This window comes from Tauraco erythrolophus, chromosome Z (assembly GCF_009769465.1).
Source record: "Tauraco erythrolophus isolate bTauEry1 chromosome Z, bTauEry1.pri, whole genome shotgun sequence".
NCBI classification, from domain to species: Eukaryota; Metazoa; Chordata; class Aves; order Musophagiformes; family Musophagidae; genus Tauraco; species Tauraco erythrolophus.
In genome coordinates, this window is record NC_141496.1 from 74,113,695 (window position 1) to 74,257,873 (window position 144,179).

Sequence of the window (144,179 nt, forward strand, 5' to 3'; positions counted from 1 at the left end):
TTGGAGCTCTGGGTATGTGGAATCTGGAAGTTCTATACGTTACTACGGGGACGCCTGGAGTGTAAGGACATAACGGGGCTTATTAATCAGGAGGCATTGCATGTGGATTGCTGCAGCTTTTGGTAGTACATGACCTGATGGGCGTAAAACACCTGGAAAAGCACAGGAGTGGATTCGAGTCCCTCGGAAAATTTATGGTACAGTGGAATTCACTGGAATTGACCTGGAATCTGACACTTGAGATTCTGTTGCAGGAAACATGTGCCTGTTTTGGAAATTCTGAAAATGGGTTTGGAATCTTCATCAGAGAACGGAATTTTGAAAAATTCTCCCTTAGGTTGTATCCTAAGGAACTAGAAAGATCTCGGAGGCGACAGGCTAACTCACACTGTACTCTGTTTTGTGTCCTTGTGTTATACTCTGTGTTTCGTGTTGACTCCCACTCCTACCAATTTGATTCATAGAATCATAGAATCATAGAATGGTTAGGGCTGGAAGGGACCTTCAAAGGTCATCTAGTCCAACCCCCCTGCAAGGAACAGGGATATCTCCAACTACATCAGGTTGCTCAGGGCCTCGTCCAACCTGGCCTTGAATGTCTCCAGGGATGGAGCATCCACCACCTCTCTGGGCAACCTGTTCCAGTGTTCTACCACTCTCATGGTAAAAAATTTTTTCCTAATATCCAACCTGAATCTACCTCCCTCTATTTTAAAACCATTACCCCTTGTCCTATCACAACAGGCCCTCCTGAACAGCCTCTCCCCATCTTTCTTGTAGGCCCCCTTGAGGTACCGGAAGACCGCTATAAGGTCACCCCGGAGCCTCCTCTTCTCCAGGCTGAACAGCCCCAACTCTTTCAGCCTGTCCTCATAGGAAAGGTGCTCCAGCCCTCTTATCATCTTCATGGCCCTCCTCTGGACCCTCTCCAGCTGGTCCATGTCCTTCTTGTGTTGGGGGCTCCAGAACTGGACGCAGTACTCCAGGTGAGGTCTCACGAGGGCAGAGTAGAGGGGGAGAATCACCTCCCTCGACCTGCTGGCCACGCTCCTCTTGATGCAGCCCAGGACGCGGTTGGCCTTCTGGGCCGCAAGAGCACATTGCTGGCTCATATTGAGCTTCTCGTCCACCAGTACTCCCAAGTCCTTCTCCTCAGGGCTGCTCTCGATCCATTCTCCGCCCAGTCTGTATTTGTGCCTGGGATTGCCATGACCCAGATGTAGGACCTTGCACTTGGCCTGGTTGAACTTCATGAGGTTGACACGGGCCCACCTCTCCAGCCTGTCGAGGTCCCTCTGGATGGCATCCCTCCCTTCCAGCGTGTCGACGGCACCGCACAGCTTGGTGTCATCGGCGAACTTGCTGAGGGTGCACTCCATGCCACTGTCCTTGCGCCGACTGTGTTTGTTACATTTGTCGACTTTCTTATTTCTATATTATTGCTTTTATCTTGTAAAGGGAAATAAGCATTTGGCAGAAGGAGGGATTTTAAAGAAATCTCCCTTGGGATGTAATCTGAAACATTGGAAAGATCTCAGGGAAGACCTTCTCACAAAAAATTAACAATATTGTCATCATTGGTGGCTATAGTATATTTAGAAGAGCCAGGAAACGTGGCCGATGAACGGCACTCGGAAATCTCATAGTCTTTTAAAATTAATGCTGTTTTGTAGGCGAGAAGGAAAGTGGAATGAGGTCTCATATATGGATTTGTTCTTTACAGTAATGGCGCAATGCTTACATGGAGACCAGTGTCAAGAGGTGTCCCTCAGGGCTCTGTTCTGGGTCCAGTGCTATTCAACATCTTTGTCAGCGACGAGGATGATGGCATTGAGTGCACCCTCAGTAAGTTTGCCGACAACACCAAGCTGTGTGGTGCCTTGGACTCATTTGAGGGAAGAGATGCCATCCAGAGGGACCTTGATAGGCTTGAAAAATGGGCCAGTGCAAACTGCATGAGCTTCAACAAGTCAAAATGCAAGGTCCTTCACCTGGGTCGGGCCAATCCTAGGCACAAATACAAACTGGGCACAGAGTGGGTTGAGTGTAGCCCTGAAGAGAAGGATTTGGGGGTGTTTATAGATGAGAAGCTCACCATGAGCTGGCAGTGCGCTCATGCAGCCCAGAAGGCAAACAACTGGGATGTATCAAGAGAAGCATGGTCAGCAGGTCAAGAGAGGTGATTCTCCCCCTCTACTCTGCTCTTGTGAGACCCCACCTCAAATACTGCGTCCAGTTCTGGTGTCCCCACCATAAGAGAGACATAGATCTGTTGGAGCAAGTCCAGAGGAGGGCCACAAGCATGATCCAGGTGCTGGAGCAACACTGCTATGAGGACAGGTTGCGGGAGCTGAGATTGTTCAGCCTTGAAAAGAGAAGACTTTGGGGGACCTAATAGCTGCCTTCCAATACCTGAAGGGAACTTACACAGGAAAGCTGGGGAGGGACTTTTTACAAGAGTGTCCACTGATAGGACAAGAGGAAATGTGTTGAAGTAGAAGGAGAACAGATTTAGATTAGATCTTAGGAAGAAATTCTTCAGTATGAGGGTGGTAAGACTTTGGGATAAATTGCCCAGAGAAGTTGTGGATGTCCCCTCCCTGGAGGTGTTCAAGGCCAGGTTGGATGGAGCCCTGAGTAGTCAGGTCTAGTTGAGAGGCGTCCCTGCCCATGACAGGGAGGTTGGATTAGATGATCTCTAAGGTCCCTTCCAGCCTATGCCATTCTAGGATTCTATGATTAAGAAAACTTCCAGAGCGGCAGAGGGATAGTGGATATGTTCCATAGGACTACGGTATTGGAATTAAAAAAAGAAAGGGGAAATTAAAAATTGAAATTAAGATTTGGAGTTGATGGTTGCTCCCTGACAGAGATGGAGAGATGCTGATAACTATGATGATATTGGTAATGTGCAGAGGGTATGTAAAATAGTGGTATTAGTGATAACGGTGTGACAGGAGAGCAGAGTGTTGTACAGGATGCTGTCAGTCTGGTGGCAGGATGAAGTAGAGAAAAAGAAGAAAGAGAGAGAAAAGCCTAAGGATAGAAAATTGTAGACGAGCCTGTTAGCCGCTACAATAGGAGACGCCTCCAATAGAGGGAAAGAAATAAAGTTTAGGAGAGATGCTCCTAGAGGAAGAATTGATGGAGATATTCCTCTACCCTCAGGTAACACCCCAAATGGGCAGAATCAGTGTGTATGAGGTAGGGAAGTAGGTCATAGGAAAAAGGATTGTCCGAAATCGAAGAATCAGAGCATAAGATCACCCAAAAAGAGCGTCCAAACACCTGAGGCAGATTTACTGATGATGGGAAATGATGATTCTGAATGCGGGGGACCGAGGGTGAATTTAAAAGCCTCCCCAGCAGATCCCTTGGTTCCAAAACAGACAAGGCCCTGGCAAAGGGGGCAAGGCTCCTCCACGAGACGCCTGCCACCTGCCTGAGGCCACCCGAGTGGGCTGTAAGCTCTGGCTTGTCATGGCCATTGCAAGGCGGTGCCCTGAGCACACAGACTGGGCGGTGGGCAGCCCTGCAATGCCGGGGAGCCCTGGGGAGCTCCTGGTGCCAACGGAGTGGCCCGATTTGGCCCTGAAAAGACAGAACGGGTGAGGTTGGAAGGGACCTCTGAAGGTCACTGTGTCCAACATCCCCACTCACGCATGTTCACATAGAGCAGGTCACTCAGGATCCTCTCCAGAGGGCTTCTGAAGGTCTGTCTTCGACATTACCTGTGAAGTTTTGCAGTACTGCTAATATCCCCAGAAATACCTGAAACGTGTTTATTTAAAGTGTTAGATTTTAAGAAATGCAGGCTAAGGCTATGGTGCCTTCCTCTCTGGAGGCATGGGTAGAATTTCTCCTTTTTCAGGGCCTGCTTTCTCCATGTGTTGTTACTCAATATCTTTGAAAGCTCTCCTTTGTAGTTTTGGGCTCAATTTGGTAAGTGGTTTCATTAACTGTTGATTGGCTGATGTGACACAGTAAGAGTTACAGAGTTACTAAGCACTTACAGAGATAACCAAGGAATGGAAACCAGGCTGAAGGTTCATGAATTTCATAGTCTCTGTGTGTAATTAAAGGATAGTTTTATGGCAGTTTCCTAGCAACTAATTTTAATTTACTTTGGCCAAAGTTCTATTCAAAACAAACAAATTAATGATGGTTTAGAAAATAAATAGCTTTTTCAAAAAGGCACTAAACAGCCCTTAAAGAATATTTTCATGTTGGTAAAGTTCAGTAAAATCTCTGGTGATGCCAAATGAATATTCTGCTGGCTCAACCCACTGTTTATTTATTAATAAGATTTTGGACATCTGCTGTACTGAGAAGTTTCAAATTTTATGATCTTGAAGTAAAAATTAATTTATAAGAGGGAAAATTTGTTGTGGGGAATAGAAAAATGCCTCTTTATTTTTGACTGTTACTACCCGTGAAGCATTTACCTCTTTTTTTATCATCATTTTAATCTGTTTGCTGGTTCATAACTACAAGGTAATTTTGTGGATACAATAAAAAATTACAGAAAGATGAACGATTTGATCCTCCCTACACTGGTCACACATCGTGCTTCTGTTCACTGTGCATCACCTTTTCTGTCAGTACATATCCTCTGTTTCCTGATGGAAACATAATTTCTGCTGCAAAAGACCTCTTCAAGGCTGAGGAAGATGGTTTACCTACTGGTGACATTTTATAGACTACTTTCTTTCAAAAGCACGAAAAGCTGAAGCAGCAATTGAAATAGGGTTGCTGGTGGGTGCAGTGTGCTTCTGAACAGATGAGACAAGCAGGCAGGCCATTGCCGCCCTCTTAAACAGGATTAAAGTGTGGTCTGGCTTTCTGATGGCCCACACTCACTTCTTCCTGCCATAACATGGCCTTGAAGGGCCTGAGATGCAGATTTTTTAATTCTCCTTGTTCCCTCTTTTAGATGTGATTTTCAGGCTGGCGGTTTAGCTGCCCGTAGATTCTGATGCTCTGGAAAGATTTGATGTGCTCTGTAGAAAGGAAAATCTCCTTCCAGCTTCTTTTGTATCTTGGTCAGTAGAGGGCAGGTGTTTGTTTGGTGTTACGAAAAGTTTATTGTGCAGAATGATCATGTGTGATGAAGGTGTCTGGCTGCTAGAGAGAGTTACAAAGATGTGGTATAGACCAGTTAAGTATAATTGATGGAAATGGTATTGGCAAGGTAAGCAAGACTGTCAGTCCAGGAACATTACCATCTACCTGCACATTCCTATACTGAAACCTTCCTTTTCTCTCATTCGACTGTCATCTTGGTGGTCTGTGAACATTCACGTTGATATTTGAGTCACTGGACAGGAGACGTATATATTTATTCTGATGCAAAATTTTGTTCAGTAGACTTATTTTGGCATTAACTGTTGAGTTTTTAGTTCAATTGCACTTGAGGATTCTGTAGTCACATGGCAATCCTAATGCCTGTATCTGAACAACAGATTTCTGCCAGTTTAGATATGCTGGTCAGGCACATGTTGGTCGGGTGCTGTGCAAACGCAGGCTTTTAGTATTTGCACAATGTTATGTGCAAAATCATGGTTTTATTAGTATTGTTTCTTGCACTTGGGTAGACTACCAGCTTTAGAAGGACAAAGCACCTCTGTGGCGTTGTTTTGGTAATCCTAGAGAGATAAAGTGCTGCTAGTCATATTAAAATAAAATATTATTTTAAGAGTAATTGCAGTTCATGGTGGTCAGTAATAGTGGTTGGAGAAGAGGTTTAACAGGTTGCTTCAATGGCACATAATAATTTCATTACAGTATAGCTTCTTATTCTTTCCTATCCCAGTCAAAGTGAATAATAACAGCAGACAATCAACATTTATACCATTCTAACATGTTGACTGTAATGATAGTGTTCAGTTAGTCTCGCAGATGTACTATCTCTTAAACTTGTTGAACTACTTGGAGATAACAGCACTGCTGTTGCCAGCAGGTAGTAAGGCTGATTGTTTTCAGTGCCACTTAGCAGGATTTTTCCTCCTGCTTTACTTATTGCCCTAACAGGCCTCCTTAGGCTGCGTGGTGGCTTCAACGTCCCTTTTCCATTTCTCACTACTGGAACTGGGATCTGGGGTCAGCGTCTCTGCCACTGACATTTCTCCTTCACCTCTTTGTCCCAGCACCGGTGCTTCATTGATGCTCAGTTCTCAGTAAGCACCGTGCAGCTCTGGAGTCAGGCTACTGATGCACGCATTTCTCCACAGACCCTCATAGTTGACCATTCTCTCCCATTCTTGGATAGCTCCTCTCACCTGGATACCCATGAAATAGCTGTACTTGGCCAGTGGGCCTCAGTTTCTGCTTGTCTGTTCAAGCTCTGGCCAAGTTCTTGGCTCCAGCCTCTCTGCTGTACATCCTTGCTACGTGTCTTTTTTGTTATGAAAATCTAGTCCTAGCTCATGTGCTCGAAGTCCTCTGGAGAACTGCTGACCCTCAGAGTACCAGCAGATTTTCTGAGGGTACCTGGAGAAAGTCATGATACACTTTTTTTATAGCAAAGAAGTATGCAAGTTGCTGTGGATGATAGTAGAGCATCTTTGTCTCCATCCCTCTGCCGCTCTAAACATTTTTTAATCTTGGAGTCCTTTTTGCCATGAAAGATGCTTGCCTCCCTTCTGGTCCGCTTAAATGTGTGGAGTTTAAGACAGAGTTTCTCAGTCTTCTCATCTGCAGCTGTTTTACTTCTTGCCTTTCCTCACGTTCCTAGCAATGGAATTTGTAAAGTTCAGCCCAGTTAAGCAATCATTTACACAGCTACGTAAATCCTGCCACCCACCCCTGCTTCATTATTGGTCTTTCATGGGTTGGCCGCTCTGTTTTGCCGTACCTGTTTTGTCGTATCTAAGCAGACCAACTCAAATGTGAGGAAGGCAAGCAACCCACTCAAGAAAAGAATACGTCCTTCATGCATGGGTGCACCTGTGCATGCCTGCACACACTGACATGTACACGTGTCTGCAGATGCCTCTTCCGCGTGACTGTACCCAGACAGAAGTTAACCACCACTTCAGGTCAGATAACAAGCAGCATTAGCGTAAACAGGTGCAGTGACTCACACCAGCAATTTGTACAAATAATGCAGAAGTGCCCTATATTCTCAATTCACCGGGATGAGTGCTGCTGCGAATAACCCTCCACCAGCGCTGTTATCCACTGCTGCAGAATTGCCAGAATTCTCTTAGTGCAAGTGCTGATCGGTAATGGCTTTGCTCTAAATACAGCACGGCTTGTAACTCTTTGTTTGCAAAGAAAATCTGTGCGGTTTGGTGGCATGAGCGACTGGGCTGTGTTTCAGGGTGAAGCTGATGCAAGCGAGCGTTAGGCATTTGTCTTGGCCTATCCTATGCAGTTAATACATTTCCTCTCCCTCTTGCCAGTCCGCAGCTTCTTATTCCTACCCATGCTCCGCCTACATTTCAATTTGTTTAGTGAATCAGAGTCTAGAAGGGATCTGGTTGAAAAAGACAACCGTTTTCCCTGTCGATTCTTCAGTCAGATGCCATAGCATGTATTTTACAGCATCCCAGCAGAGATGATGCAGCCACTGACAGGAGGGTTAGAGCAGGCTGAACAGCTCTGCTACTGCCACCAAATCTCTGCACATACTGCCAGAATTTTGGTCTGATGTGCCAGTTATACTCTCTGTTGTTTTTCAATTCTTACCATTTTGATTATACCCTTTTAATTGGGGGAGGGGGAACATATGGATTTGGAGAAGTTCAATGTTTTTAATGGACTGCTCTCTGCTCAGACAAGGTACAATTAGCCCTGCCTGATCTCAGAAGCTACAAAAAAAGAATACTGTGCATTTCTCCACATCATCCTTTCCATTGCTGCTCTTCTTGACAGATTTAGCTACCCTAATTAAAAGTAGGTGCTGGATTATAAATCTTCTCATGGTGATAAAACACATACTTGTATGTATACTGTATATGCAATAAATATTCTTTTATGTATTTAAAAAGGAAAACCAAAACCATTTACATTTTCATAAAAACAAACATAGTTTTTGAATGGCAACGAATGAAATAGCATTTCTTTTAATAACTTATTCCTATAGGTATTTTTCTACATTTTAATCAATTTACCTAAGAATTATTGTAAAAAATTCAGAAACAACTAAAATTCCCGGGCTTGCATTCAGATTGGGAAGCCTGCAATAAAATTCCACTCCTAGTGAAATCAATAGGAAACTCACAAAGTCAGAACTTCATGTATAGTTTTTTTAAAGCAACCTTGCAAACCGTTCCTAGGAAAATAAGATATAAACAGAATAAAAAGAAAATACACAAATAAACCCAGCAAAACCCACCAGAACAGAAATAGACACCTTATTACAAAGTAGAAAAGAGAACAACTGAATTATTAAATGCGGCTCATGAATGAGAACCAGAAAGACGCTGGGTTAACAAATAAGTAATTGACTGGCTCCCTGTCAGAGGAAGACAGCCAAGAGTTCTTGCGTAATTTGTCAGTGATCTAGGTTGCTATTTACTTTCTCTTCCAAATCTCCAATTTTTCTAATTGTTTAAAGTAAAAGCACTTGGAGACACTAGGACGTCACTGCACTGCATATATGCCCAGAAGAACTGTCCTTTCCATCAGTGTGAGTGCATCATAGGACCAGAAAGTTACGGGCCTCCTGTTACGTTACTCACAATACAGTACAGCTTGTTGACCACGTGGTAGCTTGTGGACACAGAAGAAAACATGACCGGGAGGTATTTCTTTGGGAAGCAGAATCCCTGCCTAGGGTGATGCTCCAGTTGGAGTGTGGCTGCTGGTGCAGAGGGCTGATGGAAGCTTGGAACAGGGAGAAAGAGGAAGAGAGCCTGCAGAGGGCTGCGGCAGGTGCAGGCAGCCACACAGACATGGCTGAACTTTAGATTGTACTTGGAAAATACAGTCCTATTACACTGCTGCTACTTCTCCTTCTCACCTCAGGGGCCAGCTTAGAGACAGGAAGAATTTACTGTAAAACTCTGGGTTTTGGTAAGATCCCATGTTACAAAGTTGATTTAGTACTGGTTTGCAGATTTTAATGCTCTCCCCTGTTTGATCCTGCCTTGCAAAAGTTAGTGGCGTGTTAGGATTCAGATATGATCTCAGATCCAGGTTTAGTTTGAACTTTTATAGTATGTTGACTTTTAACAATAGGCCCTCAGGAACCACTAATAGAGCAGAAGGAGTTACAAGTTTCATTTTCTTCCAAATATTTCATGTCATATTTCAGAAGGTGAAAGTGTCTTAAGACAAAATTGTTTCAATATTTTCAACTAACATAAAAAACATCCTCCTTGCTTAGGGTCAGCTTCTGGCTCAAAACCTAAGCATCTGCACAGAAATTTGTAGGCGTATTTCAGACCTTAATTTTACACTCCATTGATGTAAATTAAGTTGGAAGTTGATAATTAATGATTAATGATCACCAATTTTGAACAGTAATACTTCCAACAATGTGGTTTTCCAGAGAAATAACTTGCAAAGCTGCAGATAATGCTCCCATTTACTGGCACAGCCCACCCTTAGCAATAAGGTTGCCACGGAAACAGCAAAACTCTGATCGGGTGAGAGAGAAGGGGCGAGAACGAAACGGAGACGGGGGCAATTTACAGCATTTTTTTGTTGAAATAAATCAGCTAGAACTTGTTAAAATTTTGCTAGGGGAGAACCATAGCCTTTGCCTACAGGCTTTGTGGGTTTTTTTTATTGGTGGTTGGGTTGTCTTTTTTTTCTTTTTTACATAGGATAGTAACCTGAGGTCTGACTCAAAAACCCAGTATGGAAAAAAATCTAAGTGATATGAGCCCAGCCTATGTTTTTTTCCTGCAAAATGTTTTGAAGTAGAGGCATATAGTCATGGCTCTTTTTAATGACTCTGACGGGAGCTTTGGTGCCTTTTAATATTTCTGTCAGCTATGTGATGAGTCTCCCTTGAAATCACAGGAGCATGTAACTGAGCTCTGTGTGCAGGTATATCAGAGACACAGAGGAAGACAGAGTATGATGTATTAAACATGTACAAACAGAATAGATAAATCAAAATTATTTAGATTTTTTTTAAATTAAAATGGCTACATACATTCTTAAGAAGGTTAGATCCTAATGCTTTTTAGCTTGTCTTGATGTTATCTTGCTTGTCTATAACTACATCATTGGAGGTTGTCTCACATAAAGAAAGCTGGATTAGGCTGATTAATACATGGAGAAGAGATTTCTGGCATATATCTAGCTCATGCATAAAAAGCTGGTATTTTCCCTTCTCAATTAACTAATCAAGAGAAGAAATGTCCCCACAGGATATTAGAAACCTTTGTACTATTGAAATGCTATCTTTTTTTGTGAAGAATTGACTGTTTGTGATATTAAAGATTCTGCAAGACAATTTACTAAAGCAGAGCATTAACTCTGGAGTCCATCTTACAATGTGAGGAATACCATCTTATTTGCTGATTGCATCAGCAAACAGTAATTGTTTAGGGCTTAAGAGGACTGTCAACTCTGATGACCCTATGGCTACTTTTCGTGTGCTGCAATTAAAACGCATAGCAACATCTATATTTAAGTTTGTCTGACATACTCACTGTTTCTTATAACATAGCTAACCCAAATTCAGTTGGTTTTGCGTTGGTTTGTTTGGGTTTGGTTTTTTTGTGGTTTGTTCTTCTTTTTTTTCCCCAAAAAGTGTCTTTCTCATGCTCATTTTTTTAAAATTCAGTTTAGTCCACAAGCAATTTTGCTGCCACTGGACAGAAGCTGTTGAAATGCAAATGGTCTTTCAGCAGAATTTTAACAGTTTCTAGCATTTGTTTGTATAGAGTGCATACGTAACCACAGTGTGTTACCGGAATTAGATATTTTTGCTGATTCTGATTATATGATTAATATTTCTCTAAATATAGGTCACTGAAAGTCACCTTTTTTGCATTCAGGAGACTTAATTACTTCAGGTCGCAGAACATAGCAGTGGTATTGCCTGTGCATCCTTTTTATGGTTATCACACCATCTTACCTGGTTTAGTTTGTGTATTCACAATGCCTCCTACCTTTGTATCTGCAGCAATTTAAATCCTTTTAAACTTCACCCTAACAATGGAACCCAAAATGTAGTTTCTACCCTTTCCTCCCTCTAATCTTGCCTTCTAGTGTATTTTATTTTGACTAGCCTTTGCTGTTAATAAAATTTAACTTGCTTCTGAAATACAAGCTGCGAAGGTAGTTAAGATACAGGAGGAAAAAAGGTGGCAGCTAAGGATGAGCCCCTGAGAGCCTCTTGGAGGGAGAGAAGGAGGAACAGTCACATGAGACACCGACTGCATCAAGGTAAGAGGAGGATCCATAGGAAAACAGAACTGAAAAAAACAACAGAGAAAAAAATCCAAAATAGAGGGAATGGTCAGAGATGTCAAAATTACCAGTATTTCATAAGAAATGCTGTACTTCATCAGAGGCAGTGTACACCCCCTCACTGTGTATGTATTGCTAGGGTTATTTTGCATTTATCAACATTGAATTTCCACCTCCATTTTATTACCGAGTCAACAATGAACTCATTGTTTCACAGCCATTTGTTACTCGTGGTGGCAGTGTCTGGCTCATATCCATGCAAAAAGAAAAGAAAAAGGCTCATTATCAACTTGGATCCATTTTGCTAGCTGACCTAGTATAGATGCAGATCGAGAGATTAGAGAAAATTCTTGGTTTGAATGTCTTGCTGTCAGTAGTGCTAGGATAATAGTAGTAACAAGCTTGTTTAAGGCTAGAGTGGTATAGTCAGCGTGCAAGTTACAAGCATGTTGTTGGAAATGCCAAAGACATTATAATGCTCTGGCAATAGCTAGAATTAACTATATCCTAATTTTCATTGCAGTTTAGGCCTATTGCAAGGTCTCCTGACTTCATTCATTGCTTCCTGGAGTTGGATTTGAACCTACTCCCTGTAGTCCAAAATTAATCTAACTTTTCTAGTCCCAAGAACTACAAAATGCAAGTTTTTAAGATGTTTGGTTCTCCCAGTTTAGGGTCAGGTTTGTAAAGGAGGCTGGTTCCCAATCAAACACTGAAATGAGCACCAGATTTCAAGCACTGGGCAATTCAGCGGCTACTGCTCCTCTGCAACATCTAATGTCAGATTTCTGGGAAAGCTCAACATCCATCCATTGGATGTCTTGGTAGCATTTCTGCGCCCAGTGTGGCAGTGTCAGAAATCAGTTGTTTCGCTGGTACTCTGGGAAGGTTTTATCCTCTAGCTTTCCCTCTGCCTCTCTTTCAGTGGACAGATGATCATGCTGTTGTTAAACATCTACATTTTTGATAAGGTAAATAAGTATACGGTGGGGAATATTTTTTTTTTTTCTTACAAGCCAGGTCTTTTTTGGTGTGGGTTTTTTTTTTGGTGGGTTTTTTTTTTTTTGTTTGTCTGTTTGGTCAGTTGTTTCTCTTTTTTTTTCTTTTTTTTTTTTTTTTTTTTTCATCGAGAGGTCTCTGAAGGCACACCTGTAAAATCTGTGAATCTGCTGGTGCGCACAGCGAGCAACCGAACGTCAAACCAAACGCGCACATTCACGTTCCCGTCCTGGATGTAAATGAACCGGCTGAATGAACTCGCCGGGGAGGAACCCAGACCCGACTCCCCGCTGCCCCTCACCTGCCGCCCCTCCTGCCGCTCCCGGCCGCCTCCCTCCGCCGACACCCCCCTCCCGCAGGGGCTCCGCCGCCCGCCCTCCTCCGCCCGGGCGCTGCCGCCGCTTCCCGGCGCCGCTGCCAAGGAGGCGCCGCCCGCGCGCGCAGTGGGATCTTCCACTATCGAGCGAGGCTTTGCTGAATGAGTCATCGGAGCCGGCTGGTATTGGCTGGGCTGGTGAGCACCCCAGGGATTGCCTGGCAGAGGCTGCGAGGCCTCGCTTCATTCACAGAATCGCGGGGATGCTCGCCAGCCCTTCCATTCACATGCGCAGCATCTCATTCACATTTTGCGGCTTCGCGAGCCGCTCCTGGCGAGGAGAGCCGTTGGGGAGCAGTAGGGTTTTCTGGGCAGCAGAGGCAGGCAAAACCAGGCTGTGGTGTGTGTATCTGCTGCTGCCGTGCTAGGAGGAGGAAGAGAGGAATGAATGCTGTGTGGATGCTGTGGCGGGTTCGCAGTGTGGTGGTGAAAGGCTATTCCGCAGATCACTAGAAACCCGCTTCCACACTGACTAGGACATTGCCATTACTCGTCACTGCTGGGATAAGAGGTGCTGACTTGATTTAACGTGTCGTGAATATACTAATTAAATACCTGCATTTGAGCTGGCTGTTTCACTGTGTTTGCACTTTGTGTGCTGCAGCCTTTAGTCATGGGAGAGGGAAGGAGTTCCATAGTATTTTTCCTTTAAATGGTGCTGCAGTTAATCGTTTGTTTAAAAAATAACTTTGTGGCGTGTGACTTTGTCTATAAAGCAGTGTGTTGTCCTACATCCGAAAGATGTTTTGTGAAGAAGATCGGTTTATAGGAAAGAGCCGTATAGCTTGTGATGGGCATTGTGTATCACAATGCTGAACACGTTTTGTATTTTTCAAAAAAATGTGGGAGAAATGAAATACCTGTTTTCTGCATGTTTTGCTGCTTCTCAGATCAACCGTTTGTGGCTGACATTTGTACTTCATAAGACCAGGTGCTTTTTTTATTTATTTTTTTGTGTGTGTGTATTTTTCACTGCGGGATGTCACTACCTGCACTTCTGAATATTCTTTCAGGTTTTTTTTCAGTTTTTCAGAATTAAACCAAACATTCCAGTGAACTGATGATCCTCTTCGTGTTTTTCTTCAGAGTGAATATCACTGGTGAAAGCAAAATCATCTGTTAAGCCTGTTGTCAGACATGAGAAAAATACTTTTCTTCACACATAGGTACTTTACGTAATTCTTGCATTAAAACAGAAAGTTGTTGTGGAGTGACAGGGGAGAAGAATTTCTTTGTCTATCAAAAACTGGATGTAATAGTTTCCGTGAGAGACAGCATTGACACAAAGGCACCTGTAAAGTCTGTTAGGCTGCTTTTGTGGAAGAAAATGTGTATGTTCTTTAGTTCTCTTGTCTGTTTTTAAGATACATGAATGCTTAAAGGTATTCTGAAAACCTTTAAGGTGTCTGTGTTTTCCTGGGGAGTGGGAAGGAGGGGTATATCTGTGTAAATATTGTCCAGATATTTGCTATCTAATTTTGTGACTTCTTTATAGATTCACAAATATGTGAGGTGGAAGAACATTTAAACAGAAGAATAAAGTGTGGTGGTTCATAAAGGCTGTTAATTCAGTTTTAAAGGTAATTGCCTTTGGTACCAAAAGGGTGGTGGAGGGGGGGTGGAGTGGGTGGGTAGGAATTAAAGGTTGGGAGGAAATATCCTTTTGAGAAGATAGGAAAAGGAAATTTGAGAATTGATTGGTGCTAGTGTGCTGTAAGTGGGTGGATGGTTTTTTTTTTTCTTCTTTTTTTTTTTTTTTTTTTGCTACAGGAAGTGATTTGCAGTGTTCACTGAGCCTTTTGTTGAAAAGGGTCCTTCTCATTTGTGTGAGTCATGCTTTTGCTGTGAGCGAGTTGGCAGCTCTAAGCAGGACTGGGATCTCTGTCATAGAAAACTGTTACTTCACTGAACCTTAACGGGGAACCATAAGAAATTTCTTAAAAATATTTTTTTTTTTTTCTTGCTTACATTCTTTTTTTTTTTTTACCCCAAAATCTTGTTATCCATCCGTGTTGTTATGAATCGCCTGCTATGTTAGCACAGGCATCTCCTGCGTTGGCATCAGATTTGCCAGAACATATGCAGGAAACCAGATAGAAGGGCATGCTTCAACGTACCAAGTATAACCGCTTCAGGAATGATTCGGTGACATCAGTTGATGATCTTATTCACAATTTGTCCATGAACAGCAAGGTCTCAGCAGTTGCTACGACTTCAACAACACCTTCGTACCTTGTCTCACCAGAAGTTCTCCGCAAGGACCAAGAAGATGGACCCACCACCCTGTGTACTCTCATCCATAAAGTGTCCCACTTGAAACTCTCTCACACGGGCAGCCTTTTGGGTATCAAAAACCTCTCCTCTGCAGTCAAGGAGCTTGCTGTCTCCAAGTTGCAGGGAAGCTCGAGTGCTTCTAGCTCAGCAGCAGGGGCTTCAGACAACACATGTAACCTTGTCTCTGCCACTTCGTGTTCTCAGCAGGACGTGAGCAAGATGAGCATGGGGAAAAAAACACCGTTGGAGGAAATGCACCCGGCAGGTGAAGACTGGAATCAAAGTAGCAGCTTTGTCGATAAACCCTCTCGAGGATGGCTGCACTCGAATGAGAAGATCCTGGGACCTGGCGTGACGTATATTGTGAAGGTTGGTCTGATTTCTTCCATTCTCTGTTTTTATCAATGAAAAATTCTCTGCTGGTTTTGATGACAGGCTAGACAGGCTGAAAGGATCTCTATTTGTATATTCCTTTTTTTTTTGTGCAGAATGCATGGAATGTAAATGCAGGAAGGCAGGGTTGGGAAGCTGTGTTAATTTCTTAAATTAGAGCAAACCTGCAAATAGGTTCTTTGTCAGATAATGTTCTACAGCTATCTAAAAATACTGTTCTTAGCTAAAAGCCAGTTTTCTTACTTTTTTTTTTTTTTTTTTTCCCCTTCTGAATTTAGGTTTTCAGTGTTATCTAGCATACTGTATATATCTTGGGAACACAGGCTTTCAATATGTCTGGTGCAATATACAGGAAGAAAGAAAGACTCCTTGATGTGCGAAGTACAGTTAATCTTTCATGATATTTCAGTTTGAAAATGCCTCTAAGGACATGTGTGTTTTTAAAGTGAAATTATATTTTAAATCTTAGAGCAGTAAGGCACAGAGCGCAATTCTTATCATGCTCCACAAATAGAAATACTGTTGTGAGTAGAGCAGGAAAATGCAGCTTGTTTTACATAATGAGAATTCAGCCACCTTAAATGTTATTACTGTTTTCAGTTCATTGACACAGCATGTCAAGAGCAGAGAATACTAAGTTTAGAGGGTCATATTTCCAAATGCTTTGAAAGTATTTTGAAATTACCTGTTAAATTAGAGCCTTTGAGAGAAGGATATGTGCAATGTTTTTATAGTCAGGTAAGATTCTGGTTACACCTTCCACCACAGTGTGCAAAAAGTATAAAGATAATGTTACTGTCCAGAATTTGTTCTGCAGCCACCATGTTTTATTTGCTGAGTGGCTTTTGTTATCTTCAGTGTTAAACTGTTTTGTAGTAGTCTTATTGATAAGATTACAGGTCTGTTTTTAATTTCATCTTGCTTGAGGTGTAAAAGTCACAGTGTGACTTTGTACCAGGGTGCTTTCGAACTGAGTGGCAGCCTAGTTGCTTAACTCTCACCAGTTTTTCTCAAGTCTCGCTGTCAAAAGCAGAGCGCATATTTAACAGTTGGAGCACCAGGAAGCAGTTTTCATCTCTTTCTGTTAGTGGTGATGGTAGATTTTACAAGTGATGGTAGATTGAGTAAGTTGGCCAATTCAGAGCACTATTGAAATTGTCCTGTCTTTTTTACTACTCTGCAATTTACTGGAACTACGAAAGAGTCAGTGCTGCCTTTCAGAACACAAACTGCTGCTCTGTTACTGTTCGAGAAGTGTCTCGATAAAAATAACTCACTGGTGCTAGATATAGTGGTGTTGAAACCTCGACGTTCTTTTGCACAGAAATGTTCTGGTTAACAGAACTTCATTTACCGTTTTCCCATTAGCTCAGAGAACTCAGCTACTTTATTTTTTATTTTGCTTAGGGTATTGTAAGTAGGCAGATAATGACTGTGAGAATTCACTGCTGCTGTTTGTTTTACCTGAAGTGATCATTATGAAGCAAAACAAACACTGCTAATTTTATTAATTTTTTTCAGTAATTGACCTTCTGTATGTTAGAGGAAGCTGATATCCTTGAATTGAAAAGAGAATTAAAATTATATACAAGTGGACTTAAATTTAAAGTCAATCATTAGCCCATATCTAAGACTGATAGGAGAACAAATATTTTAATTAGTGGAGCTGGTGTCAAATACATGAAAATGTATTTATACATATTATGTATATTAGAATTTTCAAGATAAATCATTAGCACCATACAACTTATGGATTAGGTGGTTTTAATGCCATTGAAATGTATGGAATGTAGATTGTTTCTATTAAAAAAATTGGGTGATATCTTTAACTTCATGCTCTTTGTCATATAAAGTCTCAGAACAGTGCTCTAAATGTAAAAACAAAGGTTGAAAACAAATATCAAAATCAGTGGTTAATGAATGAATGAAAATAAACTGGTCTTGGTTAGTTCGTAATTTGCCTGTTCGTTAAGTATCTCAGAATTTTCCTCAGCAACTGCAGCATGCATATAGATAAGAATAGAAGTGCAGTTCCCACATCATTAAACATTGTTAGTTCCCAGGGCTTTTATGCATTCAGACCATCAAATCAATACATAGATAATGTACACTGAAGGGAAACATTCCTTGAATACCTCATGGCTATATTGACTATCTGGGGGACTTGTACCATGTTTAATTAGTGCCATATGCCTTGCAGAAAATTCCATATGCCATTAGTTATAGGAGACAAAAATTAGATCTGTCGTTAACCAGCAAAGCTTTTATCACTTTGTGTGTAAATGTGCACTGGGTTACTATTTTCTCATTAATACATATTCAAAACATGAATATTATCTATGGGACAAGCTAAATCGTAACTACTAGGCAGGTTGATAACTCACATTGCAATCTTCTGAAGTAAGAGACGCAAAGTTCCTATGTGCAATGTATGACAAATCTGTAACTTTACTGCTGTCCTCACATTTTCACGTATTACCCATTTTCTAAATGGGCAGTGTTAACTTTAATGCTTAAAAATGGGAGTAGGGTTATGGTAAACAGAACTGTGTTCTGATCATTGTGGTCTGCTGCGATGAAATCATTTTCAGCCATAAAATCACTGGCACTTTCTGTATTTTTTTTTTCTCCCTGTGGATTTTATGTTGCATTTTTATATATTATTTTAATGGGAAAATTTCTAGAAAAATAAGAAAATATTTTCGGAATAAATTAGACAATGACCATGGCCATATTAGGGGACATAAAGTGGTGAGAGGTACTGATATTTCACTTAACACTACTACTGAACAGTTTAACAAATTATGAATTAATGAAAAAAAAAAAGGAATGGTTTGCTGTGATGGAAGTCAGTGTTTTCCCCATAGCGGGAGTGATTACTATAGGGAGTGATTATAAACATTCCTGTTATCAGAAAACCAAATACATATAATAAAAAAGTGCAACATCCTATACTGTAACAGTAGTTAAATGTTTCAATGAAATCTGTTTATTTTTCAATGATAAATGTCTACTGATGAGTTTAATTGAGTAATGGCACAGACATTTTGGGTTTTGTTACATTTAATTAAGAGCACAATCAACAGTCAAGAGGCAAGTGTGTGTCTGTCTTTAGGTAACTGGTGGTTGGGTTTTGTAACAAGTGTTGATGAGCTTAAAATGCCGTTTCTCAGCAGTTCAAAACTAAATAAACTCAAAATACTACAGCATAATTTTGTAATCCTATATATAGTATGTCTGAAAGAGCTAATGAACCGTAAAACCCAGACAGTGGTGTAGAACAGACGTGAGTAAATCTAGTGTTATAAAACAGATAACAAAGATGATAGTATCTGAGAGATAGGAAGGAAAAAGGACTTCATCCAAAAGAAGCACCGCAAGCCAGGCAAATAATATTTTGGTGAAAAGCACATTAAATTATTCATATTATAGCAAAGTATCTAAAGAGTGTAATCCTAACTAAAATTATTTCTTTAACATTTTAACACTTTCATGGTTTGGGAGGGGATAACAGTGATTTACATCTCGTAAGGAAAAAGACATCTTTTGTGAAGCTGTTCAAAAACATCGTCAAGTAAAGGCTTCGGTTCTGCAAACATTTCTGCATGACAGTTTATGGGAATATTTTCGTTGAAATAATTGAGGCTACTCCTATATGCTCGAAGTTAAGTATGTGCTATAGGATGAACCAAATTTCTATGTTGCATGCTCTTACTGCATCCTTTTATTCTGTACTATAGTACTCACTTCCGCGTATATGTAAGGGCAGCTGTGATTTTAGCAGATCTCTGCAAGTAGACACAGAATTTACAAAATTACTTTTCTCTTTAGTGGCTAACACAGACTGCAAAGCACAGCTTTAAATGGAGCTAACATGGTGGAAACTGCAACATATGTGGCCTTCCTCTAGAAGACTTCAGGGCTCTTTGGAAGAAAGTTTTTCTTTTTTTTTCTTTCTATTCCAACCAGAATTGATTTCTTCCTGGTTTAAAGTAGGAGGAAGATACCAATGCTTCATGGCTTTGTGGTGGTACTCTTGGCCCACCTGTTTGAAAGGTATCCAGTGTAGCCAGCAAGGAAAAAAGAAGAGGGTTTCTTCCTTCCTTCTTATTCCTTTAAATAGACATAAAGTCAAATTTACAATCTACATGTTTAAAAAAAAAAAAAGAAAAGAATACTAACATTACTGCAAGACTTTTTAGTTTCCCTGTTTGGTTGATGCTAAATTCATCTTCCTTCATTTTAGAAAAATTTATGCAAGGTTTTTTTGTTTGGTTCAATTTTTTTAATCAGATTTAAATTCTGCCTCTATCAGTCAAGTTGCAGTGGTGTTAACGATTAATCACTGGTAGTTTGACATGGCCTGAGTGAAAACCATACTCAGTAGGATTTTGTGCGTGTGATTCTAATAATAAGGAACACAGTCCCAAAGCATCCTGTTTGTAATGAGGTTTACATGTTTAAGAAGTGAGTTGTGTTATTTCAGCCATATGGTGCTAATAGGACTGAATACCAATCCTTTAGTTCAGAGTCTGCTATCCTCAAACCAGATACCCAAACACTCTTAGCCAGAGCTCAAAGACTTATGAAACCAGCTTATCACTGTGAATTTTAAAGCTACATGCCTGCAGGTTAGAGGACAGAGAAGTAAATGACAAAGACAGCATTGGTTTTAGCAATTAATCCCTCCTAGTATGCCATGTGCTTTTGCGATCAGTTAGTATTATTCACATTTTCTTTCACTGTTATTTGGTCTATGAAAGAACGATATTGATGCCTGTTGCTCTGTTGAAAACCTCTTTTTTGAGCTCCATGGATCTGAAACACTGTGGGTCTGTTGTATAGCCCACCGATATGAAAAGAGTGTTTCTCACAGAAATTAAATCAGACCCTATGAGCAAAAATCATACAGTAAAGTCTTTAATTATAATATTATTCTAATTACATCAATCAAGTACTACCACCACTGCACATTTGCACACCTTTCATAGAAAGCAAACCACGTAATGGTTTTGTGCTGAGGGATTCAACTCTCAACGTGAATGTCTGGTCTGCAGTACATTTGGAGTGTTTGCAAAATGCCTTGGAAGCTTTGGCCCAATTTCCAATGAAATAACCTAGGGTTATTTCATGAGTGACACAATTTGGGCACCGTTGATGGTGATTTGAATAGTTTCAGAACTGTATTTGTTTAAAGCAAAAATTATACAGTCTTGCTAGTTATTTACAATTTTAAAATCCACAAATGAATTTAACTGGTTGATTTAGGAGGTAAAACTGCATTCAGCCAGAATTCCTTCTCTGTTTTTTCCTTGGAAATTGGATTGTTGGTTTCTTTACATGTCTTCAATTAATGGTTACAGTAAGAATACTATGTGCCAAATGTAAATTTCTGCCACTACAAATGTAAAGAAAACACAGCGATGAACCGAGATCTTCGGGGAAAACCCATGCCTTCTTTGTTGCTGGAGACAAGGCACTCCGTTGTTCCAGTGACAGGGCACCCCTTTGTCCCCATGTCATATAGCCCATCGAGGAACCTTGTCTCCATTAACACACTGGCTGTACTTGTGCCGCAGCCTAGCTTCATTTTACAGTAGAAAGTTGAGGTGATTGAAAAAAGTATCAATATTAAATTTTATTGTTGTTTGCAATGGGAAAAATGCAGATCTGCCCTGGGATAGTGCCAGACACAGCCAGCCTTCCCAGCTACAGACACTCTTTCGGGGTGATTTACTCCCCTAAGCAGTGAAACAAATTCCGTAGTCGTAGGTGAAGAGGGGTTCTGTATTGCTTCTCTGCAGTTCTACATACCATGCAATATTCATATTTCATGTGATTCTATATATTTGTGATAAAATGCAATGCAGCTCTACCTTTGGCTGCTCCAGGCAGGTCTGAGGCAGAGCCCATCCATTGGAGTTGTTATGGGAGTAATGATGGGATTCAGTGCAACCCCATTTCCAGTCATCACTTGTTTTTGGAGGAGGATTGGGCGCAATTTAACAAGGGTAATCTAGAATGTTTCTTTAGTAAGTGATAGATATTCCCCTAGATTTTTCAAATAAGTTTTTCATAGGACCAGGAAAGTTTTCAGTCTCAAAAGGTTAGCTCAGACAATCCAAGTCACAGATAAAATTTTAACGACTAAAATAAGCCCTTTGAAATTAGACAGGAATGGCAAGCAAAAAGATAAAAAGGTAAAAATAAACAGGGTACAGAGAGACACAAATAAAATAATGTGAGTTAAACAGAAGAAGCTGTCTAGGCCTTTTTTTTTTTTTTTTTTCACAGCACCATCACAGTATATTTGCTGATACAGGGATTTTTGTCTTTTTTTGTTGTCTCAGAATGAATACGGAAATTAGAGGCATAAGTTGACCAAATACCTTAAATAGTAAGGACAAGACTGAAAAGAGGGATCTTTTGTCTTAAGATACTATCTTAACTTGCTCAGCATCATTTTCATCCTTCTGAATATGTTGTACTAACATGCCTTTATTTCCATTTTTTGCTCCTATTAGCATAGGAATTGTACAAGGGAGTGCATGTCTCATTGGACACCAGCAATCTCACTGACATTTGACATGCATATCTCTGATGAAGTAATTGTCAGAAACAGAATTGTCTCTTTTCTTATAAACAAGCTGCTTTAATTAACCACAGGACGTTTTAGAAGTTCCCTTAACTTCCTGAGAAATTAGAGTGTTTCAGAAACGCTGCTTTTGCCATTGAATGTAGGGGCTGTGTTTTGTCACCACATGTTGAGTGCAGATGCTACAGTGTTACTCCTTTTTACTTACTTTTTTCTAAACTCAGACCAGGAATGAAGAGAAAAGGCCGGGCGGGTAAACTGTGCAGAGTCTGCTCTGAAAGAAAGTAATTAAGTGGGAAGCTGCGAACACCAAAATAAACTGATAAAAACATATCAGTCGAGTGTTTTGAGTCTACCCAAAGTCTTTTCTTGAGACGGAAACAGAAACTACGAAGGCAGTCCCAAGTATGGTCCTGTTCCTAGATGACTGTTATCCTTATCAACACTCAGGCATGATAAAAATCTTCAGAATTAATGAGCTTTACAAGGGCCTGGTATGAAATCAAGCTGTGCTGGCAGGTGCATTGAACCTGTTTCTCTTACAGCACTTCAGCAACGTTAAGAAGGCAGTGAAGTCTGGCTCACTTTACTGTAGGATTAATAATAATAATGGTAATAATACCTAGCTCCTGTGGAACGCTTGTCGTTAACAGATCCTTGTGCTCTACAAAGTGATATTTGTTTACAAGCTTTAATACAAAGTACTGTTTAATGCGAAGTATCGAGCTTTTGATTTTGCTGAGGAGGAAATAAGGATGTTGAGGATTCAAGTAATTTGCCTGAGGGTGTCCAGGAAATTATTGACAGAGGTGAGACTTACGCAGCACCTAAGTGCAGGGCTCTTCCACCAGACCCAACTACTCTGGAAAGTCACTAGAGTGAAGGTCTCTGCTGCTGTAAAAGGTCTCTAGCTGGGTAGGTGGGACAGGCAAATGAGAAAATATCTTTTTGGTTGCAAACTAAGCATACTCATGACAGAAATTGGAGTAGAAATTTTGGAGGGCCGGAAAGACAGCTTTCCCCAGGTCAGCAGATGCTACCTTTGAATCAACGGTATTCTGTGATGTGCTTGTAATAGTTGTCAAAGAAGGTCACCTAGCACACAGTGGATGCCACAGCAGATGGGAGAATAGAAGATTCCCTGTGAAATACATACCTGAAAATGTTTTGTAAAAAGCAATCAATTGTTTATGAGCTAAAAGTTTGTATGATGTGTGGATGTTTAGCAGGACCAGAGTTGTGGAGAATACCCTGCATACAGTGAGATACAAGATAGGCTTTATTCCTGTTAGAGACTTCATCTGGCATGTGTTGTGAGCTTGAAGTGAATAATATTTATGAATGTATTTTTTAGATCAGCAGTATGAATTGCGATTCAGGTTGCTCAATGACAGGCAGAAAGAGTAGTAAGTTATGTGAGAGACATCTGAAGAAGTAGAATTGATGTGCAGCCTGTAGAGTTAGGTGCAGCAGACTTTTCCAGTAGAAACAAGATTGAGACTACTTAAAATACTCTTATTTATGTAGTGCAGATTGCCCCTGGATTTGAGACTAACCGTTCATTTGTTAAAGCAATAGTATGTTGGATAAATAGCCTGCACATGAAGCAGGCCCACTCTGGAAGAGAAAACTTAAAATACTGATTGTTTAAGATGCATCTTTCTGTCATTTTGAATCTTTCGTAAATTAATTTTATAGTCATAAAATAAGCAGAGAACAAACCCTCCCTCGCAATATATTTATTTCTACCAAGGAGCTGGAAGAGTAGAGCTGCTCTGTGCAGGGAGCTCAGCCTGGGAGCTGCAGGTGCCCATACTGACCTGACAGTGGCCTCGGGGCTTTTGGGCAGTGAGGGTGGTAGAGGAGTCTTAGGTGGGCCTGGTCTGGGCCGTTAGGGCCTGATGGTGTCCCCAGCCTCCCAGAGCTGCTCTGCTGGGATCCTTTGTGGCCTTTATGCTGCAACAAGACCTTTTAGAGATTTTTGCATGCTTTAACTCCAATCCAGAATGTGTCTTGCCTCATTCCTCTGTTCTGCACGTTGGAGATCTTATTTTGGGCACTGTCACTGTGAATAAAAGTAACAATAGCTTAAGCATAAGCAAGTTAAAGATTGATAAGGATTCAGGAACAAGATGTGCTTCAGTTGCCAGACTTTCGTGATGAAGACCGGGGGTACATGTAGGACCCTCTCTCCCTCCCTCCCTCTATGTTTTGGATTTTCAGTTTTAACAGTGATGGATCCTTCCTAAATCACGCCTCTAAATGTACAATTTTGAAAGCGTAGCCATATAGCATTTCAGATACTTAGCATAGGTTTATATTTGGCATAGTGGAAAAGCACTTGTTAGATCTTCCATCTTCTGGGTCTATGTTTTAATAATACTCCTTATCAAGCAGCATTACTTAATGACTGAGGTAGTACAAATTCTTTAATAACTAGATATATTTACAATGTCCATATTTGTAGTTTCAAATGTCTAATTATGATTTTCAGCTATCGAAGCGTAACGTTTTGGCTGCAGAAGCTTTTGCAAGTTTGTGTTAAAGGAGTTCTGATGCAGAATATAAGCTGCTAGAACTAATCTGCATGGTGCTGTAAAGGAAAACATATCTTAGTAGATGTTAAAGGTAGCAAGCAGAACAGTCCAGAAAGTGTTTGCTAAATTAAAGCATGCAACCGTGAAAATGAAACAATTCATCTGTGATACTGCAGTGTATACTCTAAGTGGTTCACACTGATTAATATCACTCTGCAGTAATTGCATTCACCCTATGTTATGTATTTTTAAAGTTAAACCTGAAAAGTATAGGAATAAATTTTTTTCCAATTGTAGCCTTTTTTAAAGAAAACTTTTGGCACATATGAAAAATTGAGGCGTAATGCAGAACGAGTTTACGTTTAAAATAATAGAACAAATCGTTGTCCAATGTGTGCACTTCTGGTGCAGCATTTCTGAGTTTTTGTATACGAAACATACGTCTGTAAAGTAAAAAATATTGTACATGCAAAACTAACAATACAGGATTTTTGTGGAATCTTGTAAAAGCCCAGTCCATTTAGCATCTTTACTGAGCGAATATTTTTGAGTGTGATATTGGCAATCTTATTTCATCCACGTACGAGTAAGAAATAAGAAAAAGGTATTTTCTTTGAAGATGTGTTGTTTTCAACCCCATTTGAGATGGACATTAGAAAATTGTCAGAAGCAAAATTTGCTTCACAGTGGTATCTTTCCCCTTACTAGCAAGAAATGAGACCTTAGAGTTGACTTAAGAAATTGCTTTTCGAGATAAAATAAAATATATTCTTTTTCCCCTAGCTGAATCCTTGGCCTTTTTTTTTTTTTTAAAGGAGTTTTGAATCGTTACCGTATGATTTGATTGTGAGATGCCACCAGAATGCTTTCACAGGGCACGAATGTAACACCACTATTAATATCTAGTGAGAATTGTAGACGTGTCCCAAGTAGAATGGATTATTCTTTTCTTATGGAGGTTTACAGGATAGACTTTTAAATTATTTTCTTACTGATAAGATGCCCCATATTCTTATGTTGTGTGGAGATTTCTACAGCTACTCCTGTCTGCAACTCTGACACAGGAAAAGTAGAAAAAAAACAGTTTGTTCTAGTAAAATGAAGTGAAAATACATTTTATCAACAGAGGGAAACTATACTCTGAAATACAGTGAAAATATTGCATGTTGCTGTACAGCTTTTCTTCAGATGTTTCCTTTCCCCAGCAACTGGTAATATTTAGTCATGTAAAATCTTCATTGTACTTCATAGATGTGTTAACAGACATGGAAAATATTACTTAGTCTTGTTCTACCTTCTCTCCATATAAGTATGTGTTCTTTTACAAATGCTGCACTCTCTCTGTGCTTCATCATCAAGATTTGGAGGCTTTCAACAGGTGTTCAAATCTTTTCCAAAGTCTCTTAATTTGCATGAATCCCTAGCTACTGAAGGAGGACTTTATAGGTTTTCTGATCTCTGTGGGAGAAAAAGAAAAAACCCATTTCCAGCTTTTTTAGAGCGTTGGCAAATCCTAATATCTGTTTATATATAAATGTATTTGTCAGTTTATTAATAAATATATACAGCTGCCCACTAAAACTTAAAAAGAGTTATAAATATTTGTATACTGCATTTCAGAAAAAAAAAATAGCATTTTTTTAGACTTAAGGATTCCTGATATGCATTGTTAATAAGAGTGGCAATAACAGTTGTGCATGCTTGAAATCAATATATAGGAGTTCAAGATCTGTGTATATATAAAAACACATACATGCATATATATAAATAAAAGTAGGTATATATAAGTAAAAATTATTTTTTGTCATGTTAAGGTGGATTGATTCTTTTTTATCATTTAAGCAACTCACTGTGAGAAAGATGTGTGAAATAGAACTATATAGTTGCCTGCCTTTGTTTAGAAGCTGATTTTACTACTGACAGTGGGTTAGACTTAGAACGAATTTATTTAGATGAAAAAGATACACAGCCTTTCAATATTAATTAGTCAATGCTGGGCATTTTGTTTTATAGTTGATCCCAGAATCTCTCTGGAAGTCAGTCTTGCTTTACTTATGACTGAAAGCCTTTATGAAAATCTTCAGGAAGTTCACTGTAAAAGGATTTACATGATTAAAGCTAGACATCTAGCAAATATGCAGTGACTCACAGTCATGCAGTGAAAATTTTAAAACGTGACCTTTCTTTTTATTATTTTGTACTCTGGATGCTAAACAAACACTATTTCTGTTTGGTGCGGCGATAGACAGTGAAAGTCATATTTCATAGAATCATAGAATTTCTAGGTTGGAAAAGACCTTAGAGATCATCCAGTCCAACTGTCCCTAATCCCCCACTAAACCATATCCCTAAGTAGTTCATCCACCCTTTTCTTAAACACATCCAGGGATGAGGACTCAACCCCTCCCTGGGCAGCCTATTCCAGTGGCTGACAACCCTTTCAGAGAAGAAATACTTTCTAACGTCCAACCTGAATCTCCCCTGACTAAGCTTATACCCATTTCCTCTTGTTCTATCACCCATCACTAATGTAAAGAGCCCTTCCCCTACCTCCCCACCATCCCTTCTCAAGTATTTGTAGGCCGTAATCAGGTCTCCCCTCAGCCTCCTCTTCTCCAGGCTAAACAGCCCCAACTCCCTCAGCCGCTCCCCATAAGTTTTACTTTCCAGCCCCTTGACCAGTTTAGTCGCCCTTCTCTGGACCCGCTCCAGGAGCTCAATATCTCTCTTAAAGCGAGGGGCCCAAAACTGGACACAATATTCCAGGTGCGGCCTCACCAGTGCCGAGTACAGGGGCAGGATCACTTCCCTGTTTCTGCTGGTTACACTATTCTTGATACACGCCAGTATCCCATTGGCCTTTTTGGCCACCTGGGCACACTGCTGGCTCATATCAAGCCGGTAGTCAACCAACACCCCCAGGTCCTTCTCCGCCAGGCAGCTCTCCAGCCACTCTTCCCTGAGCCTATAGCGATGCTTGGGGTTTTTATACCCCAAGTGAAGGACTCTGCACTTGGCCTTATTAAAGCTCATGCCATTGGCCTCAGCCCAACGATCCAGTCTGTTCAAATCCCTCTGAAGGGCCTCCCTACCCTCGAGCAGATCGACACAGCCTCCCAGCTTGGTGTCGTCTGCAAATTTACTGAGGGTACATTCAATCCCCTCATCCAGGTCATTGATAAAGATGTTAAACAGAACCGGACCCAGCACTGAGCCCTGGGGAACCCCACTGGTGACCGGCCTCCAGCCGGATTTAGCCCCATTTACCACTACTCTTTGGGCCCAGCCATCCAGCCAGTTTTTAACCCAAAGGAGGGTGTGCCTATCCAGGCCAGCAGTTATCAGTTTCTCAACCAGAACACTATAAGAGACCGTATCAAAGGCTTTTCTAAGGTCAAGAAAACTGTATCCACAGCCCTTCCCTCGTCAACCAGCTGGGTCACCCTGTCATAGAAGGTGATCATGTTTGATTGGCAAGACCTGCCTTTCATAAACCCATGTTGACTGGGCCTGATCACCCGGTTAACCTGTATGTGCTCATTAATAGCACTCAAGATAACCTGTTCCATGACTTTGCCCGTCACCGAGGTCAGACTGACAGGCCTGTAGTTCCCCGCATCCTTCTTCCGCCCTTCTTTGTAAATGAGGGTAACATCCGCCAGCCTCCAGTCCAGCGGAACTTCCCCAGTGAGCCAAGACTGCCCAAAGATAATGGACAGGGGTTTGGCAATGACATCCGCCAGCTGTCTCAGAACTCTCGGGTGGATACCATCAGGCCCCATAGACTTGTGGGCATCCAGCTGGCGAAGCAAATCCTTGACCCGTTCCTCTTGGATCACTGGAGCTTCGATTTGCTCTCCCTCCCTGCCCTCAGACACCATAGGCCAGCCCACCTGGGAACTACTAACCTTATTATTAAAGACTGAGGCAAAGAAGGCATTAAGGACCTCAGCCTTGTCCTCATCCCTAGTGACTAACGTACCCTCTGTGTCCAGTAGGGACTGGAGGTAATCTTTAGCCCTCCTTTTGTTGTTAGCGTATTTATAGAAGGACTTTTATTGTCCTTTACGGAGCAGGCTAGTCTAAGTTCCAGTTGGGCTTTTGCGCCCCTGATTATCTCCCTACATGCCCTGACTTCCTTCCTGTAATGCTCCCTGGACACCTGCCCATTCTTCCAAAACTTATAGACATCCCTTTTTCTTTTGAGGTGTTCCCAAATCTCCTTGGTCATCCAAGCTGGTTTTCTACCCCAGCGGCTCGATTTCCGGCACACAGGGACAGCTCGCTCCTGAGCCTCCAGAATTTCCTTGCAGTCTCTTATGAAAACTCTTTATAACTCTACTATGATAATTAAATAATGAGCTTATGAAAGTTACCTCTTTTACCAAAATAGTTTAATAGCGTAATTTTAGCAGCATTCCTGTTGTCACAAATCCAAGAATTCAGTTCAAAGAACAAAGTAGAGAAGCAATACATTGTAAACATTGTAAGTTGCCAAAATAGTATTGAGTTATACTAAAAATAATGTGTTAAATGAATCAAAGTATATAAATCATAGAAGTAATTTCTGGGAGGTACTGATCTCATGCACAAAATAAATGTGTTTGCCTCCTAAATCCCTTCATTATTACAGTTGTGCACATATAAACCTTGTGCTCAAATAGGATAAGGCAGTTTGTTGAAAGAGTAGGTTAACATTTACCAGTTAAGAATAGTTAAAGTCCACATATATAGGGACATTTAAGATATTTTTATGCTATAGAAGCCAATCATTGTACAAGAGGAAACAGGAAACAGCTAGTTGTTGGCCAAAATTGGAGGAATTCTTGGGAGAACTGTGTTCTTCTCTCATCCGTTACTGAAGAAGCAAACTACCTGTTTCCAAGAGAAATGCAAACCTATTGACAGTCATATCCATCATCATTTGTACTAGTTCAGAAGCTCTGTTGGTTTACTTGTCTCATGAAGCAATTTGTGATGATAAATTTACAGCCAAAGGGTCGAGGCTTATTTGTAGCTGAACCCCAAAGAAGACTTGGGTTTAGATTTTCCGTTCCATTTCCATTCAATCAATCCTTACTTAGAGTTTTCTGTCTGGATTAGAACATGCATTCTTTAATGAGAAGAAACCCTTTGGGGGAAATATTGATTGACTGTAAAGCTCTATACATGATTACTTATAAAAATTACCAACTGCAGAAGTATGAAAGCACAGAAGAGTGGCTTTCTGTTTTTCACAGCCACATATGTTTATGACACATTTTTGGTGTTAGATCCTGACTGTATCTAAATATAGGGCCTTTTCCTCATTCAGAACAAGGCTGCCAGTGTTTCTTTCATGCAGGATCGCTGCTCCCCTGAGCAGGTGTGCCATTGTGCAGATACCAGGGAAGCACAAGGCAAAGACACAGAACAGATCTCTCAGCATACAGTGGTAGAGCACAGTCATCAGATACCCTTGCAGATCTGTGTTTTCAAGTAGTCCTGAAGTCTTGCCCTTGGGGAGGGAAGGACAGGAGAGTATGGCATGGCTGGGATATTAACACTCATGCTAGGCAAGATCTCACTATTGTGTTACTTAATAGCTAAGCAGAGCATTTAAAAGCCAATTTTCTACCCCAAAGTACCAGAGAAACTGAAATCTCTAGCAGCTGTCTTAAAGCTCTGTGACTACTGCTCTTACAAATTTATTTCTCTCTGAATATCCAGTCTTGCTTCTGTCCACAGTTTTTTCCAACATTGTAACTCACCCTACATGAGAAATGTCACAGAACTAATCTTTGATTCCATTCTTCTGCTTAAAATACCTAGGTACGCTGACATAAATCTAAATGTCGTGTGCATGTGAGACCGTCCCACCATGCTGCTATCTGTTCAGTCAGTGGTAGCCAGTATTTGCTAAAGGCTATCTCTTCTCCCCAAAGAGTGTTTTGTGTTATCAGCAACATGTGCAGGGAAAGGGTGTCCCACAGACTTCTGTGGTGTCAGCGTTTGGGTGGAATGTTCACCTCGGCCATGGCGGGAGAACGTACAGCGGTTCTCCACCTACCAGCAAAAGGTTTGTCCAAGGTTTGGCAAACACCCTCCTAACACTGGGCAGCTGTTGAGGTCAAAAAAAAAAAAAAAAGTAGTTTATTACACAATAGAGTGCAGGTCTTCAGAAAATGCTGACTTTTTGGTGATGCAGAGAAGTACCTCGCCTTAACTGCTACCTTTTGTTCTGGTTTGGCTTCAAAAGTAGTTTCTGTGCTCCAATGGGCCAGCTGATTTTTGAGTCCAGAAAGATTTATCAAGCTCCCACCAAGATCTATGTCCCAGTCAGGTAGCTGAGCCACAACCTTAGGTCAGTGACTAGCATCATATGTATAAAGTCCGTTTATATATACTCTTTTTCCATATGAATGCAGTAACTCTATATTTAAAAGATTTCAAGTATAAATTCAGCCGTAGGAGCTTCCCACAGTCTTCAGTCCACATAGCTGCTGGTGACATCAGCTCATATCCTGCGTTTGGTCTGCTGTACTGATGAAATACGCGTGACAGCTTCAGTCTTTGCTATGTAGAGATGTCTTCCTTCTAAAGCAACCTTTTTATTCAGTGTGAATTCAAAACATAGGCTGCCTCCATATTTATCCTGACTAAATGAACCATTTACCTGATTTGAAAAGGTTTGAAAGCCTTTCTGCTAACTGGCCAGAGGATTTATGCTTTTCAAGCTGCTGTATAAGCACATCATATTTCGTTTCACTACCATTGGAAACGAAATTTTATGCAAACTTACGTGATTGCTGTAAATACTGGTCAGTATTAGCCCTTGTTAAAGACTAAGCATTATTAGCAAATGATTGCAGTTAAAGGTAACTGTGCTTAAGAGGATAACCGCTGAAGAAGCTTGCTGGGTTTGTGGGTAACATGCAATGCATCCCCACTGTTATTTAGCACACTCTCCTTCTTTCGTTTCCTTCTTTTCATTTTGCTTTGCTAATGGGAGAATCTAGGTGAAGAAGAACTCAGGAAGATCAGTTTTCTATGTCTGGGCCCCTTGTTGTGACCAGGATGAGGAGACAGTGTTTCATATTAAAAGGAGGAGTCCCATATCTATTTGGATGCAGAGCTATGCTTCCAGACCTTCTCTGCTTCCCACACCAATTCGATGAGCTAGGCTGGTACAGGGGCACTATGTCAAATTCAAAGAGTGCAAAACTGTTGGTGTGGAGGCTTTATGTCCTCCTTGTATAGGTTGCTTGAGTAAGGATAGAAGATTTGTCTACAAAAATGCCAAGCAGTTACCTTTCCTCCTGAAGATGTGTAAGGAAAGGTCCTCCTGCCATGTGCCGGTATCTTTACCGCCTTCTTTGGAAGTGCTCTATCATAGGGTAGGCATTTTGCTATGGGTAACTGAAAGAATAATTATTCATTTGAAATTCTTGGTTTAAGTCTGTACCCAGTTTATCTTAAAAAATAGCAAGGATGGTATTGTTACTGTATTTCCTCAGACAGATTTTTATCAATGACTTCTTACTGCCTCTGTTATCGGATGGGTACCAAGAAGTAGCCGGCAGACTGATAACTGCCAACCAGAGCACTATTTTATGGATTGGCAAGGATTTTGTATTGCCAGATGTGTCTGAAGTACTTCAGAAAAATCTATTTTTCTCACTTTTTCTCTCAACATAAATGTTTAGTGCTTTCATGAATTTATAATGCTTCTAAGATTCCACTATCTTCAGAAAATTAATAAATTTACTGCTACAGAATACTATGTAGTTTAATCAAATACGTATAATTACACAATGATCTCCTTATGCAGTAAAGAAGCAAATGTGTGTTGTGATAAGCTATTTTCTCTTTTTGTGATCTTCTCCTGCTGATTAGCTGAGTTAAGCATGCCTTAGTCAAATTAGTAAGGTATTCAAGGTAATACATGTTCAGTTAAAACACAATTTAAAAAATTAGGAAGTATTGTGGCACATATTACTATTTTTCTTTTAGTTAGTTTGTTTTATTAAAGGGAACACCTTTTGATTACAGTTCCTTGTTCGTGGTGTGGGTGTTTTTTTTTTTTTTTCTTTTCACTTCAGTGGTTTAGAGGGTGGGTATTGTAAATTCAGTTAAGCTGGGAAATTCATCTAATATGATAGCAAAAGGTTTCAGGTTTACCGTTTCATATTAGTTTGCTGCAGAGAAAAAGTCATTTTGTAAGATACTTTAAATTATCAATCCTGCAGTCTCTGGCTATTACTGAGTTTGTTTTTGTGTGGGGTTTTTTTTTTCACCTTTCATGCACCAATATGGATATTAAAAATCCTGACATGTGGACAAACTTACTATCTTGAAGTCAAGTCCTGGGCTGTTACTATTTTTGTATTATGCCCTGCTCATTAGGGCTTATCTAGGCTTGAGTCTTAAGATGATTTAGGGTAGATAGCAAACTTGCAAGTAGCTGTAAGTATAGCGGAACGTTGTGGAACTCTTAAGTGTTCATTTCACAAGCCCCTTTGGCTGTTAATGATGATATCTGAAATTAGAAGGAACTGTCATTTTGATGCATAAATATATGTGTGTAGCAATAGAAGCAACATAATCTGAATTTTAAATAAAAGCTCTTATTTTTAAATAAGGGAGTCCTCAACTAGAATTAACCAGCCCTAGTCCATTCATGCTAACTACTCATCTACTTTCACAGAATACTTTAATTTTGGGCTAGCTCTTTGGTTAACAAGAATAAAATGCAAACCCAAAAACCCACACCAAACAAATAAACAACCTCCCCCAAAAAGGAATCATGCAAATGTAAGGAAATTACTTGAGATACACATGAGGAACAGATGTGGCAAGTAAAAAGATGCTCACTTTTGCATACTTGCCAAATAAAACGACAGCCTAAGCCTGTGGGTGGGAAACTTGCAGTGGATTGACCAATTTATTACAGGTTATCTTATATTTCAGAGATTTCTGTTTTCAAAAAATTAGGTCTACATACACCAACCAAAACCCTGGGAATCTGGATCTATTTTTTGAGCCTCCAGGCTATTAGCAGCAGCTATGCAAGAGTAATGCAGATTTCAGATGCATCGGTATTTGAAGGCACTGGCTAATTTTTGGCATGTCTGTTTGCTGATGAACCATGTTATCTCTTACATAACTTTTATGAGGACATCACCCAGTGGGTGGATGATGGTAGAGCAGTGGATGTGGTCTATCTTGACTTCAGTAAAGCATTTGACACAGTCTCCCACAGCATCCTCACGGCTAAACTGAGGAAGTGTGGTCTGGATGAACGGCTAGTGAGGTGGATTGTGAACTGGCTGAAGGATAGAAGCCAGAGAGTAGTGGTCAGTGGGACAGAGTCTAGTTGGAGGCCTGTATCCACTGGAGTCCCTCAAGGGTCGGTACTGGGACCAGTATTGTTCAACATATTCATCAATGACTTGGATGAGGGAACAGAGTGCATGGTCAGCAAGTTGGCTGATTACACTAAACTGGGAAGAGTGGCTGACACACCTGAAGGCTGTGCTGCCATTCAGAGAGACCTGGGCAGGCTGGAGAGTTGGGTGGGGAGAAATTTAATGAAATACAACAAGGGCAAGTGTAGAGTCTTGCATTTGGGTAGAACAACCCATGTACCAGTACAAGTTGGGGACCGAACTGTTGGGGAACAGCACAGAGGAAAGGGACCGGGGGGTCTTGGGGGACAGCAGGGTGACCATGAGCCAGCAATGTGCCCTTGTGGCCAAGAAGGGCAATGGCATCCTGGGGTGTATTAGAAGGGGTGTGGTTAGTAGGTCGAGAGAGGTTCTCCTCCCCCTCTACTCTGCCCTGGTGAGGCCGCATCTGGAATATTGTGTCCAGTTCTTGGCCCCTCAGTTCAAGAAGGACAAGGAACTGCTTGAGAGAGTCCAGCGCAGGGCCACAAAGATGATGAAGGGTGTGGAGCATCTACCTTGTGAGGAAAGGCTGAGGGAGCTGGGTCTCTTTAGCTTGGAGGAGACTGAGGGGGGACCTCATTAATGATTATAAATATGGAAAGGGTGACTGTCATGAGGATGGAGCCAGGCTCTTCTCAGTGGCAGCCAATGATAGGATAAGGGGAAATGGATAGAAGCTGGAACATAGGAAGCTCCGCTTAAACATGAGGAAGAACTTCTTCCCAGTAAGGGTAACAGAACACTGGAAAAGGCTGCCCGGAGATGTTGTGGAGTCTCCTTCTCTGGAGATGTTCAAAACCCGCCTGGACGTGTTCTTGTGTGATCTAATCTAGGTGGTCCTGCTCCGGCAGGGGGATTGGACTAGATGATCCTTTGAGGTTCCTTCCAATCCCTAACATTCTGTGATTCTGTGAACTTGCACAGGGCCCTGTGTGTTGCAGGTACCATCTGCAATATTGTGAACCACTCAGGTTTGATGATGGTCATCTAGTTAGACAGATTAAAACCAGTCCATCTTAATTTGCTAAGAATACTCATGCAGTTTTGGTAAGCTAATGATACTCTGGTAGTTCAGACTCAGAGATTATGAGTCCTTATTTTGTTTGCGAGTAGGCGATGGGCAGATCTTCCTGCTACCCATGTTCTACGCAGACACTCGTCTGCTATTAGACGTGCATATTCTGTTGAAGCATTCTTGTCACTCCTCGGTTGGACTGCTGCACTGCTGTATGGGGCTACATCTTGCTACATTTTTGTAAATATATTTGTTGCTGTTGTTACTACTAGCTTCTGAGTCACACAATGGAAGATTTCTTCCAGTAACTTGGTGTTTTGAATGAGCTTGTTAGGAAACATTGAACAAGGTTGTTCATGTTTGTGGGGCAAAAGGCGTCTCTGACAATGACTACCCTCATTTGCCTTTTCTCTTTGCTCCAAGAACGTGAACGCACTCAGCACTCATGTAGAACTGTCTGTTTCTGACAAACGTTGGGAGAACTCAGTACCCTTTCTTACACAGGCTACAGTAAAAAATTTTGGTTGTTAAACAAGAATTTTCTGACTGCATCATAGGGAACGCAAAGGTACTTTAGGAAACATGGGAAAATCTTCACCTATGGGACAATCCACAAATGTGGGATATATGGCCTTTTCTTACATTTACCTGGAAAAATTGTAACTAATAAGGATGTTGGAACCTCATGCAATGAGAGAGGTATGGTCACAGGAGCATGTGGCACTCTGCTTTAAGATTTACACCAGCTTCCTGCAAGGTGCTGTTTAGCATGAGAAGTGCAAGTTATGAATCTAAAACCTCTGAATGGGAAGGTATTCGTTCATGTGAAAGACTTCTTTCTCGGGGATTAGCACTGTTCAATGAAGCTACACAAGCTGGAAACTCATTCGAATATCAGAAAGTAGACAGAAGGCAGAATGTTAATCTGAGAGAGCATGGAAATGGTGGTCCTAAATCTTCCTACTTCAAGGTGGGCTGCATCTCTGTACATTTTTTTCCTGAGCAACGAGAGGGAGGATGCTAGTGGGAGCTCATAAATATCACAGTGCACCATAGCTGATTGGTTAGAATATACATTAAGTGCTGAGTGAAGAAGAACTTTTTTAGAAGTAGACTGTTTTATAACTATATTTTAAATGTTTCATGGAATGCCTAAAGCAAAAGATAGCATTTCTTTTTAATCAGGATATTTATTTGTTGAAATAAATGAATAATTTATTTACTTGCTATCTTGGTTGTATGTCTTCTTTCTGTGGATCCTTGTCAGGATGTACTTCAAATGGATATTTTTAGAGAGCAATGTTGGTCTTGGGGAATAATTGAAGCATAGCAGTAGGTGAGTTTTATGTCCCTGTAGTTGGCCTTTGGACCTTTTGAATGTCAGTTTTTATAGTAATTTCGTTACTTGAAAACATGCCGTGGTGATTAAGTGTTCACATCTTTTATCCCAGAAAATCAGTTGCCATCTTTGCCTTGATCAGTCAGGAATACTGCAAGCCTTACTATGTTGTGTTCAGCTGTCTGCGTGCTATGCATAAAACAAGTACAGGATAACTTTTCCATCTGGCCTTCCTTCAGTCTGGTTTTGTCTCTACTTTTGTTAATGCAGATCAGGTAGTATGACTCAAAGGAGTCTAAATGCACGCCTTCTAAGTACGTTTATGGGTATTTGTCTTAGTTATTTGTGTGTTTATTTCAGCAGTGACTTGTGTGTACATGTGTTTGTGTATTTATTTGCACGCCTGCATGTACTTGTCAAACTACCTTCCAGAGTTTTCCTGTGGAATGATGGACCTGATTCTCATAACTGTACAATCACTTCGTTTTAAAAGACTTGTGGCAAATATAGAAAAGTGAAAAAACAAGTGCAATCCCAGACAGTTTTAGTATTGAGTGGTCTAAATGAACAAGTTGATGAAATAATGGAAACCAAACATTTCAGTAACAAAAAATCATTGGAATACCTTTGAATAATTATACCATTTACAGCGCGTTTAATTATAAAAGTATCTCACATGAAATAAATATTTGGGAAAATTTATCTATAAAAGCATCCTAGAACTAAAACAAAATGACAGACAAAGAGTACAGGAAAACATCTTTCATTGTTCTACATTGGCATAACTTAACTGACTTCAGCTGATTATCTCAACTGATGTTTAATGAACTTCATCTCCATGCAAATCAAATCACTCTCTGAGATTCTTAAAAAATAGAGTTAGTGGCTTAACTTCTGGCATTGGAGCATGAAAACATTCTGGATGCTTTAAGCACTCAGGCAGAAGTATATGTAAAAAGGAACCTACCTCTAATAAAATACAAGGATTACCTAATTTTTCACTGATAGAGGAGGGATGATAATCTAAACAGTTTGAGAGTATGACCCTTAGCTAGGAACCTCCATGTGCCAGGACCTCTGTAGACAAGACATTTTCCAAAGGCTTTTCAAAAAACATGAGATTTCAGGAGATTTCTAAAAAATTCTAAGAAATAGATCTTTTCTTTCAGAAACTGTGGGCTATTATAATCCAAGTTTAATAGGATTGAATAGGAGTCACTCGATGTTCTAGTTTATTTTATTCAGTGTGGTAATGACTTTTTTACATTTGATAGCAATAAATTAAATAATAATGGACATGTGAAAACAAACTAGATACTCCTTGACCTTGGAAATAGGTTGTGACGTACATGTTTATACAGAAAAAGCATTGCCAAAATTCTAGATAGTATAGTTACTGGTATAGTAATTCTCTAATCAAAAGATCATTTTTTCAACATAAATAAAATTCCTAAACAGACACAAAATGGTGGCCTCACTTGGTTTTGGCACCAGTTTCATAGAATCACAGAATCATAGAATGGTTAGGGTTGGAAGGGACCTCAAAGATCATCTAGTTCCAACCCCCCTGGGACACCCTCCACTACACCAGGTTGCTCAAAGCCTCGTCCAACCTGCCCAAATATAGAACGGATATAAAAACTGATATAAAACCGAAATGAAAACACAATACTGGAATAGCATTATCAGGCTTATTATGTAAAGACTCATCCCTGTTTCCTCTAACTTTCAAAAGTCAGGTGTGTGGCTGAGTACTTAACCTACGCACAAAGATCCTGCCGTGGGATATGCCACGCGTGAGTTGGTTTGTACAAAGCTACTATCCAAATATCTGCTGAGAGCTGTAGCTGCATGTAGACTTTAGCACATGCAAATTATGCCCACTTTTGGAAGCAAGTCCGGAAGATTCACCTGAGGTTTTCTTGCTCCTGTGATGGATATTGTTGTATTTTAAAATATTTTCTAAGAGCACTCCCTCTGTTTCATGGAGATGCAAGGCAGAAATCTGGGTCAGTGAGTCTGGTCTTTTCATAATACTAGCTAACCTTCATGTCATTCCTCTCTTGAATGACCCTATTAAAGCCATCTCCCAGTATGGGTTATTAGTATATTTTGTTAGCATTGTCGTATATCTTCATACTACTGTCATTAATAAAAATATTATATCCCATCTAACCCTGAGCTGGTTATTAAGAAATCCTCTTTGGATTGCTGGTGTTCTTTTCAGCTTTCCCTGCTATAATTTACCTTTTTTTGTACTAATGAGGCTTAGTTCTCTCCCTCTTAAATAAGATTTTCCTACTAACCAGTGCTAGATGAATTTGCTTTACCACACTTCCTTTTTCATTAATATTATTTTTTACTTTGATTAGCATTATATCTAAAATGGAACGATTAAGATAGAGGAAAATTAAAAAGCACAGCAACATAATATGAACTAGGTGTATTACAGTGATTAGATTAAATGTAAAAAGTTATGTTGAACCAGACTTGACACTTAAATGAAATAAAATGTTTATGGAACAAATCTGTGACATACAAGAGCATAATCTTAAAAACATACCTGACACATAGGATAAATCGAATGTAAAAATAAGAATTGTACGATGCCTTTTAATTATTAGCTGCATTTTCTCCTGGAACTCAAGAATAGTTTTAATACGTTTTCCAACTCTTTCTTTTTCCTTACAGTACTTGGGGTGTATAGAAGTCTTACGCTCAATGAGATCTCTTGACTTCAATACTAGAACACAGATTGCAAGGTAAGACTTTGTACAAGTATGGTTTTTAAAGTAACTTCTGAATCATGTCCCTGTCTATGTTTAGCCTGTATCCAGGGCTAAACAATAGCCAACTGTTCTATTACACAACGACCCCATCCTGTTCCAGGAGGGGAACTGGGGAAAGGAGAAAGACCCATGGGATGAGATAAAGAACTATTTAATAATTGAAATAAAATAAAAATTGGAAATAATGATAATGATAACAATAATAATATAAACACGCAAGGGATATACAGTGCAGCTGCTCACCACCCTTTGACCAATGTCCAGCCTGTTCCCAGCTAGTGATCTCGGAGCAGGGAAGTCCCTAAATCACAATCCCAGAAGAGACAGAGTAGGCCTTGGGAGCAGAATGACGGGCGAGACCCTCCAGGGATGGCAACCACTGAGGAAGAGAGAGAACTCATCCTCAACAAACTTTCCGATTTATACTGAGCATTACATTACATGGTATGGAATATCCATTTGCCAATTTAGGTGTCAATCAGCCTGGCTACACTCCCCCCAGGTTCTTGAACATCTGGATCATTAGCAAGAAGAAATTGAAAAATCCTTTATCACTATGGATACCTGCATACCATGGCTGACTACAAACTAAACCAACTTTGGTTTTAGTCTTACCAACTTTGTTCTCACCAAATCAGGTGCTGCAGTCTTTTTAAAATTGCAGCTTACTTTGGAAATGTAGCTTCTCTGAACAGAAAATTGATTCTATGATTCTATCCCAGCAAGACCAGGACAGTCCCAGAGTGGAAAGGCCAGGAAGATGGCAAAACACATAGTAAATAATTTTTGGATACTGTAAGTCCGCTTTTTAATTTTGCTTTTAAAGGTAAATCTCTCACCTGGTACTGATATAGCTTCAATGGGGCTAAAAGGATATTTTCTTCATGGTCTTTTGATGTGCAAGGAACTGCTTTAGAAAATTTTTGCCTGTTTGTTATGCCAAATAAGGTACCAATTTCATGACATTTAAGCCAGTGAGGATTAGGATATGCTTAAAATCTACAATGCATTTGTCAAAATGAGTCTAGGGAGCTGGTTTGGAGCTGCCTGTTTATTGGTTTTAATACTAATTTCTTATGAAAATATGTGAGATTACAGAAGGATACAAATGAAGATACATCACCACAATCATACCAGAGACAAATGAAAGAATGTTGTCTCTTCCAGGCTGTATGTAAGAAACAATAAGCTGTTATTAGGTTCTTATTACAATTCTTTTAAGTCTGTCACGGTGTTTTCGTAAGAGCAATACGTAAGTACAGCACTGTCTTAAGAAGAGTCCATGAATCATTTTATTTCTGGGAGACTATTTTCTGAGAAGTAGAGGAAATAGTGTTTCGCAGGCATTTTCACTTGAAAAGCTGAGCTCATTGATTTCAGAGGACTGTACCACTGACGTCTTCTAGGAACTAGAAACAATGTTTTCAAATTCTGGCATTGAAATAATGAAGTAATCCTTTCCAAAAGAACACATATGAAGTGATATAACTGGATACTTGAATTTCACCTCTTTGAGGCATCTTAACAGTTGCTGATAGTCTATGATAAACCATTTGTCATACCATCGACAGCTAAGTATTTCTTTTATTAAATGAGAAAAATTACTTATTTTTAGGCTTGGATACTGATTGTATGGTCTATATGCGTTCACTGTGAGTTACACTTGCACACAGCAGCTTTGAGTTGGACATCGTGAATCCTCACAAAATGTTAATCACTAATTTGTCAAGATACTGTGTTGATGAGGGGCATAAAAGCACAAGGACAGGTAAATGACAGAATTATGGTTTTCAGGCAATGTAGACTATGGAGGCCTTTGAGAATTTTACTACTGTATTTCTTTAAACTCATCATGTACAGTTCTGTGGTATTTGCAGCAATGACCTTTTAAAATGATTTCATGTCTAAGCAGACTTGTAGTTCCAATGCAGGTGGCACATTTGTGTTTACCATTTGGAAGTTAAATGACAACTGGCACGTGAAACAGTTGTGATAGTTTTTGGGTTTGTATTATATACCTGAAAGTGAACTGAATTCGGCTTTATTTTTCTGCACAGTCTCTTTCATTATATGTCTTCACTGGAATAGCGTTGCACTTTTATTGTTATCTAGCTTGAAGACACAACTCTGCCATTAATACTTAAGCATATTTGCTGATCTAAAGCAATATGTTTGGCACAAACGTAGTATCTTTGTCTCACAGTTCTTTCAATGCAAAAATGATTCTTGGCTTTTACTGTGAAACAGACTCGGAATTATGTTGTCTTTTTTTATTTTCTGCCCAAGTTATAGCATATCTTACTACGTAGTGGGCATTTTTTTTTGGCTCATCTTCCTCTGATCACATCTAGAGCACAGGATATTTTTTCAAGCAGGAAGTTCTATCTTCCTGTTTTGCTTTTTATTTTGGATTTGCAATTTTCTATTTATCTGAAAGCAATGAAGACTTATTACTCATCTTTCTAATGCTGTAGTTCCTGATCTAAAACTTTTTTGAAAGTAGTTTTTAAGTGACTTTTGAATCAGGATCTAGCATCTTAATCTGCGTTTCAGTAATTCATATTCTCTAGAAATCCTCACGCCATGTCTTAAGTTTTAAGTACCCACGGGAAGCTGTCTGTGCTGTGCTTTGTCATGTAGCATTTCACATACAAGCTGAATCTTTATTAAGAAAATAATATTAAGGAATTATTAAAATTCGTGTTTGCTGATGGAACTTTCTCATGGGCATTAAGAAACAAAACATACGCCTCAAGGTATGTACTGAGTTAATAAGGCTGATGCTCTGATATTACAGGCGCCAATTCCCTTTTCCCCTCTGCAGCCTTTTGATTACAAATAAAATAAAAGTACCTGAAAGTTATGTTCATGTCTACTGTGTCATACATTTATATTTAGCTATGTCCATTGCTGATTTCTTCATAGCCTGTCACCAGTAAGAAAACTGTGCTTGTAACCTGATGGCTCGAGACAGAGTGTGCTGAGGCTTGAGTCTGTAGATCTAGTAGTGTTAGCTGTGGCTGCTCCAGCTGAGGAACCTTGATCCATAGCTGCAGTAAAAGCTTTTCTGTGTATGGGGCTGTATAAACTATTCTATGCTGTTTCCCATAACTGGAGAAACAGGTGTCAAGGCAGCTCTGATCCCTTTCTGACCCATAACTTTATAAATTGATCCTACTGCATATGTCACACCTGTTCAATCTATTATTTTTTCCAAGACCTTTAAAATCAATCGTAGATGAAAGTGATCTATCTTGGGCCAATATGACTTTTGGTATTATGCAGTATTTACTAAGTACAATTAAAAACCAGTTAGAAAAGATGAACCAAGTTACCTGATTCAGTGTGGAAGTCTGGATGCATTTCTTCCTATTAAGCACACATTGTGCTTGCCAAAGTACTTACTCCCTTTCTAGCACTGCATCACACCCCTGTCCCTTCCTGCTTTCTTACCTTTGCTTCTCCTCCATGTTGCTCAAACATAGGAAGTCAGCCATTAGGAATCCTACGTTTGCCTTTTTTTCTGTCTTCTGGTTATTGCGTATGTCACTTTATCTCTCTCCTAGCCTTGAGGAGCAACAAAAGCCCAAAGATGAGCAGCACCAGTTCCTAGAAGATAAAAACTTCTGTGGCTTACTCATGGTGGGGTGAGATGCGTAGTCTCTGGCTTTGCTGCAAACATTGGGTGTTATTTTGGAGAAATCATTAGCCACAGTCACAGACAACTGTGTGATTAAACGAATTAGTGCTTGTAAAGGGGACTTAAATCATTGGGTGAATATTTAGAAATTCCTTAAAAATTACGCTAAGATTTCCAGTTACCTAGTGAATTAGACACCTCTTCTTATTAAATAAGAAGTTAATGGGAAAAGCTTGTCTGGATATTTTGAATGGTTTTGAAAATCCCAGCTGTTATAATTCATGCGTTAGGAAAGCATATAGATTGGTGTGCAGACATGGACCAGTCTGACAAATGAAGAACTGTGACTTCAACTCCAGGAACCGGATTGAAGCCCCAGTGTAAACAGTTTGGTCAGCAGTCTTCCTTTCCTTGTCACAGTCATGTGAAAAATCAGCTTGTGCCATCTAATGCTGTCGTTCCTGGCCTGTGACTTGTCTTTGTTTTGCTTTTTCGCTTTTTGTAAATTAAAATGCTAAAACTCGCAGCAATACATTTGTCTTCATGTGAAAGCAGTGAGCAAGCACTTTCACTTGTCATACTCTTCATCAGATCTTAACAGTCTTGGTGGTGCCTGACAAAAGGTATTGTTATCCTAATTTTGGATCTGATTTGAGGAAAAATGAACAGCTATGTACAATTTATAGCAGATTTTTCCCTTCGTCATTACGCATTTGAAATCTCGAGATTCCTTCACTACAGGAGAAATAGGAGAACTAGAGTAGGATTAATCAGTTTTGTTGTATTTATTCTTTTGTGTAAGGAACGTAACGTCATGTGAATTCTTGAGCAAATAAATGGATGCGCAAGCCAAGGGTCAGCAGTTATGCACAATGATAAATAAAAGCCAGCTGAATCCACATGTTTCATCATTAATTATCCAATGATAATTCTTGTAACGTATGTGAAGTTGAGATGACTTTCTTGGGCAGCAAGACGAACAGAAGTGTTTCATCCCCAACATAGCGGAGGAACGGGAGGACTAGCAGGCAAGACTGCTCAGCTAACCGCAGGTGGCAAGCGGTCCTAAGTTCATCTGAAACCTACCATCATCGTCACAGAAAGGAACCGCTCTTAAGCTTGCATGGCCAGGCCCTTTGTGCCCTCAGGCTGTTTATTAAAAAAAAATTAAAAATCAGGTAACATTCTTTTACAACATGTGCCGTGTTTGCGGTTCATGTAGTATGTTTGTATGCTTATTGTTAAATCCGTTATAGTGTAGCGAGTCTTCACTACCGTGTTGCGTGCGTGAGTGTAGTTGTGCGCTGGATTGAATTAGAATGATGGTGCATGCACTCTTCGTCCTACAGCTGTGTTTGGCTGCATGTGCCTTGGTATCTTAACTGAATGCAATCAGTTTACTGCATGCAGTTTCAGAAAATCGCACCTCCTCATGCCGAGTAAAACATTATGTTGCATGTTGTGCTAATAGCAAGTAGATCAGAGGACTGAAATACTTCATATCAGCAGTGGACCTGGATCCAAACTCTGATCCCAATCCTTTCTATGAACTCTGTGGGGGTGAATGATTTGAAAGAGATTCTTCAAATTTGGGTCCTGAAGTTTATTAACCATGAAAACCAAACCCATTTATGCCAATATCCCAAACGTCTGGAGGGGAGATGATGGAAATCCAGATTTTAGAGCTGGGTTCGAGTCCAATGCTAAGCAATATGAATGAAGTTCAGTTGATGTAGTGTTTCTTTCAACTGTGTCTGTATTCTTTCCAGAAATTCACTGTCAGCAAGCACCACTGAAAAAAGGATGGAAGACACTGAAAGTGAAGAACGTTTCGCCTGTGATTTTTGAGGGCAGCTAGGTAACGTGTTATCTGCAGTGAATTCTGTATTCAGTCTCCTTCTTAACATGCTCTCTTGCTTGGAAGGTGAGTATGTTTCACCCCTGCTTTCTTCTACGTGGACTCTGGATCTGGGATAGTGCTTAGGGGATGGCATACCCGCACAGCAATCTGAATGCACAGCTCTATGTAGGAAGGGGTGTGAACGAGAATCCTCTTTCCTTGTGCACAGTTACTTCAGGGCCAAAGCTCCAGGAAGCACAGGGTGCTGACTACTGTTTAGTTCACCAGGAAGCAGGATTCCCAAAAGTAGATGAGCCCATCCTTATAATTCATACAGCACACCTCTAAGGGGGCAATGACAGCTATAGTACCTGACGCTGTCAGAGAATAATTTACATTTGCTCGTTTAACTGTCATTAGCACAGAAACGTGTTAGAATAAATAGAGTTTTGTGTGTTTAACATCAAAATCTTTCGTTTTCAATATAGCATTAGTGGGGAAAATGTTAACTAGTATTTGGATTAATTCAACTGATGTATAGTAATGTAAAGCCTGAGCGAGAATAATTAATTGAGCTCCCCCATTCAACTTGCCTTTGTGAGAAGGGAATGGGGAAGGTGGAGAGTTGAAAGCCAAATGGCCACGGAAGCAGTTTTGAGTATAGCTATACCCTGTTTTTTCAGAAAGCTGGTGGCTCCACTTCGCTCTGCAGAAGCAGAATGGCTGAGGCACAGTGGTCTTAACAAATTTTAAATACAAATTGCAATGCAAAGTTAACAACTGCCTAGCACCTTGGAAACAGAGACATGCAAGTTCTTCTGCTGATAGCACCTAGCAGTTTGATTACACAGGGAAATGAAGAGACAGGAATTTAAGTGTCTTTCATATGACATGTTCAGTCACACCAGACAGTTCGTCACCCCTGGACAGTCCTTTTTGGCAAATACAGCTTGTATCTTTAGAAAATGTCATTTATCTTATCTATCTTTTGGAGTTATTCAAAAGGGCATTGTTAGAACTCTAATCTTCTGATAAAAAAAGGGGTTTGGAAGATATCTATCTCCAAAGTCCTGCTTTTGACACAAAGCCAGTTAGGGGTTAGAGAAAAATATCTGTTAGATTAAATGTTTTAATTTTACTTTTGCAAGGTTTCCTATGTCTTCCTTTGAAATACCTGCTGTGGGCTACTTTTTAAGAGATAAGATACTATAGTAAATGACCTGAGGCTAGACCCAGTTTGGAGGTTGCTATGATCCTGTTTTAGCAACAGAAGAAAGTTTTGATTTCTCTCTCTCTCCATCTCCCTGATGACTACTAGAATTAACAGCTAGAGATGAGACTGATTGGAGAAAAGCCTGAAGGTCACAAAAAAAGTTAAAAGATTGGAGCTGCCTAACAAAGCTAAACATCTAAGTACAATTTTCTGTAGTTTTTCGGTATTATTGACAGAAGTTTCATATACCCACCACTTTATGTTTGTGAAAGCTACAACCAATATTGTAAGAGGTTTCCTCTTTGAAAGATACCCCAAACTTCTGACCAAGATTGTCAAAGACTAAATAGTGGTTAATTGCAGATGTATATATATAACTATGTTCTCAGCAGTGGAAAAGCAGCTGTATGCCCCTTCAGCATCGCCTCTTGGTGGCATACATTCACCATAGCTGTAAGGAAAAATGGATACTTTTTCTCCAGTTTTGCTAAAGCACAAACTTGACTGTGTGTGCATGCAGAGTGAAAAGATATATCTAAATGAGGTGTGCTACCTGATAAACAGTTTCACTCTGCATTTCTAAAAATAAGACCATTTTTCAAAATTACTGTATTAGAAGAAGTCATCAAGATCATGTAGACTTCTCTGTTACTGATGAATGAAACAGAGTTTCTGAAACTTGCATGTTATAAAAGAAGGTACAGATTGTACTGAAATTGCCTCAAATATTCCCTCGAGTTAGATCATCTATAAATACTGAGAACAGAGCTGTCATTGAGCATACCAATGAATAAAAAGTTTCTTTGGCAGTAAAAGTGAAAGAGTCCTCTCGAGTGCATTGACTTCTGTTAGGAGATAGATGTGAGTCTCACACTAAAGATGCAGGAGCATAAGAATAACAACCATTGGGTAGATGGCATACTACATACCTAATAGCATGTGGTGCTCTATGTCTAGCATTTACCAAATTCAGACCTTCTACTGTATAAAGTTTATTAGATAAACTAAAAACGAAGTCGGCCAGCTTCCTTTCATTTTCTGCTTGTAGATTTTCTACACGTGAAAAAACTCCGTTTCAAGAAACAAAATGAGCTGAGGGGAAGAAAAGGAGTCGTCGTCTCTTTGCTCTACAAGTGACAACAGCGTGCATGCCACATCTGCTAATGTTGCTTTATTCCACAAACTGTTTCTTCCAAGCTATCCATTGCTTGTGCAGTCAGGACAGGCTTCATTTTGGTCAAACTGGTGTGACAAATGGCATCACTTGCACCACTTGTGGGGGAGGCTCCCTGCCTGGCACAGTACTCTGAATTTGTGGCAGTAGGTGCATCCATGCCACACAGTTAGCCTCTTCTTCCTATCCGTGCTCTCTGCTCTGTTTCCCTTGGCTACTTCTTCAGCTTTACATCTTCCAGACATGGTCAATTTGCCAGTTGGTGTTTGAAGATCTGTAAACAGTAACATACTGGTTTAGTCTTCAGAGCTTGTGAATGTCTCCTCTGCTACTTCGGATGGCATATGCTTATTTTGCCTGTTTTGCAAATGAACAAATAATATTTGAATTATTAAATGGATTTCTAAAAATGTATTTTTTGTCTCCATTTTTTTTATTTTTCAGAAGCAAGTTATTTTTGTATTGGGTATAGATTTTGTTTCTCCTCAGCACACAACACTTGGTAATAATTTATAAATTATTAAAAAAAATTGGCAGGAATAGAATACTGTGAAGAAATAGCTGGGAGCCTTCTGTACAATTCTTCTAGACGTGTCATGCTTTCATTTAAAAAATGAAATTTAATGTCTGGTATTTTAACCTGTGAAGACCTACACTTTGAAAGTGGTAAAGATAAATTTGGAAGTTATAGGATACTAGAAGATATTAACAAGTCAATACTGGTAGTTTTTAGGTCCCGTCATATAAAACATTTCAGACTAAAAACTAGTCACAGTTTTTGTCTCAGTATTTGAGATGGCTATATGTTTTCCAAATACATTGAGAAAATCTGTGCAATTTTTATTTGCCTGTCATCACCCTGAAATATGAGTTCCAGAATTCTGTTTTTTAATCAATTAAATCATATTAATTAAAAACTGCAACAACAAAACCTAGCATCACAGCCAAAAAAAATCATTGAAACCACAAGAAGGGGAGGGAATTTTCATGTGATGGTGTCTCATAGAGGAACAGATTAGAGCTTCCTGAGTGGGCTACTTTATATAACTGTCAGAGTAAAATATGACTAAAGCTACGAAAAATATCAGGGCATTAGCCTTTTTAATGGAACAAAATGGCAATGTAAAATGTCTTTTTTTCTGTCTCAGAGAGATGTCAAGTCACTTTAAAGCAGAATAGGTCAGCCTCGGAAAACGCATATTGGTAATTTTTCACTGGATACATTTGCGTGCTGAAATTATATTCAAAATACACAACGTGTTTTGTGCCAAGAAAGTGACTCCACAGTATGACCATCTGCAAAGTAGAAAATACTCTTGGACAGATTTGGAACTCAGCATGTTGTCCCTACTGCAGACAGCGCAGTAGCTAATTTTACAAGAGATCAAGGTAACTCTTCACTGGTATTTATCTGAGCCCAGCTAATGAAACAGCATGGGTCTTAGAAAGGTGTAACGTGCATTGTGTCGAATAATTTTCTTATTGGAAAGGAAGTGAATCTAGTCACTTCCAACTTTTCCAGACTCTGTGTAACTGTTTAGCCATGTAGATACGTCAAGAACTTTTTCTTTTGCCTTGCTTAGACAAGTGTTTGCGCGCACGAGTCGGGAAGCAGCACTCCCAACTGGGCAGCAATATCTGTTTCTGGGCTTGATTTGTGGCTCAGGTGTTTGTGCTGAAGAGGCATCTGCAAATTTCATTTGCTGCAAAAAAAGCTTACGTCTGCCTTGTGCTGCCTGGCAATGCAAGCCGGAAAGAAGTCTTTAGGATGTCTTTTCCACATCACTAGGCTATCTGTGTAAAGACTTCCCCCCAAAATGTTCTAGAATATTCTGAACAGAGAGATCCAGGAACCTTCCCCTGGAAAAGTGTGTATCAGCGCGGTGGCAGATATTCGGCTGTCCTTTTTCTTCCCATTTTCATCAAACACTTCTTTAAGACTCCCTAACTCCCAGGTGAGAAAAGTACTGTGTCTTTTGTTCCAGATACATAAAGAGTTGCTGCCAGGCCACTCTGACCTCGGCTAGGCAGAATTGCTCTATGAATATCTTTTCTGAAGTTCCTAGGTTTTTCACCAAAAGTATTGTTAACTTAGACCCTGCAGTTGCTTCAGTACATTTAGTATTCACTGAATTTTGAAAACCAAAGTTAAAAGAATTGTCAAATTCAAGTTCAGATGTCCTGCCTGATCTGACCTGTCTCTCAATGAGCTGTCAGCTTCCTCTGGTCCTTCCCCCCATTTCCAGTCTTCCAGCAGACTTTGGGAACTCCGAGTTTGGTAAAATCGAGGTGATTTACTAAAAGGAAGACAGATAGTTGGAAAATCTATAGTGCTTTGTGACTGAGTGAGAGGATGTACATCTTAGCTTTTCATCTGCTTCGTGCTTTTCCGGCTCTGCTGAGGCCAGGTGCGTGAATGGGAACCAAGGCTGCCTCGGCAACCCTCAGCCCTGGGCTTCAGCCTCTTCAGCTGGAGCAGCTCCTCTCCTACACTTGAGTGGCGGTTTTGATCAACAAGGTCCTTGAGTCAGATGGGTCTATTGAGCAACGTGCTTTATGTCTGATTATCAGGAGCTGGCAGGCGAAGAGGCAGTGGCAAGACCACTACAAATCCCAGCCCTGCACCAGGAAAATAACGAGTTTGTGAATGTTTTTGTTTGTTTGTTTGTTTTGTTTGTTTGTTTTTGAAATTCCCTTTTCTTCCTATCCGCTCCATACTGCTGCCAGAAAGAGAAGATGGTAGAGGCAAATAGGAAGAGAAAGGAAGTTACAGTCAAATTTATTGCTCAAGCACAGTTCATCTCTCTGAAACATAAATCCTTTTTGTGAGAGGCAAAACCTACGAGGGATCTCAATGCACTAATCAGACCGGTGGAGGAGACAAAGAGGATGAAGCGCTGGTGGTGCCTCTGTGTCGGCAGCTTGGCCAAAATGCCTGGGAAGTTCAGACACATGAGAGGTGTGGGTCTGAAAGACAGCAGTGAGCTAGGGGCTGCCACAGGCCTGGACTTCCCACCCCGTTGCCTGCAAATGCTTTGGTTCGGTGCAAGAAAGAGATGGGAAACCATAAGTTTTAGCTGTGTGGCAAGGCTGAAGGGATGGCTCTGCATAACATAATGTCTGTTCACTTTTCCTGAGTCAAAGAAAAGCATTTTTGGTGGAGAAGAAAAATATTGCTTTTTCCTGATTACTGTTTCAGGAGTAACTTGTGTCTCAGTATCAGTGTGTGTGACGCTTGCTGTGTTGTATTTCTAAGATGCATCAGGGCTGCTCTTTTAAAGCAACCGATTTTTACTTTCTCTGTAAGAAAAATTAGTCGCTACTTTAACTAAAACACTTGTTTGGAGTCAAAGAAGCATTGTGGTAAATGTGGGAACTAAATACAAGCACTGAGCTGTGAAAAGGAGTGCAGTTGTGGCTGTAATGGTCTGAGGGCATATGTGAGGCACCATTTGTATGAGAGGCAATTTTATTAGATGAGCAGATGTAGTTGGGGGAAAAAAAAAAAAGAAAAAGATGAGCTGTGGAACAAACAAGTTCTTCTCTGGACCTGGAGAAAGGATCATGTGCCTGAAAGCTTTTTTGACTGTCCCTTGCTATAAATCTCACACTTCTTCAGAATGACAAGACTTTAAACCTGCTGCAAGGCCTGTACCACCTCCACAAGCACCCACCACTCTTGCAGGTGATTTGAACTTTGGATTGGGCCCTAGCTGCAAGCACCTGGTGCATAACTGTGTAGTGATTACTGATTGCAACTGGATAAATCTGTGACACTTGCTGAGCCATTACATGTTGAATGCTGATACGTATATGACATTTGTCTCCTGACGTACTTGTTGATCTTGTGCGTTCACCTAATGCATAGTTGAAATATCGTCCTGCACATGGTATAAAATTAAAATTATATTTTTATCAAGGCTTTGATTATTCTGACAATCGTGTAGCTTGTAGTTCATTGTCTCCCATTCTGTATTCTTTTTTTTTGCATAAAATACATGTTATTTGCATGAGTTTAGGTCTAAATATAACATGCTGTTAATCTCAATCCATATTTAAAACAGTTAAACAAATTTTTGAATCACTTTTACTTGTCCCTGTGCAACCGTTCTGTCTTACATTATCAACAGGACAGGTCTACTACAGTTTTGTAGCTAATGGTCATAGGAAGGTCTCTGCGTGCATGGGAACAAATTCTAAATACTGACTAGATTGAATATTCACATAATAAGTTGTAAAATACTGAAAGGGACTGTAAGATTTGTTTGTAGCAGTATGATTTCAAGAGTTTTTGTAGTGTGTAGTTACTATTCTATGAGAGAGTACAAATTCAAATTAATTTTCAACGTGTGTTTCTTTCATTCAACCTGAGTGTGATGGGAAGACTGAAGCCATATGAGAAAACTGAAGCAAAATGTTGAAGGCATTAATTTTGCTTACAATGTAAAAATAGGGCCATAAATAAATTATTCAGGTCGTATTGAACAAATATAAATTAAAATTTTGTACATCGTATGTATTATATGCAACATGCATAATACCAGGAATATTTGAGGGTTCTGACACTATCTAAAGCCAAGTGATTTTGCTCTGACTGGAAAAATGCATAGTATAATTGTCAGAAAAATGATAGTTGCTACCTCTTACATTACAAGAAAGGTTTTAAAGAAAAAGTTGTAAACCAATGTTGATTAAAGACATGTTTTATGATCAAATTCCTCGTGGCTTAATAAGGTACAAAAATGAGACTTGGAAGTAGGTATTAAGACAAATATTCTAATTTATGGTGAGAAAAGGTATTTTTAACAGCACAAGAAAACATTTTTATCCTTTGTAATTCTCAAGATGCTCTGCCTTACACTAGCATTGACTCTTTGCTGTCTTCTGTTTCACACTGAAGTAATCTAAATTTGAATGGCACCTGTTTCAGCCTTGAGAAGAGAGCTAACTGACCGGCTAACTATCCTCACTTGTGAACAGAAATACGGTCTGGAGCTGCTCTCTCCCAGTGCATTTCAAGTATAATGAAAAAATCTACACATTCATTTGCCATAAAGCTTTTTTCTGTCTCTTCAGGGAAGCAATCAGTCGTGTTTGTGAAGCCGTGCCTGGTGCCAAAGGAGCCTTCAAGAAACGAAAGGTATTTTGCTTTTCTCCTAGTGCAGTTGACTGTGTTTTCTTAGTTCAACACAAGAGGAGAGGAGGCACAGCAGGCAGGTGACTTTAAAGCAGCTTTGAGAATTGCAGATCATTAATCATTTAAAGTATTGGCTGTTTTCCCCCACTGTATGTTGCCTCTTGCCCTTTGGTCAAGATCTGCTTTTGTAGGCATCTAGAAGTATGAGTATGTCTAGGAAAAAGATTGTGGCTTGTCTTTATATTCCTACGATAGAAAACCCCTTTTCTTTCTTTTGTAGATTGCAGGTGAAAGGCTTAGAACAAACAAAAAGGGATGCCTTTTCATAAAATGCATGAGAAAATTGTGGAAATAGGTGCTGGAAGCTATTGCAGAGGCCAAAAACATACATAGTTTTGAAAGTGATTAGATATGTTCTTGGAGCATAGCTCTACTGGTGACAGTTAATGAGTCTGGAAATCACTGATTTCTAGAAATGGAGAGAACATACCAGGTGATCCTCTGTTCCCTCTGCTCTTTCCTTTAACCCGTGGATGATGCTCAGTGGCCAGCACTGTGGACAGGTCCAGTGGGCATTGGCCTGACATGATTATTACCATGTTTTTATTCTTATTTGTGTGGTAGGAGTTAGGCTCTTCAGGCAAGGAGTGGAGGAGGCTTTGGCTTGGCTCATGCACTGCCTGCTCTTCCAGGGGCCTGTTAGCAAAGCCGGAATTTAATGCTAACTCTAAGGCAAGGAGCATAGAAAGCAATTAATTATAGCCCTTCTGTGTGTCATTGAGCACAGGAGAACAGGCAGGTGAAGGACAAGGTCTATCTGCTTCCCCAGCTGCTTGGCCGTCTAGGCAGAATCCCAGCAGAAAGGGATGGGCTGAAATGCCACGTTTGCAATGGAGTATCTTCCCCTTGTAAATAAGGTGTACGTGGCAACGTATGTCACAGCGTAATTGGAAATTGTCTCAGAAATTAAGGTTGTGGTTACTTCCTGCCACAAAATTTATCACATTGGCATTTCCAGGTTCTCTGGCTTTTCTTTTTAAACATGCAAGTAAAGAGGAAAATATCTTTTTCCTTGGAAAGGAAAATGATGCAAAATATCATTAGAAAAGTAGGTTAAACAGAGTCCCAAGTGCCTAGTGAGACACCTTGCTGTATTACTGGTTCTAGAAGCAATGTTGCTTATCAGTTATTGAAAAGACCTAGTGTTTTTAAAGTAAGTCTACTGGCTGAGAAGAAAATCTGCCCAGCAACAGAATTTCAGATAAATGTTGAAGACAGGTATCTTTTGCCAGTCTGTACTTTCATCATGCTTTTGCCACTAGTGGCTTACGAATTTAGTTAAGGTGACACGTACTTCTTGAGGCCAAGTTTTCACACTTTACCCACACTGTGGGCAGGTGATCCTTAGGCATGAGCTGGGAATCATGAGGGTTTAAGGAAAGAAAAGAAACAAGAATGTTCAAAAGAGCTTGTTTTAAAGAGAAGTTAATGAAATGCTAGCTCTGTAAGATGACAAAATAGGCAGCACGAATGTTATCTGTGATCAATATGTAGGTAGTGTATTTTTAATCAATTAAACAGAAGGGAATGAAGCAAAAACTGAATACATATACTGCTTTAAGGGGTAAAGAAGCACAAGTGTGTCCATCCTGTTAGGGACAAAACTTTCTAAGTATGCAGGCAGCTTAGGACAAATGCAGATACAGTGGCAGAAGAACACTACCTCCAGTCACAGCTTTGATTTTATATCCTAATGACCAGCATAAATATTCACCAGTGTAAGTACAGCAAGTGGAGGGCTTGGTCTGTTATTGCTGGCCAGCCTGATTTTGTACAGGCTGTGGTTACACAAAAGAGGCTGCTCTCACGCTGTCAAAGGTGAGAAGTTTGTGAACTTTGCTTTGGCAGCATAAATCATATTGCCACAAAGCCCCCTGAGATCTAGTGAAAGGCCTCCGAAAGTTATCGATATTATTACATCCCCTTTATTACATTCTCACAATCTGTGTCTATTCTCTGAGTTAGGAGTAATCTTCAGCTGCATGTTACTCCAGCATGCAGAGCTTTTAGCCTATGGCTGGGCTTTTACCTGCTGCTAAGAAGTCTACAAGCATACTGACACTGGGTATCTCTTTCGGTGACCATCCCATCAATATCACTGGAGTCCTGCTTTCCACGGGGAAGGGGGTAGAGCTGTCAGTAGATGCAGAGCTAACAACAGATTTCTCTTCAGCAGCTGGAGCTGTTTTTACAGAGTAAGAGCATGCTGTTTTGAGATACTGACTTAAGGCATTTGTCTTAGTCTGCTTACTTGGTCCCTTTGTGAAGATGAGACTTTGCTGTCTCATAAAACCTCTGTTTTGTTGGGTCAAGACTAGATGAATACCCACCTAGCTAGTATTAGTAGTAATAGTAGTAGTAGCTGTAGTATAAATAAGAAATTATCTCCAGAGGAAAACAGTTGTTGCAATGAGATGATCTTTGAAAAGTCAGCAATGTTTTAGAAACCTTTAAGACTACAGATAACCCTGCATACAATGAAGGTCATCCCAAACAAACAGAGAACAAAATTGTGCTTTTTCCCCTCACCTCACAGCCACCAAGCAAGGTTCTTTCTAGCATCTTGGGAAAGAGCAATCTTCAGTTTGCAGGAATGAGCATAATGCTGAATATCTCCACCACCAGCTTAAACCTAATGACTCCGGATACAAAACAGGTGAGTGTAACTGCCATATTAATTTGTGAGGCTTTTGATGGTCACCCTACCCCACAATTATTTGCTGTCTTCCAAAATAGTTGCTCAAAGTTATTATTCCACAATAATGTCTATAAAATGAATGAAAACAGAATATAAAGCATTAAAGTGTTCATAGTTTATTCAACACAGCTTTGACAAACTATTTTCTTCTTGCCGTGTTCCAGGTAGCTCCTTTTTGCTCTTAAAAGACCTATAACATGAAATGGCATTTTCTGGTCGTGGGAGTTCTCACTGGGTACAATTACAAACTTTCAGTGTTAAAAGGGATGCGTTTGGAGTAAGTGACTAAAGGACTGAATGCGCATCCCTAATTTTGTTGTCATTCTTCTAATTTAGAGCCTTAAAGGACTATTCCTATCTATTCCTGAGGGCTGCTAAAAATACAGCCTCAAGGATTTTTCAGTGCAGTGAAATGCCGGTCTTTTAGAGAGACAAGGCAGCCTTTTTCTAGCAGCCCATCTCTTCTTCTTCATTGTGCTGAAGGTACAGACAGACTTTGGGGAATCACTGCAGTGGATTGTGAATGATGTATGAGATGAGAAAAATCCTTGCTCAGGGTATATATGAAGAGAAAGCAGACAGACATGCGTAGTCACTGCTGTGCTATTTGCTGTGAGCCACATACTGCGTTAGGGCACGCAACTTTCTGCCCAGATACAGCAAGAGAGGAAAAAAAAATATTTCCTGCTGTCCTTAGGAGCCTCAGGATTGAAGAATAAGAAAGAATACATACATTGTCTGTTAAAAAGCTTGCTGTTTATTATTGTGCTTTCATTGATTTATCTTCATTCTTATCCTTATTTAGAAAACATCATAATCTTCTGCAGTGAGCACTGAGACTGTGGGAGCAGCATTATGGCTGGTTGCAGTAGTTTGGAGCCTTATTATGGAACACACACAGCTGTGCTTTTTGTAAGGACAGTTGACCCCAGTCAGAAGCATAGGAACTTAATGTTAATTACATCTACTAAAGAAGTGCCAGACCCTGAAAGTTGCCTTGTCTTCAGCTGACGTCAGGGTAGAAATGGAGTTAAACCGATTTATCCCAGAGCAGAATCCTCCCCCAAATATTTTGCCTTTTCTCTGAGTTGACACAACCATTTATTTTTCTCTCCCATCATTCTTGAGGTATACTTGGTCTGGGTGCTTCAGGCCTGGGAAACCTCTGGATTCTCAGAGATCCACAGTCTGGCTCTGGTTTCCCTTGTTTCTTGTTTGTGTCAAGCACTTGATTTGAAAATAAGCATGGCCCAGCAGCTTTGCCCTTTGTGGCCTCACCCAGGAAGACGGCTGTGAACTTCTGTAATAGCCTCTTTTTCCCAGAGGGGCTGGAAAGAAAGAAAAGACAAGACGGTGTTGTTGGCCCCTAGGGTAGCTGGAAAGCAATTGCATGTATCCCTGCACAGCAAGTTTTGTGAATATGTTAAGCAGGGATGAGTGGAAGTTGATTTTGCATCAGTTTAAAATGCACATTCGCATAGACTGAAATGTTTCTAAACTATTTACCGGCATTAGTGAATCGTTTCATTTTAAGCAGCGCAAGGTGGTGGTAATTCGCTGCCTTGTTTCAATATTTTGGTGTTGGGGAGGGAAAAATACCCCTGCCTTATACTAAAATAAACTGTTCAGCTGTGGAATTTAAAAAAAAAAAAAGTGTCTGACTTGGACTGATGGTTGCAAGCACTTTTCAGTTTTCTTAAAGCTTGGAAAAAAAAAGTTTTGAGGCAATCTGGAAAAAAATTTTGTTTTTTATAATGCTAAACTAAAAGATCAAGTTATTTGCACAATTCAAGATAGTGACAATATTAAATGTGTAACAAATCTTCACTAGTTCATCTCTGTTGCCAGAATCACTTATTTATGGGAAAAATGTTTTGGTTTCAGCTGTGACAGAGTTAGTTTTTCTTTGAAGCTGCTAGTGTTTTGGATTTAGTATGGGATTTGTTATGAGAAGAATGTCGATAGCACACTGATGTTTCCGGTTGGTACTGAGACCTCATGGACTTTGCAGCTTCCCGTGTTTTGCCAGTGTGCAGGAGCACAACAGGCTGGAGGGGGACATGGCCAGGACAAAGGGCCCACAACTCCTGACTTATGGTTTGAACTTGAGATTTAAGATTGAGGGCCAAATTGGCCAATGAATTATTCTATATCATGCAATGTCATGCCCAGTATATAGATGAGGGTGGGCCAGGAAGTTTGGAATCTCTCTTTTGGGGGATTCTCTCTGGGTTAAACCATGACAGAAAAGAGAAGGAAATCCTCACTGATGAGAAAAGGAACAATCGTTCACCGCTGAACACTTAAAAATTAACCACCTTTTCAGAGGCTGCTGTGGGACAAGCAGAAGTATTGGAAATGAAACACTCTTTACATGAAAGAAGCACTACAAATAGTTATCAACTCTCTCTGACTTGATGAAGCAGCAAGATCCAGAGAAACTCATGTCAGCCTTTTTTCTTTCCAAGGAAGGTAGTTGCTAGTTCAGGTTTTTAAGATACAAGATGGGAAAACAACTCAGAGAATGTCTTTTTATCCTCATTTTTTTCCAAAACGGTTTTCTAAGTATATGGCACCCTCTCCAAAGTGAGCAATTAAGATCCGAATTACTATTATCACATGTTCTGAGGCGCTAAATAAGGGGCCTGCCCTATACCAGATGAATTCCTTGGCATGGTTTCTGTGACTCAAATGATAAGTGAAATTTTCTTTCAAATGACCTTTTCTTTCTTGGTTGTTACATGATTTCATTATTAGAAGATTTTATAAGTTAAATCACAGAATAGCAATGGAGCAGAGCTGTTCTCCTTGTATTAGAGGTTCATGACAATTTGTCTTTTCCCAGAGAAATATTGTATTAGTTCAAATTGTGCATAAGCAGATGGAATTTCAAATGCCCTGGAGTATGCCTGAGATTTTGTCCACAGTCCTTCATTGCAGCTAGATTCAAAATTCTGTTTGTATATTGCAAACGTGTTGGTGTTTGAAACATGAAATGACACAGTAGGTATTGGAAGCAATGTCAGGATCCTTAGCTGGTGTGCAGATTGGCGTAATTTCATTGATTTCACCACAGTGGCATCAGCAGAAAAGTATTTTGATGAATAGGACCCTTTGCTCCATTCATCACTATCTGTAATAAAGAAAGTGATCGTTAGCAGATTAAAATTTCTCCAAAGATACTGTATGACAGATCTATATGATTTATTGAAGTTCTGACCATATTTAGCAATTTTGCCATGTCCTGCTAGACTTTAAAGAACACCAAATACATTCATCCATAAGTTTGTTTATATTATCCTACTACTCTTTGCACTCCTTGTAGGTGAAATGCAGAAGTCATTTTGACCTTTCACTCCCATACAAACGAAAAAAGAAATCAAAAGGCTAAACTGTAAGAAAACCTACTGACTCACACTTATGTTTTCTGATCCATACAGATCATAGCAAATCACCATATGCAATCTATTTCCTTTGCGTCTGGAGGTGATCCGGTAAGCGTCTCTTTAAAGCTTTCCCCATACATAGATGTTGCTTTATGAGGATTGTGTGACAAAATTTATCACATAGCTTACTGAAAGAAAAATATAACCACAATGGCTCCTGTTTCTTGTTTCATAAATTCTTCTTGATTGTTGCCATCAAACTCTTTTTGAGGGAAACGACTGACAAGCAGTCATAAATCCTCCTCTTTGAAAGACTGAAAGGAAAAATATCAAAGGGCTGAGAGCATTCATATAATAACTGAGAAGCAGGGCTCTGTTTTTCAGAGTAATGTAGTATAGTCATATGGGTATTGTGTGAATTTTTGTCCTGACCGTTTTTTATTTTGTACTTTTTACAGTAATAGACTATGTTGCAGTTATATTTATAGCAATGTACGCATTTTTTTTTTTTCTTCTTGTCTTTAAGTGTACATTGAGAAGACTGTGCTAAATACTGTCTTCATGTATATTCACTACGCTCCTTTGGCTTGAAGACAGGCTTTCAGCAAAAGCCCAGATCTTTCTTTCTAGTTTTGCAAAGCCTTCACATACACCTACATGTTTTGTTCATTTAGATTAAAGGGCAGACTCCTGCTTGTTCTGCTTTTCCCTGTTTTTATAAGCAGCCATCCAAAGGCATGTTAAGTGTGCTTAAAAAGTATTTGTCACCCAGGAAGCAATGGGAGAGTTAATGGACATTGCTCACCCCTTACCTTAGAGGTTTGAAAGCTTTTAAGCCTAGATTGGTTGAATGAGTCTGCCTCTTCCTCCATCACACGATTATCTGTCATTTATCAGTCATGTACTACAAGTAAGGCATGCTAGCCTGCTTTGTGAGTTTTTTCTCTCAGTTCAACTCTGTTAAGCTGAAGATCCTTGGCAGTTTCTCTGTTCATTTCACTATCCTCAGAAAACATAAGGGCAAACTTCAGACTTAGAACAGCTCTGCTGAGCTCAGTTCAGTTCCAGAAAAGAAAAGGATATCATATCATAATAATTTGGGGAACAAAAAATGGATCAACAGCAGCTTTGAAATACAACAGATTGCAATGGATGCTGTAAATGAACAATTCCTGAAGTGGGCAGAAGAGTGATTAGCATGGTTCTCTGCCTCCGTAAGAAGATTCTTCACTCCCCATCTGCCATCCCAAATGCTAAGTCCTGGAAACACCATTGCATGCTGCCCACTGATAGAGTGTTTTACCAGGAAAGAGGAGAGAAGCAGCAGTAGAGATTGGATTTGGAGTAAACAAGCTCTTCCAAATGTTTTAGAGAGAGAAAAGTCATGCTACTGAGTCAGTGAGCTACCAGAGAAATCAAATTGCATGGTATAAGGGAGCCTACAGGAGATAGTGAAATTGTGAAGATGTGTTCCCAGTAAGACCACTGCATGGTGATCTCATTCTGGGGGTGGAGAGGGTAGATATGAGTATTTCATGACGCTCTACAGCTTGTCTCGGTGGGCTAGTATCTGGCACAACTTTAAATCAAAATCTTGTTCACAAAGCAGGTGGCTCCTTTGTCCCGTGTGCACACAGAATAAGACAAGATGCAAGGATGTGATTTAAGTCACAGCTTTATTAACTCATCTGAGGGTTATCCAGACATAACTTTTATCAGCCCTTAATGATTTCCACTTGGTGGAGGACTGCCACCACCAAACTGTATCCCCCAAACACTATCGGGCACCAGACCATAAGCTCATCTCCTTATATGAGATTTTAAATGGATGGAGAAAGGCCATACTGAACTAGGAACTCAAATCTGTGCCCATGTTTCTTCAGGAAATGCTTCCCTTATTTTGAATTTTGAAGTTTGGTTTATTTATAAGTAAGGCTGCCCCCACTTCTTACCCTATCCACTTTTCTGCTCTGGCTATCTGCCACACATTCACGCCAGCAATTAGCTTTGCAACTTTCCTCCCACTCCCTAAGCATTAATTACCTTCATCATTCAAAATATATCCACTGGAGAAGTGTTCCACAGTCTTGGAGAACAGCTTGAGTACCATATATATTTTTGCAATATTCCCCTTTGCAATGAGTCAGACGGTTTCTGGCTGTGTCAGTACATGGGAGCTTAAAAATCTCTCCACCAAATCCTTTTACACACCACTTCAGAATCATTTTTAGTTCACTTCCAAGACTGTGTTCTGGGTCTACTTTATCTCTCTTCAGCCCTTCCTTATGAAACGCTAAATATTTTTAATCCATAGTCATTTCAGGTGGCTGTTTCCAGGCTGCTAGACAAGACATCTGTTTTTGGATATGCCTGCTGAAATTTCAGAGAAGCTGATCTCATAAGGTCTAATAAGGCAGGTCTCTCAGAGGTCCCTGAAGGCAGTAGTTTTTCAGTTTCAGTCCTGCCTCAAAATTTTAACACCGCAATGCAATTTCTTTGAGGTGAAAATTATAGCTCATTCATACTTGTCTTCAGTCCTTGAATGTCAGGGACCACTTTGCTGCATCAGCCCAGCTCTGTACAGCCTTTTGATGGGAGTCTTCTAATTTAGCCACTGTGAAATGTGCCTACCTTAGGTCCTTAATGGTTTGTCATAGTCAGCTTGAATCTGAGAGCTTTAGATGAAATAAAGAGTAGGTGGTTCCAGTCTCTCACACCCCTGCTAGCTATGAGATAGATCTATAATTTACTCAGGCATAAATGTATCTATTAGCTATGCTTGTACTAGTAAACAAAGTGATCTGCGGCCCGTTTTCTAGCCCTGAAACTAAAGAGCACAGTGCGATTTGCATCTACACATTCACTCTCTTCCCTCCCACTGCTCTCTTGGGATCCATGCCTGGCATGTGCTGGTCACTCAGAGAGCTTCAGAGTACGGTGTGGGAAAAGACCCCAGCCAGGCAAGGGAGAGAAGTAGCAGCAATTAAACAGTATGGACGACTGCGGCACGACTCTCAGGCCTTTCCTTTGCTGTTTTGTTTGCTACTATAGACGTAGCCACTTTTCTCCGCTGCTTACTTTTTGGTATGCATCATTACTTCCACTCAAGTCATTGCCCAGACACTATGTCACTGAGTGCTTAAGATATTACTGGACAAAATGCTCGTGTTATTCTTCTTCGCTCTGCTTTTTTTAGAGACCAGCCTCATTACTGCTGTGTCTGAATGCCTTCCAATCGTGCATTAAGTGATATGGCTGCACATCTGTCACTAGAACCATGAATGTGCTTCAACTTTTCCCTTGCCTTCTCCTTTGGAGGGAAGCTGTATATATATATGCAGCACCGTCATTTGTTTTGGATGGGTGGTGGTGGTGTGTGCTTGCACTAGAGAACGCTAAGCTCAAGAAGTCTATCTTTTAACTGAAGATTGATGTTTGTTATAGCATTAGATCTTGACATAATTGTCAATGGTCTTGGATGAGTCCCCTGAAAATTCTTTGGATAGATTTACGCAGCTAGCTGTAATGTATCCTACGTATACCTCAGTTTGGTTTATCAATACCTGACTAGCCAGGCATGTCTGGACATATGGGATCTAACCAGGGCTTCCTGATTACATCGAGGATATATGGCGTTTTCCAGATGTGCCAGTAGGCCTCACATTTCCCAGAAGCACTGGCCTTTCTGTTTCAATGATAAAAGTCTGCGCTGCTTGTGCACAGGAGTGTGAAGGTGGTGGAAGAGCAACAAAAAAATCCCCAAAGAAGATGCCAGCTTACTCTTGCTGGAAAATCCACCTGGCATGTGGCAATGGGGATGGTTGGGAGCAGCCCACAGGCTGAAAGAGAACGACCTGGGAGACTGCTCATCACGGCCAAGCAGTGCCTGATCACCTCTGTGCCATGTGGCATTGTAGTCAGTAAAGTAAACACAGCTGCTTGTCACAGGGGAATAAATGCCACTGCTCAGTATTTCTGGGGGACAGGGCTGTTACTCCCACTCTTTCTGCTGTAGAACCAGTTGATTATTCATGTTCTGAACCAAAAGCGTCGGGTATTTTGAAAATGAGGACTTGTAGTTCTAATCCCTTCTAAATGAGGCCTGATCCAAATCCCACTAATTTTGTTTAATTTATTTTCAAAGGCCTTGGAAGAGATTTTTAAGTTCTGCTGGAATAGATGACACTCTGGAGAAAGCGAAGTGGCAGGATCAGTACCAAAACCCATAAATGTTTTTATGGGGTTTAAGTAGTATATAACTATAGAGCAAAATATGTAATTTGAAGCTCTGCCCACAGGAATACGCACACTCTGGACTATGATCTTTTGCTATAATCAGTGCAAAGATTTTTTGCATTCATTGTAGATATCTTAATTTTTTGACAGGATACAACCGACTATGTTGCATATGTAGCTAAGGATCCTGTTAATCGGAGAGGTAAGTTAAAAATATCCACTTGGCATCTTTTTTCCCTTGAGAAACATGGACTATTCATGGTATAAGTCAGTCAATATTTTTTTCCCCCAGAAAAAAATGAATGCAGCCCAATAAAAGCATTGCCTTTGACAGAGTCACACAAAGAATGAGTAGCAATAAGGAACAGCCATGTGCAAGTTGTTTCTCAAACCTGGAACAGGTCCTATCTGTAGTGCATCCCTACATATCGCTTTGATTATCTTCATCTCTTAAATCAAACACTTGCCTTACTGGGCTGCGTGAGCTTCCAGGCAACAGAAGCTTACCTTCACTTAATCGTTACGCAAGAGCTAAGCAGTCCTCTGATTAAGTCCTCCGATGAGGTGGCCAAATCCGTTAGATCTTCTCAGTACATGCCTAATTCTTCCTGGCAGAATCAGGTTCTTTACCAAATAGTGAGCTTTTGAGCTAGCTTGCTGGAGGCTGTAGTCCTCTTTCTCAGTAAAATTTTATTCAAGGTTGTATTGCTTTATGAGCGATCAGTCAGGAACAGGGAACCTCTTGTTGATTGTCTTCAGAGACTAAGATCCAGTTCAGATTCTGGAAAATAAAAGTAAATTAGAAAAAATGTAAATTACAGTCTGAAATAATAGGTACAGAAAACATTACTGCTTGTAATGCAGAAAGCATCACTAGGTCTTAATGCTAGATACAAAGTATTGTATAATGTACCTGAGAATCTATTTATTATTCATAGATTCATAGAGAAAAAAAAGACTAGCTCCAAAAAAAGAATCAAGCGCTTCCAACAAAGTGTTGCAGAATTCAGACACTTTAACTCCAAAATGCCAACCCTCCAAACCCTAAGCTGCCACCTTACCATGGGCACAACTAATTCAATAGCTTCCATATTTGGTCACCTTTAGCGATTTTAGATACCTCAACAGTCTGTTGTGTCCATGTGCAGAGATGTCCAGACTTGAGAGCGTTAGCTCACAAATAATACCTGCACTAAACATACTATTATGCTGAATATCAGTGAAACACCTAGGAAAATTACAAGGAGTGGGAGGTAGAGAGATAGTCCAGTTCTTTGCTGTGCTTGTTGTGTTCCAACATCGTGTGCCCCCCATTAGAAAGGCTCCAGCATCAGACTGTAGGCTGTATGGTGCAGAGCTGCTCTCCACCCCACCTGCTTTAGCACTAGGCTTCTGCTAAACCGGAGGCTCATTTAGTTGCACGGAGACACCTCAGTGGCAATGTAGTGGACCAGCACTGCAGAGCAAATGTTGCACTGTAGAGTTTGGAGAAGCCCTGTGCTCTGTTTTCTGTCTCTGTGTGGGCAGATTTTACATAAAAACTGTTTCATGGACTATGTTCCTTGTATCTAAGTTGAACGTGTTTAGCTTTAGCTTGCTGCCACTGTTCCTTGTTGAGCAAGTCTATCTTAGATCCAAAGAATAATCTAAGCACCTGGTATTGTCTTCCTGTGGTGTATTTAGTTAAAGTCATTTCTCAGTTTTCTCTAGGAAAAGTTTAACAGACCAAACTCTGTAGGTTTCCAGCTGCAGTGCACGTCCTCCATCTTTGAGATTATTTCTGTTCCTCCTTCCTTCATTTTTCTACATTGTTTTAAAAAGGCTGATGATGCCTGCTGTTGTTTGGGGTAACCTAGTATTAGTGTCAATAAACTGTAACAGAGGCTGCACCTTCCTGTTCTTACGTGCTTTTGTCCTTCTCATTAGTTGTTTTCTCATAAGCCCTTTAAGCAGCAGTGCAGCACTGTTATCTCACGTGAAATTCTTTCACGCTCTGATCTTTAAGCCTTCTGTGTTACAGCTTTCTGCGGGAGCTTTCCTCAGTTGTGTGTGTACATCACTGGTTTGCAGATCAGTGACTTTGTATGTGATCAGTATTAAAACACATTTTTTTCTAAAGGTCTAGTTTACTAAGGGATCTGGATTGCCCTCTTTCACCAACACTGGCTCTATTGTCAGTCTTTGTGTTATCTGCAAATTACTTTACAAGTGAGTTTGAATTTATTTCTGTGTCTAGTGAAAATATTACTGCTGTACTGACACTGGTACCAATGTTGTGGTACAGCTTTCACTTGCATATTAAACTCATTTCTTCCCAAGGATGGAAAAGCTCTCTTTGTGCTGTATGTTCTGGATCTAGCAAACTAAAGGCTGTCTATCTTCCACTGTAACATTCACAAGAAATCATCTCTGTGTGAGCCAAGCCTTCTCATCCTTTTACAAGAAGCATATCTCCTACCTGCTGAAAGCCCATTCATGTATCCAAGGAAACAGGTTACTCATTATGTCACCTACCGAAACTACTTAATGACTCATGCTTGTTTCAGCTCCAGACAGGTTTAACAGTGAGCAACATAGCCTCTTTAAATCCCCACTCAAGTTACAGAGTGCAAAAATTGTAGCTTTGTTTGGCTTAACTACTCTCCCACCACCGCGTTCAGCGTTCATGGAGATAACTCTGCATCTTACCTGGGGGCTGACTGTTCACTGCTGCCAGCAGTGGTGCAGAGGGGTTAGAGAGCAAATATTCTGCTGCTAGTGAGGGATGTCTGTCTCTGTCTTTGCACACAAGGAGGTCTTGTTTTGGGGTGCTGAATCCACTTCCAATGTGCAGCTAAGGACACATTTCCCCTGAATCAGGCATTGCCTCAGCACGCGGGCCGGCACAGCAGATGCTCTGAGGTGAGAAGAGAGCATCACTGGATCTGTTTAGCAGGGCAGCACTGTGACTGGTGCCCTCTCATGCTGCCTGAGGGAGAAGCAGCTTGGTGCCCTGGTAGCTCCATACCTGCAAAACTACAAGTTTCTTGGCCCTGTATTCCAGCCTCTTCAGAACTCTGTCCAACAGATCAGCTTCTGAGAAGTCATTGAGCCTCCTTAGTCTCCCTATATTGCTTTAAGTAAAATTATGTCACGCAAATGTCATGACCCACCCTTATTTGTAGGACGTTGGCATCCAAAGCGCTTGATTCCATTGAGCTGGACACTGGGAATGTACTAAAATGCAGTTTTTCAGCTGAAGACTTTGTATTCAGGTTATTAAAGCAGACAAAGGTGACAGAAATTAGTAACTTTGAACAATGTTCCACTGTACTGTGGCAGGGCTTGGAAAAGAGCCAGAGTTTCAAATCCAATCCAGGCTCTAGCCAGTAGACCATGTGCTTGTTCAGCATGGAATATGGAAAATGAACTTGCTTGGGCTTTTCTGAATATCACTGAGGTGTTGTTCATTCAGATCTTTAGCTTCCAGCTCCTAACACCCATCTATGTTCCTGCAGTGTCAGGTGAAATTTTCACAAGTTTGTCTATGTTGTCACATCAGACGATACCTCCAAAGCACTCTGTGATTTAAAACTGGAACAGATTGGGCTGCTCAAACTGCTCATAAAGGTTTCTTGGGCTTCCATAGGTATAGAGCTTGTGTTGCCAGCCTCCTTGCATCCGTCACAGTGGGTTCAGAGAAGTGGCACATGAGGGAGTGCTGGCGTTAACTGGGGTCCTGGCTCTCTGCTTCCCAGTGACTCCGCAGTTTGCTAAAAGATTCTCCATACAGACAAGCAGGAGAATGTACTAGCCTGTGTATTACTGGAATCAGATCAGGGCCCAGGCTCTAGGAAGTATTTAGGAAGTATCCTAGTTACTGCTCCTCCCTTAGCCTGTAATTTGGGAAATTCTGTAAACTCAAAGAAAGTGAACAGCTTGCAAATTTGGAGTGATTAGACATAAAATTGAAGTGCGGATAAAATTGAGGAAAGCACAGAAAGCTTTTTTTGTTGTTAACACCTACTAATATTTTTGTAATTTTAACTTAAAGCTCAGAATCCTCATATAGCCTATTGCATTCAGGTAATAACAAGTGAAGTTTTATGAGATTTCCTATCTTTATGGACTTGTTAAGATTGTGGAACTGATTTGTGGTCTTGCCTATTGCAGTTACACACCAGAGCAGTTTTATTTAACCTTTAAAAAGACCACATTGCCTGAAATTCACTGTGCCGGATTTGGGTTTTATTGAAATGTGCACACTATGAATATGGCAACTATGCCTGACCTTTAGGTGTTTTGTCATAGGTCAGTGCATCCCACTACAACATAAACAATGATTTGCATGTGCATGTGTCAAATTTTTTTCATTTAGCTTGTCATATACTGGAATGCTGTGATGGCCTGGCCCAGGATGTCATCAGCACCATAGGGCAAGCGTTTGAGCTTCGATTTAAGCAATACTTGCGATGCCCCTCTAAGATACCTACTTTCCATGATAGGTGAGTATGATTGCGGAAGACTGGAAAAGGATCTTCTTTAGCCTTGTATTTACTTAATAAAATGTGCTGTGGACAAAGTTGCTGGAGACAGGCAGGATTCAAGCACTTTAAACTGCTGAATTAGCAAAGCAGAGTTTGCCTAATGAATATGAAAGGAGTACAATGATTTAAAAAGAATGGGCTAAATATGGATTTCACAGTGAACTTATTGAAATGATCATGTGTTTTCTGTCATACTTACTAGGCAGAGTTGGGTGGCCAAGAATGGATTCTGTTTGTGGCATTTCCTCATTGTTGTTACTGTCATTGCAGCTCTGTCGTTTTAGATCAAGTAAGCTAGAGTTGCTGGGCTTCCAAAATGACTAGTGATGTTTCACTGTTTCTGATATTAGCCAGGGCGAAGTTTTTAGGAATGTCATGTATTGTACAGAGGCTTTGACTGTCTTGTTCTCTGGAGGATACAAAAATCTGTCTGCTTGTGTATATTTAAAAGGCTGGGATATAGCATTCTGTTTTTCTTTGGTGAGATGTGTTTTTGACATGGATTGCTATATGCTTACTGACATTATTATAAATCCCAGTGAGCTGGTACCCTTTGTATTCTCTTGTATCAGAGTAAAATGAGTGTATGGTGAATATAAAATGACACTATCCTAATCTGGAAGCATTCTGTAGACTTGTGTAAACGACTGTTAAATGTAGACCGAAGCCACAGGCCTAATCTCTCCACTTTGCGAAGTTCTTCCAGATTTATACTGGTGATAGAGCAGCCATAATTAAATACAAAGTTTTAGGGCTTAGCTGATAAATCAAGTAATAATATTACAAATGCCACTATAGGGTTAAATAAAATTCTTTGTTAAAGCAGTTCATAGTGGTCTTTAAAGCTAAATAGAAACATCCTTTACTCAGCATAAAGAATTTCATCCATTGCACAGGAGATTTAGATCAAATTTGTCTAAATAGAAAGGATTTGCTGCATGATCCATTATTGCTTCCTGACTTGCAATGGTAACTGAATTGTCAAAATAATATGCAATAGTGATCCCCTGGCAGGCAGTCTTAACGTGCTGCAAGTATCTGTAAGTGCTTTGCAAGCGAGGGGCAGAATAAAGCACTCACTTTCTTACAGGATGCAGAGTTTTGATGAGCCATGGATGGAGGAAGAGAACGAGGCAACAGAACATCCCTATTACAACAACATCCCAAATAAAATGCCCCCTCCCGGCGGCTTCATTGATGCCAGGCTCAAAGCAAGACCTACCACTGCTCCAGATACAGCTCAGGTCAGTGCAAACACATCTCTGCCCTCCTGCTGATGGATCCGAAATTTTTAGAAAAATGCGTATTTTAAGATGGGTACATTGGGACTATTTATAACTCTCAGCCCTTCATTTGTGGCAAGTTTCCTTTTGAATGGGTATTGAAGATCTAAGGGGCAACAAATTAGGCAGGTTCAGAACAAACAGAAGAAGGTTGGCTTCTCGTGGTGTTGAAAGATTACACGGGTTTGAGGAAGAGAAATCCACTGAGGGTTACTACTTTGTAGAAACCTTGTCTGCTTCAGGGGCTATCAAACAGTGCACGCTAACTGGGAAAGATTTGCTGCAGAACCATTTAATCAATCTAGTGTAGTCATTACTAACAGTTCATTACCTTAATAACTCAGCAGCAATCAGTATTCAGCCAGGTTCCTAGGTAGGTTTTCCAGCTCATGTTCAGCTGAGGTCAGCTTGGACATTTCTACCAGCATTGCTATCAAAAGTTTGCACTTGTCAACGTAGCCACCTAAGAGGAGTTTTCAGACCCAGCACCACTCTGCTTAAATCCAGAGGGGCCTTGTCTGTAGACAACATCCTCCCTTCAGTTCCCGAGAGCATCCCCTGGTACCAGTGTCTTTCAGCTCAGGCTTTGGAGGGTGCTGGGGGTGTCAGAACGGTTTTCCCAGTCACGGTTTGTCAGGGCTCGCTATGTGAAGACAAATGTACTAGAGGAGATGATGCATCATGTGGGATTGCGGTGGTTAATGAAAGCAGGAAGCAGGGAAGTTTACATGAAGGTCACCGGTAATATCTTACTCCTACACAAATGCATTTGTGAGATATATATTCTGACACCACGATGAATCGGAAATGAAGAGTGGGTGTACGCAGAATACAGCCAAGGAAATTGTCAGAGCCACTCATAATGTATCTGAGCATTTTAAAGGTAATTGAAAATTTCTTTGCACATGTGTCCATTCTAGTCTGCAGCAGGAGTGGGAGGAGAGCAAACCTATTACCAGAGTCACCACTTAGGAGATAAATTCAATGAAGACTGGCATCACGGGCCTGTTAAGCAAGGTGAGTTTTGCTAGTTTTAGCAGTAATACTGCAGGAGGTCTTGGGTGGGCAAAGCATGTGAAAGTCTGATGCCTCGAAGTCTCAAGGCAATGAAGTGCACTTTGTTGATAGATTTCCTGGATCGATCTGAATTTTCAGACAGATTTTTTTCAGATCTGAAAAAAAAAGTTTTCAGATCTGAAATCTGAATTTTAGCATTGAAATCAGTGAAAAGCATTTGGTAATTACCTCTGGGTGAATTATTAAATGCACACCTTCTTAAAATCTTAGCTTTTGCTAAGTAGTTCATAAATAGAGTTTCCCCAAACCTTCAGCTATCTAGCTTGCCATGTCTTAAAACTTCATGGTATTTACAGACAGGCTGCATGATCTGTTCTGAAAATCTGAAGCAGTAAGGTCTGCAAGATGCAGTTTCCAAAGGAAGAGCCAAAGTCAGAAGCTTTTTTAAAATGTGGTGCACTGCATGTTTTTGCACGATCCCTGCTCCATGAATAACAAATAATGCAAACTCTTCTTTTTGTTGCTGTCTATGAATTTTAAGCAAATCACATCAAAACATATGTGTGAAATTTCACCCCTTCCACCTTTATGTGACAGCCTTACTGTGTTTCTGGGGACACTTTCTTTTCAAATGCCAGAATATGTTGTCTGGTTTTAATCTGCACAGATTTGAGGATTTATTCCATTTCCTCCTCTCACGACTCCCCAACTGAACATCAGTTTTGAAATTCACAGTCTTTATTTACAAAATTTTTCTTTCCTCCTGAATAATAACAGTCCCCCTTGCCCCAAACCCTCATTGAAACACAGTTCTGAATCCATTCCTCAACATTTTTTTCTACTAGGTCCTGCAGCTATTGACTTTACATCTCCCATTCCAGGGAATTTTAAACCTGTGGTGATGGGTTGTGATGTTATTTGGTCATTATAACAACACTGTTCTGTCAAATACAAAAAAAAGAAGAAAAAAGTCTTGTATTTTCTAGGATCTCTGGATATTTGCAGTGTGCCAGAAGGGAAATCACAAGTAACCCCAACAGCAGAGATGCCAACATACGTAAACACCCAGCATATAAATATAGAAACTCTATTGGCACTTCAGGCAGATGCTGAAAGTACCTTCAGTGGAACAGCAGATGATACCAAAGAGAGCAGCCCAGGAAAGGATCTGTTTGACATGAGTGAGTTTCCTTCCTATTCACTGCCTTTCTAACGATCAACCCAATATGTTTTTGCATTAGTTCTGTATAAAACCAATTTTTAAATTCTCCAAATTTTAGTATTCCTGGTGGAGTTACTGTGTATTTTAGAATTCATGGTGGACTCTTATCTGACTGAGCTAAAATAAGGGTGGCCGAAGATTTGAAGCTAGTTTGTATTATATTTCCATTAAGCTGAGTTGCAGTCTGTGGTGTCCTTAGCATCACAGGCAGCCATGTCAGCAGGAGAATAAATGAGGAGGCTTGTCATGCAGAAAACTGAAGGAGTGAATGGCTGGAAAATTAGCTCCAGCCTGTCCTGTGAATATGTTACTAGGAAGTGAATGCATACTAGAAAAACTTTGTTCAACAAGAGAGCTGGGAGGGAAATTAAACGGCTGTGTTATCCCTTGTATTGGATAGGCATACTGTCGTATCTCGCTATCTCTTCCAACTTTGAAGTCAGCTTTTCCAAGATCAGAATCATAGCCATAGCCTTAAAACAATAGTTTAAGCATCGGTCATAGTTTGATGTTGATGCTACCGATACACATGGTTTTCAGCCTTGAAGAGATACTTAACAGGAAATACGGGGAAAGCCGTTTGATGCACAGAAAATTTTCATGGTTTTTCTGTTCTTCCTACCTCCAATCAATTGTTGACACATGATTTATCTAACTCAGTTCACATAATTAAAAGACAGTGAGACAAAGCAGTTGGTGCCTATATGTTATTTGTAAAATAACATATCTACATTTCTGTTATCTCAGTATACATAAAACTGTCTTCCTGGCATGTTTTTGCTGAGGTATGGCTCTATTTCCACAGCTTAGTGAGATGTTGGATTGAAAGAAAGGGGGAGGGAAGAAAGTTAAGGGAGTATCTATTTGTGAATATAGATCTGAAACGAGAAAATTCTGCTGTCTGAAATCAGGGATGTTAACCTCAATTTCTGAGAAGCCATGCTCTTAAAACATGCGCGTGCTTACCTCTATTTTATACACATTCTTTTCCTAAAAATAGGGAAAGCTGATTTCTTATCTTTCAGCCTTCATTAATCATCATTAACCATTGGATCATTGGGGAAAAGTAGTACTAGAAAACGTGTCAACTAGCCCTAAGTTAGCGGTTTGTCAAGCTAAAACGTGTTGGGCTTTGTGCAGACTGCAGTGTAGTGAAGACATATATAAGCTGGTTTTAAGAATTAGCTGAGGAATCAACAAGCTGTGACATTGCAGTATTGATCCTATTTCCCTGAGCTAAAATAACCTCTCTGTGGCCCTGTGCAGACATGGCTACGTACTCCTCACATCCGAGCAGTGTATTTAGAGCTGGTGTATTTTTTCACAGTACAGCTCTGCAGATGTCCTTTAGTAAGTGTAGTGGCCGCAGAGCAATATCTCTTTTTCGTATGCACTACTTGGACAGATGAAGGTCTTGCGAGGGAAAATAGCTTCCGATAGGTCAGTATAGCATATGATGAAGCACAAACTGACCTATTTACTATTTCTATAAGACTGTTGGGATCTGTATGGACACATCTTTTCATTCCACTCTACAGAAAGTAACACTGAGCTCAGGATTTAGCTGAGTTTTAAAAGATCATAGAATCATAGAATCGTCTGGTTGGAAGAGACCTTCAAGATCATTGAGTCCAACCATTCACCCTGCACTGTCAGGGTCCCTAAACCATGTTACTCAACACCAAATCCACATGGTTTTTAAACACCTCCAGAGATGGGGACTCCACCACCTCCCTGGGCAGCCTGTTCCAATACTTCACAACCCATTCTGTAAAGAAATTCTTCCTGATATCTAACCTAAATTTCCCCCGGTGTAACTTGAGGCCATTCCCTCTCATCCTGTCATTCATAACATGGGAGAAGAGACCGACCCCCATCTCCCTACAACTTCCTTTCAGGTAATTATAGAGAGTGATAAGGTCCCCCCTGAGCCTCCTCTTCTCCAGACTAAATGGTTCCAGCTCCTCATAGGACAACTTCTCTAAACCCTTTTCACTGGTTTGATTGCTCTTCTCTGAACCCTCTCCTGCACCTCAGCGTCCTTCTTGAAGTGAGGGGCCCAAAACTGGACACGGTACTCAAGGTGTGGCCTCACCAATGCTGAGTATAGGGGGGAAAATCACTTCCCTGCCCCTGCTGGCCACACTGTTTCTGATACATGCCAGGATTCTGTTGGCTTTCTTGGCTGCTTGGGCACACTGCTGGCTCATGTTCAATCGGCTGTCGACCAGCACCCCCAGATCCTTCTCTGCTGTGCAGCTTTCCAGCCACACTTCCCCAAGCCTGTAACATGGCAGGGGGTTGTTGTGGCCCAAGTGCAGGACCCAGCACTTGGTCTTGTTGAATTTCATACAGTTGGCCTCGGCCCATCGATCCAGTCTGTCCAGGTCCCTCTGTAGAGCCTCCCAACCCTCAGGCAGATCAACACTACCTCCCAATTTAGTGTCATCTGCAAACTTGCTGAGGGTGCACTCGATCCCCTCATCCAGATCATTGATAAAGATGTTAAAGAGAACAGGCCCCAACACTGAGCCCTGCGGAACACCACTGGTGACCGGCCGCCAGCTGGATTTAACTCCGTTCACCACCACTCTCTGGGCCCAGCTGTCCAGCCAGTTTTTGATCTGGCGAAGCGTACACCCGTCCAAGCCATAGGCAGCCAGCTTCTGCAGAAGAATGTTATGGGAAACAGTGTCAAAGGCGTTGCTAAAATCGAGATAAACAACATCCACAGTTCTTCCCTCATCCACAAAACAGGTCATTTTATCACAGAAGGAGATCAGGTTGGTCAAACAAGACCTGCCCTTCATAAATCCGTGTTGACTGGGCCTCATCATCTGACTGTCCTGTACATGACGCATGATAACACTAAGGATGATCTGCTCCATGAGTTTACCTGGCACTGAGGTCAGACTTACAGTCCTGTAGTTCCCTGGGTCTTCCCTCTTACCTTTCTTGTAGATTGGCGTCACGTTTGCCAACCTCCAGTCAGCTGGTACCTCCCCTGTTAGCCAGGATTGTTGGTAAATGGTGGAAAGTGGCTTGGTAAGCACTTCCGCCAGCTCCCTCAGAACTCTTGGGTGGATCTCGTCTGGCCTCATAGACTTCTGCACATTTAAGCTGTGCAGCAGTTCGTTTACCATTTCCTATTGAAAGAAACCTTGATAAAGCTCTCCATCTCCACCATTTGGTTCTAGAGGCATATCACCCAGTGAGTTGGTCTGACCATTAAAGACTGAAGCAAAGAAGGCATTGAGTACCTCAGCCTTTTCTTCATCCCCAGTCACTATTTCTCCCATTGCATTTAGCAAGGGGTGGAGATTCTCAAGCAAGAGGTGGAGATTCTCCATCTCTGGGGATGCTTCCCTGAGGCTGATTTCAGCTAGGTAAATCCTGGTAAAGGTGTTAGCCTGTGTCTGTGTTGCAAAGTTCTCTTCCTAGGAGGAGGCTAGGGGCAGGCTGAGTGCTAAGGGCAACTAATCTCTTTCTAGATATACTCTTGGGCTGGAGACTCAGTAATGGATAATTTTTAAATGAATACATTGCTTGAAGAGAGACTAGATATGAGCATAATGACATTGGGTACCCATATTATGCAATTTATTTGAAATGAAACTGTCTGACGTACCTGGCAAGACAAAAAGAGAGCTCTGCCCAGTACCAGGGCATGTGAATGCAACCGTTGACAATAGCCATTACTGAAATAAAATCACTGCCTTTCAAAAGCTCCTGCCAAGGTTCGTTCTGATTTTTATCATCATCTTCCTGTGCATAACATACATTTTTAACAGATTACACTCCTCTGTCTTAATGTAATCCATAAATCAGTTGACCTGGCAGTACATCTTCCCTCATTTTTTTCATAAAGATAAAGGGAAGTGGCTGTAACACAAAATAAATCCTGTTAAAAATGACTGGAATATCACCATTTTGTAACATGATTTACCTCTGAATGATCTTGCCTTTGTTTCTGTTTCCACAACCAGAACCATTTGAAGATGCCCTCAGGAACCAAACGTCTGAGGCTGCATTGAGTAAATCCACCTCCACTGGATGCACCAGTCCTCTTTTATCCAGAGCAGCCGACTGGACTGTAGCCGAAGACCTGAGTACAGAGCCGTGGTATCAAGGAGAGATGAGCAGGAAAGAAGCAGAACAGCTGTTAAAGAAATGTGGAGACTTCCTCGTGAGGAAGAGTACCACGAATCCTGGCTCCTATGTGCTGACAGGCATGCACAACGGACAAGCCAAGCACCTTCTTTTGGTGGACCCAGAAGGAACTGTAAGTGCTGACTCCTCAGTAATACACGTGGTTTCTGACTCCACACATTTTCCCTAAATGTGTTTAATCTTGTTTACATCTTATTCACAACTGATCGTAAGTACAGACTCATATCAATAATATGCCATCACATCTCTAATTCTCTCCCTGACTTGTAGCCGAAGACCCACTGCACGATTTCTGCACGTTGCAGGGAGCCTTAGGGATCTGATTCCCCAGCAAGGTCAAGCTTTGGCCGTTGCAGTGCAGTCTTAGCCAAAAGTAGAGCTAAGCCACCTCTTTAGCCTTCCTGCTGAGAAGCTGCTGGTGGCTGTGCAAGTTCGGCCAGCCTGAGTGCCAGCTATTTCCTTGTGACCTCTCTTGTTAGCCAGGATATGGACCAGGCCCTCCATGCTTTCCTGCACATAAGCCCAGGAGACAACTGGGGCAAACCTACCCCATCTCTGTGCTGCACAGGGACGCCCTTAGCTGGCGCAGGGACCCTTCCAGCAGCAGGACAGAGAGGGCAGGGGAGCTCCATTTGACTGCTGCTGTACTGTCCTGCTTCTGGGGAGGCTTAGTCTCACCTGAGAAAATGAAAGCATTGCCACGTGTTTTATTCTTGGCTCTTGGCAGCTGAGAGCGGGCAACTCCTCTTCCTCTGCGAAGGACAACTTCAGATGACAAGCCTCGAAGTAAACGAGGAACTCCTCTGGAGGAGCTGGCCCGTTGGCACCTGCTTCAGCCGAGAAACCTGCAGCTGGCCCTGCAGAGTCTCTGACGCCCACGGTACTCGTCGTAATGACATTTTGCCACACGAGGGCACTCAAAGAATGGTTTTGCGCTTTTTGGGTGCCGGCTGCCTGGTCCCGGGCTCGACCGGGGAGCCGTCCTGGGGGAGCATCCCTGCGCCTCCTGGGGGGCGGCCTCCTTCGCTAAAGCTCTGCCGGCGTTTGTGGGGCTCCTGCAGCAGGGCCCCCGGATTCTCCCTTCACCGTAAACCCGCAAACAGCTGTCGCAGGCTGCTGCGAGGAAAATGCTGCTGTGCGACGTGGCGAGGGCCGGGACGCTGCGTCCCACCGGCGGCCCCGCTGCTCTGCTGGACGGCTGGCGTGGAGCGCTCGGGCCCGCGATGGCCTCCTGGAGGGTTCTCTTCCTGTAGGCAGAGGACAGAGGCCCCCCCCATCTTTTCTGCACTGCCTCTAAGAGCAGCTCTAATGTGCTGACCTCCTTGCATAGGGACCTCCTTCTTCTCTGCTCCTGACCCCTCCCTCAGCCTCCTTGGCGTGCACCATCGTATCCCAAAAGGCTCTGAAGCTCCTCGCTCAGGAGGCACTGCTTGCCACAGCGGCTTTTCTGTGGCTGTATTTGGGTTAGCGCTGCCATCTCTGTGATTTGTAGGACACAAGCCTCTGAGCAGCCCTCTCTGTGACTTGTCAGAGTGGAGAGCCATCAGTAATGTGCAGGCATGTGGCCAGCTGCTGCAGCGTGCCAGGGGCTTGCGCATCTTCCGCATGGCCTCAGCGTGATTATTTGTAAAAAATGATTCAGACAAAGGCTGCCTGAAAATTAATTTCATGTACAGATTATGCAGCGGCACGTTACAGCTCTTAAGGGTGTGTTTATGGAGCAGAGTTAACTGTCCAGTTGCTTCTGCTCTCATCCAGCCAACAAAAAGAAATAAAATCTCTAGTTCAGGTAAGGGATGCTTAAAATGGAGGACTGCAGGATGTTTGCTGGATGTAGCAGCTTTACTGCAGCATGACATTCGCTTGAGAGGACCTGTGCTGTGCCTGTGGAAACTGTATGCCTAACTTGTTTTAACTGTAGGAACGAAGTGTTTTGTGAAGGTGTGGTTAAATAGTTAGAGATTGTTTTGTAATATAGACTAGTTTTTGACCTGTCCTGATTTTTGACTTTTTACCTTAAGATATCAATTTCCTCTTACCATGAGTGTAATAATTTATTTAGCAGGATGCCGGTGCAGAGGGTAAATGCGCTAGACAGATGATGTTCCCTGCCCTGAAATGTTTCAGTTTCAAAGGCACAGGGGTGTACCATGCCCACATGGGGTAAACCCAAACCAAGCACACATGGTGGCTGGATGGCTGCCAGGGAAGGGAATTTTTCAGCACCTGAAGAAGGTGGTGCTAGTCTTTATTAAGGAAAGCTCAAAGCTGCTGAGGTGCATGGAGAAGAGTTGGGTTCTGGCATCTCTGGAGGAATAGCTCTTTCTAATGAAAAAAGGTGAAAACGCTTAAAAGGAGCAGGTGGTCTCTGAGAAGAAAATTTGATCTGAAAACTCAACTTACGGTGAAACAAGACATTGTAAAGAAAGTTTTCAAGCAGACCTATTCAGAAAGAGTAATAGTGGTAGACTGGCCCCTAGGTAGCATACAAAATACCTGTTTGGAGAGAATAGAGGGAGTAAGAGACAAAACAGAGGCAAAACTCCAGAAATGCCAGATTTCCACTGATTTTGGTGAGAGATGGATCAGTCTCTAAAACATGATTAATTTTGTCGTTTTATTCTTAGAGAATTTTAGCGCAAAGTTAAGGGAAAAAGTATTTTGCTCTTTAATCTGTCTTGCATCCTTTTTTTGAAGGTTCGTACAAAAGATCGTGTCTTTGACAGCATAAGTCATCTCATCAATCACCATCTCGAGAATAATTTGCCAATAGTTTCTTCTGGGAGTGAACTCTGCCTGCAGCAGCCTGCTGAGAGGAAACACTGACTCCAGATAACTATTTTAGTTTTTGTAATTTGCAAACTATAACTGGTGGAAATTACAAATCTGAAAAAAAACATGTACGTTAAAAAAAGGCACATATTCACATATATTTCACCAGTATGTTTTCTTTAGGTTTAAGAAGCCCCATTTCACACGGTACGCTTGAAAATTTTCAGTGCTTTGTGTAGTCATGAAGTCACAGAAGAAGGCTTTCTTAAAAAGTAATTTCAATAAAATTGTTCAGATTCTCTAATGTGAATATTGATAGTGTATATATACACATTATATATATAAATACAGTATATATTTATATTTTTCAAGTCAGTCTGTTGATGGTATAGAACTATCTTCTGTGCCATGTGTTTTTACCAGAAGAAAAATGCCAATTGTGATTGTTCAGATAAAATAGAATTCAGCAGTCTCAATTTCTTGAGAAAATGAATATTAGGGATCTTATTTCTGATTTTACCTAAGAAGCACAACTATGGGGATTACAGGTGGATTATGCTGGTTAACCATGGAGTCTGAATTCAGCAACTAGTATTCCAACTCGGAAATTTAGCATAAAATGATTTTTAAAAGCGTTATTCTGTGTCATTGATATCAAAAGCATTTTATCTTTCTGATGTCAAGTTTGAATTCTTATATGATGCTACTCAAAACATTCGTATTTTGCTTTAACAATGGTTTGATGTGATCTCTCTCGGTATGAGGTGTGTGTATTTGGTTTTTCTAATGATAATATAACAATATTCTGTAACTTTAACTTATTAATTTGAATGCTGAAGTTATTTATAAGTAGTTCTCTGCTTATAGTGAAGATCTAGGTGTCCTTGACTACCAGTCTCCAATGAGATGTTACATACTGATTAATGCAAGATGTACATGGTTGGTCAAAGACATATCTGAAAAATCTTTTCTTCTTACAAACAGTGAAAACTATCATGACTCAGTGGTCAGTTTTGCAAATGATGTCATTTGCATTTACCTACCAAAGCATAACTTGACTTTGGCCTTCAGCAAGCGATAGGTATTGCAAATATACTGCTTTTCTCTAAATATCGAGTTGAAAAATACACATACGCTAAAGATGTATTTCTAGCAGAAATGTCCTTGGCTTTTGGTACTGGGAAATGTTTCAAGGAGGGTTTGCACTATTCAAATGCAAGCACTATGTGAGGTTATCTTCCTATTTTATGAAGCTTGTCAAGAGCCAGATTCAATAGACACAGTTCCTGTAAAGGTAACGTTTGTGCCAGTGTCAGGATTTAGCTTTCAGCATTCCAAGGTCTTCTCTAGTACCAGTATCTCAAATCAGATCTTCAGATTTGATTCATAAAGGCCAAGACTCAGCAGGATAAGTCTAGGTTAAGCACCTGCCTATCCTGAAGTAGGTAACATTTACATCTACTTAAAATTAGATTTGGTTTTAAGAATTTGCTAAGTTCAAAAATTTGTCAAATTACAAACTGACTGAAGAATTCACTTAGAACCCATTCAGGTAGGATCATTATATTAAAATTCTGAAATAATTTTCTTTACCATCTGCTTTGAAATATGAAGTTGCAACTTGAGAAGTTTGGTTTTGATTGATCTGAAGAATGAAAATGATCAAGGCACCTGAGAATAATCATGTGATCTGTGCAATAAAAATACACTTGATTCTGTAATCAAGACATTCAGAAGCCAAACTAAGGCTTTAGTGAACCAAATGCTTCTGATTAATTTTATTGCAGGTTGTTATTAGTTGATATATCTAGGTCTGGATGGGAGCTGAGAGAAGAGGAAAGAAGTTAAGCGCTACATTGCAACCCAAATTAGTATGGCACTGAAGCTAGTGGAATTCTTAAAATTTGGGTTGTCCTTTTACCAGCTTGGAAGTTGCAAGGGAAGGTGAGGAGATATCATACCCCAAAGCAGTACCCATTGAAATGACTATTTAAAAACATCCATGTTTCACCATATTCCAGTTCAAAATATCGCAGTTGCCACCTTTTTTGTCATATATAACAGCTGTCATTCCTTGCTCCCACCTCCCTACAGCCATGTCCTGGAAAGTTTTAAGTGTGACATCACTAGCTATGAGAGAAGGCCTCTTTTGTACTTCGAATGTTGAATATCACTTCAGTAAGAGCCAGGTGCCTAACTCCCTTCAAAAATCCTGCCTGCTGCCTATGTATGTTTTAGATTCCTAAATATGCTGTCAGTGTATTTCAGGAAAAATATGACAAGATATGGGTGTATGAATGAAGGCACTAAACATACACTGAAATAAGCATCTAAAATTTTTTTACCATTGTTCTAGCTGTAGCTTTAATAACTTAGCAGCTGCTTAGCTGCATGTTTTGGAAATTAAAGCAGGTGGCAAGGAGACACAAAACGGAACAGCTTGACAGAAATATTCAATTCACCAGACTACATTTCACAAACTCTGCCTCTAGGAAAATGTGCCTATTTTAAGCTGCTCTGTCAGCGCAGCCAATTTGCCCAGCTCAGCATGGCCATTGATGGTGCAAAGGTTACATGTAGCTTGATAAGCTGCATTTGGTGGTGCCTTTGGGCTGCTGCAGTGGACCAGGTATGATGATCCAGAGGCTTTTCTAAGTCACTGGGAACCAAATGATCTCGAAGCTGACCAGAAAGAAGGGCATGTGAGCCAATCAATGCTCCTTTTGTGGATCCTGCCATTGCTTTTTTCACTGTCACTCTGGTAGATTTGGCTTTCCTCTATGTGAAAATGGTATAAAAACTGCATAGCCATTTGGATAGCAGTTCCAAACCTGTTGTTGTTAAGGTCAAAAACCATTTTACCCAGAGCTCAGCAAGAGAGAATTGAACCTGCTAGAGGGGAAGGGCTCATTTCTGTGTGGAGCCAACCCTGCCAGCAAATCAAGGAATGCAGAAGTTCTGAGATGGGCTCAAATGCTGTGCAATTGGCTGAAAAACAGACAGATGACAGCATAATTTGAGCCTTCTAATGTTTGCCTTTGGTTTTGAGTCCCCTCACGTTTTGTTTTATTCTCCTTTATGCAATCTCAAGAGTTAGACACTTGCTGGTGATAACTCAGTACCATGACTTCAAGAACTGGGATTTTATTGAAAGAACAAATTTAAGAGACTCAATAGAAATCACTGATATTAGATGATATTCTCTAAAGGGGTAGCTGAGAAGTCAGAACTGAAACTCTAAATATCCTGCAAGACTGTCTACATTGATTTTGAGTCCTATCTGATTATCAGTTTTGATTCCAGTTGTGTTGCAACTATGTGAACTATGGGCAATGAAAATGCATTCGATTCCTTTAAACAAAACACTTTCAAAAGTGAAGCAAATGCTTCTGATTCATTTTATGGCAGATCTAGGGTAATTATTAGGATGATAAAATTTTCCAGTGAGGCTGGCAGTGATAGATTGGACATTGAGGTACAATATGTTCCCAAACTTTGAAGCAATGAAACCTCAAAGGTACAAAACGGGATTTGAGAGCTGAATTACCTTCTGATTTCAGTGGGAGTTTGCTCAGTGTGAAGACTCCAAGGTTCGCTTCCCTAATGCAAGAAGAGGACATTCAAACTGGCCATGCCTAGGTGGGACCATAGGAGATGCATGTTCCATGGCTTACTGCCTGCCTCTCTGGTCAGGGCTTCGCACACATGGTGAGGACAGAAAGTTATATAGTAGCTTCCCTCCGCTTCACATCCTACAGGGTTCCCAATGGGGGATAATGCCTGTTCTGTCAGAAACCTCTCTGCCACACATGTTCAATACAAGCTTGAATAAAGGGCATACAGTCCTGGGACCAGGATTTGAGTGTAAAATGTGCACTGTCACCGGAAGAAAATGTTTACCAACAGTCTGGTAAACGTCACCTGCCAGCACTAAATTTTCTACATCCTAGGTTCCTTCTTTTTCTCCTCTGTGGAATAATATGCTCACATTTCTTATCATCATGGTCCCCAGGCATCATGCTGTGCAGTAAGATGAGGAGAATTTATAAAATTTATACCACAGTGCGATTGCTCCTGGCACATCAAGTGCCAGATGCCAGCTACAATGTATTCATAATAGAATTGATGCATATTTAGGTAAGTAGCAAATGCTCAGTTTGAGAACTAGCAGAGTTTTGCAGCCTCCAGGAAATTTACAGCTCTAAAGGGGAAATTTTGAACCTGTGAACGTTCTGACAACGGGTTACAAATCCTGCTTTAAAGCTTTTGTTCTTAGCATTCAATGTCTATCTGAAGTAAGCGGCAGACCCAATAATTTATGTTAAGTAAACCATATGTGCATAAACAAAGTCTAAGCTGAAGTTACAGACACACTTCCCTTTTTATCTTCCAGACGTTTTCAAAATAAGTGTGCATAAAACCCAAATTCAGATTTACCTTAGCATACTGTCAAAAATACATTGCTTTGCATAGTCTTTTTGCCCAAACCTAGGGTTACACTCTCCATAAATCTGTACTTGCTCAAAGCTGTCAGGATAGGGGCAAATTCCCACTGGAAGCTCTACGCTCAGCTGTGCTTACTCTACTCACTCGCACACAGTGTCTGTGGATCTTGCTTACATCTGCATTGGATGCAGCTGGAATGAGGGCAGGCCTGTGGAAAAGATAACATGGACACAAATTTGCCTGCAGTTAACCAGAGGCTTGGATAGTGAGGGAAAAGCTGTCTTGGGAGAGAAAACTCCAGGGATAAGAAATGTGAAGCCTGGAAACGTGAGCCAATAGGCATATAAGCCACTAATGAGAATAGAGATCTGTTGCCAAATTATAAACATGCTAACTGGTTGATAGGGTTAAAGTAGAACCTCTGGGGAGGGGAACTGAAAAATACTTGGGCAATGCCTACGGCTCATCTCTTTCTGAGACGTTTATGTTCATAAGCCCCAATCTGTTCCTCTGCGTCCTCCAATATAAATATCTTGTACGGCTTCCACTGAGAAAAAGTCAGGCTTTTTTTTTTTAATCTCGGTAAGGGGGAGAAGATTTCAGAGCTATACATTTCTAGCAAAAGTACCATATAGGGGAAAAGCTAAATAAAGTGTTTAAACCTTGTTTGACAACAGAACAGGCTGTGGAAACCAAAGGAAGAAATAAGCTATAGCTGGGTGACTCATCCTGCTACCCCACTTTGTGGGAGACAGCAACAGATGACTCAGAAAAAGAAGGTAGCCTCAGATTTTCAGATTAAGATGCAGATTTATATTTTATGTGGCTGTCATGAAGGTCAAATAACATATAGGTCAAATGACAGGTTTTTCCAGCAGTCCTCTTTTTTCTTCTGTGAGGCAAAACCAACCAAACACACCCTGGCAAATATTCATTCAAAATAAGTGAATTTTTTTATTAAATGAAGAATGTAAAGATTATAATTGGTATATATTTGTGTCCTTTGTGGCTGGATTGGTGTGATAACTGCTTCTCAGTAAAGTCCTGCCGAGTTAAACCTCGAAAGAAGCCAGGATTCTTCGAGGGAAATGTTTTTCTTTGCATTGTGTGGGCAGCAACAAGAAAACAAAAAAGTGACTATTTTGCTGTAAAAGGGAATTTGACTGTACATTTGTTATTTATTAATATTTATTACTTTTAGAAATGTTTTTAACTGAGAATTGCAAGAAAAATAATGTATGTGGAAATATTGTGATCATTTATATTCCCAACGACTCTTGTGAATCTCAAGTTTTTGCCTGTCCGCTGATTGTGGTATTCTGGTTATAGAGGCAGGTTTTGTCTCTGGGGAAGTCTTTGAGAAACAGAATTTGGAATATAAGTGTCACGCAACTGTTTTCTGATTATTCAGTTTGTATATGATTAACCAAAGTAATAAAACAATGAGCACTACTATCAAATCAAATGCATGTAAAGTGGGCTTGAGTCTGTTCTCCTATGCCCAGGTTCCCTAATGCCTAATTTTTTTTTTTTTTTTCTGGGGTGGGGGGCAGTTCTTTACCTGAAGGGATGCCTGTTTTGTAGCAGGAAAAATGAAATTCTACAGGGTTTACCTGATATTGAATATTATTAAGTCAACAAACTACTCATTTCAGTAGAAACAGGGATGAAAAATGTCAGAAGACCAAACAGCACATGAGGAGTTTGACCTCAGTTACACTGGCTGTGCACCAGAGGAGCTCCACTTACGTTGACAAAGGCAACATTGGTTTCCATGAGTTCATTTTCAACAAATACCATTTTCACAATGCAAGTAGTCACTCATACAGGCCCTGTTTCTGGGCCAGATGATACCCTTTCCTGAAAAGGTAACTTTCCTGCTTGGCACACTGAAGAGGTGAGGGTTGCCAACTCCATAGTCTTTCCATGGAGAGTGACTGCCAGGACAAGGCCCATGCAAGAGCAGCTATTTAGTGTACTGTGGAGAGAAGAAAGGCTCCATGTCAGAAGGAAGCTTAGCTGGGCTGATGTTCCTCAAATCCTCTTCCTCCACTGCCTGAGTGTCTCTTCACAAAGGCCTTTCCCTCTTACTCACTTAGAGAAAAGCTGAGCCTGGAGATTCCCTGGGAAGTTAACGTTGCTCTCGGGGAGAAGAAAGGCAGCATGGACACCAGTGTGTCTATGCATACCTCTGCACGGTGCCTCCAGACCGCTTCTGGTGCCAGGGCAGCAGCAAGCCCCATGGCTCAACGGTGGCCAAGCAGAAGCCCCTGATCACTGCTGCCATGCCTGCCCCCCAGAGAAGGGAGTGTCCTCAGGCTTGGAGTGTCATGGGGGTCCACAGCTCCCAATACAGCCAAGGTGCCGAGCAGTGCCCTTGGCTGTGTTGGTGGGTTCAATGGCACTACCCGGGGCAGATGCCAGTACACCTCCGCTCCATGGTGGCAGACCGGCCGCTCTCAGGATTCCCCAGCTTTTTGGCTCTTTATGCACAGGTGTGGTTTCCGTTTCCTCACTGGAGCAGTTGGAAATTACAAACCTTGTAGGCAGTGCAACACTCCAATCACAGTCACCGCTTTCTGAGGGAGCAGCTGTGCGTGGTGCTGCTGGAGCAGCCAGCCAGCCCTCTGAGCAGTGGAGCCAAGGGACCCAGCCTGCTCCCAGGAAAGCAGAGGCAAAGCCTTTGGAGCCACGGAGGGAGAGCCTACTGCCTTCAGCTGCATGGTGTTGCCAACAGGTACTGCTTTCAGGCATGATGTCCAGAGTTCAAATGCATGTTTTCCACAGAAGGCCAAAACCTGTTTTTACAATTCTTTGAAAAATGACTGCTACACAACAACTGCGGTTCAAAGGTTTGAGATTTAATTAAAAGTTTTCAAAATGTTTATGGTACCTCATGAGTTGATAATACTCTGTAAGACTGTTGGCATTAAAAGACTCTGGGAAAGCATCTTGTGAAAGCTTTTTGTTCTCCTTAGGTGATTTGATTTGGATTTCTTTTATAATCTGGAACCAAAATAAATGTTCCAATTCATGAAATAATATGAATGAAATGTTTGTTTCCTTTGTAGCTTTTGCTCCATGTACAACCAATTGGGAAAGGGAGATACGATTCAGTTTCTTATATGCTCAAATCAGCCTAGATAATAAAAAGCTTGGATTCTAGGATGTATTTTAAGGAATTCTCTAATATTTTAAGGTCAAAGAAGCTATTCTCCATCTTTTTCCAGCTCCAAGGACAGGATATCTTCCTGGTTGTTTACCATGTACTGCTGTTATGCCCCTGGCTTGTCCTACTTTAAAATTTTGCTCTGAAATCTTCCAGAATCTGTGCTTTACCAATACATTCAAGTGGGATGTACCCACTGAAGACTGTATACGAACCAGTTTTTTTCTGATTCAGCCATAAGTACTTTGTAAATTATATTATCAGTGTTATATGTGAACCCATGAATCTTAGGAGCCTGCTTCAAGAACAGCAGGGTAGTGAACTAACAAAATATCCCCATAGCTCCAAAATAAGAGAAGGAAATCAAAGCAGAGTGAAAGGGTTTTGTACTGACATGCAATCACATGGCCTCCAACAGTGGAGTTGCTTGCATTAGTTGTACCTTGCATCAGCTCCAACAATAACCAAGACTAGAATACACATGTTAAAACTCACATCTATGCGCATGTTCTTGGACTTTGGCTATTAAAAATATTCTTTTTTTTTTCAGCTAAATTATGAGACTCACATAACATCTTTGACACGAGTGTTGGTGTGGGGTCAGCACCATGTTTTCTCAAACTGTTGTGTCGCTAAGACCTTTCTGCTCTACAATAGCAAGGAATACTGCCATGTGCCACCACCTCATGAACTAACGTTTAGAACTCTACAAGTATTTTATCTGGCAGTTTTCAAAGACACAACTTCAGGGGAGAACTTCCACACTGAAAATACAGCCAAATAGCACTGCAAGATCTAAAAACCTAAGGAAGCCATGGCAATGCAATGTCACCAGTTCCATTCCTCATAAAGCTACAGAGATGCTGACCCAGTCTGTATCTGCAGTTCATATAGTTATATGATGCTTAGCTTAGTTTAGCTTTTTCTTCTTTTCTAAGTGCACTGCTTTTCAACATTTTTGGTAGAAATTATTTCATATTTACTACTCTCTTTCACAGTTATTTCATTCAAATACAGTTTTTCTTTGTTCTTACATTTTTCTAACAGCGTAAAACCCTTACAAGCAGACTTGTAAAAGATAACCACAATGCAAACCTCTACAATGTAAAGGCTTTTGCTACACACATTACACAACTTATACACTGTACGTACTTGGGAAGAGGCTAATGCAGCTGCTTAAAATGATTAAGACTGGAGTAAAGCTAAGGATGAGTTCTTCCAGGCTGTGTATTAAAAAGCCTCATCTACTTCTGATTGTGCATAAGGCAGGGTGTGGCTTCAGACATTAAACACAGATCTTTGAAAGAGCTCAAAAAAGTTAGATGTTTACATTCTTACTGAAAGATGACGAGAACTCATCTCAGAATTTCCTGTCAACCTCCACTGAAGCCTCCAGCCATAAAATACTACTAATGGAAGTACCATGAGCCACTTCCATGAGGACTTGAAACCAGATGTTTATGAAGTCTTAACTGCTCTAGGTCTCAGGGAATCCCTCTCATGCTGAACATCATCCTGTACTGAGGCTGGTAAGGCAGTGATGAACCATAAAATTGTTTTCATACATGTTTCTCTGGAACAGCCTCTCAAAGAGTAAGTCTGGGGCTCCAGGAAAGCTGGAAGGTCTTCCAAACTAAATAGGCTTTCATTCCAGATCCAAGGCAGCATCAGGTATAAATGGAGATACGCCCTCCAGCATAATCCTGTTGTACCGTGTCTCTCCTCTTGTATCTGCAAAAGTGCCCGGAGACAGTAGGAGCGTAGGGTCCCATCGCCAGAAAATGGAATTTTGTCCCACTAGCTGGAATTCTTTCTGGGGAGAATTTCTAACACAATCCCATGCTGTGGTAGTGCCCAGAGAGAAAAGAAGGAACTCCACAGGGACCCGTTTGTGGTTCGTTGCTTTCTGAAATGATACATCTCTGTTTCAGAACTGAAGAATCTCAGCTTAGGTAGTGCATTCACAATGTACACAGGTTTACATAGTTTTGACATAGATTTTTAAATACATTGGAAATAGTAAGTAAAAATATATGCATTGAAACAGTACATACACTTGATACATGTGTATTGTTGGGTCACATTTTAACTACTTTAAATAGCAAACATACATAGCGTCTCTCAATGGTTATTTACTACTGCTTGTTTAAAATAAATGTGAAATGTCACAGTGACAACTGTCATGTTGTCTTTCACTAAACATGAAAAGTTTAAGTAACAGTGAAAAAAACAAAAATACTGCATTGATACGACATGTTAAAGATCCTGTCAGTTAAAAGCTACTACTTCATATATTTTCAAATATCCCCATCGAAACACATCTATCTATATGTATAATTTGTCACGTTACACTGTATAATGCAATACAATGTTTAGCATATTGTAAACTTTTACTAGACGACGACTTTTTAATAAGGAATTGTACAAATATACAGCTATTTATATCACATACACGTAAGGCCATTAACATAACAGCGAACTATAGAGAACTATAATCACCAACATACGTAATGAGCTTTTCTCCCAGTCGGCGATAATCAGGCTCATTTTCTGATTGTCAGCAGTGTATAGTGAACGCTGAAGTTTGTAACAGGTTTTACTGATGTCTTGCAAGATCAGGCAGTGCCAAATGCACCCTCATCACACAATCCCATCGTGGTGCACAATGTTACTAGATGTGCCTGGACTCTGTACTGGCTGTTGGGTAGCATGAGAGGTTTTTTCTGAATCAGGCGTGTTACTGAATGAACACCCAAAGCAAATGATTGGTGATAAATAAGTCCTCAAAGTTAAATAAGTGGTTAGTGTTTTCCTCTGTGACTTAAGTGCATGAATACTTAAACTACACATGTAGTTTAAATCTAAAAGCCACAGAAAGGTACTTGTCTCGAGGAGTCCTTTACTTACAGAAGTTTCCGTTGTGAAATGAAGATTCGTTTTTCTCAGCAACACACGAGGGAACATTCATCTGCGGGAAATCTTCCTTTGGCTTCTGGGTATTGCTGCTGCTGGATTTACTTCGACTGTGATCTGGCGTGGGCTGAATAGGCAAGGATCTGGCCACCTTGGATTTCACCAGGCAGCCACAAACAAGGCGAAAGAAAGCCCGGCGCATTTCCTTACTGGCCAGAGTGTAAATGATGGGGTTCATTGCAGAATTGATGACTGCCAGAGCAATAAACCAGTTGGCTTTGTACAAGACAGAGCACTCCTTGACTCTGCAGGCCACGTCGATGAGGAACAGGATGAACAGTGGAGACCAACAGGCAATGAAGACACTAACAACAATCACAACAGTCCTAAGGAGCGCCATGGACCGCTCTGAGTTATTGTGGTTGGTGACGTTACGACTGCTGGACTTTACCAGGATGTAGATACGGGCATAAAGAATGACAATGGCAACCAAAATGGCTATGAAGATACTAATGCAGAACACAACATACTTCTTGGAGTACAGAGGCAAAATTGTTGAGCAATCTGGCAAGTTGTTTATACAGTTCCAGCCGAGGATGGGTAAGGCACCCAAGGAAATCGAAATAAGCCAGCATGTACCAATGAGAAGGAACACTCTGTATTTTTTATTTGCATCGTAAGGCCTCATTTTAATCATGGTCAAATGCCGCTCAATAGCTATTGCTAGCAAGCTGAAAGTGGAGGCTCCCAGGGCAACAAACATGCTGCCTTCCCTGATGAACCAGATTGTGGAGGACAAGCTCAGAGTTTTCTTCCCAGACATAAGAATGTTTACTTTGTAAACAATCCCAGCTAAAAGATCACAGAGAGCTAGATTGCCAATAAAAAAGTACATGCGGTTGTGAAATTTATTGTTTTTCCATATGGCAATCAACACCATCAAGTTTTCCAGGACTATGAAACTACACAGGATCAGAAATGCAATAGCGGGCAGGTCTACGTTATCAGTTGCCTTTTCCCTTAAAATAAGCTTTCCTGTGTAATTGTAATGCAGTACGATCAGAGAGTCCATCTCCTCGTTACCTTGAGGGCCGACAAGAGCACCAGGTGGCACGGTAACTGCTGCCATCATTTGTTCCTCGACGTTGGACTTCTGCAGTTATCACGAGAATTTAGTTCCGCTAATTTTCCACAAGAGGGAGATCAAGCCACGTTCCTCCAAGCGCTCCTCTGGGCAGGCGGTGATCCCCAGCTCCAGCAAGCCTCGCATATTAATTCGGGAGAGTGGCTCGCAAACCAGGCTCTGAAAATAAGAACAACAAACGCAACGTAAATCTCACTGCCTCCCCACGTCACCTGCAGCCCGTGCGGGTGCTCAACCCACAAGATACAAACAGGAGCCAAGCGGGATCCTGACTACGATGGGACACCAAGGTCCAGCACCGCTGGATGCTCATCAAGGTGGCTGCGGGTAAGCCGTCGGTCACGCTCTGCACAGATGCAGCGCTGCTGCGGAAATACGAGGGCAATGTGGAGAACTGCTCAAGGGTGTTTCCCTCTACAAAATGCGGAAAAAAATGCAGAGGAACTGTGAGAGGATTCGCAAATGGTGCCAGCAAGCCCCAGCGTACACACCAACCAGCTCACTCCTTCTCGAAAAGACCTAGTGCACGTGGCGCTACCAAAACACCACCCAACCCTCGCTGCCCGAGCAGCAGTAGGGCAAACCCACTGCTTCCTAAGCTCATCCCTGTTACCCAGGCAGCCCTGAGGCAGCAAAGAGCCTGAGAAAGGTGGTGTCAAGTCTTGACGCCAGTGTGCATGTTGCCAATGCCTAAAATAACTTCCCACCCTTAACGGTACAAAATTACACTATTTACAATTAAGGAGATGCTCTGAAAGCCAGTCATCATAAACCCAATCCTACTTCCCACTCAAATTAGTTGGATTTCTGTGACCCTTTTTAAAATAAACACAGCAAGTCCCATCTTTGTAAGTATCACTTTTCTTTATGGTTCATTTTACCTTTTTTTTTTTCCCTTTGCATGTGTATACAAGACATACATTAAATGTTGTTGAGGTTTTTTAAAATATAAAATAGTTATACCAACTTTAATTGTCCTTCTCAATTTACTTCTGTTTTTCTTTAAGTTATGACTTAGATTAATTGCAACATTTTCTCACGGACTTTGATAGGTCGCATTTTCGCAGCAGATCCTCCTAGCTGACTTTTTTCCATTGCCATATATAAATATTGGAAGATATCTGCACAGCTTTGTAAAAATATCAGAAGATATCAGAAGCACTTCCTCTTTTACCAGAAACATTACAGGTTAGTCGCTCCAATGAGAATCAGTGCTCATGCCTCAACTGTACGTGTTGATGATGAACAGATAGCAAGTTTTTCAACTTGGTAACCAAACCAGGATGGGGATGAGGAGATAACTGGTTCCACTTGAACCAGATTTGTAAAAATTTTTTTTTTTTTTTCTGGGAAAGGCAAGAAAACAAAAAGTTGTGCTGGATAGGTGGACACTTTCCATTGGCCCAAAATGAAATAGTTTAGTTTAGGGAACTCTTTAAGAGCTAGAGCTCCCGACCTTACCATTTATTTACTCAAGGGTCGCAAGCATTTCGCAATCACATGAAAGAAACTTTCAAAGGATGGGTATCAAGGGACGAAACTGAGATCTCAACCTCTGCTAGAGACCAGCACACCAACAGTTTTTAACACAGAGCCTGTACATCTCAAGAGATATCTGATTTACTCTGGGTAGTAGGGTAGGCTTATTGTTTAATGCGGAAGTGTTTATACTTTCATTGGAAAACAGCAACCTTCCAGTACTTAAAGGGGCCTACGAGAAAGCTGGAGAGGGACTCTTTATCAGGGAACATAGTGATAGGGCGAGGGTAGCTGGAAGAGGGTAGATTTAGATTAAACATTGGGAAGAAATTCCGCACTCTGAGGGTGGTGAGACATTGGAAGAGGTTGCCCAGAGAGGTTGTGGATGTCCTCTTCCTGGAAGTGTTTAAGGCCAGGTTGGATGAGGCTTTAAGCAACCTAATCTAGTGGAAGGTGTCCCTGCCCATGGCAGGAGGAGGTAGAACTAGATGATCTTTTAAGGTCCCTTCCAACCAATCTCTCTCTGTGATTCTATATAGAGGTTCTTAAGATCACAAAAACATGTGAGCCACTGCTGTTCCAGCAGTCTATTTTGGCCACTTGAAAAGTGGGAGATGCATTTTCAAAAGCCTTCTGTAAGAGGGAAGGAGCAAACCACATCCCAGATGAATGTAAAGGGATTTAAAGAGTGATGCACACCCTGTTTTCCCACCCTCCCTTTTCCTGGATTCTCTCCTTCAGAAAAGAAGTAATATAACAAAACCATACAGTGAATCAACTGAATTCTTTAGCACATTCAGGATGTTTTAAATTGATTTTTTAAATAAAATAATTTACTGTTTACCTATTGTTATTGTTGTTATTATTATTACTATTATTTCTTCCCCCTTCTAGTTCTTCAGTCCAACTGGGAGAGATGTATTATTCAAGCAACACAGTTGTTGCTCAGTGTCCTCAGTCTTTTTTCACTCTGAAGATGACAGCGATCATCTCATTCATCTCCCAGGAGCAGAATTGGGCCCTCCAGTTGTTGACCTCTTTTCTGAAGTATTGCAACAGCGAAGCTCTTCATCAGAACTTCACCTCAGCTAAGGTTCAATCTAATTGTAATTCAGTTACAATCTGCACACTGTTATCACAGAAGCTACCACAGTCTTTCATTGTATTGGCTTGTAACAAAATGCTACTGTGTCTGTATGAATTGCAAGTGCTTTCCACTGTAAAATAAACAATTACATTTGACTGGAAAAGTATTTGTTAACGATAGCTCAACTAGCAATACTCACCAGACTGGCTGATGGCTGCCTGAGAGAATCATATTCATATCATTTAAGAACCCACATGCATCAAAATAAACGTTTCTGTCTTTTCCAAACAGAGTTATCATACCAGTCTATCAAGGGACAAATATATTTCTTTCTATGTAGAAAATTATATGCCAGACTTAGGACTTTATCAGTCACAACTCAGCAGCTGCAAACTATCATTAGTCTACTAAAGGCAATGGTGCTATACCAGTTCTCCTGGCTGAAGGCATGGACAATGCACTCAATCAGCAGAAATCATACAGTGCTTCTTCCACTGTTCGTAATTCCTTCTTCTCTTAAAATTATTACAGCAGACTTAGTATCACAAAAGTAAACCTTTGCCTCTGACAGGCTAGTGGGAAGGCAACGGAGGATGTAACATTTTTATTTGCCAGGACTCCCAGGAAATGAATATCACTCACAAGTCACTTGAAAGTTAATACAAATAATAAAGTAATAAATTAAAATTTATTCTCTTCTGGCAGCAACACTTCCAGGTAATAGCTTTCAGCAATACTACTTTTTTGTTTTCTTCCAGCTTTGTAGCCACTAACTCAGAAAGCACATTCATTTTTTAACAGTTAGCAATATTAAAGTTGGTTGTATATTATAGTAAGAAGGGAGCAGCAGCAGGTCCAGGACATCTGTGTCACTGCCTCCTGACAGCTCTACAAATGAATCCTCAAAACATCTTTGTCACAGTCACATACAGAGGACTAGCCACTAGCTGCAAAATATGGACCTCAGCTCGAAATATTAAAAAGACCTGAAGAGCCTGTCTGTGGCATGGTGTGTGTTGAGCAACACCTTTGTTAGGTACCTCAATACCCCGAGCTCTTGATACCACCGGAAATGCATTTTATTCCCTCTATTACTGCACCACCTCTATTACTGATCTCTATTGCTGCACCACCACGTACCAATAGAAAGATAAACCTCTTGGCAGCACAGGGGCCATCTGGCGATGGCCAAAAGAGCATTTGCAAAAGTACTCAAATAAAGGCAGTGGTACAACATCAAGAACCACAGTCATATAGAGGACAATCCACTCGTCTCCTTCAGCTATCTGCCTGACCGTTGTCCTCCCTGCTCCAAGGATGGAGAGAACAGTTGGAGTCAGCAGTGACCACCATCATTTGTCCCTCCTGGGAAACCTCCCTGCCCACCATTATGCTTTGGGGTTTCCACAGTGGTGAGTGTGGTCTCCTGCAGAGTTCAAGGATCCTGGTAGGGTCGAGCACCCTTCTAAACTGGAGCAGGGGCTCTGCATGACAGCTCATGTTCCTAGGGTTTACCAGGGTCTGTATGGTCTCTGTGACACAAGTGCCATGAAAAGGGCAATGCTGTGTGGCAGGCCAGGACCCCTCAATCTGCCCTATGACAAATCACACCTCCACTGCCATCTCCAGCCCCACCACACAGCAGCACAGGCAGAGACTCAGGACTGCACCTCTCACCAGCTCCCCACAGACAATGCCCTGGGTAAGGCAGTTGAACTCAACCTGCAATTTTCCTCTGGGAATGTATAATTCCCAGTGCCAGGAGGCAACGAGGAACTGGTGATAATGGGGATGCCAAAGCCCTTCGGCAACCACCCCTAGTACATCTCCACTCTCTGCTCCCAGCAGGCACTCTGTAAGAGTCCCACGGGGAGCCGAGGGCTTTTACCATGTCATGAGTCACGGCGTACTTTACAGCTGGAAGAATAAGAAATTTCTATTTCCAAAACAGTGAGCCAAACTGCTTTCAATTTTCATGATATCCTGAAGTCAAAGCAACAAGTGAGAACAAAGGACAAGTGAGAAGAGGACTTAGCTTTCCACTACCTACTTTTGCTTACACAAGAACATACGATGCTCTGCATTTGGTCCACTCACTGTAATTCAGCTAGAATCATATTCTTCTGCCTTCCAAATATCCATGAGCTAACTTAACCAGAGAGCGGACCCCTCTTCACCACCACCACAAACATTGCGGTTCTCCCTTCTCTTCCACACACAGCCACATGCTTTGGCCACCAATGATAATTTTAAGAAAGGCAAAGAGAAAGGCAAGAATGCATGTCTGAAGCCAAACTTTTGTATACTTTATGTATTTTTAAAGCCTTTCTAGATGAAAAGTAAACACGTGTAATTTTATCAGGCACACCCTGGTCGTGTTAAATTTAAGAACAGAAAAGGCTTTTGAGAACGGCAGCACATTTCAATACACATTTCCACTCTGAAATTAAGCTGTGCTAGTTGCAAATGAAGTTTAGACAACAAACATCTGCTGCAGAACAATGTCTTGGACAACTCAAACAAACTTTAAAAAAAGTTTTGGGTTTTTTTTTAAGTGAATGTGCTGGCAGCTTACAGCCTCAGAAAAGCCTTTAATAAACGGTTATTTTTCTTGGTTTCTGGATTTTAGACATCGGTTTGTAGTTTGTAATTCCAAGTAGCACACACGTACATCTCACACAGGAGCTCCCTGCTGGTTTAATTCTCGCACGTTAAAGGAAGGCACGTTTACTTCTTTCCCCTCACCGGCTCTCAGCGCTCCCGACCCGTTCCCCGCTATTCCAAACTCCAGTACTCCGTTCGCAAATTTGCACTACTGCAGCGACTCGAACTTTTCCGGCCGACCAACATCTCGTCTAAGCTACCCCAGAATACCCCCGAGGTGCCCGCGCCGTGACCGTCCCACACGGGAATCATCCCTCTACTCACAGTCTCGGGCTCTACTCGACCCGCCGCCGCTCCGTGCTACGCCTTTACGTGACACCCTGGAGAAGCCGCCGGCACGGTGGCTTTCCCGCTCCCACCGCAACCGGCAACCAGCCGGAGCGGCGCCGCTCTCCCGGCCCGGCGGGACGGGGACACCTCGCCCCTCGCTCGCCAAAGGGAGACAGCGCGGCCCCGCCGACTGCCCCGACGGGCGGGATGGCACCGGCAGGGCGCAACCCAGGCAGCGGGGAGAGGGGGCAAGGGAGCGGGCAGGGCTGTCCCGGAGGAGAGGCCAAGTACCTGCTGCGTCCCCGCCGCGTCCCCACGGCGCTCTGCGGCCGCCGCATCCGACCTCGCCGGCTGCACGGCGCCGCTCGGCCCCCAGGGCTGCGCTGCGCCGCGCCGGGCCGGGCCAGGCCGGGCGGGGCTGGGATCACGCCGGCCGTGCGCCCCCGCCGCCGCCGCCGCTCCCCGCGGCTCCGCGCCGCCGCCGCTGCCAGGAGCCGCCTCGCCCGGGTACCCCCGCCCGACCTTCTCTCCGGGCTTTTCTGTGTCCCCACCACCCGCCCCGCGTCCGTCCCCCCGGCTCCTGCCTCCGGCACGCTGCTCCCACGCCGCCGTCGACCCCGACCAGGCTTCGCTCCCCACTCCGGCGGTCGTTGCCTGCCCCCGGCCCGCCCCGCTTCACCCCGCCCCTTCGCCCCTCGCCACCCACTCGTGCCCCGTGCCCGAGGGCTTGTCCCTGCGGTGGGCCGGGCGGGTGGGCTGGCTGCTGCCGTCAGGGCACGGACGCGGGTGAAGAACCAGGCGTTATAGGCAGCCGGGAGTGAAATGTGAGACGGCAGAGCCGGCCGCCGAGCATTTGTAACGTCCATAAAAATGCGAGGGGGAGGGAGGAAATTCTGGGTAGTCCTTACTCAGCTCGAGCTATTAGCAGGCTTGAGTGAGGTTTACCTCTCCTGCATCTGCCCCTCGGTTTTACCGTGCCTCATAATTTGGTCTTCAGAGAGCTCGAGAGGAGTGACACGGTGAAGCACTCAGAAACTCTGAGCAAAAATATGGCTGGTTTGACCCTGAGCTGACCGTTGCAGCGTGGTCTTAGTAAGATACCTCTTGACAGAGTTATTGACTGAATGATAGCAAGTCAAGGACAGCGACAGACATGCAGATTGCCTCAGTTGTGGGAGCAGCACTTTGGAAAAGAAGTTGAAACCTGGATCCTACAACTGTCTGATTTAAACGTACTTGTAAGATGCCTCTGGGTACAGCAAAGCTTTCTGTCAGGAACGGATATAATGAGCTGGCAAACAGGAACACTGCAACAGCCTTGCTAAGCGCAGGCAGGCATGTAGGGTTGCCTAGCCGTCTTGCTGCAATCAGTGTTTTTCTTGGGAGCCTCCTGTCTGGAGCTGAGCATCGTCACACTGGGAATCATGCCACGGGCTTGGCTGTTGGATTGCCTGCACTGCTACTCGGGAGGGAAGAAAAGTCCTGAAAGAAAGCAGAACAAGGCTTTTTATAGCCAGAAGTTCAAGCTGATGTAGCAGAACCAACAGTGTGTTTCTGTGATTGCTTTTTATCTGCTGACGATGAGTAATTAAACTCTTCTGGTTTAGGACCTTGATTGGAAATAAGGACTACGCTGGGCAAAAGGTGACAAAATCATTTCAAAGCTGAAGGATCCAGTGGGTATGGCCCCACTTAGCTATGAATAGGGGGCTATACTGCAGTATGTGGTGGTCCTGGCCTTATCTCTTTGTCTTCCCATCACATGTGCTGTGTGAAAGCTCTCTTCTTCCACTGCTTTTTGGCAAAGGTGAGCCCAGGTCTGTGAATCGGTGCTCTCCCATTGCACAGGAAAGCCTTGTCCAGCTGTTTCCCTGCAAACTACCCCAGGAAGCTCAGTAGTCCTCCTGGCAACCACTTGCCACTTGTTGTCAAGGCCCAGCTCTTGCAGAGCAGATGTTTTAGTAAGGAGCCTGTGGCCTTGCCCTGTGGTCTGCTATAATTCTTTGTTCTTTTCCCGTTTTCTTTATTACCTTTTGGCTACTTGGAGAGAGAAGCCAAAGGAAATAGTCATTCTGCTCAGACTATAGTAGGTGAGGAGACGAGATACTGCCACCAGAAAGAGTTTTTGGTCACGGTGCCAGGAGGTGGCAAACTGTGCCCTACTGCCTGTGATGGATTTGATTTGCCTTCCTCGGTTGGGCTTGCCACCAGTCCGTAGGAGCAGCCACAGAAAAGCGCCACTATAGTACAAGGAAATTATTCTCCTCTGCAGGGGAATATGCATGAGAAGTGGTGTATTGATAGTGCAGACCAGATGTTATCTCTGACGGAGACCTTTGACTGTGGTATCTGACACGGTGGTGTCTGAAAGCCCTTCTGCTGCTTCAAAGCACCTTGAGCAATGCAGTCTCACCAGTGAGCGGGGGATCTCATGCCCCAGCTCTCCTCTCTATCATGGGAAACAGACCTCAGCCATGGCTGTGCCAGAGGGGTCTCTGGCTCCGTGGTGGACAGCAGTTTCTTGCATCTGCCTCTCAGCCCCTGTGGTTGCAGTGGCTGCTGGTGCCATCAGAGGAGGCAGGTGGCAGGACACCTGCAGCACAAGCTGGAGAAGCCACCCAGCAGCAAAATGTGATAGAGAGTTCCTGCACAGAGGCTGCCAAGGATTTGCCTGGGGTGGCATCTCAGGCCAAAGCAGCTGTTGTCAGTAACCTTTGGAGAGCTCAGCCTGTTTGGCAATGGCTGATACAACCACCCTGTTCATTTCCAAACATTGTGCAACAGCCTGTGAGACGCGCGTACCGTGCTCAGCTTTCCACGAAGCTCTCGACCTTATTGTAGTACTCCTAAAAGATATTATGTTTTTGTGAGGTAAAAAGATTAATAACCGAGTAGGAGATAGAAAGTAAAGGACAGGAACAATGATCAATTTTCATAGCAACAGGAGGTTAACAGATTAATTTCCTGGGGATGAGGAGTGTGTTCTGCCCTGGAAATTCACAAGTGAGTGGGCAAACAGGATGAATAACGGGAGAGCAGCATTTGCTGATGTTTCTGGGGGTGCTTGACAGTGAAACTAAAACTGAGGATAAGAAGTTGCTGAGACCTGAAGGTCCTGAGTGACCTGCTGATAAAATGGTGTGTTCATTTCCATGCTGCTAAGTGAAACATAGGAAAAACAATTATAATGATCCACGCACAAATGTGCACAGAGCGTTATCACTCAAAAGAGAGGTCTTTGCAGATAGTTCTTAAAAAACGTCCCATATCCATTAAATGTTAAAGGAGATGCTAGGAATGATTAAGAAAAGAATGAAGAACAAAATGGAAAACGTGGTCAAGCTCTTCTGTAAGCACTGCACCCTGAGTACCACAGGTGCCTCTGGTTGCTTCATCTCCTCATGAATGCAATAAAATGCAAAAAGGCACAAAAGGCAATGGAATGGTTATAAAAGTTGTCCCTGCATGGAAAATGCAAGTGGGCTGGGTCTAACCAATAGTCTGAGTAAAAGCAAAACCCACAATAAACCAAGACAGGATAGTTTAAAACAAAAGGAAACAAATTTCCGTCAGTGTACTGTTGAATTGTGGAATTCGTTGCTGCACGAGAGAAAGGGAAAATGTGGTTAAACAAACCACACAGAGTAAAGGCTTGTCAACGACTGTTGAATACAATGAGAAAGCAGGGCACGTCATGAAGGCCGGGGGACCCAAAAAGGGGCAGCCCTGGATGCTTCCAGCTCCAAAGTTAACATGGGCCGAATCCTGCCTGGGGTCTTTTCTCCTGTGTTGCAAGAAGGCGTGGTCTTAGCTAAGAGGACCAGCCGTGGCACAGGTAGCATCATGACTATTGCTGCTCTTGCAGGTATTGAAAAAAGGAAAGGTTTCTGTTGGGGATTTATGCTAGGTATGGCAGAGGAATAGTCAGCAGAGTGACTCAGAGAAAGGAGGCTCAGCTAAAGCAATGGAGTTGGAAAATGAACTAGTGAAGTTGTCTGAATGGTCCTGGGCCTCACAGCACACTGCGACAGCCCATGACTTTGATTTTCTGTCGTGTTTATTACATGGAGAATAACTGATTGAAAAAAAGTTTTTTTACTTCTATATGTGGTATTTGATCCAATGAATGCAGTGAAAGATGGATGTCATTGACATAAATGAGTTTTCAGCACATGCTTTAAAAAGTTGTTACAGTTATTTCTAGATAGATAAAAAGATATAAATATGCGATAAAAGCTGAAGTTACCCTTAGATGAAAGATATTGTGGTTTCTGTAATGACAAAACAGATCACGTTTCACGATCAATACTATCCCTCTCACGTAGTAGTTACAACTAAGTCCTTGAAGAATCTCCTTTTTCACTTAACTGACTAGGGCACGATAAAAATTTGGTATATATATATTTCTGTATGTCAAGATTATAAAATCATTCATGCAATGTCTCATGAATGCCTTAGTTGTAATTTCCTCATACTGACATTCATCCAATGCTGTACAGGTCTGTCATTGATTTACTTTCCTGGAGATCCTGAAGGAAAGCTCCATCATTAGGAAAATCTTTTATTTTTGACTGTCTTGGTATATAAACAAAATAGCAGCAGGGCGATTTTAAAATTACAATTCATAACAGTGTGATACTTATCTGATTATATTATAACATATTTTAGCTCTCTACTTTGCTATTGTTGCTGAGCCATCTTTTTTACGTTAACAAGATGTATTATGCATTGTTATGTCTAGGTGATGAAGTGCTACAGCATGTTTTTGTTTGTAACACGATTTCTGTGCCTATTTCTGTGTCTCAAACTCAGTTTTAAGCCAATATTGAATGCAATATTGTGTAATTTAGAAATTACTAAAAGGGAAAAATAATAATTTAATTTTGATTTAATATAGAATAATAATAAAAAAGAGAACATTTCTTTGGAATGCTGCTGAATCATAATCTGCAGTAATCAAAATAAATTTGGTGACCACAACAAAGAAGTCATCTGTCAATCGCTGTTAGGTATAAGCAGAGAAGAGTTTGGAAACTTCAAAAATTATTACTGTTTTAACATCTTCATGCACTTGTATGTCATAGCTGTGTATTTGCTGAATTCTTTTAACTTTCTCTATTTTTTGTAAAGATGTCTCCTCCTTTCTTTAGCAGCTGTAAAGCTGACACACTAACTATATAAAACCACCACAGGAATGACTGAGGCCAAGATCTTGCAAATCCTTTTATCTCAACATTTCTAATATTTTGTCAATGTTGTTTGAATCACAGCATCTTTGGAAAATAATCTTCTGAGTCAAAGCACCTTAAAATATTGACATTGCTTTAATGCACCATTTTGGAGTCTGTCTTAGAAATGATCAATAATCACAGTAATTAAACATGTACACCTCTTACATTCACACCTACTTTCTGCTCCCTCATGTCATTATTTGGGATGATAAAAATGGAAAGAATTTGACTTTTTATGACCTGAATACAAGCTCATATGAAGGCTGTCATTTTGGACACCTTTTTTTTTTTTTTTTAAAATCTTAATTTCTGTAACTGTATTGGCATTTTTGAGAAGTGCAGTCTTATACATATCAGGTATAAATACAATATATGCTCATAGGACATGATTCGGCTCCATGTTGTATATTAACTACAGGGGTCACGTGCTTAGCTAAGCTATTTTCTCTGCTTCTGCAAGTGACACCTTTCTTTCTCTAGGTATAATGGGGCAAATGCTCAGAGCATGGCCAGATATTTATCGTTAGCATTACGTTAAGACAGACTCAGCTCAACGTACAGCACTGTGCAGATTGCACATGTTAAAAGAAAGATAGTTGTTATCACAGCACTTCCAGCCAGACATGATGTAAAAAGTGAAATGCAGAGAAAGGAGAAGGGGAAATGAGTTCAGTGAAACAGCTCCTTGGGTTTCCCCTCTGCATCCTGTGCCTCAACACTCCAGACATGAAGACCATACGCCTACATCACTGTCTGAAGTCTTCTCCCTCCTTTCCTTTCTGCACACCGCTCTGACCTGTCCCCAGTAGCTGTGGTCCCCTCCTGTGCAGTGAGCCTCAGAGTGCTGGGAGAGACCCTTGGGGTGAACAGGGCAGTTTGCATGAATGCCACCGCTGCAGCGTCACCCGTCACCCACAGCTCCTGTGGAGCTCCTGCTCCCCTGGCTGCCTCCATGGGACCATGGCATGGCCACGGACATCTCTACCCCCGCCCCCCAAAAGGTGGGCAGCACATGGCTGAGGGATGGTGCATGATGCCAAATCTGTGGGCATAGCACCATGCACACTATACCTGGAGGAGTGCTATGCCTCCCTAACGCAGCGTTAAGCGATGGGAGCAGACCGCACCATTTTGGCTGTCTTTTAGCATGTGTGTATGGTTACAGAGGGATATATTTTTTCCTGTAGAAACCAATAGAGACAGCTGAAAGAATGGAAAACTCTCTGCAGAGATACCAAAAGGTAGAGATTATTTTGTTTGAAGAGAAAAATAACTAAAATTGTAGGCGATCTGATGGAACTCCTTCTAAACTAGCCAAGGACTATTGTATCATTAAAAATTAAAATAAACTTGATCTTTTGAATGGATGGTTGAGTAAAAAAACAGATATTAATTAATAGGGAATGTAAGCAAGCAGAGGCTAAGCAGATGCTATCCAATGAAGACGGAGATGCATCCATGGATAGTTTCATTGCTGGGCAAGGGTCTTGGTTTCAGTAACAGTAACATTTGCAAATGAAAATGGTGTGTCCACAGACTACAGAAACAACACATTGGAACTTTTTCAGTAACTTCAGTATTCAGAACAGCAGAGTAGCAAAGTGTCATTTTGAAGCAGCAGGAGGTGGGTTTTGCTTAGTATTTTTGCAAGAATTTTAGCCAGTGGAAAAGAATTTCTTTCCATCTGAGATCTGATCAAGAACTGAGCCAAAGCAGTGAACTTGAATCACTGGATTTCAGATCGAAAGCGTTCAGAAAATGCTAACAAAGTGTCTGCCAAGACCCTGATACTGGTGGTAAAAAGTCTTCAGAGTAGATTGGGCAGTTTTAATTTCAGAGACAATGGGATCCTTCCGTGATTTCATGCATTTGAAGCACACTTCAAGGAAGTTTCCTTCTGCTGAAGCAAAATGCAGAGCTAATTCCCTGGCTGTCATTTGCCAACATGTACCATGACAGGCTTTCCTCACTGAAGCATTACTGCTGCATCAGGGAAGGATGGAACTATTTAGATTAGGAGTCTTGAAGGCCCGGGGCAAGCAAAAAAAAAAACAGAAAGAAACCTAATATGGCAATGGTTGGGTTCTTGGGATGTCTTGCTGAAAATGGAACTCTTCTGGGACAGCGAAGAAGAACAAAGCAGGAAACTGAAGTTTTTTCCCTGAGTTTGCACTGATACAGTGCAAATAATACTTTTGCAATGCTGGAAGAATGGACTTTGCTTCACTGTGATGCTTCATGCACAGTATTTAACTGTCGTCGTACTGAGGGCACTGACTTTCTAGCCCTGCTGAATTAAACTGAAGCTATTGCGGCCCATAGTTGTCTTATCAACCGTTTTCCTGGAAGTGGTTACCTCCTCCATAAAGACAGTCTACAGCTTGGTCTGTTCCTTTACACCATCAGTGACTGTCATGTACCCTGGACTACGGAGCACTGTGCGTTAGGGTGGGTATAGCATCAACCCTGATGTCTCCTTGGCAAGTGGCTGCAAGACTTGTTCAAGCAGGTGTGGTCAAGCTGTGACGATAACATCTTTAATGTCTGGGAGCCTGGAGAGAGGCCGCCCTGCCGGGAGCCACCCCACATGGCTGGGCCCTCACCCATGGGTCTGAGCATGTGGTAGAGCAGGGGCTGGTTGTGGAGGCTGGACCACCCTGGACATGGCCAGGGGACAGCAGGACATGAGGCTGGAGATGATCCTCTACAACGATTAGTGCCCCCAGGTCCCTGACATTGAATCACTCCTGCTGAGCCCATGAGGGGTCATGAGTCAGAGCTCTGCTGTATGACGTGCTTTAAAATGAGGTAGTTGCGTCCCACATCAAGTTTATTCAGTTAATAAGTGACCTTCCTGGTAATTCTATTCCATCCGGTTGTCTCCAAATTGTCTCAAAGCTTTTTCTAGAAAATGCAATCCAGTTTGTGTTTTGAGGCTTGCCAGCCATGTGCAGGGACTGTATGGCCAGTTACATCTCAGTTACCACTGGCTGGGAAAAGTCATTGCTGACGAGGCATGTCAGGAGCTTTCAAGGAAATTTGTAGCAGGACATCTGGAACTCAGTTGTGGAAACCTAACACCTATTCCCTTAACACAAATAAATAGACTTAGACCTAAGCGGTCCACATAACAGTGGGTTGGAAAGAAACAGGCTGTTAAGGTTCTCTATGTCTGCAGAGTGTTGTATCATACCTGCAAGTGTGGGCAGCCTGGATTAAGGCTACCTGCATCCCACTTAAGAGCTGCTTGGGAAGGTCAGAACCTCCTAGGAAACACACGTTCCCTCATAAGCCACTTTGCCTATTCCACAGTGGCCACATGGGACATGGCCACAGGGAAAAAGCACTTCAAATGGAGACCACTATTTGTATTAGTAGTATGCTAGGTTAAAATCTGTACCTAGGCTTACAGCTAAACAGGCTGGGTGTAAAGTCAGTCTAGGCACTGAAATGCTAGCTGTCTCTGCCACGAGTAATTTATATGCTGAGAATGATTATAAGGAAGAAAAAGAGAAGTGAAAGAGGAAACGAGGAGAAATAACATATTTTAAAAGAGATAATGGACCTAGTTTTCAAAGCCATTGAGAAATTCTGGCTCTCACCAGGGCTAACAGGGGTTGAGAGTTCTCAGAAATGTTAAAAATCAGGCATATGTATTGACTTTATAATAATGACTCAACATTATGATTTACAAAAGTATAAAACAAGCACTGTTCGGAAGAGAACCCTTGACCCTTCATGGCAGCCCCTCAATGATCTCATGTCCTGCTCCCTTAGACATCTGTTTCCCTTTATACAGGAGATAAATTCCTCCCATACCACACAGCATTCTTGAGAACTGTTATTACTCGTTGAAACAAGAAGTTCCCCAGAAGTGCAATGTGCCCCTCCTGTGAATCAGACTTTAAGAGCTTCTTGGGAGCTAATGGATGGCGCGTTTGTTGCTGTTTCATGGAACGTGACAGTTGAAGTGTCACAGTAAGGGTCTATCTAAATAGCACCCAGCTTACAATATGGCCTTCAGGCCAGACAGAAGGTTGCTTGTCCTACATATCATCACTGGATGGAATGGGATTGCTGGTGGAAGAAGACTGGAAGGTGAACGAGGCTGCCCAACATCTTCACACATATACACCTGATGCCATGCCTGCACATAAAGTAGTGGTAAGTTGTTTTAAAGTTTTGAATATGCTTTTCTCTCTTCCTGTTGGGTCTGCCTGTGCGGTGTGAGGCAGCGCTGCGTGGTAACGCCCACACTGGCTCGGTCAGATACCAGCAGCCTTATTGCTGCTCTGGTATGGGACACTCCTAGGTGACCAGCTCTGTTAAGCAATGCATATTCTGAATGATGTCCTACCACCTTTTCTGTCCTGTCTGTCACATTCTCAGGGTCACAACTCAGGGTCATAACTCAGGGTCATGTCCTTACTGCATGCTATACACTTAAGGTGTTTTTTTTTAATTTTTTTTCTATTGTGAAGCCATTTTCTGGGGCTGCTGTATCAGCTGACCCACACTAGCCATCGCCACAGGCCATTAGAGTTTTCTATCTTTTTTTTTTCCAGGAGGACCTTAGTAAATTCGCTGGCTGGGCTCTGTTACCAGAGATCTCTGTCACTAACTTATAGTTAGGTCTGTTGGCCAATTAATTTTCTTTCCTATATCACCTACCAATTAATGCAAACAAGGTGAAATATTGGCCCTTTTTTTAGCCAATAGAAAGATCCCCATTGATATTAATGGTCTTTGTATTATTCCTGTTTCTTCAGGCTCCTCTTTATCTACAGCTTTTCCTTTCTGTTCTCTCTTACACTTCAACTTTTCCTATACCTTACCTTTCTCAGAAACTCAGGTTGTCCAGCTACTCCATCTTCTTTTCCTATTCAATTTCCTATATTAATTATTCCTATATTGCTACATATTCCTATAACTCTACTGTCTTCTCTTAGACTGGAAACATCTGACACAGATCACCTTTTGCCAGTTTTCAAACTCTCCACACCTTCTGTCTTCTCCTTTCATTTCTCTTAGGTCTTCATTGCTACTCTTTTAAAAGTCTGCCAAGAATTACTGGGACAGCAATACTTAAAGCATCAGACGTTACCAAAGCTAACATCTTGTCTGTTTTAGTGATACAGCTCATAAGCTTCCAGGTGTCTGCTGGAGTGGGAGGAACTTGCCTAATTGTGGTGGTGTCTATCAAACTTTGTCTCCCGGGTCTCTGGCAGCACTGAAGGTAAATGGATGCAAAACTAGATGTAGCTCATGGGTCAGCTGATGTGTGATGTGGTGGATACAGATCACCTGAGGAGAATCATTACTCATAATGATTTCTCCCACCTGCAGAGGAAAGTAGTAATGTATGTCTCCAGGGCACATTATTTTCTGGGATGCTTTTGGAATAGTGTTATTTGTGCCCCACCCGTTGGCAAGCCTGGGAATAAAAGGCATAATCAAAGCCTTATTTAGCTTAAATACAGAGCTCTGTGGTTCTGGAACAGCAAATCCTTCATTTGCATCTCTGCTGACGGTCGTGTAGAGCATGCGGGCACAGAATCGTTACCAGTGGCATCCTTCCAGTCTTTACTGGGTAACTGTGTGTGTGCACTGGGGAGGGTTGTGAAAAGGGGAGGTAAACACCCTCACTGACACCAGGACCATCATTGCCATTACACTGTAAGTCACTGTAATACACTAGTGTAAAAGATACAAGTACATGTCTCAGCCTCCATGAATTTCTGCTCCATGCAATTTCAGATTTCTGCTGAGTTTAGACACTCCTCCACCTCCCCTGCTGGTATCTGTAAGTGAATGAGCCCCAAGGCAGCGGACACCTTGCTGAGGGTGTCTCTCACATTTATGCCTCAGCCTCAAGCAGCTGAAAGTCTCAGGAGCCCAGGTTAGCTGTCAGGGAACTCCAGAAAGCAGAATCCATAGCTGAATGTGAGATATTTCTCTGCGTTTTCTTCCATGCTCTTTCGACTTTCCCTGGAGTTGTGTAAAGGCTGGTAAATCTTGATGATGGCAGCATTTCCTCCAAAGGAAAGTCTCCTAAAGAAAATTACCTATGTGTGTGGGAGAACATTTTGCACGATGTAATAAAAATGTAATAAGCTGTTTACATCTCATTCTGAGAGCTGTTTGATATTTGCGGTATTTATTTTTTGGGAAATCCAGACATACTTTTACAAGCATCTGTTGTCCTGTTTCATTGACAAAAATCAGTTACTGAATTAATTTTTTTACTACTATGTCACTTTTCTCTGTATCTTTATATTTTAGTATTTGTTTTCAATGGCTAATGGGTAAGCTGCCGTTACAAAAATATGGAGGGGTTTGATGTTATTGTGTTCCTAAGAGCTGTGGGAACTGAACCAGTACAAGGCAGTAGTCAAAGACCAGTGTGTCTAGGAGTGGATGTCAACACATGAAGATGGCGTTGAGGTTGTGCACATATCAAAAATGTTGTGCTGCTGATAGAGTATCAGGGGATCTGCGTCATGATATTTTATCAAAGAGTGACATAGTCTTTTGGGCTACAAAGGCGCAGACTACCCGTACCAGACACAAAAAGAAAGCAGTAAAGTCAGTAATTGTGTTCTGTTCTCAGTTAAAGCACCTTGCTACTAGTAATTCTGATGGAAACTGTATGTGCGCATGTACTCTCACACTGGGTATAGGGGACAGTGGCCATGTGGCTAACCCTCATATACAGATACAGCTGTGTCTATACCACTCACCCTTTCTCTGTAAATGCTGGTTTATATCCATTCCTATTCTTATAGGTCATTGTCTCATACTGCCTGCAGACACAGTTGTCCTTGTTCTGGAAGACAAAGGAATAACACATGACAGTGGCTGTGGAAATTAATTTACAGCATTCCTTTTTATTTGCAGACTTTGGAAATGTGTTTAAGAAATGAGTCCTGACAATTTTGCACATTTAAATCAGTGTGCGATTTTAACTTAATTTCCTCACTCGCTTTCTAGAAAAGGAAAATGAAGTGTTCTTTTTCTCAACTATTAATTTGATTATCATCTAGAAACGATGAGCTATGCATTCCTACTCTGAAGTGATTTACAGCGGTCAAAACTTCAGCCTGAAGAAGCTGAAACTGATAGATGTTTTCCTGTCTCCTGGGGTCCACACTCTCTGGCTTGAGCACCTAACTCTTTGAAGCCTACTTATGCATAAAAAAATGAAATCTTGTTAGGGGCATCGCCCTGCATATCCTATGAATCATGAGTTTTGAAGAGCAGTACAAGACATAGGAAAGACTGAAATAAAGGTCTGATGCTACCTTCCTTCAACACACAGGAGATTTCTAAGGGCTCTGGGCAAGAAGGAATACTGCTGAAAGAGCTTGTCCTCCTAAAAAATCTCATCCATAAGGTGTGCATGCAACAGTTGACGGGTGAGCTTAGGAAACAAAATCTGTGTTATTTTGACTGCTGTTTGGTGATTTCAAAATCTGCTTCGTGGTCATATTTTTACAAGAGTTGATTTTGTAGTCTCAGTGAAAATATCCATATTATTGAATTTCTGTGTGTGCATCTCATACCTTTTCAATTCTTGTCTTAGTTTCCATTCCATTAGTCAGTGGGTTGTCTTCAGCAGAGTCTGAAAGCACCAACTGTTGTATCACTAAAAAGTAGTTTGTGTGTCACTTAAGAGCAGTTTCTTAAGAACTCCATAAGCAGAAGTTTTCTAAGGGAGCAACTTTTAAATTTTATTTTTAAAGTTCCAGACAGAGTTTCAGCTGGATCTCTGCATAAATTTGTCCATTTGAAAGGTTTTACATTATTTTTTCCCAGTCATTTAAAGAGAAGAAAGGAAAAAGTATACTGCTTGTTTTGAAGTTGAACCTGATGGACTTTGTGCCTCTTGCTCTTAGAAGTAGTTCAGCATATTCCTGCAGTCCTCAAGAGAAGTGCATATGACAAGAAGATGGACTATAATAACAGATACCAGAAGTGTATGAGGTGAGGCAACTGCCTGCCACTGTAAGCTCTGAAGAGCCTCATGATTTTATTTTGGTGGGTTTCTGTGATCCACATTTGCTGTCCTGCTCTAACTAATGGTCGTGCTGACAGTGGTTGATGTTTTTACAGGCTTTTCTGGTGAGTTTTCTGTTGAACCTTGGTTCTTGTCCTATCAGTTAACGTCCTCTAATGTATGGGCAGCTTAAAATAGCGTGGCTTAAAATAGTTCATTTGGTATGAATTCTTCCTGTTACAAGAGTGCAGAATCAGGCATGATTCTTTAGCGCAGAAGGAGAAGAAATGACACAGTGTCTTAAAAGTTGCTGTTGAATGTGGCATGATTCCAGGTATAACTATGTGGCAGCTGGTTAGAGATAATGGAGTCAAGCAGCTTTCCCCACGGATGCTGTGCTGTGGGTCATGTGAGGCTGCAAAGATAAAGCATCTGCCTATGCTTCTTGTACAAACCTCTGTTCCTTCTCTCTCTGTTCCCCAGGAGAGCAGGAGAAATGGACCTCACTAATTTTATTTCATCAGATACTGTAGTCTAAGCAATATCCTCTGCGAGCGCCTTCTTGTAGCAGTGAAGAGGTCCCTGCTCAGCGAATGATGACCAGAGTATCTGGGTAGATTAGATCTGTTTCAGAGAGGGGGAAGGCATGTTCTGACCCACTCATCTGTGTATTTATAGCTCTTATGAATAATCACAGGATGCAGGGGGAAGCATATCTCAAGAGTTCACCCACATAAAGAGTGAAATAATAACAGAAGTGCTATAAATATACAGGGGATGGATGACTCGGGTGAGAGTGGCTGCTTAAATGGATGAACTGTGGCAGAATTGCAGGAGGAAGATATGTGTGTGACTGCATGTGTGTCAAAGCAACAGGAGTTTTCATGAGCATATTGTCTCTCTCTTAGAGACAAAGTCAGAAGGATTTGTTGGTAGGAAGGGTCTTTTGAAGGGTGTTGTTTTTTTTCCCTTATCTGTAGCATACACTGTTAACTCTTGCATTGTGCTCTTCCTTTAGTTTTGTGTTGCTCATCTTGTCCACTGTCCATGGAGTATCTTCTTCATCCCAGTCACTCATTAGTCCTTCATGTCTTTCATTAAGAAAGCAGTGCAAAAACAAATGGATCCCTTCAGGACCAGCGTGATAGGAGTGACATGGAAGAGAAGCTTAAAACCAAAGGGAAAATTCTACCAGGTCTTTCCTGGAGTGGCTGCGCTTCCTGGAGAAATGCTTCTGTGCTTGGCTGAGAAGAAATGACATCTGGGTCAGGATGAAGCCAAAGACCTGGCACAGACAGCAGGAGCAAGTTGATTTCTGGATGTCAAAGGCCACTTCATGAGCGATGTGCAGAGCTGCTCCCAGCACTGCCCCAATGGACACCTTCACATTCACACAGGAGCCCTGCTTGGTGTGAAGAAAAGCGCAATCATCATCTGGAAATTTACCATCTCTGGTTATAATTAATTAGTTGCTAACTGGTTTGGTGTGAGCAGTAAATACTGTGGTTCTGTGGGACCAGGTGTAAGCATTGCTGTTGTCCTGTATAATAGGACTGGCCTTTCACCCTGGGGCCTTAACAGACTTTCACAGCTGGACTTACCAGGTAGTATTGGGACTATTGATAAAAAGCATACGGCTATTCTTTGCTGAGCAACATCTGCTTATGTACAGGAAAGGTTATTACTCCTCCCTATTTTAAAGTCCATCAGATTGCCACGGAAGATGTCCTAGTGTTTATGTAGGACATCCTAAAAGATCTATGATAACAGGAACTTTAATAGGTCTGAACGGCTTTTTGTGATTTCAAGTGGAAGATTTGTGCTCAGAAACACCTATGACAGTGAGATTCTTCTGTTCATTCTGGGGCAGTGGACTCATATTTTATTTCTACAGCTTATGAATCTTTTTGCTGGGCACTTGGATGGGAGAAAGGAGCTGGTAATTCCCACCTGAGTAGCTGCAGAAAGAAATACGGTTTTGGAAGATGGATAGATGTTCCCACTAGAGTTCTGTGATGTTCAGAAAGAACTGCCTACTATGCGTGCTGCTTGCTATAGTTCGCAAAACTTTTTCAAAAGCAGGGGAAACTGTGTGGCAGGAAGAGGTGGTCTGGCTGCTGAGAAATTCCGTCAATCACATTGAACTGCCCTAGAAAATACCGTAACAGCTCCTGCAAACTGAGTCCTCAATGCTCTGAGCCTTTCCTCCTGTAAAGACGACATCTGGGAACAAGGTATATGCTTCTCTGACAGGCTTTGGTGATCATTACTGCAAATATCATGTCCTGTGTAAGAGCACAACTCTTTTTTTGGTGGGGATTTCAGTATATTGCATGTGGGGTTTTCATGTGAATAATGTTCACAGTGTATGGGGTTCAAAGTGGAAGACAATGAATTGCTCAAGATGCAAAACTGCAGATGTAAAGAGAGCTTCAAAGATTTTGAAATAAACAATGAAGACTACATCAAACTAAAAGTTATTAATAATATAGGAGAAGAAAATGTTATACTTGAATAATAGTGCTGTGTAGATTATAGCCCTATGACAGGGAAACTTCTGTTGGTAAAGTGGCATAGCAGGCAAATGTGCCATGGTTTTGTACATCAGAGAGCTGCAGAAGTGAAAGTGAATCCTACGCTGCATGGATAGGCTGAACAAATGAGTCTGCTGTGTGGTTTCTGGGACACTTTGGGTGCAATTTCTCTTTTTTTGTGTCTGTGTACAGAACCCAGCACTGGATCAAAGCCAAAGTCTCAGTAATTGTCAGCCAGGAGTATAATCTTGACACATTCTCTTTACTGGATTTCACTTTCCTTACAACCCTTTCCCCTTTAGGACTTCCCATCTTGGCTTGTGGCAGGTTAATCGGGGGGAAGGTGAGATGGGCATGGTAGCAGCCTTCCCTATGAGTTACAACTGGTTGTATTTGGAGGTGGAAAGAGGAGACCAAATTCCTACGATTTCTGACACCACTGCCATTTTGAGGATTGAGGAGGGGATTGGCTAAAAAAGAGCTGTTTGAGAAGGAGGGCCGATATGACAGCCTTGCAGAGACCCTCAGAGATGTATAGTGCCTGGTGCCGCAGGCTCAGCAAGGCAAAACATGGCCAAACTGGGGCTGGCACCGTGACATCACTTTGAGTACCCAAACTCGCTGATGTTTTGGTGTGCGAGGGACAGAGCAGGTCTTGGTGCCTGCTGGCACTGAAGCAGTGAGCGGGTGTTTGGAGAGGAGTGAGAGGGGCGGTGGAAGGAACACAGGCAGGATAAACTAGTGAGCCGGGAAAGGGATGAAGCAGACATCTCTAGGGTAGGACCAGGCAGGCATCCACACCATTTTGTCACGTGCCTTCATATAAATCTGGCTCTGAAGCGGTTTAATAACATGCTTTAAAACACCAGCTGATTTGAAATAAAAAAATAAAGTTGTATATCAACACATTTTTATGCAGAACACCTCAGACTGATCAGGCAACAAAGTGTAAATAAGCCTTAACTCTAAAGTTTGTTAAAATTACTGCTTGTCTACAGTGAACTGGGGGTGGTTCCTGTTTAATTGTTAATCTGAGGGCAAAATTAGCTGAGGATATTTTACAAACTGATGTTTTATTCTCTCAATGTATTTTGTAAATTGTGTTGAACAGCTGAAAGTTGCCAAGGTGTTTTTATTTGTAGAGTACTTTATTTTCTCTTTGTGTTTTCCTATATGACCGCTAGGTCCCTGCTGTGTCTAAAATAAAAGCACCAAGCCTTTTTAGTTTTATTTTTAAAAATGACCAACATATTAGCATGCAATCTGGCTGGGGTGGTACGACAGAAGTTTTCATTATGATGTGATGCAAAAAGTTGATTTACCTTAGCTGTCATAGCGCAGCTTTTGAGCAAACATCAGACCACCACGATCAAAGGTAAATATCTAATGCGTCTTGGACAATTACAAGAAGTGCTGTAAAAATAACTAGGAGTTGGCGTATCACAATCGCTGCCCTGGAGCAGTGCCTGTGCAGGGACCTCCGCACGCTGCCATGGGAGAGAGAAGGTTTTCGCTTCTCGGGTCCATTGCATCCCGCTGGGATTGTGGAAGGGAAGTGCTAAAGGGAGACACCGAGGATTTTTGGGGCAGAATAACATAGCAGCAGCATGGTCGGGGCACCTTCTCTGGCCACCCTGGGAGAAGATAGCCAGGGCTTGGCTCTGAAGGGGCTGCCAGCCCAGCCCTCCACACCTCCTTACGCAGGAAGAGCCGGAGGTGTCTTCAGGCACAGTCCAACAGGTATCAAATCTGACAGCGTAACCCTGCGTGAAGGGTGTGATAGGCAAAAAGCAATCAGCTGAGCAAATCTGTGTTGAGGCTTGCTTTCAAGGTCTCTCCTGTGTGCTAATCTCTCTCTGACTCTGCACACAGCTAGCACGCACCAAGGCAGCAGGCAGGCCTGCGTGGGCATGCGATGGCACCGCTTTGCTCATCACCGCCATCCTTGGCACAGGAAGAAGTCTCGTCTGAAGAAGAATAAATATTCATTTTTTGTTATCTGGATTTGTTTGATTGACATTTTCAAACAGCTTAAAGCATAAAAAGATGTAACAGTGGGCAGCCACAGGGCTATGAGGGGAAGGTACAATGGGCTTGCTAGGGTTTCTCTAACATACGAGTTTTCATGTTGTGAAATACCTTTGTTACTTTTCTGAGAAATATATTTTGCTTTTGCAATGAGCGTGCGGAGTATGATTTGAATGAGCTCTGGACTCAGGCATTAAAAAGGCAATGTGAAGTGCCAACCGATAATAAATTTCAGGCACAATGCAATTACATCTGAGTCTCTTGCTTCCTGGGAATGTGCCTGAAATAAGTATTTGAGGAATTTGTTTTCGGAATGAAACACAGATGTTACAGGCTCACTCTTTGTGTTAGAGCCAGCTCTGGACACAGGCAGGTTGGAGTAACTCTCAAAATGTGTTCAAGTAACAGGGGACTGTGGAAGAAGTAGGGAAAATGCATATAAATCCCTGATGTTACATAAATACTGGCTGGAGTGTGTTTCATGGCTAGCAAGCAAATATTTAACAGGAAACCTCAATGGCTCCTTCCATGGCGTCCTGGCAAGAAGAATTTCCTTTCATGTTTTTGTAAGCTGACCTGGCTCACACATAAGTGAAGTCCCCAGGAGACTTCCTTCCTTCTCTTTTGGGATTTCCACTGAGAAGAGCTGCAATTAATGTGACCTAAAGCAGCTACACATGCGACTGCAGCCTCCCAGTCTGCAGCACCCTGAGACCATGGTGGAGATGTGATGTCTGGGCACTGTTAACTCTGGGATGCTTTTGCAGTAGCACGAGGCCACCCAGTTCCCAAACCACTCCTACCTCATCTAACGTGTCTGGACCCTGCTGCCAAGATGCCTGTGTCATATATTCGTGCTACACTGGCCAAGGGCCACATGAATCTGTTAGTATGGTGCTGAGCTTCAACTGACTGATCCTGTGCAGAAGTCCTCACTGGCGGCTTTTTTTTCAAAATTTTCTTTTTACCCTTTGTTTTCTCATTTCAAGATTAAGATCCATGTTTTGATGAAGTGTCATGTGGACTTCTGTGTTCATGGCAGCCTGAAGAGATGCCAATGAGTATGAGGGCATTGGAGTTGGGTTCAGAGTCAAGGCAGCCCGCAGCAGCAACGCCCTCTGAATGTAACCCTACTGCTGCCTCTTCTCCTATCGTCTCTCACACAGCATGCACTGGGCACTGGAGTCACTCTCTAAATAAGTTACTTCGATTACTTCAGCAAAAAATGTTCAGTACAATCTGTGTCAAACACACCGTTCCTCTCTCCTGTCTACCACTGTTGTTTCCAGGCCTTTGGGATTCAGAAATGTGAAACTGTCCGCAGTTGGCCTTTTGCTTGTTGTTCCTGAAATGAAAACGGTCTAAGAAAACATTTCAAACAGAAGCTGGGTCCTGGCAGTGCCACAGAGTAAATGAGTGTGTAATGCACTTTCCGGTTTTGTTGCGCTGCCTTTGAATTTCTATACCAAACCATATGGAATACAGATATGCTCCAAAGCTTTCATATGCTATTTTGTATTAATGTACATAATATGTTATAAATTGATAAATAAATGGAGAGCAATATGGCAGACAGAAGAAATTATAACCATCTTTTAATTTTGAGTCTAGATTCAATACTGAGGAATTTGGAAAGAAAGGACAGTATTTTCAAAGCACTTAAGTAAAACGGGGGCTTGTGTATTAGAATTCACAGATATCCAAATGGTAATGGAAAGTGTCTGCCTCTCTTAACCGAGTATACAGTGATGTGAGGGCAAATATGCTCCTAACAAATATGTCTCAGTCAGGTGCCTCAAGTTAGATAGGATGACTCTAGGCTTTAGGACACACTTATATATGAGACCAATGCAAATATGGGCTCTAACGTCAGTCTGAGCTGGAATATCTACATTGGATGGATACTACCTTGTTCTGAAAAATTGCATCTGTTTTGCTAAGCTAACCAGGCTCATTGAGCAGCAGCACTGATGTGGTTACATTACTTACAGTTTCAGGTCCATCTAAGCTTAAGCATTCCTGTTATGCAATATAAATAAAACACTTGCTCCTACATGGTGTTGCTGCTTTTGAGACTTTGAAAGATTTAAGATATACTCCTCTTGTAAAAAAAAAAAAAAATACACAAGAATGAAATGAGTAACGTATCTATTATCCTCCTGCTTATTTTGTAGAAAGTACAAGACGGTTGTACTTTATGAAACTATAGTGAGTAAATAGCAGTTGTCTTGTCGGATAACAACTGCCCACTATCACTTGGCATGGAAGTAATATATCCCTTGATGGAGCACAGTTATCTAGCTTGTGCTAGCAGCATCTGATGAAAGCAAAATCTTTAAGAAGCTTTCTGCCATAACTAGTCTAGCTCCTACTTCCACCTGCAGTATTTTGGCTAACTGGTTGGACACAGCATCCAGCCACTACCAATTCTCCTCCTGTGGTTTTGTGTTAGTTTCTTTACACACTTATAGGAAACAACACAGATGGGTGTATCCTAATGATCAGATTTTGACGGCTGGTTTGGGAAAGAATCAAGTCCTGTACTTCTGGCCATGATTATACAGAAATGCCCAACAGGCTGGGCCAGAATGCCTGACTGGAGAAACAAGGCTTGTCTTTCATCACACTCCGGTCTGCTAAGAGCAAAACTGAAGTAAAGGCCTTGGTTACTTACGATACACCTACAGTCATTTGGGCAAATTTTTCTCTCAAGACTCATTGACCCATGCCATTTGCAAATATGCATCAGGGCTCTGAAGGTTCATTTGGTATAAAAAGAGGTTCTAGCTTTTTAGTCTTGTAAAGAAATAATTACAGAGCTGTAAATCATGTTTGCATCCTTCTGCAGACTCTTAGCATCTACCAAGTATATAAATATAAAGCCAATACGTCTGTACACGTAGTTCTTAGCCCTGTTGTGACAGGAAAGCCACGGATACCTCACTGCTGATTATGTCCCCCAACACCATATGCACTTAGCTGATGTGGTTGGTTTGGAAGGGCAGCCATTTAGTTAGAAGGACCACAGACACATAAACCAGCATGCACACACACACGTCCCAAAAGCTGGTCAACAAGCCTCCTTGTAGGGCTTCTCTGTCTACCAACCACAGTGAGACAATCTCAGGTGATGATGCGTCTATCTTAGGTACCTCAGTTAGCTGCCCCAAAATTAGCTGGATTATAATGCTACTACTTCATTCCTTTAGTCCAAAAAAAATGCAAAATGTGTTTCTTCAAGGTATCGAAAATCATAACCTAAATTATACAAAATGCATAGTATAATTTAGGTTCTGGGCAATGGCTTCCTCTCCTGCCTCTCACTAATGATCACTTCAGTTGGCAGCAGAGCAGACGATTTTTAAAAGTAGACTGGTTGCAGACCAAATAGGGTTGGAGGGACACAACTACCCTCTTAAGATTTACAGACGTCCAGTGGTCTGTACCTCTGTCCTCCTGGCGTAGGGCCTCATTCAGTTCTCAAAGACAAATGTTGTTAAAATGGTGTCAAGCTGGAGAGTATACACACACATGATTTTGGGTAGAGTATATTATGGGAATGTTGTAGTTGTCAAACCAGAATGCTTTATATAGACAGGAAGTTTTCAGCTAATATTAATATAAATCCAAACAACCTTAATACTTTCTTGTAGGTATGCTTAGTAATGTTCATGCTGTAATGCTTAATTACTAATTTTAATGGCTTTTCCTTTTTTTACATGCAGTGTGAGTTACACTGGAAGTGAGTAAAGACTGCTAGGTTGCTCCAAAATATTCTGAAATAAATATAGGGCATATCTCTCAGTCATTGGCAACTAGTTTTTTTTCTGGAGTGATTCAACATCTTCTGAACAACTGTGGCTACATAAACCACTGTTCTGAAACTGGTCCCTCTGGAGTGATTTTCCTTCATTGATGGACTTTTTTTTCTAGAGAGGAGAGCTGAATGGATGGATGCCAGGATTATTTACAAGCAGTCTAATCTCCCTAACAACTCTCCCAAACCATTCATCTGTTTCAGAATACGAAGGACACTCAATTATTCAATGAAAAGGTTAAGCCTGCGGTAAATATGCATAGTCAGTAATGAAATGTACTTCCCCTGGGTATTTTTTTAAAAGGATGCAGACTGATAGATGTTTACCACATCCTTTCTGGATATGTTTTCTGAGGTTTTAGTTTGCAACATTGCTTATACTTATTTTCAAAATGCAGTTCTTTGGCTTCACTTCTTTTCTGAACTTGTAACTGGGTGACAGTGAAGTAAGCCAGCCATGAAAATCCATGTGCATCCAAGCCAAGGCACTACTTCCCATAACATTTCTGTGTAAGCGTGAGTATCCTGCTGCACAAGAAGGGTCAGGAGCAGCACACCTAACTCTACTGGGCCCAGGCTTTCAACTGTCCTTACATCCATCCAGCTCTTTGCTTTCATTATCACAATTTTTCTGCCATGTATTTTGCACATAGCCATCAATATACATACATAGGAGCTTGTAAATGTATTGCTGTTGACATATTTGGCTCTGGCACTTGGACAGGAGCTGGTTTTTATCTTCAGTAATGGTCACAGGTCTGTTCTGTTCAGAAAAACTTTTGCATAAAGATGGAACTCTAAATTGATACATGACTTGGCTAAAGATAGCCCCTACTTTTAACCAAAACTATTTCCGGCAAGGTCTTGCCTTGAGTGTCAATATTTTCAATCAATAAATGCAAACACATCATACTTTGTCAGCGAGGAGGCCACACACAGGTTTCACTGCAGGACTGTGCTTCATGTACAACATCCGTGGCGTTGGGGTCTCCACTGGGGACAAGTGCAATGTTCCAGTGCCCTCGTAGCACAGAGCAGGGGACACCCAGAAACTAGCTCAGTGTCAGAGCCCTGCTGCAGGCTCTCAGCCGAGAGCTAACGGTGATTTGCAAATCCTTTTGCTGCGCTAGTAGAGTGTATGGGGGCCTGTGAGAGCAGTGTCGTTCCAAGCGTTTGTGTCTAGAAGCCACGCGTCCATGCCTTTCTCCCAGGCTGTGGGGCTGGATCGAGCAACTCCCACTTGCTGCCCGCTCCTTGCTGGTCTTTGCCTGCTGCCTCCCTCCGCAGCACGGCCCAGCAGCCACACCAGTGCACGCTTCTGGGTGACAGGGGGATTAACCTCACGGCGGAAATCATTTAGAGAAAAAAGAAGGTGGCAGAAGAAGGAGTTATTTTTGATGTACTCATTTTCCTGAGACAGTGCCCTTGGAGCTGAATTGTGCTTTGGGTCAATTTCCTCGTGAACCAGAAGGCCATTGTTTGGGCAGGAGACCACTTTGACCAGCTGTACTTGGAGCATTTGAATAAACCACATGAATAGAGAGAGATGAGGAGTGTTTAGCTGGAAGCAAAAGGTTAAAATGAATACCTTGACTGAATTATGTGTGTATGGATAGTTCAGGGGTAGGAAGGACAGGTTTAAGAGGAATGCGATGTTGTGGAAGCTTGCATAACGATTAATACTCCCTGTATTTGATTCATCTCTTTACAGGTGCGGAGAATAAGAGCATGCGTAAAAAAAGCACTAAGTTCAGGTAGATGCCTTGAAAGGCAGAGGGTTGAAGTTTCCTGGAGATGATCTGCAGCATACATAGATATAATCGCATTTTTATTTCTTTTTACTGATATTTAAAGCTTTTGCAACTGTTGTCTGTATTTTGATTGTGTAGGTATATTTATTATCTTTTACTGTGTCTGAGGTTTTTGTTAATGCTGGTTTCTGAGCAATAAATACCGTTATTGAACCATCTCTATGTTTTAAAACTGGACTCTGCAGCCACCTCTTTGCATCCTGGTGCTCCTGTATGTTTTTTAAGCATGAAAGGAAGCACAGCATTCCTCAGCCAAGCTGCGCGGGAGGTGACAATGCAGAGATCTGTGTGCTGCAAGTGTCGTTGGATGGCTAGTGTTAGCCAGGGGCACGCTGACCTACAGCAGAACACAGGGAAGAGTGTCTTAAGTCCAGGGGATCCCACGGCTCTGCAAAGTAGACCCTGCTCTCCCCCTCTACTCTCCTGAGCTCTCATGAACCGAGAGCAAATCTGCAGGGTTGTGTCTGATTGCCACTATACACGGGGGGCACGCAGGGTCTGGAGACAGCAGGAACCAGAAATCTGTCACGAGGAAGAAAAGAAAAATAAGGGAAACATTTATAATTAATTCAAGCTAATCCTCAATCCATGGGTTGGGAAAATTGGGAGGTTTAACGATACTTTTTAGAGTGCCTTCATTTAAGTAACACCTCATTTGCTGCCTTAACATTTGCAAATATTTGCTCTGAGGGCTGGTCACCGAGGTCTTCAGTTTCATCTCTTGTACACTAACATCTGAAATGCTTTTAAATTACTCAAATTCCCATACTAAGAGAAACAGTTCAATTAGACAATCATGTCAAAATGTTGATGATTTTTCTTATTTCCCGTGGAATCTTTCAGTGGGAAAATGTCTTTCTCACAGCATTTCAAGGATATTAACTGCCTTTGTTGTGGAGGGAAGAACTTATTATATGTGGTTGCTTTTTTATTCTCCTACTGTATTCTTATCATTATTTAATGTTTATGTTGCAGTAATGCCCAAAGATCCCAAACGAACTGAGAGATGCCATCATGCTAGGAAAAAAAGGAGCCCAGCCTTTGGCCTGAAAGGCTGGAGAACCAGTTTTTGTTTCCTTTTTTCCATCTTATAGAAAAATAGGTGTACAGAAAAATCAACTTCAATGTTGCTTCAGTGTTGCAAGTGGTCCGGACAGTTTGTAGGTAGAGGTCTGTCGATTACAATGAACTACATTATGCATTGCTCCTCAACAGTGGGATGGTCTAGAAAGACTTAAAACACACATATAACTAGAATTTGCTATAGATCTACAGCTAATATAAATGCCCACATATTGTAATGAGTATGTAATACGCACATACCTAGGAGGAGAACTAAACCAAGAGGTATTTAAATGCATATTATTGACTTTTTTTTTTTTTTTTCCAGTGAAAACCATGCAACACAAAATTGGACTCCATTTTATAGTAAGGCTGGGTTCAAAGGAATTACACTGTTGCAAAATAGCAGGATGTGGTTCACAGGCAAAAGGAGAAATCTATGGAAATACAGAGAATATTACATAAGAAAGAGGAACAAAAGTGAATAGGTTATATGTCTGAAATTTACCATGATCTTAATCTCTTTTCAATGGTGACATGCCATCAAAATTTTCTCATTTCTTGGGGAACCATACAGATGGATGTTTACTCAAAAGAGCTGCTGCTGCATGAAATGTTAAAACAGCCTTGCAACTGCAGCAGTGGAAAGCATCATCGTAACTCATCAAATTAAACAAGAGAGGAATTTGTCCTCTGAGCGGACCCTGACCAAACCAAGAAGTTGCCAGCTTCCTTTTGCTTACAGCACATCGGAAAGCAGCAAAACTCCCTTAAATAGATGCTATATGCTGGCAGTGAAAGACTTAGAGAACTGGAAGCTTTACTTAAATCAGCAAGAAAATGATACGAGGCGGGGGGGTGGGGGGTGGGGAATGACGTGTTATCTGCCGTGGGGAAAGTTTCTTGAAGTATCAGAGCACTGCATCACCATGTAGCACAAGTATACAAATGGAGAACAACATGCTAACCAAGCAGTGCTCAGCTGGAAAATGCTCTCAGTTCACGGACACTAGCTGCATCTTCTCAGATATAATAACTTTGTGTCTCAACTCAACTGCCAGTTGATCCAAGAGTCAGGATCAAATTTGAGAAATTGCTAATAAAAGGCTGGTTCAAGCTCTCAGCAGTTGTTTAGAAAAACTCCTCTCTGGTTCTTGCTGAGGCATCAGCCCGGTTGTGTCCAGGGAAGCAGCCCCTGCATCCCACACAAGGCCAGTGGCCAGGACATGAGTCCCTGCCCCATGCACTGCCCCACCTGCCACCAGTTTTCCTGCTCAGCTGCCCCACTCGGGTGCTTTAGCAGCGTCTTTCTTTGTCCAACTATTTCAGCTCTTCCACAAAACCGCCCATAGCACCAAGTCTCTTTCCCTTTTCAGCCCTCTGAAGGCTCCTAAATGGATTTTCTTTTCTTTTTTGTTTCTTCTTTTAGGTTTTAGCCTGTGGGCCTCAAGGCAAGGGGCTCTTTCCCAGAGAGGGAAACCGCTGACGTGGGGCACACCTGCATATCTCCTGGTGGCCTAGGTTTCTGACCATGGCTGCTGTAAACTTCCCACTGCTCTGTTATGTGCCTCCTTGCTTTTTCTTTGCTAGAAGTGCCTCCTGAACTCAGCTCAGCAGCTTCTGTAAAATAAACAAGCTTTGTGTCTGGCTGATGGCTCCTTTCAGCCATGTCTCTCTCTCTGCCAGATGTGGATGAAGAGGTCCTCTCCTCCAGGGCAAGCTGGTGAGGAGAGGAGGAGGGAGTGAGAGAACAAGGTCTTTTCTCTTTTAGCCCGCATAAGGTTTGTTTTTTTTTTTTTTTTCTGAAGATTTACAGAATCTGAAATGATTAAAATTTTTGAAAAATAATTAAACATTTATTCTTCTTTTAAACATTCAACTTGTGAGTATCATGTTGATTCAGAACAGAAAGTCATGTGAGCCGGGATTTACTGGCAAAGATAAGGAGACTTCAGACAAAGCATCTGTGCACGGCCTGAAGTAGCAGCAACTTCCATCCAATTGCTTTGCCTTGAGTTAAAACTGTACAAAACGAACTTTACAAACATGCATGCAACCACAGCATTACTACCAGTTTGGCTATGAATGTCTTCTATTCCTGGGAGTCTTAGCAGAAGGAGTTTCCCTGGGATCAACAGCTTTATTAGGTGGGACTGCAAAGTAAGTACAGGGAAAGCATAGGTGGCAGGGGAGAAATACAGCAATATGTCCCAGCTTTTAAAAGAAAACAGAAAATCAGGACCACCGGGTTTGTTGATCCTCACAGGGCCTGGGAGAGTTGGACTTTGTTTAAATACAAAAACATGGGAAATTTAGAAAGGGACTGGTTTGGCTGGAGTGGCAAAACCCGAAGCCCCATTATGCTGAACCACACAAATGGCCGGGGTGCCAGTTGCTGATGGTTGCCCCAGGCAAATCAGCTGCTGTATCTCATTTCACTGTGGTGGTGCCACAATAGTTCAAAGGTTGTCCAAGTTTTCCTTGTATTCGGATTTCATCAGTGGAGCAGCAGCTTAGTAAATATATGGATATTTATTTAAGCCTCAGCTTTCTCAGCCATGGCTTAGCTGTAGTACTGACAAAACCTAAGCAGTTGGAGCCATGAGTTAAAAGCATGTGGTTTATTTATATCACTTAAACTGTCAGAAGACTTGGGACAGGGAGGTTAAAAAGTCCAGGCTGGTGTTTCCTAAAAAGCCAGGAAGACAGGAACACCCAGCCCTATTTTAAGATAAAGGGGTAAAGGCTGTCTGGAGGAGAAAGGTTGTTTTCAAGTTGTTGACGTATTAGAAGTTGCTGCGCTGCAGGAAGATAACAGCAACGTAGTGACTTCTCCATAGGTATTTTCCCTGACAACAAGTCAGGAAGGCTGTTGAGGTCATAATCTCCATTAAGGGTGAGCTTGGGGGCATTTCAGTGCTACCAGCCTTTGCAATTATCTTGAAGTTCCCACTGTTAATGGCGATTTTTTGTGAAAGTCTTAATCTTGTCAGTCAGGTTATTACAGGGTCTTTCTAGATCTAGCTTTTAAAAAATCATGGTTTTAACCCATATGGTTACTTAGTAGCCAGTCAAAGTACTTATGAAATATTGAAGAACGACAGAAAAATAAAAGCAGCGCAGCATTCATTATCCTTTTCAAAACCCACAAATTTTAAAGCTAATCTCTGTGTTGTTCTGGGCATGACTCATGATTTCTGTATTTCTGGGGTTAGCTATAGCACATCCTGATTTACTGCTTTCTCTGAATCTCTGTATCTACATTAGTCTACATCTAGGCCAGCTGGCTAATATCACAGTGGGAACAGCACCCACGACTGCATCATTTTGTGGGCATGTGCTGTGCTCCTCACCATGCTCCCTGGACTGTATAAGCTCTGCATTTTGCATGGGCGTCCAGAGCAGCTCACAGGGGCTAAATAGAAAGAAGAAAGATGGACAGAAGTTTCCCACCGACACACCCTCTTGCAGTGAGCACCTGGGATAGAGTGGATTTGTACACCCCTGGGTGTGTCTGTGCAACTTGGGAGCCATCTGCTCAAAACCTCCGCGGTGGCAGGGAAACCCTCATTTCCTCACCTGACAATATTCCTCCCTGGTCTGTGACGACCAGGGTCAACAGCTTTCCCGGGACAAGAGTCGTTCCTGTCTTTTTGATGCCTCCCCCCCTGCCCTCCACACTAGCTCAAGCAGCAGGTAAGCTCGGACCACCTCTGGGCAGCTGGCGTTGCTGTAAAAATGCAGTTCCTCCTCTGGGGAGAGCTGCACCAGAAAGGTGGCTGGAGACGGGAACCAGGCACTAATTGCACCCTGCCTGCATGCTCTTGTGGTGCTGGCCAGCTCTCCTCTAATTATTTAGAGTGTAAAGCACTTAATTTTCCCTGGGTAAAAAGTCACTACTTAAACATTAGCTACGGTCCCTTGGAAGCTGTTTCTGCCAAAAAATATTTCCTTCATAAACACTAGCATCTGCTGGTCCCAGGAGTCAGGCCCCTTCTTAGAGCAGATCCTGCCCGCGGTTCCCAGAGGAGAGGGGCGAGCATCCCACAGCGCCTGGGTGTGAGGAGCATGTCCCGCTGCCCCTGCTACGTCCCGTCCCGCTGCCCCCATTGGAATGCCTGACGCTTGATCACCCGAGATAAAGGGAGCCAAAAGTTAAGCTCCATGCTGCGCCCCATGCTTCAGGCAGCAGCCTGCCTCGCTGCTGCTCTACGGGCTGTGAGCAGGTGCTGAGGGCACGGCCCAGGGCTGTCCAACCATCTCATAAGCAGGACAGCTAGTGGACCTTGTGTCCTTTGGGTGACGCCGGAATCATGGTTAGAAGCTGTAGCAGGGTAAAATGTCTGTTCATTTTCGGGACTGGAGAAGAAAACGGTGTAGGACTGCAAAATGCATTTCCCAGCAGGAACCAAGTTATAATACAGATGTGTCAGTGAAGTTTTCAAAGGCTAGGTTCAGCTCTCAATAACTAATTAGGCTGAAAAGTTTCACTGATTATTAAGTACCTTAACAGATAGTTGTCTGCTTGAGGGGTTCCTGGGGAGGTTTCCTAATGTGAAAATGTAATTTCACAAAACAGGCAGTGGAGAGGGGCACAGACCTCTGCAAACGTCTACTGTGTGTTGAGACCAAGAGGAGATAAGAAGAGCTGATACCCCCTTGGGGTGTAGTTTGGGTGAGGAGAGAGTGGGTCCTCTGGTACCTACAGCATGTATGTCCCCAGTATGTCCAAGAAAAAAGTTGATGGCAGAGCCCCAGCCTCTTCAGCACCCAGTATGTTCTTCTTTGAGCAGATTTTTGGCTGAATCAGTCTGACATAGCCACTAGCAAGATATATTTCAGTTATATCCTATAAGGGTATTGATGTTCTCTTTTGCATAAAATTAGAAATCAAAAGGCTAGCATAATGGACCTTACTTTCCATGGGATTTGGGAAAGGTGCTGGGGAATTTCTCAGTGAAAGGACGTGATCTAAGCTGACTATCCTCAGTGTCACCACTGGTGCTGCTTGAACTGCTTACAAAATTGAACTCCAAATGACACATTTGTAACCGAAATCATCTCTGCCTTGATACATTGGTGAATTATGGCTGTACTTTGGGCATATTGGGGTGCAGGAAAGGGGTGCCATGGCAGACACAACCACCCTCTGTCCTCTACAGTTGGCCACCTTGAGTTACGATGGCTGCTGCAACCTCAGGTTTGTGGATCCTGCAGCACTGAGTTGTGACTGGGGACAGTTTCAGCCAAGAAGGTCACAAGAAAACATCTCTGCAAGCTTGGCTGGAAATTCAGCTTCAGCAAGTCTTCTTGTGGTTGACTCTGAGTTCAGGACAAGTGCTCACTTGCCAGTCTTTAGGACTTCCAATCAGCACTGCTCTCTGCTTCTTCTCCTGCAGAGTTGATTTGGTTTTTCTATTAATTCTCCCATATAAAGCCCTTCTGAAAACTTAATACACCCTCCCTGCTACAGCAAGCAAGGGACAATACCTGCAGTGGAAGAAAGATTTTTCACAGTGCTAACACAGAGGCAGAAAACCCATATAACTTCTGGCCCACTAGCCTTGTGTATTTTAGAAAGTTTCTTTCCAGTCTTCCAGTATGTTTTATTTTATGCTCTCGGATACCCTGCAAACTTGTTTGCCTCCTATGTTTGTGTTAGCAAACACTCAGGGGTTCTTCAGCCTCCAGAACTCTCAGGATACCTCAAGATTTACAGAGCAGTTAATGGCCTTGATGAAATACACGACAAAATATAGAGTTTTACTGAAAAGTAATTAAACTTTTATTCATAAGAAAATGACCAAGTATTATATAACTGACAAAATGCAGTTGGTCTGATGACATTGTTCTGTCCTTCATAAAGAGTTATTCTCCACCCTCTCAGACACTGAGTATAGCTTGCGTCCTTTTTTTTTCCTCTGATTTACTGTTCCTTACAATTCTTTTCAAGGAACATTTTTGCTCTGGAGGGACATAATTGTATATTGGAAAGCCCGGTTCTCCCAAGGAGACGAGTAGAAGCAGAAAACAGCCACCTGGCATCAGTGGAAACATTAAGAACAAGAGTAAGATGTGTCTTGGGACTTTTGAGAGCTGGAGAGAGGCCAGCTGTGAATAGAGGGACTGTGTGAACTTGAACATCAATCCATGTTCTTTTTTTGTGTGTGTTGTTGTTTTTAAGGGAATGTGGGCTAGGGTTTGGAAATACAAGAGAAAATGCACTTTGGTTTGAAGTAGAAGGGTCTTCAGAATGACAGAGTAGGTTGAACTTAGAATCATAGGATCATAGAATGGTTTGTGTTGGAAGGGACCTTAAAGATCCTCTAGTTCCAACCGTCCTGCCACAGACAGGAACACTGTTCACTAGATCGGGTTGCTCAAAGCCTCATCCAACCTGGCCTTGAATACTTCCAGGGATGGGGCATCCACTTCTCTGGACAACCTGTTCCAGTGCTTCACCATCCTCAATGTAAAGAATTTCTTCCTTCCATCTAATCTAAATCTCCCCTCTTTCAGTTTAAAGCCATTGCCCCTTGTCCTATTACTACACACCCTTGTAAAAAGTCCCTCTCCAGCTTTCCTGCAGGCCCCCTTTAAGTACTGGAAGGCTGCTGTTAGATCACCCCGGAACCTTCTCTTCTCCAGGCTGAATGGCCCCAACTCTCTCAGCTTGTCTTCATAGGAGAGGTGCTCCAGCCCTCAGATCATCTTTGTGGCCCTCCTCTGGACTCGCTCCAGCAGCTCCATGTCCTTCTTATGTTGGGGACTCCAGAGCTGAATGCAGTATTCCAGGTGGGGTCTCATGAGAGCTGAGTAAAGGAGCAGAATCACCTCTCTTGACCTGCTGGCCAAGATTCTTTTGATGCAGCCCAGGATACGGTTGGCTTTCTGGGCTGTCAGCGCACATTGCCGGCTCATGTTGAGCTTCTCATCGACCAGCACTCCCAAGACCTTTGCCTCCGTGCTGCTCTCAATCCATTCTCTGCCCAGCCAGTACTTGTGCTTGGAATTGCCCGGCCCACGTGCAGGACCTTTCACTTGGCTTTGCTGAACTTCATTAAGTTCTCACACGCCCACCTCTCCAGCCTGTCAAGGTCCCTCTGGATGGCATCCCTTCCCTCCAGCGTGTCCACAACACCACACAGCTTGGTGTCGTCAGCAAACTTGCTGAGGGTGCACTCGATCCCACTGTCCATGTCACCAACAAAGATATTAAAAGATTTATTTGGAAGTGCTAGGTTTCTTTTTATGCACTTCCCTCAGAGAGCTGTAGGAGAGAATAAAACACGTAATTCCAACCAAAACAAACGGTGAATGGGAAGTTGTTCGCAAATTCAGGTGGTCTGGGCAGAAGAGATTTGACAAGGCATTTTGAAGCACGGAGAAGGACAGAAGTGGGAAAGGCACAAAGTTTCAAAGATAGAGAGAAATTTTTCAGAACTTCTGGAAAAACACCAGTTTGGCACTAAATAAAGGCTTGACAAAGGACATTGGGGTCAGATTTCTCTGAAGGAGACAGGAAGCCATCAGCTGGAAAGCTGTTCCTGGACATTGGGTCCCCTGTGTGCCCTGGAAAGCATGTATTTTTTTTTTATTCTTGTAAACATAGGGTTTTTTTTGTTTCAAAAAATCCCATGTCCTTTCACCAATTTTTCTTTCTAACTCAATTAAGTTCTAAACCTCCAAACGCTGACCTAGTCAGGGAAGTCAAAAGAAGTAACATCAATGTTTCACAATAATTGTACTGCAGCTAAGAGGGCGAAGAAAAAAAGGCAGTAGGCAGTAGGGAGTGAAAGCATGTATAGGGAACTGACGCCTTGGACACCTTCTTTCCTCCGCTCTGCAAAGTGTGTGTGCAGATGCCATGTGCCAGTTTGGGGTACAGATCCCTGGACGAGCCAGGAGCTGCCAGTTGTGCTCTGACAAGGCAAGACTATCTCACATAGACGTGCCATGAGACGAGGGTGTTTTGGCTGAGGGGTGCTGATGGAAGAGGCTGTGACTGGTTATACCACGTTGCTGCTTCTCCTGATTATCCTGGGAGATTTGAGGAGAAGTTACCTGAAACCTTATAGCTCAGCTTGCACCGTTTCCCAAAGCATGGTTTATCTGTGCTTGCCTGGCTGCTGGTTGCTGGATGGTTTGCCTCAATCTATGCTGACTCAGATAATTTCAGCCTTTGGTCAGCCAGTTAAGTTCACAGCTGCCTTCAAACAGTAATACTACATACCATCTTCCAGAACTTGGTATCTTTGTTTTCCTGGACTTGTGCAAGGCGTTTGACACTGTCCCACATGACATCCTTGTCTCTAAAATGGAGAGACACGGATTTGGCAGATGGACCGCTCTGTGAAGAACTGGTTGGATGGTTGCACTCAAAGAGTTGTGGTCAATGGTGCGATATCTACATGGAGATCAGTGTCAAGCAGTGTCCCTCAGGCGTCTGTTCTGGGTCCAGTGCTGTTCAACATCTTTGTCAGAGACATGGATGATGGCATTGAGTGCACCCTCAGTAAGTTTGCCGATGACACCAAGTTGTGTGGTGCTGTGGACTCACTTGAGGGAAGAGATGCCATCCAGAGGGACCTTGATAGGCTTGAGAAATGGGCCAGTGCTAACTGCATGAGCTTCAACAAGTCAAAATGCAAGGTCCTTCACCTGGATCGGGCCAGTCCTAGGCACAAATGCAAACTGGGCACAGAGTGGGCTGAGAGTAGCCCTGAAGAGAAGGACTTGGGGGTGTTTATAGATGAGAAGCTCAACATGAGCCAGCAGTGCACTCATGCGGCCCAGAAGGCCAACCTCATCCTGGGATGTATCAAGAGAAACGTGGTCAGCAGGTCAAGAGAGGTGATTCTCCCCCTCTACTCTGCTCTTGTGAGACCCCACCTCAAATACTGCGTCCAGTTCTGGTGTCCCCTCCATAAGAGAGACACAGATTTGTTGGAGCGTGTTCAGAGGAGGGCCACAAAGATGATACAGAGGCTGGAGCACCTCTGCTATGAGGACAGGTTGTGGGAGCTGGGATTGTTCAGCCTTGAAAAGAGAAGACTTTGGAGGGAACTAGTAGCTGCCTTCCAATACCTGAAGGGAACTTACAGGAAGGCTGGGGAGGGACTTTTTACAAGAGTGTCCACTGATAGGACAAGGGGAAATGGGTTTAAGTTGAAGGAGAATAGATTTAGAATAGATCTTAGGAAGAAATTCTTCAGTACGAGGGTGGTAAGACTTTGGGATAAATTGCCCAGAGAGGTTGTGAATGCTCCCTCCCTGGAGATGTTCAAGGCCAGGTTGGATGGAGCCTTGAGTAGACTGATCTAGTTGAGAGGCGTCCCTGCCATGACAGGGAGATTGGATTAGATGATCTCTGAGGTCCCTTCCAGCCTATGCCATTCTGTGATTCTGTGATTCTGTGATTCTTGTTAGCCCCTACCTAAGGCTTGTGCACAGAAATGGAAACATCAGAGGATGTGTTTCAGAAACACTTTAAGGGAGACCTGGTTTCAATAATTCCAGTTTAAATTTGGGCTCATTTTGACTTCTGGTACCATTTCTTGGTGACAGCTTTTCTCCCATTTAGGGAAGAAAACAATGTAAAAAATCTCTATTTCCATGGAAAGAACAATACATTAACTTGGCCCCTCCTGATAGACTTTTTTACTGTTCCAAAAACCACTTTCTATTTCTTTCATTTTCATTTACCACCACATTATTCTGTTTTCATTTGCTACTCCTATGACTCAGTTTAAGCCTTCTCTATTGTGCAGCCTCATTTGGAAGGTTTTCTTGTGTAAGACCAGTGTGATGCAGGTAGGAACATCCTGTGCAGGTGCATTAATAGATGTTTTAAAATGTTGTCAATCTGATGCATGAAATATAGTTTTCATAACAGCTAAAAAGGGAGAAAACACTGTGAGGCAGAACAATGATAGATGCACTAGCTCACAGTGGAGGCAAGATGGTAGACACTATATGTACACCATTTCTAAACTGTTTGATACTACTGCTTCTTAATACTTGCATTATATATATTAGTGTCTGTCGGAAAGATGAGTAGAGGCTGAACGGCTACAATCTCACAACTTCGAAACAATCACAAACAATTTCCAGAAAGGCATGGCAAAAAGATTTCAGCTTTGTGAAAGTCCATGTTGCGTTTTTCCTTCGTGAAAGCAATCATAGGGAGCTTTTTTACAATGGGGGAACAGGTACTAACATTTTCTATGTAAACTGGCATCAGTTTAAAAGAAACCAGACAAAGAATGGTCCACTTTTTAAAGAGGTTGAATAAATTGATTTGTACCACAAAATCTCTATGAGGTTTTCACATGTTGGAAGGCTTCTTTGTGAGCATTTCTCATTTGTAGACATTTGACAGAGATTTTAATGCAGAAAAGAACTTACTCCTGTGGTATCAACTAATAAAAACACAGTAAGGAGTTGATGGAAGAAAATCGATGTTGTTAGCAATGGAGGGTTGACTCTCCAGTTCTCTTCACTTGATGCAGTTGTCCAGATTACTGCAAAAATGAGCAAACTGTTATTCTGTATATAAATTGGCATTATTGTATATAAAATCAGCCCTGGTTACTTAGCACTCAGTGATCCAGAGTAATAGCAGACGAGTATGAAGGTATTTGCTGGTTTGTAAACAAGGCTGGTAGTTTAGTCTTCACATGGTGTCTAGACAGCAGCAATTAGTAGTAATTAGTAAGTGCATCTGCTGTCTACTGAGTCCATGGCAGCTCACCTGCTGTGGGAGTCAGGGATCAAAGAGTTTTACTTCAACATCAATACTCCATAAAATAGAGTCCTGCCTTGTATTCCCATATGTTGAATACTTGCTTTGCTCTGATGTTCTGGTTTAGAGTTTTTGAGGTGCTCATTCCCCTGCTCAGGAGCCAGCCTGACAAATAAAATGATGGATTAATAGTAAACAATTTAATGTCAAAAGAAGTCCTGAGCTGGGTGCCTGACATGTAAATAAAACACCACTTCTAGTTAAGACCCAGTTCAGTAGATTGGAGCATCACAAAGCATACTCCAAGGCATAAATTCATGCCTGTGTTAGGTACTTGCAATCTGCCTTTACTGGGCTTGACCTGGTAGAAGGCAGCCCTTGTCATGCCAAGGTGCCACCATGTAGGTGCTAATTGCGCCTCTGCCTTGTCTCTGGGTGGAAGGGAAGCAGGAATCTCTTGCAATATGCTCTGTGTTGGCAACACTGCAATTAAACCAGGCTCTCTGCTGTTGCTATTGCAGCCTCCTCGCTGTCTGAGAATAGCCCCCTGTGTGACCCTCCGAGTGGAAAGCCACTGCTGCACAGTTGCAGAAAATGCTGTTATCTACTGTTCACACAAAGAGAGAGGAAGGATGTAAAAAAGAAACTTCTGGTTTTTGGTTGGGTTGGGTTTTTTTCCCCTAATTTGGTTTCAGATGCATGTATATATGTCTACGCGCCCCCACAGGCATTGCTGCTAGTAGCTCACATTTCTCTAGTAGCATCTACTTGTAATTTAGTTGCTGCCAACCATACCAGGTAGTTGTAAGATTAAACCAGCCTCGGTCAGAAAGCCTGTCTGCTGTGCCACATACAGCTGTGTGGCATCACAGTGGTGGAAGGAGGATTGCCAAGAGGCTTAAAAATCTGGGGTTTTCCTTGCCACTGGCATCTGTCTTTCTTTTTCTCTCCCCTAAGCCAGGAGCTTATGCTTCCAGAAGCCCCTTTAACACGTGAGCGTTGTCAGCCCTAGCAATTCCTGTCATGTATGAGAGGCAGAAGATCCAAATGTGTTTAAAACCAAACTATTTTATATTCAGTAATCATGGTCATTCACAAACAGCCAGGACCTCTTTACTTAGGGAAAACATCCTATACACTCGGCTATAAAATGACTTTTTTTCTCTCTCCTTTTTCAACCTTCTTAATAAATCTTATATGAGGAGGAGAAGAGTGTGGCTGTCCCACAACTGCCTCAAGACTGGTGCCTTGCACATGCTCCAGGACAAAGAGCTGTCGCTGCCACATCGCACGTTTTGTCTCTTTGTGTCCCTGCCACATTGCAGCTGTTTGATGAGGAGTGTTTGGTGGGATTTTAACAAAAACTTGCACTGACTGTATCTCATCTCTGACAAATTACTGGTGGCCCAAGAAATTTTCCAGAGTTTGGAAACATGATTGTTCTTAAAACAAGGACCGAGAGCTTCAAAATTTCACCCTACCAGCAGATTGCTCTGTGGAAAACACAGAGAACTGTGGTGCTAAATATAAGACTACTTTTTAAAAGCAGATAGCGGAATAAGAAAAATAGAAAAGTGAGTGACATTTTTCTAAACCATAAAGGTCTGTTTTATTGCTAATGCTTTGGTCAGTTGTTCTAATTGTCCCCAGGGAGTATGGTTTATGAAGCAACTGCAGTCTATGTTGTAAATCAATGTTTTAACATCACAGTTAAAGGGTCTCAATTGCATTGAATCTGCAACAAATTTCAGATCCAAACTGTGACACACATTTGGGGATTCCCAAAGTGTCCAGAATGGATTTGCTGCTCTTCAAATAAACATCAAGCCAAGTCTGTAAGTGTTTTGTTGTGCTCTTACAGGGTGGAAGAGTCCAGAGAGACAATCTGCAGGAGACTGATGCATTCCATGAAAAATAGAGTCTTTCTATTGTATACAAACTAGAGTTTCCTAGCTGATTTAACGGCTAGGCTAATTCAGAGTGCAGAGCAGTAATCCAGTCTCTAACTGAGACATGGGTCATGTGAAACGGTCACAGTATCCCAGTCTGACATAGATTAAAAAACACTCATCTTGATCTTTGTTGCTAAATGAATATCTAAGAGCCTTTTTGCATCCAAAAGTATCACCAGATTGTGAAATCTCCTAAGGATAAATAAACATCTTTCCTCAGTCAAAGAGGCAGAGATAGTCTTCAAGAGGAAGTTCTCTGAGCTTCATCTTTTTCCTTTGCTTTGTATACACAGCAAGCTAAAAAAGAAAAGATGCTCACGGGAGAAGCTGTACTTTGACTAACATTCGCTCACTGAACATGAGAAAAGACTATGTTCTTAACACTGACAAGGATATATGAAATAAACTTACAGTACAAAATGTGACAAGTAAATTTTACTCAAGACTCAAAGGTTCAGACACAAACGACGGTGATATAATCTTTTGGAAATATCAAACATGTAAAGGAGGAAATAGCTGATAGTCCACTCTGATAAATCTTCAATTTCCCATTTAAAGAAGCAAAAACCATTGAGAAGTACTTGATCTAAACGAATGATTGCAATTTTTATTACCAGCTACTCCTTGGAAAATTTCTATAAACCCCATAAGTAAATTCTGTGCAAAATTAATTGCTCAAGCAGTAAGCATAAACAAATTCATCAAAATTAAAAGTGCAGGAACATTCTTCAATGTTGTGTCAAATAATTGGCTAGCACTGGAGATGCACAGATCCACAGGCTAGAAAACACATGGAGTGGGAATATTTTTTTGAGATGTGTAAAATATGCTGTATAGTCAGTTTAATACTCATAGCTCTCTTCACATCTAATGAGTGATGATGTGTCTCTCAATATCTCATGAAATTTAGCCTTATTAGAGGATTTTCCTCCAAACACAGTTTTGGCAGATTCCCTGTTTCCTTACTACCCGTTTTTTCAAAAATGTCATATACACAAGGGCATCTAACTCCTTCTGTAGGACTGGCATACCTCTAACCGTCACCTTTCCTAAGCAGCTAAAAACATTGCTATCATTCTTGCTTAAAAAATGGAGAAAGATAGCTAATTCCACTTTTGCTTTTGTTTCCTCTCTGTTACTCCTTTTATTCTGAGTAGTGGGGATGCAGTTCTTTGCTTCTTCTGATCTGGTCCCTTCGGAGACAGCTGGAACTGTGCGTACAATGTCTTGACACAGATCTTCAGTAGCTGAATATATACCCTGCCTTTGTCTCAGTTAATAAATGCAACCCAACTTTGGCTGTCGGCAAGATTCGCTTTGCACTGGTCTCCTCCACAAAGGTATTCTTGGGGCCCCCTTTTGGGTAGATGCTGATGATATTCTTCATTCTGTATACTTGTGTTCTACCACTGCTTTCCAAATAAAATTGATCCTGTGTCCCTATCACCTGATGTGCTTCAGTCTGTTACCTTCCTCTCCCTAGCACCACCAGCAGTTCTTCATTTTCAGTCCCACATCAAACACTAGCACTCTGCATACTTTAAAACCTTAACATGGTGCAAAATAAGTACCTGGTCCAAATGCCTGCTTTGTGGCTTCCTGCTTTGCAAAATTAACCATGGGGCTGAGGCTCGCAGCCCATCAGATGCAGGTGCAGCTGTAAAGGGGTATTCCCTGCCTACAGTGGGCATGGCATGGCCAGGGTCACTCCGCATGCAGAGTGGTTTATCTGGCTGTAGCTGGTGACAGCTACTTTTGCAAGGACTTTTGTCTTCTTATGCTTTATAAAAATTCTCTGACTGTTAATGAGAAGACTTATGTTTTCTCTGTGTTCTTTTCATTATTTAGTTTTATGAGGCTATTCTTTCTTGGACTCAGGGTGTCCCAAATCTTATCATTTCACAAAAAAGCAGTAACAGTTTTCACACCTTAAGAAAGTTAACATTTCATTGTGCAGACACATCGCTGTTTGCAGTCTCTGTCAATTTATATTTCCCATGTGTGTCACTTTGCTGCTGCAAGGCAGAAAAGGGAGATGTATAGCAACATTAATTTCTTCATACGGCCCTACTTAGTGGCCCATAAAATATGCATGTAGTGAAGGTTGACCTTTGATTTATGCCAGGACCCAGCACTGTTCATATTTCTCCAGAAGCAGTATGATTTTCAACTCTTCTTTGGAAAGCTGGGGCAAAACTCTCCATGCGCACATATGTCCCAAGCCCATACTTCCCCTCAAGTTTGATACGCATAGTAGAAAAACAACCCCACACGTGCTGGGGCTAGCTTCAGGGTTTTTTTCTGATGCCAGTTCATAGTTCGTGCTTGGCAGTCCTGGGAAATTTCAGAAAAGGTTTCTAGGAATCTAGAATGGCTATAGTCCAGATTGCTTAAAGAAAATCCACTCCTTAACTGACATCAGGGATGATCGCTGAGCGTAAAGAGGCTGTAACAGTTTACAGCTACACAGTCATCATCCTAGGGCTGCTTATTTTTGCCTGGTCTCTGTCTGTGCAGTTGGCTTGTTACACACAGCTGCTGGGAGAGTCTGGGACCTAGATCTCACGGATTTGGGTTATATTGCTTCATTTATAAAGGAAAAGAAAATATGACTAGAAGTTTAATATGCCTCTGACGAAAAGGGGTGAAAAACCTGAAAATTCCTACCCCTCTGTGGAAGCACTCTGTTTTATGCCTTTTTTACTCAGTCTCTTACCTATCCCAGCACCTTCTCCAGCTCGAGGTGATGTATGAGAAATAGGAAATAGGGTAAGGTAATATGCTGCCGTTGCAGCACACTCTGGCACCCAACGTCTCATCCAGTTAGTACTCCTGTTAGACCTGTAGTTTAGGATGGAGCACCACAGAAGTAGGTTTTGAACTGGGGACATCACCTGGCTTTAGCCTTACAAAATCAACATCGGAGTTACCCACGTACCAAATGAAATCACTTCGTTCCCTGCTCTGCCTTTTTGTTAGCTTCCACCGTTATGTGCATGGGGAATGGCACATTTCAACTAGCTCTCTGACCACTTTGTCCTCCTCATTGCCAACCATTCAGCTGCAATCTGAAATCTAATTTCTACTTGTTATAGGTATTTTCTAGGTTTTAAATGTTTCCTGATAGCTTTTCAGGTGTGTACCTCCAGTCCTACTGTGACAAATTTTCAGGGATTTACATCTCCCATTTCCATGCAGTCTTCTATAAAAATATCCCATTTAAAGATGATATGGAGAGTTTTATTTAGTGGATAAAGAAAACAATGGAGTTTCCCAGGTTTTCAGTTCAGTTGTACTTGGAATGAAAGAAATCATTGGTGTAATACTACTGCATTATTTGATTTACTCCAGAATTGCTCTGTTTCTGTGTTGCTGTACCTATTTCTACGTCCATTCTCGTGTTGCAAAAGCATTACACCAATGTTTATCTAATTGTAACTCACATGAATTCATGAACATTTGTGAAATATCTCCAAAACTCTCTGGATGTGAAGTGCAACAGAATCAGGTTTTGAAAGTTTAACTTTTTAATGAAGTTACTCAAGTGACTATTTAGGGCAATTGAAATAAGAGTGAGACTATGGGAACAGAACTCTGAAAGAATAATTTTTTAATAAGACCTACACTTTTCCTGTTGCACAGAATTACCACAAAAATCCTCATAATAAGTGCTACTTCACACAAAAAATAAACCAAAACCAAAGCCAACCAAACAAAAAAAAACCCCAAACACATATGTGAATGTCACATTAATCAGGACATCTGAGAAAGGCCACAGGAAAGTGGTTAAAAATCTAAGGTCAACACAGAGGAAAGCAAATGCGTAGTTTAAGTCCGGACCTCAGTGCCGAGTAGAGTGCATCTTAGTACAAAGTGCTGCTACTGTTTCCTTTGTGACTTTTTCTAGCTGTCATGACTGCATTAGCTGCCACTTTACTGGAGTGTTTGTACTCCAAATACAAACACTGCAGTTCTCATCTGGCATTCATTTGTGTGAGTCAGGATCAAAGCTTTATGTCTCTATAAAACTCTTTTGTGAATTCTGATTCAGATCCAATATGCTTAATATTTCCATAACTCTGCCTGATTGTATACCTTTATGTGCACCGATAGCATCTTATGCTCACTAGAAGTTTCTCTGAAAGCATATGGTCCTTTGTGATTTTGAAATGGCTAAAAGCAGAATGACTTTGCATCTGAGAAATTAAAATATATCCTTAATGCTTCTAAACAGGATCCTGGATAAGTGAAATGTGTTACGTATGACTGATGGATTTTTCATCTACCTTCTCAGCTTACTTTGTGGGTGCCTTATCCAACAGGGGTGCTGCTGAACGAACTGGCTTTCCTCCACCAAACCACTTAAGCTCATACTCATCTCGGGACACATGAATATCTCCACTGAGATCTCCGAATAACAAGGGACCACTGCTCTTTTGAGCCACCAGTCCAGGAACTCTTAAGACGAGAACACAGGAGCATTTCTGGAAAAACGATAAAAGTAATATTACATCTTGTTATTCCAACAGTTCAGTAATGAAGAATGTATCTCAGTATCTCCTGAAGCTGGCAGGATTTTGCAGAGCTACTCCAGAGCTGCCGAGCACACCAAAACAGTTAGGAATTTAGAGTAATTAAAGGTACATTACTGAGTGAAAGTTGTTGGTATCAGTGTGAATGGTCAGAAATACCCGCTACACCAAAATCCACAGCTTCCAGAAAGGCTCACCATCACTCTTTGGGCCAGCTGTGTTGGGCGCTGTCTCTGAGAAAAGGCCATACCGACCGGCAACACTGGCAGACCTCATCCCAGTACCCTTGTTCAAGCAGAACTTCCCTACATCTGGAGACAGCATCCCCACAGGGACTGGGAGGTTCAGGATGCAGCTCTTGGCAACATGCAGGTGTAGCACCTGCGTGTCCATAAGGAGAAAAAGGACACTGACATACTTTCTGTGTTTCTGCCTAGTCTCATTTCCTCCATGCTCAGTCTATAAATGTGCACTTGGTTATACTGGATTAACTGTGTTTCTCTGCCTTTGACTGAGCAGCGTTAAAAGGCTACCACCTCTGGTCCCAACCATAAACACTCATGACTTTATCTTCCTCTTAAAACACCTGTGTTGATGAGGATCATTTGTCGAAATCAGGTTGGGAAGAAACTGTACCTGCTCTTAGCCACGTAAGGAGCAGTCTCTGGAGAATGGGCAGTCAATGAGGGGGAAGAAGGAGAGGAGGTGACTTTTTAGCCTGCGTTTTCTGCACTTGGGTCAGAGCCCACCTTGACTTGCACTGATTTAGATGGCATATCTTCAAGTGCTTGGCCGTATCCTGGGTGGCTGTAGGACAATAACAAGGCAGTTTCAACCACAAGCTCAAAAAGTGGAAAAAAAAAAATAAAAAGATGTGTCTAGAAACTAGGTTCGGAGAACAGCTTTTTATACGTAGAGAGAAACTGCTTTAAAAGAAAATTCTCCACTCTGAGGGTGGCAAGGCACCAGAACAAAGAAGAAGCTGTGGATGCCCCATCCTTGCAAGTGTTCAAGGCCAGGCTGGATGGGGCTTTGGGCAACATGGTGTAGTGGAGGATTTCTCTGCCCATGGCAGGGGGGTTGGAACTAGATGATCTTTGAGGTCCCTTCCAACCCAAACTGTTCTATGATTCTATGATTCTATGATTCTATGATTCTATGATTCTATGATTCTATGATTCTATGATTCTGTGCTTCTATGAAAAGCTTGTAGATGGAAGGATTTTATCTGCAGGTGCCTCAGAGTATTCAACGTGTAATATGACAGCAACCCGGACAATGACAATTTGTCATACTAATTACTGAATAGACGGTAACACCTTCTTGTGAACAGATACAGATAGCTATCTCCAGGAATTTTGCTGAGCTGAATGTTTTAAAGGGGATCTTTTTCTTCTTCTGATCTGTGAGAGAAATATACTTTGTGTCAGTGTGGTCTGTAGATGCTAATGATCAAAAAGAGCTGTTAGATTACTTCTAGTCAAGGCCCTCAAGGTCCTCTTGGGAGTGTTACTCACAGTCCATATCCCAATATGTTCCAAACCCATTTTTAAGTGATTCATTGATATTCCTTCCCTACCCTTGGGATAGCTTTCTACCTCAATCTAACAGGTCTTACTATTAGTAACCTCTTTGTGTTTTAGCAACTCAGTATTCTGTTGTCTATTCCATCAAATTCCTCTTAGTAACTCTATGACCACAGAAAAAATGGGGTTTCAGTTGATGAGCTTAGTTGAAGTCCCAGCACAGAAGCAGGATGAATCATACCCAGACCGACCACAAGGACGTTTCTCTGATCATCGCTTAAAAATACTCAGTGATGTTCTTTTAAAGCGGTGTAAGGTAGGTGGAAACACCCCCATCCTGCAGCAAGCTGCATGGCTGGGTCAGGAACTGGGACGTGAGAGGTCCTGACATCTCCCTTGCTACGGTGCTGGGAATGATTTTGTTCTCAGGGCTGCAGCTTGACAGGAAGAGACAGGGAAAATCTGGTGTCCTGACAAAACTTCAGGAAAAAAATAACATCCTTGTATTTTGTCAGAGTGCCAAGACAGCCCCTGTGCTCTGGGACTATGAAGCCAAGCTGGACATCTGGGATGGAGATTCATCTGACAGAATAAGGGTGACTACATTGGAGTTAGTCAATACAGGCTTTCTTCATAGCCCACAGGGATGAAAGGGTATTTCCAGAATATGATTCATCTCATTCTAAAGTAGTTATCTAAAGCCAGATTACATTAATTGTGCCTCAAATATGCCCAGGTTTCTCTGCTGAACTAGTTACCTCATTCCCATGTTCTACCATAATGACACTAGCAAAAAAGTTGTAACATCTCTATAAATCTCTACTGTAACAATTCAAATTTACTTCTTGCCTTCCCCCACGGTCACAAAAAATCAGTAGGTCAATAGACTCTTAACAATAAACCTTTTAAGTATCAGACAACTGTTATCATATCCCTGTGTCTTCTAGATGAAATAAAAATATTTTCCCCTCCAATCTTTCCTCATAGGACACATTTCTTAATTTCTTATCACTCCAACTGTTTTCTCCAGACTCTGTAACTTGCCTTCAACATTTAATATATTCTATACTATTTAGTAACTCATGCTAAATAATATCTCTTATTGTTCACCCCTCAGCCTCTACTTCAGTTATCTCCCTTTAGTCTTACACTGTAAACATTAAGTCTTTATAAATATTGAGTCTCAAAATATATTTTGAGATCTGTAAATCTCTAGTTTTTCTTCATGTATCTATATTCATACAAGACTTCAAAAAATAAAGCCAAACTGAAAAACTCAATTATTCCTTCCTGTACTTGGCACTTACACAGTTGTGGTGCTGACACTGCCAGTCCAGAAAAAAGGAGCCACAATAATATGATTAGCAGCATTGGCTTCTACTCCAAATGCCTTCCAGGATATTGGCTGCATCTGGGTTTGAATTTACATCTCAGCAGGAGGCAGATTTACATTTCAACCATCAGATCTCTGTGAGAAACTTCTCTCCTACTCCCTGTGCATCTGTGATTTTTCTAGCTAGCTGTTAATGAATACACATAGATTTAATATTAGTGGTAACAAATGAAGACACAGGGAGCTGTAGGATAATGAGAAGCAGGAAGCAGTTTCAAACAATTTCTGTGAATGAAAATGTATGTGTGTGTTCATATTTCTTAGTTGGAGCAGAAAACCATGGAGCTCAGTGAAAATAAATGTTGCTGGATCATTCCTCCTAAAAACCTCCTTCTGAGAACAGACACCAGCCAGAAAAGTCCTCCAAAACATCCAGGCATGGGTCAAGGTTACATTGCTGTTCTGTTGCATGTAGCCATAGTGTTGATTTCAACAGTGTCAAGGCTCTGAAACAGCTTCAGAGGTGTGGATGGAATGATGACCCATGTGCTGAGCATGACTTGCTCATCTTTCTTACCTCCTGTGTGGGGCTACAAAGCAAAGAAAAGCATTTATTCATTTCCTTATAACTATCCTGGGTCACAAGTAGTTCTTTGTTTCATTTTAAATCAAGACTGTATTTCTCTGAAGTGAACATGACTGATTTTTTGTGATTTGATTTCAGTGCTTGCTTATAGGTGCTGTTCACCAGTCCAAAAATGGTATTCTTTTTTATTGCCACTGCCCTCAGTAAGGTCACTGTGGGGACCAATGTAGCATATCATACCAAAATGCAGTGCAAAAAAAAAAAAAAACAAACCAGGCTGATTTTTTAATTTTTATGTCTGTGGTCTTAACCACATAATATGCCATATGAGAAACATTAACCACCAAGAACTTGTGCGGGCAAGACTTGAACATCAAAACAAGCTGTCAGATGGTGCCCAGACCTTTCGGGGGTTGTCTCAGCTCCCGCTATTCAATGCAAATGAGGTCATTACATGCATTGTGATAGTGGTGTGATCCTACCTCACATCTTAGTCTTCCTTCACAGAGTCGAAACCAGCCAAATATTTTGAGGGACCTTGTGCCCTGAAGGCAACCACTAATCATCTCAGTACAGCACTTTCAGGGCAGTCACTCACATGTGCAGGCCTGTGGGCTAGATCACCTTTTCTCTCTTAGAAAGCAACACAGCACAGCCAGAAAAAGTGAATAAGATGTTTGATCCCTGAGAAACAAGCACTCTGCTGCTGACCGGGGAAAAGAGAAAGGGCAGCAAGAAAACAAGAGTGCAGAAAAGAGCTCAAGCCAAAAAAGAGAAAAAAACAAGTAAAATCAAACCAAATCAAACAGAAATGCTTACAGCAAAAAAATCCTGTTCCTTTCTCCCCTCCCCAGCAACAAAAACAAAGAAACAATACAGGATGGAAGCAGAGGCAAACAGAAAAGATGGTTTGCCCGGGATTTCTCCTTGCTAGGAATGTGCTGCTATGGAGAGCAAAGCCTGGTTTTTAAATCTCTGTTCTCACCATCTTTTGATACGGCTCTTTTCCTACTCAGCCTGTACTTGTTTATCCTTCTCGAGACTCAAGCCATGTCGTTTCCTCTCAAGCCCTTGATTCCTATTCTTTTTTCCTTTATAAGTCCTTGCTTTACTTCTTCCCAGTGTTGACAATTTGTACTGTCATCTGCTGACATGGTTGACACTTACCTGGGAGGCAGATTTCCTTATGATGGCCAAGCAGGCGTTTTCAGGATGCCAGATGGAACCAAAATAGTTAAATGATATCAGAAAAGTTTAAAGATTATCTGTATTTTTATTGCCTTTAGCCACATCTCCATATGTTTCAGCATCTGTTATTTAGTAGATATTACAAGCTGCTTGGGCAGTGAGATAAGTTCATTGGTTATATTTGTACTTCACCGAAATGGTCATGTGTTTTTACACATATCTTCAAATTCATAGATACACTTAGTCAATAACAAATCACATCGGGCCATCTGCTATTTAAAACCTCCAAAACTTCTTATGGTGAGGTTTTCATCAGATTTATCACATTCTTTGGGAAAACAAATTTCGTCTGCCTAGAGAGACAGCTTCTTCAATAAAAATTCCCAAAGATTTCCTTAAATGCTAGTTTAAAGCCAAGGGACATATGGTTACCATCATAATGACTATCAATAAATGCTGAGTGATAGAGCAATGGTGAGAAGAGCTATTAAAATATACACGAAAGAGCTCAACTTCCCAGGGCTTCTGTCCATCTTGTAGGAATTCACCGTTGAATTCGTATCTGTAACATTCCAAAATGAATTAGAAGATCTATGGTGAAGTGCACTATATAAGCATTACTTCCGGGCAAAAATTTATAGGGATACACAGATACATAACACCATCTTGAGAAATGCCCAGAGGAGCACAGAGTTTAATCAGCCTTTCTAACAGTTGCTGTCAATAGTGGTCAGTCTTAATTATCTGCTGCAATGATTTGAACTTAAAAATATAATTTGCCAATGACTGTCATGAAGTCTTTAGGAAAACACTCACCAATTTCCTTGAGTTTTGTAAGAATTAAGCAACAGAATGGATTCTGACACAACTTTAACTCCAATAGCGCTTTTTAAAAGTCTGTCCTTGCAACCCTTATACTGTCCATGTTTCTATCTGTATCTTCTCTTTGATTTTTCTTAAGAATTGGAAATATTCCTTCTCTAGAAGATGTGAAATAACCTCCTTTTTTACTGCCTTACTAAACAAATATGACTGTTTGAAAAGGCTACAGAAAAGGTAGGTAAGGGAAAGGAATCTCCTCTCTTTGATTTTTCTTAAGAATTGGAAATATTCCTTCTCTAGAAGATGTGAAATAACCTCCTTTTTTACTGCCTTACTAAACAAATATGACTGTTTGAAAAGGCTACAGAAAAGGTAGGTAAGGGAAAGGAATCTCCCAGTTCTCTCTGTATTTTGACTTCCTTTCACCAGAGCATCATTTTCTATGTAGCATGTGTGCTTGCTGTTGTCTCTTTCTAAGTGCATTGAAGGTATGCTTCGTTTGCAGGAATGATGTCAGAAAGGAACATTTTACAGCTCTTTCTGCTTGTGGTTCTTATGCCTTTTCCAACTTTAAACCTTTAGAAAAGGGCACCTCTTGCTCCCTATTTGTCCTCTATGTACTTACATGAGAAGAAGCCGACTATTAGACCTGGTTACTTACACACATATAGAACCAAAATCTGAGTAGCCCATGCTGCTCTGGGAAGCCAGGATCCTTACTCTACTTGTCCATGCATAACTTCTAATCACAGCCTAACTTTAAAAGAAGACATCTGACTGCATTAACCAAAATGAAATGTTGTTTTCGGGAGCCTAGTTGGCTGCATTTTTTTTTTTTTTTTTTTTATAGAAAAGACGTAATTGAAGTTCAGACATGGTGTTTAATCTGACTTTGGAAAAGTGACAGCTTTTGTTTGCAGCAAGTATCACCCTATATTTTTTCCAGAGAAAGTAGAGATTTACAAATTTCAAAAACAAGACAGAAGCTCGAGTGCATGGAGACTGTCTGTGAGGTATTTGGTAGATGTAAAAATAGTTCCTGTAGTTTCCCAGGATTATGGAGAGAAAACTCCAGCAAGTCAAAGAGCCAAGCACAAGCAGAGAAGACAGCACAACACCCAAAGAGAGGCATCCTGGACCAAAGAACCGCCACAATGAAATCTGAAGCACTGAGTACTGGTTGATAACGATTGCTGCAGATTTATGAGAAAAACACTTGAGGGGTCTGTGTAAAAAGACCTGTGAGATCATGGCTGCTAAGTCCCCTGGGGGAAGAGAGGCACAATTCAGAGCACTCCAGCAATTTTTCCTACAGTAGAGCTTATTTTCCTCCATGGACTACAAGAAGTCAGTAGTGGCTTCTCCACTTCACTGATGAGGAAAGATGTACAGTGCAACATCTTCCTACCTAGTGATCTTAGCAGCTTTACAAGGGTGACTGTATTAACTAAGACTGCTTGCGTTGAAGGATGGATACAGAAGAAGCGCAGCCTCAGCACCACCAAAGCTGCAGTTCACCAGACTCCCTTTGGAGAACCAGGGGCACAGAGAGATGGCCAAGGCAGTCGGGATGTCTCCACATTGCAAGCCACCATTGACAGATATTGAGGTGCAGTGTCAGGGGAGTTTTCCCTATAGCTCATCAACCAGAGAAGGGACTCCACAGTCTTTTAGTATATTTTTGTCACATAGGCGGATTTTTATCCTTCTAAATAGCTGTCTCTGCCTCATGTGCACAGCATACCTTGGGTATTTGTAGAAAAGTTGCACTTACATCACAAGCCCTGTACTTTACCTGCTGGTAAGAGTGGCTAGGTGGACTTTCACATTATTCTTAAGTCTAAGGAAAAGCAATAATTTGCAGATATAACTTCTGTGTTTTCCAAAGCAGTTGAGGCAGTCGAATGGGGAACTGCTGAATGGTTTTGGAACTCAACAGTAAAGGAGATGGACATGACAATCTGCAATGTGCTACATCATAGGACTTATGCTTATTTTTTCCAATTTAGTTTTTTTTCTAAATGAATCATATTGCTGTGCCTCAAAGACTTAGATGCAAGATGGCACCCTTTCTAGCTAAACAGTCTTTTAACCCAAGGTCAGCTGTTGCTTCTGTTGCTTCTTGGATGTTTGCTACCTTCACCAAGAACTGAGTCAGAAGATCTTGTAGATTTTTTGTAAGATTTGCAGCTGAAGCTGATGCATATGTGTCTGGTATTAACCAGAATTTAAAAGACACCGTAACTTGGGGGAAAGAATGTTTAACATGCCATGACTAGCGGGTCGTGTTTCCAACAGAATTTAAGAACGTAGAGTCTGCAATGGTGGCTTTCACTAAAATATATTAGATTCA

General features: G+C 41.7%; 2 protein-coding genes across 2 annotated transcripts; one reads left to right on the forward strand and one right to left on the reverse strand.

Annotated features, from left to right (window-relative positions):
- The first annotated feature begins 14,851 nt into the window (after positions 1 to 14,851).
- Positions 14,852 to 77,546, forward strand: SHC3 (SHC adaptor protein 3). The gene is made up of 12 exons (XM_086629123.1): positions 14,852 to 15,391; positions 39,021 to 39,091; positions 52,062 to 52,125; positions 54,719 to 54,838; positions 58,321 to 58,374; positions 62,653 to 62,704; positions 66,860 to 66,986; positions 68,119 to 68,272; positions 69,232 to 69,328; positions 70,315 to 70,509; positions 74,537 to 74,832; positions 77,418 to 77,546. The coding sequence occupies exons 1-12, from the start codon at positions 14,852 to 14,854 to the stop codon at positions 77,544 to 77,546; spliced, it is 1,899 nt and encodes a 632-aa protein (XP_086485249.1).
- Positions 77,547 to 88,006: 10,460 nt separating this feature from the next.
- Positions 88,007 to 89,152, reverse strand: S1PR3 (sphingosine-1-phosphate receptor 3). The gene has a single exon (XM_009978051.2). The coding sequence runs from the start codon at positions 89,150 to 89,152 to the stop codon at positions 88,007 to 88,009; it is 1,146 nt and encodes a 381-aa protein (XP_009976353.1).
- Between the last annotated feature and the right edge of the window lie 55,027 nt (positions 89,153 to 144,179).

Coding starts and splice junctions, on each gene's coding strand:
- SHC3 (XM_086629123.1), top strand. CDS start 14,852: ATGCTTCAACGTACCAAGTATAACCGCTTCAGGAATGATTCGGTGACA. Junction 52,126..54,718: donor GAGCCTTCAAGAAACGAAAG/GTATTTTGCTTT, acceptor CTCACCTCACAG/CCACCAAGCAAGGTTCTTTC. Junction 69,329..70,314: donor TCACGGGCCTGTTAAGCAAG/GTGAGTTTTGCT, acceptor TGTATTTTCTAG/GATCTCTGGATATTTGCAGT.
- S1PR3 (XM_009978051.2), bottom strand. CDS start 89,152: ATGATGGCAGCAGTTACCGTGCCACCTGGTGCTCTTGTCGGCCCTCAA.